At 53.0% G+C, this 141,165-nt stretch overlaps 1 protein-coding gene and 1 long non-coding RNA gene across 3 annotated transcripts; both read right to left on the reverse strand.

Moving 5' to 3' along the window:
* Positions 1 to 2,210: 2,210 nt before the first annotated feature.
* Positions 2,211 to 68,159, reverse strand: LOC134552549 (GDNF family receptor alpha-4). Its single transcript, XM_063401226.1, has 8 exons — positions 67,703 to 68,159; positions 19,983 to 20,261; positions 16,928 to 17,008; positions 13,229 to 13,574; positions 10,058 to 10,167; positions 8,603 to 8,737; positions 8,254 to 8,411; positions 2,211 to 6,906 (listed from the first exon to the last, which is right to left on the reverse strand). Exons 1-8 carry the CDS (start codon positions 67,950 to 67,952, stop codon positions 6,760 to 6,762), a joined length of 1,506 nt encoding a protein of 501 aa, XP_063257296.1. The 5' UTR covers positions 67,953 to 68,159; the 3' UTR covers positions 2,211 to 6,759.
* A 33,640-nt stretch (positions 68,160 to 101,799) lies between these two features.
* LOC134552473 (uncharacterized) lies at positions 101,800 to 112,564 on the reverse strand. 2 transcript variants are annotated; one of them, XR_010080871.1, is made up of 4 exons: positions 112,293 to 112,564; positions 111,543 to 111,601; positions 109,363 to 109,515; positions 101,800 to 101,914 (listed from the first exon to the last, which is right to left on the reverse strand). It is a non-coding gene; the product is annotated as an uncharacterized LOC134552473 (long non-coding RNA). The 2 variants fall into 2 exon arrangements; XR_010080872.1 differs by lacking the exon at positions 101,800 to 101,914 and adding an exon at positions 102,696 to 103,168.
* Positions 112,565 to 141,165: the final 28,601 nt, after the last annotated feature.

Below are 141,165 nucleotides of genomic sequence, written 5' to 3' on the forward strand. Positions count from 1 at the left end.
CTGAGGACTGTGACTGCCCCTGGATCCCTGGAAATGTCCAAGGCCAGGTTGGACAGGGCTTGGAGCAGCCTGGGATAGTGGAAATTGTTCCTGCTCATGGCAGAGGGTGGAAAAAGATGGTCTTTAGTCTTTACAGCCCCTTCCAACTCAAATTATTCCATGATTCTGTGATCAGGTGCAGGACCAGGCCCTTCCTTCCCTCTCTTCTCTGTTCCTCACTCAGGCCAGATGCCTCACTCAGAAACCACAACTGCAGTGAATTTAGCCAAAAAGCCCCCGACTGGGCCACTCTGGCTGTACCAAGAGGGACAGCATCTTTCTCCTCTTTGTTTCCCTGCTGCTGACAAGGAGCACAGGGGAGCTCCATGAGCCCACAGCCTGCAGGGCAGGGCTGTTTCTGCTCTCCCCCCACCCGTGGTGACCAGCAATGCCATGGCAGGATGGGGTTTAAGCTCTCCTGGTCCCCATGCTGATCCCTGAATTCAGTCTGGAAGCAGAACTTTAGTGGGTAGGTCTGGGTGTGGTGGCTGATTGTGAAGTTCTGTCTGGACAGGGAATTAGGGCAGAGCACGGATGTATCTGGACACGACACCCGTCCCAGCTGCAGCTTGCTGGCTGTTCTGTCAGCTCTGCTTTCCAGGCTGCAGCCACAACGTGCTTCCGACAGAGGGACTGGCAGGATTTCCATTCACATGTTCCCTGGGATCCTTGCTCCCACCAGAAATCATTTCCACTTCCCCTTAGAAAAACACCCCACAATATGACTTGAACATTTTTCATGTCAGAGCTAATTCTGCAGCTTTCCCCTTTGGCAAACATTCACTGTTTCTGCAGAAATTCAGTGTTTTAATAACTGAAACAAGATGTCTCCATCCCTATCAGCATTTTAGCACTGTTTGCTTGGAGATAACGTGTGGTAAATAGTTGTTTCTGATTTCAACATCCCCTGGCAGTAGCTGAACATCAGCTGCAGGATTTTACTTGTGCTGTGTCTGCAGTCACAGTGTGATGGGGACTGTGGGTTCTGTCTGCAGGTCTCTCCTTCAAACCTCCCAGGCTCTGGTCTGTCATGGAAACATGGAATGGTTTGGGCTGGAAGGGACTTCAAAGACCATCTAGTCCTGGCCTCTGCCATGTCAGGGACACCTTCCACTGTCCCAGGGTGCTCCAAGCCCTGTCCATCCTGTCCTGGGGGCTGCAGAGGTTGTCAGCCCTTTGGGAATTGGAAAAAATCACTTCCTGTGTTCTCTCCTCAGTGTTTGATGTCTGTGGCTGCAGGAGGGAGCAGTGCTCAGTTTTGTTCTGGACACAGCCACACCTAAACCTATATCCAGGCCCAGGTGTGGGGTAGAAGTGAGGGTCAGCCAAAGCTTCTTCCACCTATTAGTGCTTCTCCTGCTCCAGAACCTCCTCACCCTAAATTCAGGATGATTTCTAGGCTTTCTTGGAGCCGGTTGTTACATCCCAGAGCAGGGTTGCTGCAGCCAGCCCTGACTGAGTCCCAGGAGCTGTCCCTGGGCAGAGCCTGGGCAGTGCCACGGGGACTCCTGAGATCTCCTCCAACTCCAGGGCTGCTGAAGCCCAGCACTCCTGTCACCCCAGCACAGCCCTGGACTGCTCTCAGCAGCTTTTTGGGTGCTGGCCTTGGTCAAGCAGCCAGGGAAAATCCCTCAGGCCTGCAAGGCTTTCCCAGCATGTTTCAGGCTCAGCTGGCTGGAGCCTTCACGGGAATTGTCCTTTGATTCAGCAAAACCCCAGCCTGGGCACTGTGGGGAGGGAAAAGGCTTTGAGGAGAGTCCAAGTCCATCCCTAACCCTCAAGTTCTGCTCCTCCTCTGCATCCTCACCTGCTCCATGCACGCAAGGAGGCAAACATGATTTCTGGGAGGAAAAAGTGTAACATTTATGTGCTCAACCTTGAACTCACTTTAGGAACTGACTTAAATTTCACTCATTATTTTTATATAAAGTTTATATACATTTGTTTTCTAGATTTTTTTCCCCTACCCAGAACTGGCAAGAAAACATTCCATTTGCCTCTAATCAATTTTCCTACGATTTATTTTATTTCTCTAAGTTGCCAAAAACAGCTGACAGATGTTCACGGCATGAACAGAAGTCTTCCTGGCTGGCATGAACCCTCACCCTCCCCTGTCCCTCCATCGCTGTCCCTCCCCAGCACAGGGTGCAGCCCCAGCCTTTCCCCGTGGTTTCCACTCCGGGGCTCACACGGTGACATCCCGGCGTCAGAGGCTCCACCAGTTGCAGGTGCGATTATTCCATCCCTGCCGCATCCTGCAGTGCCTCCCTCCCTGTGGTGGGAGCCAAACCTGCCCCGGATTTCTCCCAAACCTTTGCATGTCTCACCCCGCAGACAACACAAACAGCCCCGGGACTCGTGTGGGCACTCGTGTCGCCTCCCTGATGACACCGATGTCTCTCCATCTCAGCAGAGCTGTTTGTCACCTGTCACCCCTCCCTGCTGGGACACTGGGCTGGGGCTGGGTTTGGAGCTGAGAGGAGCCCTCAGAGCTGTCTGCAGCTTCCTCCCAGGGACAGCTCCGATCTCTGCTCCGATCTCCGCTCTCCGGGAGCAGGGACAAGACCTGAGTGAACACCGGGAGCTGTCGGGGGGGTCAGGCTGGAGATGAGGAAAGGTCCATCCCCAGAGGTGCTGGCACTGCCCAGGCTCCCCAGGGAATGGGCACATTCCCAACCCTGCCAGAGCTCCAGGAGCCTTTGGACAGCGCTCCAGGGGTGCCCAGGGTGGGATTGTTGGGGTCTGTGCAGGGACAAGGGTGGGACTGGATGATCCCTGTGGGTCCCTCCCAGCTGGGGATATTCCAGGATTCTATGATTCCAGCCAAGCACGGCTCATCTGAGCCCCATCACTCTTCCAGCCCCCGCAGAACATCCCCCAGTTTCTTCCAGCTGCCCTTACAGCACAGGAGCGCTGAGCTCAGCTCCTTCCGTCCCCTGCTGGCAGGGACAAGCTGGCACGGCAGGCAGGAGCCAGGGGCTCAGGAAAATGCGTGTGTGCTTTATTCATGGATATGTTTGAATATTGACATGTACAGAAAAGGTAAGTACAAGTTTGACCCCAGTTTGGGCTGGCACCCACCACCCTCCCCTCGTACAGGTGCACACATGGGGTTCCTGCTCCAGCACCATCTCCCAGCCCCGGGTCTCCCTCCCAGCTCCTGCTCCAGCCTGGACAATGCTGTACATGACAACGTGACGTGACAAGTATAAGTACATACACAATATTTCACAGGCTCTCAGGGCTGCCAGCCACTGGGAGTGGTGCTGTGCAGCCAAAAAAATAGAGTTCAGTGGTTACAGAAAGTCTGGCTGGTTCTTTAACTGTGTTTTTTTCCTTTCTTTTTCCCATGATTCTTTGTGCTTATGGAAGTCCTTAGGAATGGAGTAATTCTTAAAAAAAGTCTCCCTTTCTGTCTCTTGGCTCGCTCAGTCTTTTGCCTTTACAAGCAGCTGCTATGACTTCTGTAGTTAATCGAGACTTAAAAATGAAGACCCATGGTTCACTTCACAGAATTCAGCAGAGATGGAATTTCATCCAAAAAAATTACTGACTTTTCACAGGGAAAGAGCAGTGGTCTGTGCACACATGTTGGTGGGTGGAAGGAGAGTAATTATATTTGCTTCCTCCAAAAGAAAGGTTCAAAAGTCATCCTTTTTTGCAAAGTTTGACTCATGAACAGGCTTGGAGGGAGAATCAACATTAAATATTGGTGAAAAGAGTGAAATAATCAGAACAAAGCCATGAAAGTTTGGGGATTTTTTTTTTTTTTTCATTAATTCCCACCCCCCAACTCTTTCCTGCTGGGTGAGAGGCTCCTTGCTCTATGCCTCATTCGCTTCATTCTGAAGCATCCAGGCAGGACCTGGCCTGGGACAGGGCTTGGAGGACAGGGCACGGGAACTGAGGATCTTGCTGGGCTCTGATCCATAGAGACAATTAACATCAGCAGAGTCCTTAAAGCAGGATTAAACCCCAGAAGTGTCCAAGGCCAGGTTGGATGTGGCTTGGAAAAACCTGGAATAGTGGAAGGTGTCCCTGCCCATGGCAGAGGGGCTGGAACAAGATGAGCCTTAAGGTCCCACCTGACCCATTTCATGATTCTGTGATATCAATCCAGGGGAGATGATGGTGTCTGTCACTGAATTGTTAAAGCAGGTACTGATGTGGGACATGGCACTGGGACTGGGTAACCTCTGGAGGTCTCCTCCATCCCATCCAGTCTTGAGTAGGATTCTCCACACCTCATTTTACAGCAAACCAGTCTGAAGGGGGAGGTGAGGTGGGGCCACCAGGCATCCCGACCATCCAGAAAAACTCTTTCTCTGCTGAATGAGAAGGAAATGGCAAAGTGGCACTTCAACATCACCGACACTGACATGTGAGAGACACAGGAGAGGGTGCTCCTGCAAAGCAGCTGACACTTGCATCCCCGTCCTTTGCAGACACAGCCTGTGCACGATGGAAAGCTGGTGGAGACTGGTTTGCTGGGGCCAGATGTGTGGAAAAGCAGAGCACGACTACAGGACAGGACAGGAAAGGGGCAGAGGATCAATTGCTGGCAATCCCCAGCATGACCTCGTGGTGTTGAGGTGGCTCCTTGCCTTTGAAGGGCTGGGCAGTCGGGGTTTTGTGCCTCCCCCACCTGCAGCTCTGAGGACACAAGCTCTGCAGAGCTGCAGGTCAGAGTTGTGTCACTTGGTCCCTCAGGAGATGCTGACGTCCTGGGAAAAGGGAGATGTTCACAGCAACTCTGTGCACGTGTGGGGTCACTTTGAAAGGACTTCCCTGCCTGTAGCTCTCCCTCCTTGCCTGCTTTCCTGATCAGAGTGAGCTCCGTGGCCATGAAGTTCTCACACACAGCTTTTAGCTCAGGGTGTGACTCGTTACCCTGCACACAAGCCTTGGAACTTGGCGTGTTCCTCTGCACAACCCTGGATTAGGAAACCCAGGTGCTACAGCCCTGAGGACCTCAAGGAGCAGCACTTTGGACAGGATGCAGCAGGAGGATTTCTGTTCACGGCAGACACATCCACAGGTGTTCAGCTGAAAACCAGAATGATTTCTTGTTGGAACAAAAGCCACGGAAGTTGCTGCAGTTTCTCAGAAAATCTGAAGCAATAAACAATCAGAGAGGTTTTGCAGGAAATGGGAATAAAAAGCAATGGACTTTGCTGTGTCAGGTGCTTCCTAAGCCTTTCCATGCATTCAAATGCCAAGGGATTAATGATATTTATTGGAGGAGCACAAACCAAGGACTAAATGGACTGCTGCAAAGGCCAGGCCTAAATACACTCAGGGGGATTCTGGGGCTGTTGCTCTTCCTCCCATGGCACTCAGCCTGGGCAAGCATTTATCCTGGGAAACCTTCCCACTCCTCCTTACCATCTTTCCTGGCTTAACGCAGTAAAGGGGTTCAGCCCCCCAAGAGGCACTGGGATTCCTCAGGTCACCTCCTCGAGGAAAGACCCTGGGATGCTCAGGTAGTCCAAGGTCCCACACCTGCCTCCCTGTGCCCCAAGACACCAGAGACACTGATCCTCACTTTCCTCCCCTGGGCTCCGGCTGAGGCTCAGTAAAAGGGTCACTTCAGCAACCTTTGCTTAAATGACATCTTCACTCAAAAACAGGACCTGGCAAGAGGCAAAGCCCTTCACCTGCTCACCTGGACACAGGTGGTTGCCTCTGCCTGCTCTTCAAGGAGAGGAAACTGTAGCAATCTGGTCCCTACCCATGATATAGTTCATGACTTGGCCTTTCTTGGTGGGCTCACATCAAATCTGGCCCATGGGCTCACACCTTGGCCCCTGACACAGAAAGGGTAGCCTGGAGTGGGACAATATTGGCCTCCGGTTATTTGGATGTGGCAAAAAATGCCCCAAACACTGCACAGGACCAGTGGACAGACATGTTTGGGTTGCGACACAAAAAATTCAGTTGTAAACAAAATGCAACACACATGTTTCTTCCTGAAAACCATCAATACAGGACACAGGTTCCCCTCAGAAGGAGGGCCCGAGGGCAGGTGGCAGCTGGGACATGGGTGCTGGTTGCACTCTGGCCATGGTTTTGAGAGGGTGGATAATCCCTGCCAGCCAGTTCAGAGTGTGGTTCCTTGGTCCTCCCCAGAGGTGCTTCAGGTTCCTTTCCAGTGAACAAAGCCAACCACCTTCTCACGGGTCCTCTGGTTTCTTCAGTCTGGAGGAACCAGGTGCATTGTCCTCCTGAGCAACCCTGCAGACAGTCTGAACTCCACATCACTCGACATGCCCTGTCAGGAGCCCCTCCATGTGGGCTTCAGGAAACCTCCTGACAGGTCATCCGTTCATCCATCCATCAAAAGCCTTTCCCCTCTTGGCTGGGGCAGGAAAAAGCATTTCCTTTGCAGCTTTCATTTCTTGGATCAACTCTCTCCTTCATCTTTTCCAAGGGAATTTTCCATGGCTCCAGCCCTATCCACAGAGAGTTGGAGAAACAACAACCAAGCTGTGGTGTGGAGAGGTGGCCAGGACCAAGGATGAGCTGGTTGTCGACAATGCTGATCATATAAAATCAAATAAACTGGCAGACAGATGAGGAGGAGGAAGGGATGCCCAAACACTCACCTTGCCTTCCCATCCCCTCCCTTCTCCCTGCTCTCCTGAAAAAGTTACTGCTCTGGTTGTTCAGTAAAGAAACCAACACCGATCGAGTCTCTGCCTGGTGTGTGGCAGCCCTGCCTCACATCACGGGGAGGCTCAGCACAGCAGGGGCGAGGAGAAGCCACACCTGGAGCAGAGAGGCCGCCCAGCAGGGAGGGGCTGCTGGGCTGGAGGTCCCTGACGACAAACGAGTGGAGCCACGCAGGAGCCTCTCCTCTCCAGCCACCTGAAAGGGAAAGGAGACAGCGTGGGGTGAGGGGTGTCCTGGTCACAGACAATTCACAGCTTCTCCACCACTTCCAGGATGAAATTCTCAGTGCTAGATCTGGACCCGAGGCCCCTACTTGGATTTCTCTAAGGTGTGAGGAACACCAGCTTGAGGGAAACCCTCCAGATCTGTTGGGTACCAAGCCTGTGGCCTGGTGAAGGGATCCCTGTGCTCTGCAGCAGTGCCACCAGTGCCCTGAGAGCAGGGAGGGAACCTCAGGCTGCTTTTCTCCACCTCTTTTTCTCCACTACTCTTTTTTCCTTTTTTTTTTTTTTTTTCCTCCATGCTTTTTCTCCACTGCTCTGTGAAAACAGGGTGGAGAGAGGTGAATTGGGTGTTTTCCCAGCAAAGAAACAGTGACAAGCCTTAAAATAACCTGCATTTGGGAGCTCTCTGAAGGTATCAGTGCTATCAGGCAGCCCAGTGCAAAGCCCACGCTCAGTCCTTGGAGTCTAGTTAAAACTGACAGCTTCTGTAACCTGAACGTTCAGCAAATCAGGGTCACTGTTAATTATTCAATAGTAAAATAATTGAATCTGAAAATTACTCTGGTGTGGCAATTCAAGGTCATTTTGTTTTATTTAAAAATAAAATATTTAATGCCTATCACAGACATCATCAGTAAATGAACATGTTATTTGTTTTAAAATCATTTCAATTTAGTATTATTTTGATAATAATTTGCTGATGAACAGAATCTTTCCTTCTATATTTCCCAATGCTTAGCAAAGCTTAGTTGAACCTCTGCATTATGACCTCTAGAACCCTCGTGTAACAAGGGGGGAACTTGTGTCCTGGGAAGCTGAAATGCTTTGTCTGAAGCTGGACTGATGCTCTGAAGGACGGTGAGGAGCCAAGCCAGTGGTCCTGGCTGAAAACCCCACGGATTTCCCAGTACTTCTAAATAAAACATACCAGGGAAGGGAAGGGAAGGGAAGGGAAGGGAAGGGAAGGGAAGGGAAGGGAAGGGAAGGGAAGGGAAGGGAAGGGAAGGGAAGGGAAGGGAAGGGAAGGGAAGGGAAGGGAAGGGAAGGGAAGGGAAGGGAAGGGAAGGGAAGGGAAGGGAAGGGAAGGGAAGGGAAGGGAAGGGAAGGGAAGGGAAGGGAAGGGAAGGGAAGGGAAGGGAAGGGAAGGGAAGGGAAGGGAAGGGAAGGGAAGGGAAGGGAAGGGCTCCAGGAGGTGGAGGGTAGGTTGGATGTCTGCATGTGACTGAAATGACACAGGTGGAAGGAGCTGAGGTGAGGAGGCTGCAGGAGGCACAGGCATGGCCAATCATCTCTCCAGGCCAGGTCTGCCCTCTCCTACCTTGGTGGGCTGGAGGTGCTCCAAGCTGTTCTCTCTGAGGGTCGCCACGGCTCTGTTGGCATTTGGCTCCTGCTTGTACATCTGTGTGGTGGGGGGGATGGACGGGGCCACGGCTGTGTTCAGGTGAGTCCCGTTGCCAAACGCCTGAATGGCATTTTCTTTGTGTGGGAAAGATGGAGAAAAGGGTTGTCAGGGCAGGGGGAAGCATCCCTTTCTCTGCATCACCCAGAGGGATGCCTGGGGCTCTTCAGAGCCCCTGTGTGGGTGACAGGGGGAGCTGCACTCCGCAGACCCCAGAGGGCCCTGGCAGCCCCTGCCCGGGCACAGGCAGCCCCCCAGAGACACTTACGGAGACAGGCGTTGTTGGTGAAGAGGTGCAGGAAGCTCTCGCACTCTTCCTGCCGGTTCCCGCTGGCGTTGCAGGTGCACCAGGGAGCTATGCTGGATGTTGAGTTGTCGATGTAGTTGGGGGTGATGGGGCTGCCTGCCGGGACCGACGGACAAGTGTTACTGCGGCCAGGGGCTTCGGGGAGGGTCAGTGACATCCCTTCGTGCTGCTCTCCCGGGTTACTCTGCCCCAGCCCAGCCCCTCCAGGACAGCAGCACAACCCTTCAAGGGCTCATGCCATGGGTCTGGTTTGCTCCCATGGAAGAGAAGAGGAGCAGTCACAACCAGTTTGGTCACACCACCATCACCAAAGCCTCCAGTCAGTTAAAAACTGCTATCAGTCCAAGGAAGGGGCAGTGTCTGGGAATTCAGGTTCCCCAATAACATTCAGAGAATCACAGAATGGTTTGGGTTGGAAGAGACCTTAAATCCCACCCAGTGCCACCCCTGCCATGGCAGGGACACCTCCCACTGTCCCAGGCTGCTCCAGCCCCAGTGTCCAGCCTGGCCTGGGACACTGCCAGGGATCCAGGGGCAGCCACAGCTGTGCCAGGGCCTGCCCACCCTCCCAGACAGGAATTCCTTCCCAATCTCCCATCCAGCCCTGCCCACTGGCAGTGGGAAGCCATTCCCCCTTGTCCTGGCACTCCAGGTCCTTGTCCAAAGTCCCTCTCCAACTCTCTTGGAGCCACTTTAGGCCCTGGAAGGGGTCTAAGGTCTTGTGGAAACCTTTTATTCTCCAGGCTGAGCATTCAAAAACTGTATGTGAATGTGTATAAAGGTTTTCTCATGCTGTCATTGAGAAAGTCTATCTCAATCTTCAGAATGAAGGATTGAAACAGAATGAAATGTTGGCCTAAAAATGTCAGTCTGTCTCATCCATCAGGACAGAACTTGTCCAAAGGCCACTGGCACTTCTCTTAGGACTCTTGTCTGTCCCTGTGCCAGCTGCTTCCAGCTGGGCTCTGCAGCATCTGAAATGCCAATCTGACACCCTTTGAAGTTAGAAAAATGGCAGTGCATGATGATTTCCAGTGGCATCACTGGTGATGGCATCAGGGAATCTCTGGCAGCGCAGACACCCCGGGACAGCCCATCCGTTTCCACTGGAAAGAGAAGCTCAGATTTTGCAATAGGCCATGGTTTTTCTCCCTCCACTGCAGCCATCCTCAAGTTACCCCATACCCATGGCTTGGTCATGTCACTGAAGGGAGAAAGACCCGCACCAGGCTGGATGTGGCTTGGAGCAAGCTGGTGTGGTGAAAGGTGTCCCTGCCCCTGGCAGAGGGCTGGCATGAGCTGGGCTTTTCCAGGGCCCTTCCAACCTCAACTGGCTGGCTCTGTGATGTCCCTGGCAGCCCAGCTCCCCGCGCTGCTGTCCCCAGCCCGCGCAAGAGGAGAGGTTTGCAGCCTTACCGATGATGCCGGTGTAGGCCAGCAGGCAGGCGGCGAAGCTGTCCCTGCGGCAGCCGCTGGCGGCCTGTGGGGACGGCTGGCAGTTGAACTGGAACTCGGCATAGCGCGACCTGCGGGGCCGAGCACAGGACGGGACACGTCACCACGGGCACGGGGCACGGGGTGCAGCAGCACAGCCGGGGGGTGTACACAGCGGGGGGACACAGCGCTGCTGCGGGCGCGCCTCAAACAGGCGGAACAGGCGTCCTTTGCCCCCTCCTGCCCACCCCAACAAACCCAGCAGCAGGTCTGAACAGGTTCTGCAGTTCATGTTTTACAGGCTTCCTCCAGGACTGCAAGAAAAGTCCAGTCTTGGAAAAAATGGGGTTTTTTCTGTTGTGTGAGGTTGGTTTTTGAGGGAAGAGCTGTTGCTAGGAAGGAAATCAGTCTGTGATGCCATTTTGTATCTTTTGGGTAATAACTTTGCCTAAAGACCCCAGCCTTAATTTTTAGTCTGAGCTGATGAAACAGAGAATTGCTCTGATCCAGTTTCTGTCTCTAAAGACTCTAAATATAGCTGAGGTCACCTGAGATGAAGGGAAATGTCCAGAGGTTCAGATACGAAGTGTCCTACCCATCACCAGGCTGCTGCCCCATCCTCTGCTGCAGATGCCCATTCTCAGGAGAACTCTCTGGAGCCTGTGGAGCAGGCAAATCATTCTGCCAACAGTTATCTGCCATTAACTCTTTAGGCATGAGCCAGCTCTCTTGGTGGTGTTTGGAGAGCAAAGGATATCCCAGGCATCGACACAGGGCAGGACACAGCAACAGCTGGAGATCCAGATCCATCCCAACATTCGTTCTGTGGCCAGGCAGGAAGGGATTTCACACGGCATTTGAGCTGCTTTGGAAACTCAAGCAAGCACCAGCACTGACAACACTTGAAGGGAGGGTTCTTTATGTGACAACCTGCACTGTCTGAGCTGAGAACTGAGAGACTCAAATGTTTACCCTGCCTGGGCAATCTCCGAAAAAACTGAGCACACTGCTCCTCCCAGACATCCTGTCTCCTCCAGACATGTTGCTCTTGCTCCTGGTCAGTGTCAGCCTTCCAGTCTGCACTTTCCAGCCCACTTCTCCCCTACACCCTAGTCTTCTTATTTTTCTCATCTTTGTTCCCATATTTGCCCCATACCAACCCTTTTCTCCTGTAACACAGACAGGCAAAATCTCCTTTCCCTGAACTTGCTGCATTGTTTAGAGATTTAGAGAAGGGAGATAGTGACTGCAGATTTTATATCATCCATATTAGTAGAACCCACCCCTCTGAGCTGGGAAGTTCAAAGGGCTAGAGCTGTGCAGGAGCTGCAGTGCAGACAGAGTGAGATTTGGAGTCTTTCCCTCCATTTCTTTATGATTTATCTCTGCCTCTCCTTGTGCATTCTGCACTGCTGGCTTTGACCAGGTCACATGTCAACCTCCTGCTCCCTCTGTGTCTCCAGAGGATGTTTTATATCATATATTGAGAGGCCAAGGGACCGGATAATTAACAGCTGTGCTGCTTGCAGGAAACAGTGTCCGGTCTCCTGGGGAGTAACACTCTCCCCTTTGAACCTCCTCCTCCCCACTGGGCGCTCTTCTCATGTTAGGGAGAGGGCAGCATCTGCCCATTTCAGATTCCCTGGGTAGCCAGGGGACAACATCTGAGCAGGGCCCGGTTAGCCCAGGGGCTTTGCATCTTTCAGACTCTACTTCTGCACAGCTCAGCTGTTCTCCTGCCTCCGTCTTTCTGGGGTGCAGAGTGCTGAGTGTATTGGTACTTTCATGCTTCCAAGAGGATGCCTCTGCTCTCATCTTCCTTTGTGAAAATACATAATATTTTTGTTGTAATTAAAAGATGATGTGATGGTAGGGAATGGCCGCTGGAAGTTCAGCTCAGAAGTCCCAAATCCCACAGCAATTAGAGACTGAGACAATACAGGGAGGTGTGTCCTACACTTGTTCTTGTGCTCTTCCCCAGGGGTCTGCTCGTGGCCCAGCTGCACACAGGGCACTGGGCTGGGGCCCCCACGGTGCTGTTATTGTCTCACATCTCTCACTGCCAGGTGGGCTCCGCTCCCAAGAGCTCTCAGTGGATTAGCCTTCAGGAATATCAAACACTTGGAGAAACAGGGAGGTGAAAACCGTACAGATGAAGGAAAAGCAAGAAGGGGTTCTGCTGTCAGTGTGCACATGGGATGGGTCTGTGTGTGTGTGACTGGGGCTGCATGGAAACAGAGGAGCAAACCAGGCTGGCCACAGACTGTGAGGTGGATCTGGAATGACACCAGGACTCTGAGACTCCTGTTGCAATCACCAAAACATAGAATCACTGAATCACAGAATGGTTTGGGTTGGAAGAGACCTAAAAATCATCTTGTTCCACCCCCTGCCATGGGCAGGGATACCTCCCACTGTCCCAGGCTGCTCCAAGCCCAGTCCAGCCTGCCCACCCTCCCAGCCAGGAATTCCTTCCCAACAGGCCATTTAAATCTACCCTCCTTCAGTTTCCAGCCATTCCCCATTGTCCTGTCACTTCTTGCTCTTGTCCAAAGTCTCTCACCTGCTCTCTTGTAGGATCCTTTTAGGTACTGAAAGGTGCTATAAGGCCTCTCCAACACTCAGCCTTACAGAACAATGGTGTATTTTTTACATGTATGGATTAATTTTTCTAATTAAACAAGCAAACAAACAAACATGGTTTTAAGGCCTTCACGAGTGCCTGTGGCTGTCAGCATAGCTTGGGTGCTCCTTGAGGATGCTCTGGGCTGGGGAGGAGAACAGTGAGGGAGGTGGCTTGGTGAAAGTGGCTGCAAGGACCCTCCCCCATATTCCTGCTTAGCCTGCACATTCCTGGAACTGTTTCCATAGCAGGTCTTTCACTAGGACCAAACCCAAAAATCCATAAAAAATGCCAAAAAAACTTCAGCGTGCTCATCTCACATTTCCTTCTGTCCGTTCTGTAGGATACAAGGCCATGGCTCACGGGAAGGGCCCGCTGGGCCCCGGGCTGCCCGGGGGCTGTGGTGGGACGCTGCAGCCCAGGGCTCTCTGCAGTGAGGACACAGCCCGGCCACGGGGCCGTCACCAGGGCCTGTCCCGGAGGGCTCTCCCCGGCCCTGCCCCGCGTGCGGGCATTACCGCAGACATTACCTGCACACGTAGTTCTTGCGGCAGGCGTCCAGCGGCGCCAGGCAGTTGGGCTTGTCCTTGGACTCGTAGGAGCAGGCCGGGACGATGGTCTGGCGCCGGCGCTCGGCGCAGGCCGTGTCGTCGCAGGGGCAGAAGAGCAGCTCGTGCGTGTACTCCGGGGGCACGCGGTCGAAGAACTTGCGCAGCGCCTTGTGGCACTTGGAGCGGCTGCAGGTGTCGGCGCGGGCCAGGCGCCGGATGCAGAGGGACACGTACTCGGTGCGCAGCCGCTGGCACATCTCGTCCACGTTGCAGGCCTTGGCGGCGTCCAGGCAGCGGTTCACCTGCGTCACCTCGTTCTCAGAGCCTGCGTGGGGCGTGGGGCACCGTGAGGGCGCTGCGCTGCCCTCCCCGCCAGCAGCACCACCCCCGAGGCCTTTGTGCCCACCCTGCTCCGTCCACGGCCACCCTGAGACCACACCCGCTGCAGCAAGGCAGTGCCAGGGTGAAGCGGAGGTTTGCTCTCCGTGTCCTGGCAGGACCAAATCCCCTTCCCATACTCATCTTTTCCAAGAAGTGCCACTGTCACATACCAGGCTTCACCCCCCAGAGCTCACTTCTCCAAGCTCATATAATTAATAAAATGAATTTTTCTTTAATCTGTGCATCTGGTAACATTTTCCTAATGCAAATTAACCAGCCTGAGGCTTGGAAGACAGCAGGCATTAGAAAGTGCATCTACTTATGGCCATGAGTGGATCCGCTCGAGTGTTGGGATCTCCACTCCTGAACTTCTTGTTTCTGCAGGTTGCTCAAGATCAAAGGCTGAGTCCGTGGCAGAGCTGGTCTGTGACACAGGGGTGGTCTGCACCAATTCCTGGCACCTCAGACTCACTGCCCTGGACGGGCAGTTTCTTTAGGCCTCTGCAGGGTCATGCCTGGCTTTGGCGGCAGCTCTCTTTGTTCACCCCAGGATCTGCCCAGCTAAGCAAGACCTGTCTGGGCCGCAGTGTTCCCCATCTGGACCAGCCTGGCCCAGTATCCCCGTGTTAGTGACAGTGACAGTGACAGTGCCCTCACAGGGTGGGATCAGCGGTGCCATCCAGCTCCGTGCCCCTGGGACCTGATGCTGCCTGCATGTGAGTGCTCGTGGCTCTCTCCTCACACCCTTCGCAGGGTCACCCTTCTCTTACATCAGCAAAACCACTCTGCATGTCCACCCTCCTAAACAAGAGGAGAAAGAATGTCCCAGCCCGGGTGGGACAGCAGAGATGTGCTGTGGGATGCAGGGAAAGTGGAGGAAACCTGCAGTAAGGGGAAAGGTCAGGAAAATAAAGCAAAAACTGCAGTGATGGATGAGAAAAACATCTTCCATGGAAAAGTAGGGATCTCATGAGTTTATGTGGCAACAGTCTTATCTGTAAATACAGGGAGAAGGAAGAGGGAAAGGTATTTGTCTAACACTCATTGGAGGAGTGCTTCAGAGGTGGATGGGGGTCTGTTTTATAAAGGGGGGAAAATGCTACAGAGTCCCTGGCAGGAGTCAGTGGAAACTTCAGGCTGTTTCTGATCGAACAGATAAAACAAGGGTCCTTCAAGCTTGAGAAAGAAAATGATTTTGAAGCTGGTTTTCACCTCCCTGAATTGAAATCATGACCTGCAGCACACCAGAAGGACTTTCTCCCCAGCAGAGAAAGATTTTTCCACTGAGGAAAAACCCCCAGAATGATAAACTCCCAATGCAGAGTCAAGCTCTGTCTTTGATTGGGAGTTAAAACCAGCCAGTCACTGCTGAAAAGTGTTAAAACATTGACAGTCTCCCTGAGCACTTCAGAGCTGGCTCTCTCCTTTACTTCCCTGGCTTTATGAGATGCTCCTTCTCCCAGCATTTATTTTTCCCTTCCTTTTGCCCCTTGTTGCTTATAGTAAGCTGCAAGTCAAATTCCAAGTTTTTCAGTTATTTTATGATGGGTGAAAGTTTTGCTTGTTGTGATCCCAACACTAAATACAAACCTTTAAAACTGCCCAGAGATGAATATTGTCAGAGCATCGGTTTATGCTGGGGAGCTGCCAGCTAACGTGTAAAAACAGTTACTTGGAAGGGTTTCATTACCCATTCAGCCAATAAATCACAGGGAACATGCTGGATTTTCTCCTCTTCCCACGCAGCTCCAGCGGATGTGCTTTTTAAATCACTGCTACAATTAGAGTGGAAGAATATGGTTCCATTTGTACAGTTTTAGTAGTGGCCATATATTGTTTATGTAAAATTTAGTTTAATATACCTGTTGTTCACTTGGCCTATGGTCACAGGGGTGTCTTATGTTTCAACAAGTTCTTGGGATTTCTTTTTGGTAGATTTGAAAGTGGGTTCTTTGGCAGTGTTGACCACATGACCCTGGACACTGGACAGGCAGAGGGTAACAGGTTGTAAATTATGTTATAGAAGATATTGATTGTATGAATAAGGACAAAAAGGTTAAGAAATTTAGTATCCCTAAGGGGATGCCAAGTCCTCTGAAGAATCCCTACTGCTCTGGGTCCATTTGCTTTGCTGCACAACCTATTTCAATTTGCTTTAAAAATATTAGAGTGTGTTAATCATGCATAAAAATCCCCATCCCTTGATTTCCCCCTGCTCTGAAGCTTTCTGGGATTCAGCAGAAGGGGAAAAACTCCAGTAAATAAAACCATGACCCAGAAAAAACCCCTCCCTGTCCATGCACCAATCTGCCAGGTGGAGTCAGTGAGAGAGAGAGGTCAGGGAGCACCTCCCGTCCTCTCTGCTCCTCTTGTCCAGGGCTGATGGGTTAATCTGCTCCAGGACATTTTCACCCAACAATGCCTGGCCATGGTGGGGACTGCAGACATTCACCAGCTGCAGGGACATGCTGCTCCCTCCTCGCCTGGGGTCTCTCCAGCTGTGGATGTAACCCAGAGCAAGGCACACATTTGGAAAAGCTGTTTGGGCTTGGAAAAGATGTTTGGCATCAGCCAGAGACACAGGAGGAGCACATTAGCTGCTCCCAGACAGGCAGTTTGGTGAAATACCCACTCCTGGGAAAGCTTCCCCACAGCTGCGGTGCACAGGCTGGTTGTGGTGGCAGCTGTGCCATTGGTCAGGGACAGGTTATTGGCAGCCACACTTTGAACTGCTGAGCCCCAGAGGAGTTAAAAGCTGCCAGGCTGCTCTGGTCAGTTGTTACAGAATTAGATGCAGAGCAGAACACGGCTCTGGGTCCTGAGGTTGCCCTCAGGGCAGGTGGTTAAAGGCTGTGGCTGGGATCAACACATAGGTTGAGTTATTGACCCTTTTCCTGCAGAGTTTGATCCTGTGACTGATGTGGAAGCACCTTCTCAAACCTAACAACATCCAAGCAGCTCCTGTTTGCTGAGGTGTGGAACAGATCATCCACCTGCTACGGAGAATGAGTGTGCCTGGGATGGGTCACTGGCAGGGGGCTTTGTGCTACATCTCTAAGTCCCAGTCCTTCATAATATGAAACAGCCAAAAGACAAAAACCACAAGTGGTGTTTCCCCGAACATGTAACAGTTTAGCCCGGGAATCAGAAGCAACTCCTCGGGAAAACAATTGCTAGACGTGAAGCGTGCAGTGCTCCCAAGCAGCACAAAGGATTTCCCTGTGTGCAGCCCCGGCCCCGCAGCCGGGTCCCTCCCTCCCTGCACCGGGAGGTGTCAGGGCAGTCCCGCCCACCTACCTGCCGTGATGGAGGCCAGCCGGACGTAGTCAAAGCCCCTGACGAAGGGCTCGTAAGGGGAGCTCTCCAGCACATTCATGCCTGGGGGAAGAGAGAAGCTGGTGAGAAGGCGGACGAGGCTCCTGAGGGATGGCTGAGATGCACAAGGTTCCACATCTGCAGTCAAAGATTGTTTGGGGGTCCAAGGGGACTATGCTGTAAATGCCACAAGGAAATGGATCCTCGGAGTCATGGGAGCAGGTGTGTGGGCACATCCTTGGAGAAGGGCGTTGAATGTCACTGGCTTTAAATACGTATATACTCAAATACTCAGTTTTGGAGTGGGGCAGCCTGTCAGGAACTGTGGAGGTGTGGCTCTCTGGAGCTCAAGCTCTGGGGCACCCTGCAGGGATTGCCAGAGGACACCAGGCTGTAGCACAGGTTCCTGCTCAGGGGCAGAGCTCAAATCACCAGCTCCCTACATACACAGGGCTCCATCACCATTATTGCTGTTTCATCCATGTCCCTCCCTGGGCCAAAGGTCCTCACCCCTTTTTGGGACACAGACAGGCTGTGCACAGGGTTATGTGTGTGATAACACACTCTGTATTTACTGCCACCTTCCCCTTTCTCCTTGCCAACAGCCTTTTCTTACTTGGCACAAAGCTAATGACACAGCTCCAGCAGAACCTTCCTCTCTTTAAGTCTCTGGGAGCCTGATTTTATTCAACTGGTGCTTCCCTTTCATCTGGGCAATGGTCTGTAATGCCCCATCATCCTGATGGATACCATGGAATACTATTGAAGCAAACAGCTCAGTATCTGTTGGTTTTTTTATTAGACATTTAGATGGATGTGGACAGCAGCAGCAGATGCACTGGCTGGGATAAAAGGGCTATCCAACCTCACGCTCTGGGCATATGCTGACCTCCAGCAGTAGGCAGGAAGAAATGGCTCCAGCGTCCACAGCCCTGTGCAATTACCACCGGTGCATTACAAGGCAGCTTTACACCCTCATTGAAATATCTTGCATCGTTACTGACTGGAGAGGGGCCCATTTGTATTTTCCAGCATAACAGTTTTATGTCCTGATGATAAAGCACCTTATCAGAGAGTTGTTATCGGGTTGTCATCATGTTATTGTGTCTCTAAATGGGAAGGTGGCTAAACACGGGTGTGCTCAAGAGAAGCTGAGTAAATAGTGTGTTTTATAAATTCCCTGAGCACGCACTTCCACAATTGTTTTTGCAAGAGGGCTTCTAGGAAGCTTTTTGCAGCCTCCTGGGTATGTGTGACTGAGAAACAAAGCTCTACATGGACTGTGTGGATTTGCTTCCTTTCTCAGTCAATTAAACATGTGTAAGGACTCTGAAACATGGAACTGCTACGGAACATCTCTCCCTGGGGAAATTAAGGCAAGGTAATCAAAAGTTTGGTGTGTGCATCTGCATTGCAAATGAAGTCAGTTGTCTGAAAAAGTGTGGGGCTCAGGACATGACAGCGCCCAAGTGGAGGAGAGCTTTTATCAGCCTCCAAGAACAGCCCTCTCCCAGGCATTCCCAAGGTGGAAGTCCCAAGACACTGGGCAAGGAGTCCATCCAGCACCAAACAGCTATTCTGCATCTGGAGACCCAGAGCTGGCCCTGCCTGCTCTCAGCACTCCTTGCCAGCCTCTCTTCTCTTCCTTCCAGTGCAAGCTGTCCCTCCCTGCCCACGGCAGGGCCTTGGAACTGGATGGTCTTTCAGGTCCCTTCCACATCAACCATTCTGTGTGCCAGTGCTGGAAACCCTCATGACTGCAGTGCCCTCACAGCCCTGTCACAGGTGAGTTGTTTCCAAAGCTGGAGCCACGAGGGTCAGCTGGGAAGGAGCTGTGACACGGCCCCTTGACACGAATGGAGAAGCTGGATTGCCACCTCTTCCCCAGGCTTCCCTTCCACGGAAACAAATCTGACACACAGTTATGGGAAGGACCAGGTGCTGGAGGCTGCTGAGGTCTTGTATTTCCCCAGTCAGTTCACAGCACCACGCCCTGCACCCTGTCAGCTGTGGCAGCTTCCTGGAACTTGATCAACCAGTGCCCATCCTGGCAAGCCTGTGCACTGTGGTGTCCTTCCTCTCTGTTTTGCTTGGCCTTTTGGCCTGTGGTCTCACCCCTGCACTTTTCCTTTAAGGTTTCATCCAGCAGTCTTTCACAGCCCATGGCTGGAAGGGTCTGTTTAATTCCCTGTTTTAATTTTCATGGTGCATAAAATACTCACCAGCCTGACAAGGAAGAGTTATGGTCGCTGAGGTGCAATTTTATGGTGACTCTTAAAAAATGTCAAAATCCAAACTTATTGAATACTGGCTCTGGGAACATTTTAAGTCCCAACTTGATGTCACCAGCCCCAAATCTTCAGTAATCCAAAGACACTGGTGCAGTTGAGACATTCTAAGAGAGTGATTTTTTTGAAGTTCATGCTGTTTTTCCTCAATGCCTGTACTTTATGTTGTGTTTCTACAAAATCTACAGTGTGCACAGTCTTGGTTAACATACCTAGATACAAAATAGGCTGCACATTTCTCCAGCAAAAGATCTCAGTGTCTGCTGAGAATGTCATAAAAGAGAGGTTGGGTGAAAAAAAAAGGAAGGAGGCATCTCAGCTTTTCAGTACTGCTTTCCCAAAAATGTCAATACCATGGGGATCAACAGGAGCATCAGATCTCTTGAATTGGAAGGGGCCCAGAGGGACCCTCAAGTCCATCTCATGGCTCTACTCAGGACACCTCAATATTCCCACCCTGTGCCTGAGAGCGTTATTGAAACGCTCCTGGAGCTGTGGCAGCCTCAGGGCTGTGCCCATTCCTTGGGGAGCCTGGGCAGTGCCAGCACCTCTGGGGGAAGAACCTTTCCCTGATCTCCAACCGAACCCCCTCCAGCACAGCGTCATTCTGTTCCCTTGGGTCCCATCAGTATGTCTTGGGACAGGACAGGAAAATACAGGGGCGTTATGCAGCAGCTTCAGAGCTGGGGGGCTCGTGAGCAATTCCCTGTCAGGCAGACCATCAGAAAGGAGTGCCCTGTTTCACTGACCTTCCATCAGCGTGTGGTGGATGCTCCAGTAGACGCTCAGGCAGTGCTTCTCCTTCTTCATGCCGCGCTTGCACTTGCAGCCGTAGAGCTGGCTGGAGAGCAGCGCGGTGACGGTGCTGCGGCACTGGCTCTTGGCGTCGGGGCCCAGCTTGTTGGCGCCGTTGCCCGCGATGCACTGGCGCAGCGTGCGGAACTTGGCGCTGCACACGGGGTCCGTGGTGCAGGACTCGCCCGCCTGCAGGCAGTCCCTGCTCGAGGCAGCCGCCTGCGCCATGCCTTCTGCAAGGGAACCGAGAGCTGTCAGCGGCACGGGGACACGCACCGCGCCTCCTGCCAGCTCCTGCTCCCAGCTGCCCAGAGGAGCTCAGGATGCCCCTTCCTGGAAGTGGTCAGGGCCGGGCTGGATGGAGCTCTGAGCAACCTGGGACAGTGGGAGGTGTCCCTGCCCATGGAGGAGGGCTGGAACCAGATGATCCTTGAGGTCCCTTCCAGCCCAAATCATTCCATGGTTCTATGACAGGATCTGCCTGGTAGCAGCATTATAAGTGACAGGAAAGTGACCAGTCCCTGGTAATTGATTTTTCCTTCTTGGAGAACAAAAATATTTTCAAACCCTTTCTTCCCCAGCTCTCTATCTCATTTCTGCCCTCCAAAGTTCACAGTAGCCCAGTGTTATGGAGACCCTGGCCTCTGCTCCTTTATTTAACTGTGATTTAACTGTGCCTACACCTTCCTGGAGCTATAAATGGCTCTGTGTGGGTGTTTTGATATGTAGTCAGCCCACATATATCCCAGGAGTTGGCCCTTGTTCTCTGTTACCATCTCCCCAGGACTCCCACTGTCTCTGTCTTGGCTTTTTCCAAGCTTTTGTAAATTGTCTTCAGAGCTCCTTTGCCAACACAAAATGCTGTGTTCCCCATGGAGAGGAGAGCCCAAAGCCTGGGAGGATGTTACTGCCACACCAATAAATTAGTTCATCAGGGCTCTGTGGTGCTGTGCCTCAGTGCCAGGAGCAGACCAATCCCCTGTTATTTATTGCTCTTCCTGGCTAAAGCAGGCTGGACACGAGCAGCCTGGCTCCTGGGGATGTGCTCACCCCAAGGCTCCCGGCTGCATGGCTGCTGCTGGCACAGGGCAGGCCCAGCTGTGCCCAGCAGGACGTGGCTGTGGCACCCAGGTGGCAGAGAGGTGACCAGTGTGATGCTCTGCAGCACTTGACATAGGCCAGGCATGACTGCACCACGGCTTGGGAGAGTGAGGAAGAGGCAAACCTGGTTTATGGAAGGGGAGAATCAGTTCCAGTGCCTGTAATTTTGGATCCTGCTGCACTATAAAAACAGAAATTGCTGTCATGACCTTGAAGGAGAATTTCTCAAATACTTCCCAAAGGAACCCTCTGTCTCTAACATAACTTGTCTTCTCTTTGGATAGGGACCAGAAGAGGTAGGATAGAAAAGACCATCTGCTTTTTGACTCCCTCTGGTGTCTGCTTCTGGGGAGACCCAGCCTGGACAATATTAGAAAATCCTGCTTCCTGAGAAAATGTGAGTCCCTGGTCTCCATCTCTGAGCACTCATGAAATCTCTGCCTTCTCCAAGACTCTACAGATCTCTTCATAAATTTCCCTCTTCTGCCTTCCAACTGCTACCTCTCCTTAATTTCTGCACCTCCCAGTTCAGCACTGGAGCCCAGTACATCCATTTCTGTTCCCTCAGCAGTCACAGTGTGTTTGCTGAGAAGGAGCTGCCTCTGTTGCTCTTGATTAGAGCAGAAAGTAGCAGCTGGAGTTCAGATACTTCAATTATGTTTATTACAAACTTTGGGTGAACCCACCAGGAGGTTTCCTCCTGAAATATCCCAGTGGAATCTCAAATGAAAAACCTTTCATCTAACTGCAGACTATTTCAAAGTGCCTCATGGCCAACATCAAGTTTTCAGGTATTTCAAATCTCACACCATCTCAAATTTGAGTTCTCCTGCCCCTGATTTATTCATAGACCTGGTTTATTTAGCACTCAAGGCTGGTTTGGATCTGCCAAACATGGAGAGAGAAATTATTTCCAACATGTGGGAAACTCTGCCTTGGGCTGTCATATACTGAAGAACTTCGAACACAAGGAACCAGTTTCCTTGAAATATCATTTGGGAAATTTGCAATTTCACTGAGATCCATAAAATGAACTAGAGAACATATCTGAGCAGAATCCATAGGAATAAAGGAAAAAAATACTTGGCTTATTTTACTTTGGCTTTCTCCAAAGGATCTCCTCTGAAGGAGGATAAACCCAGCAGGTTGTATTCTAGAAGAGATGACTTTGTCAGTGTCCTGTCAGCTGCTAGAAAAGTAGGTTAAAATAGAAATTATGACCTTCCTTCCCTTTCTCCGCTACATGAATTGCAGAAGATACTCCCCAGGATGGTTATAAACACAACCAGCCTGTAAAAGCTGTAAAACACTTTGGGATCTCACTTTAAATAAATCAAGCAGATTGACCATTTGAGAAATTTTCCTGCAAAATTTTAAGTAAATATATCCTCAAACCGAGCCTTGCTTCATAGAACAAAGGCCAGGGGTGAATATTTACAGCCCAAACCCGCAGCATAAACCCCCCCATCCAGACTTTATGACAGAGGTGCTTGAAGCCACTTGGAGTGTCACAAATGACCCGTTCCGTAATTGTGTCACTTAAAAACCAAATCATTCAGGGGCTTTTATTGTTAGCGATGTCTTTGCAACTGAGACAACATAACACCACATTTTTCTCCTCACACTGCCCCTGAGAGAGTAATTTTATGCAACATTAAGACAGCACCTCTTAGGGAAAAAAATAAATCTCCATGACTTATAAAATTGATAGTGCTTCCTAACAGGCAGGGACAAGAGCAATATGAGGTCTTCTCTCCCAAAGATGGAGTGGCCTTTCTGGCTTTGCCTTCAAAAATAGCTCCTGGCAGGCTCTGTGCCGCAGGATTTTCCTTCTCCTTGACTGACCAGGGAATTGGGATATGCACCGAGCTGTGCGTGGCTGGGGCTTTCTGTGCCTCTGCTTTGCTAATAGCAGCCCTTCCAGCTCCCTCTGCTCTCTTTAAGAGGCCATTTGTCTGGAGTTTTATTCCTCACTCCCTGCTAATTTCACGCTGTTTACGGTGGGCAGATGGAGTAATGAGTTTATTTTCACATCCTGTGTGTAGCTGTGCTCCACATCTGTTTCTGCTCGCTCTTATCTCAGTGCCATTCACCCAGAGTTACCCCTGAGGGGTGGGAGTAAGAAGAACCTGTCTCTTCCCATTTCAGCAGACCCTCGGCTCCTCTCACACAGGCGTCTCAAAGGGCACGGTGCTGACCAAGCAGCTCTGACTCTCCTCCACGGAGATAATTCCCTTTCTCAGGGAGGTGCAGCTGTGCCTGGGGTACAGCGGTGTGAAGGTGACTCCGATGGTTTCACACAGAACACACACATAATGGAATCCCACCCTGCACATGGGTCTTTTCCTGGGGATCCTTCCCAGCCAGCACTGGTGGAATTTGCTCAGGAATGTAAGGTCTGAGGGTGTTAAAGCAACACTGGAAAGTTCAGGCCAATAACGTGCTGTGTGTCTTGAGCAGGCATTAAAAATGTGTTGCCTGACTCTCTGTCCCTCCAGTTCTGACCTTTCACCCCTTCCTTCCACGTTCTGAGCAATCTTCTCTGTATTTGATCTGTGCCTCCACGCAGGACTTTACAGGTACCGAGGAGATACAAATAAACACAGCAACATTCACTGAATATTTCCTTCCCCTCTGGGAGATAACCACTCGCTGTATGGACTCAAACCCAGAAGAAAACATCCCTCTGATCTGTCTTGCTGTTTATCATAGATTCATACATGACACCCAGATACCATGACAAGTTGTATCATGTCTCCATTACCCTTAAGGAGAACAGAATTCATCATGAAAACCCTCATGATGACTTGGGGTGAAGTCTCCCTAGATTTTATTATTCCCCTACACTAACACATCCTTTTTGACAAGGCTTCAGCCTTTGTTTTCTAAAGATGCCTCTGGAATGCCCCATCCTGCTGGACTGACTCAGCCAGACTAACCACCAAGTCAGCTATAAACAATATTCTTATGAAAGGAGGATGAAATTCAGACCATCACGCTCAGTGCATGCCCTGGTTGCAAATAGTTGTGTATCTATTTTAAATAAGTTTAACTTATCAGACCGGGAAGTAAGCTTAAAACTTTTGTGGGTCCATGAAGTCCCAGAGTGGTTATTCTGAAATACAAGGTATCTGAAACACAGATCACACAGCTAGCTACAAGTTTTGGCAGAGAAATGATGCATGTCACATTAATTCCTTGCTGAAATCTGGGGACATCATGATGACCTTGGTCACCAGCTGGATTTGTCACACGCAAAGGAAATCAAAATTGCATGCCCTAGATATGAGTCTAAGGTAAGGAACCAGCAGAAGGGTGTCAGTCTAAGGCAAGGAGCACTCTGCAGCTGGCAGAGGCACAGGAGAAAGGGGGCTCGGCCATGTGCAGAGGCAGGCAAAGACAACTGAGGTCTGTATATGGGGAAATTGAGAGAACTAAGGAATAATTTGAGCAAGGCAGCATTCGTGCTACCAGCAACATGCTGGACACTCACAAGTCTCCCCCAGGTGTTCAAGTTCCTGCTCAGGAATTGCCCTGGGGCTGATTTTCAGTCTTCAGAGGAAAGAAGGTGCTGCGTGCTGTGCTGCGGGTACAGCGTGTCCCTGGTGCTCCAGTGGCTGCATTGCCAAGGCAGAGCAGCCACAATTCAATATCCTCTAGCTGCAGTCACTGAGATCCCCAGAGAGCTCAGCACGGTGCTGCTTGGGGCTCCTCAACCATCCACACCTGGAGCAAGATTTACCTTTAAAAGAGAAGTTTCATTGGCCAGTGTTGTCACTGGATACTGGAGCACACACTGTGACATGATCTCCTGGTGTCTGTCCTAGACCAACCTCATCATTAAACCCTTTGTATCTTCTCCTTTCACAGGCAAAAACTCTCCTCATGTTGCAATTTATGCTTGTCTGCCACTAAAGCAGCATTCAGGAGTCATCAGGCACAGAGTCTGAAGTAACTGAGCTCCTCAAACATCACCTGATTTTGTACATGTATTTTTATTTCTCTATCTGTGCATCAAGATCAGCTCAGCTGCCCAGCCCTGATTTGGATAAGCAAGGCAGTCTAATTCTCATCTTTCTGGGCAAAATTTCAGCTAACAACACCCAATGCCTTAAAGGCAGTCTGCTTAAGTCCAGCAAAGTAAGATCTAGATCTTTCTCAGTGCCTGTAATGGTTTTATACACATATAAAATTAAATATCTGAGATTTTTTTAAACTCCCTTAGCTCCACTTTGCTTCAAATCATTTGACTGAAGAGTTCTGGCATTCACCAACTTTCCAAAATCTTGCAAAGTCCTATTAATTAACTGTGCACTGATGTAAAAAATGACCACTTCTGGAAGCCCATATGTCCCACATAAAGGTTTATTGTTTCCTACAGGGTACCTTAATGTGAGAGTCTCTGATAATGCAGAGTACCACGGATAATCCCACAGCCCACCACATCTGACCCAGCATCGCTGGGTTTTGTCTCCAAGGTAGCAACTCTTGACACATTTCACACATACCTATTTCTTCCATCCCTGTGTTCTTTGGTGGCCACTGCAGCAGGTTTTTCATGATCTCACAGATCCTGTAGAATCCCTCAGGGCTGTAGCACTGACACTGCTAATTCTTGCACGTGTGCACTGTGCTCCCAATTACAGAGAGCTCCGATCTGGATTGATAAGCAGCTCCCAAGCCTCCTCCCAGTGGCACTGTCAGAAGCTTTCTGCAGTGCCTTCTCTTCTGCCATGGCTTCCAAGGTTTATTCCCAATGATGTTTGAGATGAGAGAAATCTCCTCCACCAGACCTGTGCAGTTCTCCACACAGCATCCAAGAACGACGCCTCAAACACTCCCAGGACAGTGCCTGCTCCCAGCTCTTGTTTTCCTGCCTTACACTGCCCAAACTCCAGGGATGCAGCTGGAAAATTAAAGCTGAACACCCTCCTGTCTTCTCACAGGTGAATGAGCTGTTAGGAATAGTGAAGCTGGGGTCAATTTTTTTATGACATCTATTTGCCCTACCGGAATATTTTTCTTTACCATCTCCTGTACATGAAGGTGCTTTTTGCAGAGTGTTTGAGAAAGCAATTCCACCAAAGTGCACAGGAGTCCTGTCAGACTGTCCTGAGTCATTCACAGAGGGATTTACGGGCCTGATGGTTGATCTTGGGGTGAAATACTCCAGATCAGGGGCTCTGAGCACTGTGATCTGGGGGAAGATGTCCCTGCTCATTGCAGAGGGTTGCACAGGTGACTTTTAAAGGCCTCTTCAAAACCCAAACTATTCTGTTTGTCTGGCACAGCTTGCCCAAACTCAGGCACTTGCTTTCCTCTCCTTGGCTGGCAAAACACCCTGTCCACGCTGGCACTGCTGTTTCACTTGGAATCCCTCTGCATAACATCCCAGAAAGAACAGTCAGCTCATTTAGTTCCAGGAGACAAAGCCTGCAAATCTTTCTTAGCTGTCAAAGCAGCATTTCTGTAACCACATGGCTTTGGCCAGAGTCTGTGTATGTCAATTCACTCACACTTTCTTCTAAATATCCCACATTTCTGATTTTAAATTAGATTGCTTTTGCCGTGCCCCATTTTTGACCCTTTTGCTGCCCTCTCCCCCACACCCCAGTCTATGTGAATTGCACTGCCCTTATTTCCTTCAAATAATTCTTGCACTTTCCTGTCAAAAACCTTAGGAGCAAGTTAAAAACCAGAGGGAAATTTTTATAAAGAACACATCCCATCAGGGCATTGGAAATGAAGACTTGCAAAGTCTTCTTGGTCAGGGCAATTTGCAAAGACCCAAGAGGGGCAGATCACAGGATGAAAAAACCCCATCTCCAGCTATTGTCGTCAAAACCTCTCCCTTTGTACACAAGGGGAGAAAAATCCTCTGAATATTCCTCTTGAGTTGTTTGGGATCTAATCTCCATCTGAGGGACTTGTCCTTCTCTCCTGCTGCTCCCAGGGGCAGGCATATTGCAGTGACTGCTATTTTAAAAAATTATTTTCAGTGTTTGCAGATAGTCCAAACCCTTCCCTTAACTTCTGCCTCATGAACAGAGCAGCATTTCTGGAGGCTGAAGCACTGATGGTTCAGGATCTGACAGCACAGATTTCTATGCCCTGCTCACCAGTGCCATTAAAGACATCTCAACACTTTTATTTTCTCTTTTTCTCCCTGGTCTACACTTCTTTGCAGTGTATCACTTTCCTGCTCCAGATACCATCCAGTGATTCACATTCTTTCTCACATTCACAAAGAACTTTCCATCTGCAGCAGTCTCTGGCTGCAGCCAGGTTCTGTGCAGGAGCTGTTAACCAAAAAAGAGATGATGTAGCCAGGGTGAGGGTGAGGAGGGGGATGGTTGTGCTGGTGGTGCACTGATGGACAGCTGCTGACTCACAGACTGGGAATAGGAATGGATGTGGCATTCATGTTGTGGCTTTCTCCCTCTGACATAACCAGGAACAAGACCCTGAACTGCTGTGGCGCAGTCAGAACACGTGGTGGGTGATGAGAGGGGCAGCAGCTCCAAGGAGAGGAAGTAATTTGAGGACAGGGACCCTCTGGGGCAAGAATGACACCCAGGCTGCTTCTGTCATGTCCCACCCCACTCTCCATAGAATAAGAGATTTTCCCCTCCAAATTCTGCTTTAAAATCCGTGTCCCCTCACGCCACAGAATTGCTTACACAGAAATACGTTCTCCCAGGGTTGCTGGAACCTGTCAGAGTCTGTGTCTGTCAGCTACTGGAGATGGTGGAACAGGAACATCTCTATCTTTCCAACTCTTGTGAAGAATGAAATCCCAAAGGAGTGGAAAAGGAATGTCCTTTCTAAAGAAGCAGACAAAGGAATCAGATGAATCATAGATCAATCTCATGGATAAGAGTGTCCAGGAAAGTAGGGGGTGATGAGAGATTTGACCTTTCCAAGCTATTTGGCACAGGTCCACATGAGGTGCCTCACGAGTGAGTGGCCTCTGAGCAGTCACAGCCAAGTGGGTGCTCATGAACAGAGCTCCAGAACCAGAAAAGGCACATTTTCAGACTAAGAACGTGTTTGAGAGTCTGTCCTGAGTCTGGTACTGTTCAATATTCCCATAATGACTCCAGTGATGGAATAGAGAATAGATTTCTGTAATTTGTGGCTGACAGAAGATGGGGAGGGGATCACAGGCGATGAACAAGACAAGACTGGAATTCAAAATTGTCTTGGTCTGTTTGAGGCAGTGTATGAAATCAGGAGGATGACACTGGCCAGAAGCAAAAGTGACACTGGGAGATGTGAGTGTGAAAAGACAGGAGGGAAAAACAAACCTAGGAAATAGAAGCAAGGGAGATATGACCATGGGTGAGAGATGATCACAGGCTGAACAGGGAAAAGAAACAGGATGAAAACCAGAAAACGTGGTCTGGGGCATAAGTGGTATGTATTTACCACAGAAAGGAATTATTCTGCACTTCTCAGCTCCAGTAAGGCCTCAGGAGTTTGGGTCATCTTTCGATTGGACAACACATGTTAGAGAGGATGACAAGATCCCAGAGGAATTTTATAGAAATTATAAATGGTTTTCAGGCTGAGGTGAGGACGAAAGAACAGGATTTGTATCGTTTAGGATGAAGGCTGTGAAGAAACAAGATCAGAGCACTCAAATACATAAACAAGACATTTTAGACATGGACAGTGATAGATATCCCCCCACTGCTGTGGGACATAAGATGAGAAGTAATTCTGAGTGAATGTGCAGCAAGGGAGATTTAGATCAATATTAAGAAAAATGTTATATGGGAAGTTAACAAGTGGAACAGATTATGGAGGGCCTGTTTAATCCCCAGCAGTGGAATTATTTACAAAAGCACCTGTCAGAAACAACTCCTGCCTCCTCCCCTCCCTGCTGGGGCAGCAGGTGTCGTACACACGGTCCCTTCCCCTTCTCTGTCCCCGTGGCTCCATCCAGGGGACACCTTGTGGCAGGTGTGGAAAACAAGGACAGGCACCTCCAAATCAAACCAACCATACTGGAGACAGGCACAAATGGAAGGGGAATAAAGTCCATGTGAAGTGTGGCTCTCCCAGAACAAGGCATCCCCCTCCTCACGGTCAGGTTGAACACTGGGGCTGGGAGCAGCCTGGGAAAGTGGAAGGTGTCCCTGGCCATCCCTCCCTGGGCACCTCTCCCCTGCCTCACCAGGCTCCAACACAGCTACTAGCACTCTGTTTTTATCCACTGGCTCCCGCCAAATGCTGACACTTCCACCAAACTGCAGAAAGGTGGCTGGCTTTTTAAAGCACATGCAGCAGCTGCTGGAGGTCTGTGCCCTCCTTTGCCATCCTTGCCAGAGATCTGAGGGAACTGCTGTTCCAGGGCAGGCTGAGCCCATTTGCTCCCTCAGCACCCTCCTTTGTGTCCGGAGCAGCTTGGAAGGCAGAGCAGGCAGCATCCCCCTGCCCATAACAAAATCAGGGCAATGCCTTCAAAGGCAGAGCTCTCAGAACAGAGTTCATCAAGCTCTCCGGGGCAGTTGTGATGCCCACTGCATGAAACAGCCCTAAAACGTGTGATGCACCTGGTTCAGCAGGGTCCAGGAGTCACTTTCAGGTCCCTGTTCTTGCTGCAGAGAAGCGAGGAGAAAAATTACATTTTCCTTGTTTGATCTCTGGCACTTGCTGGATGGGAAAAGTCCACGGGTGTTGAGTTTGACCTGCTGCCAGACTAACAATTGTTAGCAGAAATGGACAGTATTTGGATCCTGCCTGCATCCATTTCAACACTCTTATCTGTCCTGCACATCATTCCCTGTAACTAAGCACTGGAAAACCTTCCAGGGCTGCCTGCAAAACACAAGAGCAGCCAAGATGGGCCAAGACAACTGCGCAGACCTTGAGCATTCACTGCCAAGGACAGAATGTCACCCATTTTAAAGGGTCATTTATCAATGAACCCTCTTCTTAATGTACCTCTTTGAAGCACTTAAATGCCAGCGTGCTCTGCACTGCATGGTTATGATGGGGATCCCAGCCATGTGTCAAGCAGGAACTGTGACCCCTTCTTCTGTGATTAAGTTCGTTTTTGTTCCTTTTTTTGTACATGATTAACTGGTGAATGAAAAGGCCATTTTTTATTTTTCTTTGCCAGGGCTGAAGCAGTTTTAATAATATATAATTCAACACTTGCTCTGCGATTTGCATTCCTCGCTTTAAGATGAATTTGGCACTAAACAAGCACTCAATTATACTCCCCCATCTCTGTTTTCTCTGGAAATTGCAAAATTCATTCAAACAAAAGCTAAACCCTCCTGAAGATTTACGAAGATTAATGATGATTTAAATCAAAGAGCAGAGATTCTTCTCCTGACATTACGAAGCCACAGGGCTCCAATAAATGTCCTCCAGTGACACTTTTCCAGGCAACCCCGTGTCCAGAGACAAAACTGTATACATGTCCACACCAGCACAGGTCATTGCATCTATCCATCATCCCTTCATCTCTCACTGACCTTCTTTTTGCTTCTGATGCTAAATATTAGACATGAAGGCTGGAGTTTGTAAGCCCAAATCACAAGTGAGGATGAATAAGGCATACAGGGAAATCTGAAGAGGAAGCCAAGTTGGAAAAACCAGAGAAGATTTTAGCTAAGGAAGGGAAAAGGCAGTGAGAAGGGAGTGGTGACACAAGACAACTGGAATTTAGGCATGCAGCCATACATATGTATTTACACATACAGGAGAACAGTCAGAAAATAAAAAGAGGAACCTAAATTAAGTACTTGCAGTTATTCTCTGGAATCACTTCTGTGCCTTCAGTGACTTGATGAGAGCCTGGGGAGCCTCCCTTAGTTGGGATCAATCCCACAGCCCGTGGGGCTCATGGAGGAGTCAGACTGGAAACAGAGGGTGGAGGAAAAAGGCAGGAAGTGTTGGGACAGCAAAAGCACAAAACTCTGAGACCTTACATTGGAATAAACAAGACTCCACACTAAAGAGGCATTGAGGCTGTAAATGCAAGGGTTCACAATGTGGGACACGCCATGAATAATCCAGGAGGTGCTGAGATCACCCTCCCATCCCACAGCAGCACGGGGGCACAGTCTGTGTCAGCACAGCCACATCACAGCCCAGCCTGTGCATTAACACACCTTGCACACAGCAGTGATTCTCATCACACGCATCTGCCTCGCCCAGAACATCAGCTGGCTGACAGTCAGAGCAGGGATACTATTTTAATCATCAAACTTGGGTGAGAATTGTACCTCTGGAAGCAGTGAAGCCTGGTGTCTGTACCTCGTGTAATATTCAGAGTGCTGTGCCGAGCAGGGAGAGGCTGCACTGCGAGATCTACACAGCCTTGGCAAGTCTTTTCTAATACATCTCATAAAAGGGAGAGCAAAAGAGATATTTCAGCTGGGTAACTGAGTCATAAAAAGCAGAAAACCAATGTGGAGGACACAGAATAGGGAAAAACTGTGGAAACATGATGAGAAAGAGAGAAGACAAATGGAACATGTCTTGGGGTGGCTCCAAAACCAGGATGATGAATTGGTTTCCCCTAAGGCTGCTGAGTTGAGGCATTGGGCAGAAATGGGCAGATAATGAACAACAAAGGCAGTGTGTTAAAAAGAAAGTATAGAGTACAAAGCAAATAGTAAATTATTTGTCATATAAGGAAGGTACAGAGGAAAAGAAGTCAAGGCCTGCTTGGAGCAACCTGGTCTAGAAGAAGGTGTCCCTGCCCCTGGCAGGGGCTGGAACAAGATGAGCTTGAAGGTCCCATCCAAGCAGACCATTCCATGGTTCTCTGGTAACTGTGTTGGCAGTGGTTTGCTTTAGCTCCCCTGGGATGGGTATCTTTGTTTCTGTGTCACTGGAGGAGCCAGCTGCCCATCTGTGGGTGTTCAGTGCAACTCGGGGTGCTCTGAGGCATCCGAGACCGAGCAGGGCCACAGATGTGACAGTCCCACGGGAATCCTGCCCCTTCCTGCAGCAGCAACTGAGCACAGCTTCAGGCAGGGCCGCAACTCAGCCGTGCTTTGACACATGAAACTGGAGGGACACAGCCCCTGGAGCTCAGTCCTGGTGCCACAGCACCAAGTGCTGAAGGTGCAGTGAAACAGAGAGGGCTGATGGTGAAATGCAGGTCCCAGGTGTCAAACGTGGCCACAGCAGAGGCCATGAACTTCACTGTTCACAGAAGAGCCCTGGCCTGTGTCAGGGATTTAAAAAGCACCTGGAGCCAGGCAGACTGGGAGTTTGCTGAGGCTGGGACAGGCTTTCCCTGCCCAGCACAGCAGCACAGAGACAGCAGAGCCATAAACACGGCGGCCCCACCGTGGGAAGGAGCAGCATCCTCGAGCCACGGTGTCCTCACCTCAGCTGGACCTGCAGCTACGGCAATTAGGTGTTCCTTCCCTCCCAGAGATCCCAGGGGATGGAAGGAAATTAAATAATAATAAGTTATTAAGTAAGGTTTGAACCTTTGTGCTGAACTTTCTCCTTATGCCCTCACAATTTCTGTCATGGAAATCTGTTTTCGGTCTCAGCTTAAATAACCAAACATGAATTTTGCTGAAAGAAATTATCTTGTAATCCAAGACAACTTGAGCCATACAAAGGTCTAGTAACTTGCTTGAAGGCTTCTTTTACCCTTGTAAAACAAGAGTTCACCCAGCAACAGGAGCAGAATCCTAATATTTAATTACTGGCTGCAGTTCACATGCAATTATTTATGACACGCTTTCAATAATTATTCATAGGTTTCATACTGGGGGCGGGGAGAGGTCAGCAGGTTGCAAACAAGCCTGAAATTCAGAATTACTTGCTGAGAAGAGCTGGGGAAAGATGATTATGATGGAAAACGCACGAGAAGAGCATAAAGGAAATTGATTACGAAGATTTACCAGGAACATGTGTACTATTAAAACTCTATTGCACATCAGTGAATTTCAGACACTTAAATCAACAGAACCTTTAAAGGGAAATCACATTTTTTATAATCTAATCAATGTAGGTAAAAGTGTTGTTGGTTTCTCTTCCCTGTTCTCTGTTGACTTCAGTCTCCCAATTTAGAAAAGCTCAGTGTTCAGTCTAATTTTAAGTGCCATGAAGTTTGAATAGACCAGAGGCAACTGAAAAAGCCAGAAGTAATAAAGTTCAGCTTTTGTTCTAACTGTCCAAAATCCAGCTAATCACAGCTCTCCTTGAATGGTGTTTGTTATTTCAATAACCCTTTTCCCCTCATGGAGCTGCTCTCAGCCTTGTGCTGCTCTGCTGAAGAAAACACAAAACTGTGCCAGCAACCGACTGTGAGGACCCCCTTCCTCCACCTCCCAAGGAAAAGTATTCTGGCTTGTTTGGGGCCTGGCCAGGAGCAGGATTACTGGCCAAGCCCAGTTCCCCTGCTGCCTTTCACCTTATAGAGTCACAGTTCTGTTTGCAAGAGCTATTGCAGTCAGGGGCCAGAGCTCCTGGCTTGGGGCAGGGATGAGCAAAGGGCTGCAGTGGCTGCTTTCCATCTTGGAAGTGTTTTCTCAGCTGTGGATGGGCTTGGGGATCCCAGTGCCCAAGGAAGAACTAAGCTGCTACAGCATTTCCCCATGGCACCCTCAGTATTGGCCTTTCTGCTCAACAGCAGAAGGGTTCTGATGCAGGAGAGGGTTGGAAGGCCCCCCTGAACTCTGAATATCAGATTCTGGGATTCTGTGCAGGCTGGGAATCACCAAATGAGGAAGTGACTGCAGTGCCCTGGTTAAGAGAAGATCCCAGACTCACAGAATACCCTGATTTGAACGGGATCCACAGGGATCATGGATCCCACCCCAGGCCCTGCCCAGACCCCCAACAACCCCACCCTGGGCACCCCTGGCAGCCTGTCCAAAGGCTCCTGGAGCTCTGGCAGGGTTGGGAATGTGCCCATTCCCTGGGGAGCCTGGGAGTGCCAGCACCCTCTGGGGATGAACCTTTCCTGATCTCCAGCCTGAGCCTGGCCCAGCTCCAGCCCTTCCCTGGTCCTGTCCCTGTCACCAAGGATTGCTACACCCACCTGAAAAAACAGAAACCATGAGGAAGAGGTGGCAGCCAGGAGGGCACGGGCATGAGCCACCCATGAAGAGCTGGGGGGCTCCCGGAGGAGGACAGGGCTGGACAGGCAGCATCTGGGCCCTTTCTGGGGGCTGGTGTGAGCCCACGCTCCCTGGCTTGGGTGGTCTCGTGCTGAATTACTAGCAGGTGTTGTGGGGGAAACAAGGTCAAGGAGAGGCTGCAAATTAGGGTGGGCACAGGGACTGTGGGAATGAAGAGTGGGCAGAGGCTGGATGTGGTCACAGATCAGAACAGAGCCACTGTGTCTGGAACAGAGCGTAGGAGCAGGTCAGTGTACGGTTCATTTGGAGCCAAACCCAGCCCTGGGTGGGAGAGGGTGAAGGTCTGGAGGCCCTGCCTGTCCCCCGTGCCCTGAGCAGGGTGTGCTGCATCCTGCTCTGCTGAGCTCAGCCAGATCCCCCCCAGTGCAGGGGGAGCCAGGCAGGCCCACAGACAGCAAAGCCCTGCCTGAGTGACAGCTGAGAGCCAGCAGAGCCCTGCACTGACCAGCTGAGAGCCAGCAGAGCCCTGCACTGACCAGCTGAGAGCCAGCAGAGCCCTGCACTGACCCGCTGAGAGCCAGCAGAGCCCTGCACTGACCCGCTGAGAGCCAGCAGAGCCCTGCACTGACCAGCTGAGAGCCAGCAGAGCCCTGCAGTGACCAGCTCACAGCCAGCAGAGCCCTGCACTGACCAGCTGAGAGCCAGCAAAGCCCTGCACTGACCAGCTGAGAGCCAGCAGAGCCCTGCACTGACCAGCTGAGAGCCAGCAAAGCCCTGCACTGACCAGCTCACAGCCAGCAGAGCCCTGCACTGACCAGCTCACAGCCAGCAGAGCCCTGCACTGACCAGCTGAGAGCCAGCAGAGCCCTGCACTGACCAGCTCACAGCCAGCAAAGCCCTGCACTGACCAGCTGAGAGCCAGCAGAGCCCTGCACTGACCAGCTCACAGCCAGCAGAGCCCTGCACTGACCAGCTGGGAGCCTGCAGGCACAGCCGACCTCCTCCCCACACAGCCAGAGCACGGCGTCCACGCACGGTGGTAACAGCCCCAGTAATTTGTCTTTGGCTCGAGCCTGTTTCCCAGAGAAGAGCTCTCATTGCTAAGAAAACCTCAAGAGAGAAAGAGATCTGTCATCATCTCAGGAAGTTTGTTCCAATGGTTAATCACCCCTCTTGCCAAGATGTGCTTTCTTTGGCTCCTTTGGTTGTAACCGGCCCAAATTCTTTCCCCACCTCTTGCCGCTGCTTTCCTGTGGGGATTAAATTCTTGGAAACCCTTTGATAACAGAATCACTCATCTTCCTTCCTTCTTCACTCCTTAAAACCTCTGTCCCTGGGAAGTCTTTGCAGAATTACAGACGATTTCTGTAGTCCTTTAATCAACTGATCCAGTGGCTCAAAATGTGCCCTCCCAGGCATGGGGCTGGTGCCCATTCCCATTTTTTTGACATCCACCTCAGCTCTGCTGGTTTGCTCCAGTGTGGAGTTTTCATTTGTGTGCCCATGAAGGGTTTGAGTATCGCACACAACATCTCAGCAAATCATCAGCACTGCCTGTCTGCCACGGCCCCTAACTCCTCTCTCTGCTGAAATATCACCATTCTGTCATGAGGGATTGTGTTTTCCTCCCGTCCTGGAAACCCGGAGCCCGCAGTCAGCTAAAGAAAATGCTCACAGCATCTGCCTCACTTGTCTACCAAAGATGAGGATTTGTGTCTTCAGTTATTCAATACCTCCACAGTACAGATTTTTATCTTGTCCAAGAGGAGTATCAATATTTTTAATCATGCAGTTAAAGACGGTATCAGGATGGAAACGCACCGGGGGAAAGGAATTACATTGCACAGACAGCCTTGGATCTGTCACCGCCTGTCTTCTGACTGCTTGGCTTTTCTGCCTTCACCTTCTCTGATAATATCTGACCACCCTCCCTCACAAGACACTGGTGGGTGTAATGTACCTGTGCTGACCTCCCACTGTCCTCAGGCTCTCCAGAACAAACACAAAACAAACACTAAACACTCCTCAGCTTTTCCAGCTGCCTTAGAGAACGGCACAGGCGTCTCACCCTGCCTGGCTGAACCTCCTCCCTTCTGAACCCCCTGATCTGCAGAGCTCCCCTGGGATCGGCAGGAGCCCCACATCCTCAGGGGAGGATTCAGCCTGGTCTGGGATGGGTGCCTGGTGGAATGGACCTCAGTGAGGGCTCCTGGCTTGTAGCAACGGGATTGGAATTCCCTCAGCCGCTTCATTCCCTCAACCATTTAAAAAGCCTTGGCTTTTCCAGCTGGGAGACGAGTTTGGAGACGCTGGCACACAGCTTTGGGACCCTGGCTGTTCTGCCAAGTGGGTGACACTCACAGGGTGTTTATTTCTATGGTTTGGGAGTGAACCTGGAGCAGTGCAGAGCTGGGGCCAGGCACAGAACAGTGGTGTCTGTGCACGGCTGGCTCAGCTGGCCCTGGGCACCTGCTCCTGGCACGGCTGTGCCTGGGAACAGGTCCCAAAGTGCAGAGCCACTGATGGCACCCGGTGCCCTCCGGGACACAGGGAGCCCCCACCGCTGAGCAAGAAGCCAGTTCAGAAGAGTGTGACTGAATAAGGAAGAAGTTCCTAAATACCTGAGGGGTTTTGATCCGTTCAGCCTAGTGTTGTTCTCTGGAGCTGAACCCCCTCTCTTTCAAGCTGCCTCTGCACCACTAATGGCCACCTCCCCTCTGAAGTGCTTGTTTCATGCTGCACCCAATTCCAGTCTTCTTTGAGCTCTCATGGGACATTTTCAGAGACAGATTTCATGGAAACACAATTGAGGTGGGTTGAACTCTGACCTGAGAAGTTCCCCTGAGCTCAGCAGGCATCCTCAAGCCTCCTGCATCTCCTGCAGGTCTGGGCTGATGCTTGGGGGCCAGGTATTGAACCTGTTCCCTTGCCAGGGATGCTGGTCACAAACTCCATTGTCCATTGGCTCTGCATCCTGGACCAGCACCGTCCCTGTCCATCCACCCTCCAGGCAGCCCCTCTCTAGTCTGCTTTTGTGAGCTGGGAACTTTATACCACACTTGTGCTGCATATTCCCAGCTTGCTGCAACGCCGTTCTCCACAGAGAAACCCCCAGTTCCATGGAATTGGAGCTGGCACAGCTGAGTGAGGACAGGGCTGACTCAGACTGTGCTGATGTTGTGCTGATTTACACCAGCCCGGGGGAAAGCCACGCTGCTTCTCCTTTGCTTTGACTGAGTAGCCATGGGGACAAGAGAATGAACAGATGACAGAATCAGAGATCATGAATCTAGAACATGCAGCTGGAATTTCCCCAGCAGACTCACAATGTGAAGCATCCGAAAAAAGGCCTGTGAAATATGAATTAATGTAAGGACAAGGTTTAATCACAGTTACACCACTTTCAAACCACAGAAATTCCACAGAGCTCAGTTTGGTGACTCTGGGTGTTTGCTGACATCACAGACGCCTCTAGTGCACAAGGAACAGGCTTTGATCTTATTTTTGATGGTGTCAGTTCTGCAGTGCAGTCAGTGGTGTATAAAAGTGTGAGATCAAAGGCAAGTTTCATGAGCTGGTGTGCCTGGGTAGCTCTGCTTCCTCTTCTGGACACACGGACGTGTCCTGGGGAGGCCTGGCCCTGCCAGTGGTCAGCAAGGTTGTTGCAGAGTTTCTGCTCTGAGTCACAGAATCACAGCTGGAAAAGCCCTCCCAGCCCATCGAGTCCACCCTGTGACTGATCCCCCTTGTCCCCAGAGCCCTGAGTGCCACGTCCAGGTGCTCCTTGGACACCTCCAGGGATGGGCACTCCAAACCTCCCAGGCAGCCCCTGCCAAGGCCTGAGCGCCCTTTCTGTGAAGAAATTCTTCCTAAGACTCAGTGACTTCCTCTTTGTGGTGAAAATCAGAAGTGAAGGAAATTAAAATCCAAATGCTTGGTTTTCATTTGCCACTTATAGGACTGTAACACATGGAGCATCACAACCAAACTGCTGCTGAGCACTGCAGGGCTTTGGCTACTCTGAGAGCAAAGAGTCCTCCAGTCCATGGTGAGCAGCAGAAAACTGCAATGGATGTGTCTGTGCCATCCCTTGCCTTGTGGCACCTTTACAGAGCCATTTACACGAGACTCAGGTCCCTTCCAACCCAAACCATTCTGGGATTTTATAATTGCAAGGCAGGAGAAGACTCAGAGAAATGAGCAGTCCTGCCTTGCAGGCTCCCCGGGTCCCTCCAGGCTGTGCCTCCTGCCTTCCTGTGGATGCCACAGCACAGCTGGAGGCAGAGCTGGAGGCAGAGCCTGAGCCCTGGTGCAGGGCTGGGCCATGGCCAAGGCAGCGGGCACAGCAAGCAGGGGCTTCTCCTGACACTGCGAGGGACACGCTCCTGAAAATGCAGAACACTTCTGGAAATGAGGCTGCCACATCCCCTCAGTGTTTCTGAATACAGAGCTCCTTAGTGAAAAACACAGGGGTGCCCAGGTCCAGAGAAATGACAGATTCCATTTGTCACTTCTGTTAATTAAGAAGAACCCTGCAATGAATGTGAATGTGCTTGGCTGGGCAAGGGCACTGTCCAGGTGCCCTTGGAGAGGGTGAGAGACCCTCTGTTATCTTGCTGCTCCTGCCACAGTGGTGAAAGGGGAGCACTGGACCCAAGTTCAGCTGTGGAGTCACACTATGAAGCAGACTTGGTGAGAAACTTAACTGAAATTAAAAAGGAAGGGTTTGCTTCAACTTACGTAACCAATCTTTCCCTTCCCTAATGAAACAAACTCTTCCCTACATTTTATTTTGGGCAAGATCTATTCTCAGGGGAAAATTGTCTCAAATAGAAATTTTTAAAGAAAATTTCTTATAGAGTCATATAATGAGTTATTATACGGAATCATAAATTAAAGGTTAGAAGGGATCCTAAAGGTCATCTAGTACCAATTCCCAATTAATAATCTCTCCAGGAATGGTCTCCCAAAGTGCTGTGGGATCAAATATTTCTTTTTACCCACCCACAGAGCAAATGGAGATGCACAGACAAAAAGATGACATATTTTTGCCTATAAATAGAAAACCCAAATGTCCCCAAACTAAGACAAATGTGGCCTCTGCACTGTTGCCATCGGGCGTCCTGCAATCTGGTCAGTTCTGCTCAGTTTTGCAGCTGGAGTTCATCTCTACAGATGCAGCTCAGGAGCCAAACCGCCTCTCTTTTGGCCAAAAACATTTTCTCTTTTGCCAAAAATTCATCAGGTTGCTGGGAGCATCTTTCTTGCCTCTGATTTTGTCAATGTTTCCCACAGAGAAGAGGGAAACTCCAAGGGTTTTGCAGCCCACTCTCAATTAGAGCCCCCGCCCAGTCCCTGGGGTTGCTTTAATCTGGGGGCTGCTGGTGCTGGAATGGCCCCACAGCAGGCTCTGGCCGTGCCTTTGGGGTGGGTCCCACCCGGCTCTGGCCGTGCCTTTGGGGTGGGTCTCACCCTCCTGGGGGTGCAGCCTGCAAGGGGCTGATTCCTGAGCCCACCACACGGAGCCAAAGGCTCCTTGGTCCTGCACATGCCACAGCACAAGTGTGTCACCACAGCAGTGCAAGGCAGCCGTGCAGGTGGCACAGGGACAGAGAGAGCCTCGGGTGTGTTCAGTGCCTGCCCATCTGCCCTCAGGCTCCCCTCAGGTGCCATTGGCCATGGAACCCCTGGGCTGTGTGGCTGTGGCACTTGGGGACATGGGTCAGTGCTGGGGAACGACTGCACTCGATGGCCTTAGAGGGCTTTTCCAACCTAAATGATTCTGTAATGCTTCTATCAATCCTTTCTTATGCAGGAAAACCTGGGTTTGTGCTCCTCAAGACTCACCTGAGGGGATCTTTTTATTTCACATGGACAGGAGAGGGCTGAAATATTGACTGGAGTCTGGGCAGTTTTGTACCCGGGCTTCTCTGAGACCTCCACACGCATCCCTGGCAGATGTGCATCTAACCTGCACTTGGCACACTTCCATACATCTGTAAGCCCAGTGTTTCTCCTCCCAGTGCTCGGAAACTTCTAATCTTGGCTTACGTTAAGCCACTGACTCCTTGCCCTTTATAAAAATGTGCAATGGATGGATTGCTCCTCTGCTGCTCACAGCTCTATCCCCCTACACCTCCAGACCAAATGAATCCCATTGCCCCAAAGATAGCCTCAATGGTTGTGTAATTCACTGACTCTGATGAAAATGTAAATTTCTTCTTGAAAACCCAGGCATCTGCAATTTTTGAGACCCATTTCCAATTACAAATCAGCATGAGAAGAAGAAAAACCCAGAAGTTTTGTTTTTCAGCGAGTCTATCCAGTATAAGAAAACAAAAGCTGATGCAAGGCAGGGTTTGGCTGGACATCAGAACAGCCACAGCTTCTCATTTCCCATTTCCCACTTCTCACCACCACTTTCACAAGCCCAGGGCAGACACAGGGACGGGTCTGTGTCAAACCATCCTGCAGTCATTAGCAGAGAGTTGCCTTCAGAGCAGAATCCCTCCCTCCAGAGCCCCAGTTCTCCTCTGCACCCTGGCAAACCTGCAGAGAAACAGGCACAGGGACAGCACCTTGCCCACAGAACTTGGTGAGGCAGAGCTTGTGCCTTGGCCATGAACACTCAGTAAATGTGCTTTTAATCTCATTAATGTTTGAAAGAAGCAATGGTGGATGAATCATCTGATGCAAATGGAATAGTTTAGGGAATACATGCATTTTCATTAGCCTAACTTCTCCTCCAGCACTATGTATTAGCATGGAATTAACCCATTAATTCTATTGATTTCAGTTAATATTGTGCATTCCATTAGTGCTTGAATCCCCACAGACTCCTCTCCAACCATCTATAGGAACGGGCTTGTTTAATCAACACTGAGCAACTAATTGAGGCAACAGTTTGGGCCACGAAGTGAAGAAGAAAATTGTTTCTAATTGAAAGAGCAGGAGGAATTTGGGGAGGCAGGACAGAATTATTAGTGCTGGAGCAGGGCCAGGATGCCAGAGATCCCAGACTGTGCCAGCAGTGCCAGGGGAGCTGTTCTGTAAGCACGGCTGTGCAGGCAGGAGAAGATCATTTCACCTGTGCAGGGCACGGCCTGGGCTGGAAGGGGCTTTAAAGCCCATCCCTTTCCAAACCCTGCCATGGCAGGGACACCTTCCACTAGATCAGGGCTCCCAGCCCTGCCCAGCCTGGCCTTGGACACTTCCAGAGATCCAGGGGCAGCCACAGCTTCTCTGGACAGCCTGTGCCAGCTCCTCCCCACACTCATCTTAAAAACATTTTCTTTATATCTAATCTAAATCAACCCTCTTTTACTTTAAAACCATCACCTCTCATAGTATTAAAGCAGGTCCAGCTAAAACACTTGTCCCCATCTTTCTTTTATTCCCTTTGGGCATAGGAAGGAGTTTGAAGTTCCCCCTGAATCCTTCTCCAGACTGAACACCCCCAGATCTCTCAGCTTTTCCTTACAGGAGCAGTGCTCCATCCCTTTGTTCTCCTCTCCTGAAACCCAGCCAGCCCTGTGCTGGCAGGAAACTTGCACCCTAAAATCCACCCTGCTCCTCTCAAACATCTCCTGTGTGTGTGCCCCGGACTTCCAGCAGCCTCTGGCACAGCAGCACCCGGTGTGTCACAGCAGCTCCTGGTGTGCTCACAGTGTACCCGGTGTGTCACAGCAGCTCCTGGTGTGCTCACAGCAGCACCCGGTGTGCTCACAGCAGCTCCTGGTGTGCTCACAGCCATACCTGGTGTGCTCACAGCAGTTCCTGGTGTGCTCACAGTGTACCCGGTGTGCTCACAGCCATACCTGGTGTGCTCACAGCATTACCCCCCTTGCCCCGGGCAGATCCCTGCTGCTGGGTTTGTGTGGGCTGCAGTCACTGGGGGCAGCAGCGGCTGCAGGGTGGTGAGAGGAGGTGGTCAGAGCGGTGTCCCCACGCAGGACAAGGAAAACTTCCCACCTCTGCAGTGCCAAACATTTTCCTGCCACTTTAATGTAGTTACAGGAGGGATGGTGTCACTTGGAGAAGTTCAGTCATCAAGGGACAGGGAGGATCTCCAGAGACTGTCAGAGTCAAAGCAGGGTCACAAAGATGGTGTTTCATGTTTTTAGCTCAAAGCCTCTGGATTTTTTTACTGCTCAGGTAGAAGGGTGGCTCTGCCTCTTGAAGCCTGTGCTTGGAGGAGAGGATAAATGAGGCCTTTGATGTAAAAATCCAAATGAAAGCAAACATGACAAAGTTGCTCTTTAAACTTAGCTTTTTCACCAACATCTAGTTCTGGCCCTCAGCTCCCTGGGCAGTCTGTGCGCTGGACTCACCCTCCCCATCCCTGTGCAGGCTGAGACCACAGCCATGACATTTTTACAGCACTCTCCAGCAATATTTCCTCACAAATTGCTTTTGTAAAAGACTGTCTTTATTCCCCTCATCATAAGCCCTGCCTCATTTTCAGCAGCAAGATGAACTCTCTCTCTCTCTTGCATCCTGGCCTAATTATTAAACAACCCTGTCAAAGTATTCAGTTGTTTGATGATATTTTACTCTCAATTAGAAGTATGAATGTGCTCCATTAGGCTTCTAATATCCTTTATGCTCAGTCTGACATTTGGGGAGCTGTTTTATTACAGCTGACACTCTGGGAAATGGGGCTGCCACAGTTAGCATCAATAATGGTGTTATTGACCCCAATTTTATGAATGCAGGGGGATGTCTGAATGTTACACACTCAGTATCTCGAGGGTTCTCATTGTCTCACACCGATGTCTGCTCTGGGAGCTCACGTCCCTGCCTTTTTGTGGTTTTTTTCTCACTCTGTTAAGCTTAGAGACACTTTCCTGATCAAGTGTTTGGCAGCTGGTTAACACACTGAAAAGCTCATCAGGATCGTGAGGACTGAGGTTGAGTTTCTTACTGAAAAGCCTGACAGCCTCCTGATAAACACCAAACACAACCAGGAATCCTCGGGGCTGTTCCCGCTTCTGAAACAAACTGGGGGCACAGCCCTGGACAAGTCACTTCCCTTCTCTGCTATTTCATTCTGGGACTGAGTGAAGTTCCCCTCCACATCACCACCTCTCTTTAAAGCATGGAATCATGGAATGATTTGGTTAAATATCATCCACTCTCTGCCATGGGCAGGGGCACCTTCCACCAGACCAAGCCCTGTCCAACCTGGCCCGGGGCAGCTCCAGGGATCCAGGGACAGCCACAACTGCTCTGGGCACCCTGTTCCAAACCACAGAGAGATGGTTCCTGCTGTGAAGGTTTTCAAGACCAAAGAGAAAGCCCTGATCCTGACAAAAAAGGATAATTGGAAAGCTGGTGTTAGGATGTGGGGATTCCGAGACAGTTCTCAGCTTCAAACCAATCCCACCCAGTTCTTCCCAATCCATCCATCCATCCATCCATCCATCCATCCATCCATCCATCCATCCATCCATCCATCCATCCATCCATCCATCCCTGTGGGTTTTTAATGCAAAGACACAAGGCAGGCATGGGCCTGGCAGGGTGGAGATGTTTCCCCAGGGAACACAAAAGGTCTGTGGCAGAGAAGAGACAGCCCAAAGTTCCCCGAGTCCCAGACCAGTCCTGTGGCTTCCAGTTTGTATTCACTCCTGACTGGAGAAATTCAGCTGAGCCTCGGATCCATTCTGCCTCTGCTCTGTGTCTGCTGTCCTGGCATGGCCATGGTCTGCCTGTCAGAGGTGCCAAACCTTGTCCACGTTCCCCCAAAGTCCAGGCACTAGAAGGGTGAGTCAGCAGCTGTCCAAGTGAAGTTGGTTATTTGGTGTCCAGGGACTCCACCTGGGCTCCTCTGGAAAAATTGGACTTGCACTGCACCCGGCGTCTCCGACCCTCCTCCAAAACATCCTTGGCCAAATGTCCCTGAGCGTTTTCATCCGTAGCAGAAGCCACTTCCAGCCACCCCCAGGGACCAGGAGAGGGAAGCCCCAGTGCCCAGACGTGGAGGGACCTCCACGAGCAGCTCAGGAGGGGAGGATGGAGCTCAGTGCCACCGAGGGGACGCGGGAGGCAGGGGCAAGGCTGTGGGAGCTGCCCCGGAGCAGGGCTATATCACGAGGAGCTCCCACCTCTTTCTAACAAGGAATGGAAGCTTTCAGACCAAAGACCCCCCCGAACCACAGAAGCTGCCTTTTCCCAGCTGGATCTGCCCTTGGATACCCACACAGCTCCAGCCCCGCTCTGCACTGACACCCAGGGAAGTCAAACATCCCTCGTGCTCCCTGCAGCCTCCCAACACACACATCCCTCCTCTGAAACAACAAAGCTCCAGCCTCTGCCTCTGAAAATTAAATCTTATCTCCCCAAACCACTCCAGCTCCGCACACCTGGGATCACATCTCTCCCTCTCATCCGACTTTAATAGCAACACCATTCCCCTCAAAAGGAGGAGGACGGAGCCCAGATTAAAAGGAGCTGTTTAGCTGGCAGCAATATTCCCTTCCTTTGCCCTTTGATTTTTGATTTTTTTGTTGTTGTTGTCGCTCTTGCATTTTTTATTGAGCACCTGGGCTGAATGGCAGAATAAAATCGAACTTCCCAGCTGAGACCACACCACAGCTGCTTGGCTCTGCATACCTGAGGGAAAAGGACGGGCAATTTCCATTTTGGCCAGTTGCTGTGTGGGGGAATCTTTTATTCTGGTGGGAAGGTGGACAGCAGGAAGAAAAGCCTTTGCAGGCACTGGGTGTCTTTTAAAGGAATGCTGGCTACTTAGCTGGGAGTCAGGGGGTTGGGTGTGGGTATACACATGTTTATTTCTTTATCACTGCAATGCTCTTTAATTTGGTTTGTGTACTTTTTCCCCCTCCTTTTGCCCTGGGCATTGGAAATCATCTCACCTGATTGGAGTCTCCTTGGGGAACATGCCCAGTTTCTCCACAGATCCACACCAACATCCCCAATGTCCTGCTGAGAGGAGCTCCTCGGGTTGTCTACCTGACATCTGCTGCCTTGAACCACTGCAGAAGACCCCATGAACCCCAGAACTTCAGAAAATGATCCCCCTGGAGTAACAGGGAGGATCTGCACAAAGCAGAGACACAGGAGGGGGATTCCATCCCTTCAGCTTTACTTTTGACACACATTTCATGTTGAAATTCCCATCACTGAGCTTCCACCGGGGTGCCTGGCAGTGCTGCTGTCACAGCTGTGTCTGCTCTGGGTGTCCTGTGACACCCAGAACCCAAAAAGTGACTCACCAGCCTGTAAACCTTCTTCCTGGGCAGAAGCTAAATAAAGAGAAAAAATCACCCATCCCAGGGCTGCCCCTATTGAAAGGTTGTTCAGGAGGAGAAAAGTTCTCCTGACGTTTTAAACACTATAAATACGATACAATGGGTGCTTGATACAACGTGCAAAACAAATGCTGTGTAGTGCAGAGTAAAAGGCTCCTAAAAATATTTTAAATGAAGAAAAAAATGACAGAACGGCTGCAAAAAAAGAGAAATAACCTTTTGTGATGCCAACAGACTTGTCCTATGCAAACAAGAGGAATGGGGGGGTTGTGAGGGGAAATAGAGTTGGATGATTTAACTATTTGTCTTTGGTTACTGGATCTTTTCTTGGATTAGAAAAAAATGAAGATAAAAGGGAAAATATCAAGAGATACTTGGAGTGGCCATGTAACAACAGCCCTGAGCCACAGGACAACTGCAGCCATAAGTAAAATTTCCAGAATCACTCTCTCTGCCTTAAGGTCAGACCTTTGAGGGGGAAAAAGAGTGAAAATGAGAGTGTAGGTAGGAGGAAATCCATTGCAAATATGTAAAATACATAATGCTTTTTCAGCTGGTTGCTTTTAGATTTGAGGAGAGACTGTTCCCATGGGGACAAATGGAGAAGGAAACAAGACCCTGGGTTGAGAGAGACCCCAGGGAGCTGTCAGTGTCGTGTTTGTGACCCAGGCTCTGAAGGGAGGACTGTGAGAGTCCTTTCCCCCCCCACAGCCTCTCCTCTGCCCCAGCAGGGTCAGAAATTCCCCACAGCCCCAGGCCCCACGGCACTGGGACCTGCAGCATTAAACAGGATCACAGGAAGGCTGGCTTGGAGGGGACATTTAAAGGTCACCACTCCCACCCCTGCCATGGCAGGGACACCTCCCACCATCCCAGGCTGCTCCAGCCCCAGTGTCCAACCTGGCCTTGGGCACTGCCAGGGATCCAGGGACAGCCACAGTGGGGCCACAACACCCTCATAAAAAACTTCCTCCTTACATCTATCTGAATCTATACTTTCTTAAATTAAAACCATTCCCCTTCCTCCAACACTACAGGTCCTTGTAAAGAAGTCTGTCCCCATCTCTTTTAGAGTCCCCCCTCAAGTGTTGATGGTTGCATGCACTGAGTGCTGCGTTGGCTCAAGATGGAAGAATTTAACCTCAGCAGATTGGTCTTTCTTCTTCCCTGGCTCCTGTTGCTCTTGCACCCTCAGTGGCTTTTGCAGCTGCCAGCCCTGCTTTCCAAAGGCTGCCGGTCTGTTATCCCATTCACATTTCCCTGCTCCCCACTGCTGCACTCGGGGAATTTCAGCTGTGAACTCTCCAAAGGCTCCTCTGCCCTCAGAGCCCCCGGGGCCTCGTCTGTGCCACCGCGTCTTTGATGTGACAGGAAGGGTGACAGCAGTGACCTGCACCCCAGGGACCAGGGCCACAGCCCCAGGACCAGGTGTGGCTCTGCAGAGCCTGATAACAAACCAGCCCAGCCAAAGTTATCTCAGCTATAGGACATTGCTGGATATTCCATCATCAAATGCAAAGCTTGGTTGGAGCTCCCCACAGCTCTCATGGCTGTGAGTGACAGAACAGGGGCCGTGCTGGTTTAATTAGTGCCTCCAGGTTTCTTCCTTTCTTTTGCCAGTTCAGTCTGTAATTTTGGGAGTGCCTATCCTTCATTAAAATAAAGAGTCTGAAAGACTTTGGATCCTGAAATGCCTTTTTTTTTTTCGTACAGATGTAAGTCAAGGCATCAAGGCTCAGGCATTTTAGACATAGTGCTGCTAAAATACACCTAAACCTCCCTCTCCCTGCACATCAGCCAGAACAGTCCTCTCCACCCACATCTGGAGCAATGCCCCCTTTGTGCCTTCTGCGCAAATATTTAACACATTTTTGTCACTGATCTTGAAATGCAGGACGAGGGTGACTGATCATGACTTGTCATCCTTAAAATCCCCTGTGTCTAACTGTCTTTGCTTCCATGCTCCAGAACCTCTCAGCTGAGGACCCATACTCAAAGAAGATGTAGGAAGTCCCTCTCCTTGCTTCACTCACTCAGGAATTTATTGGGTTGTCCCGTGTTGTGAGGGCTCTGAAGGAGTTCTTCTCAGTGGGATGAGCCCGAGAGGAGAAGGAGCTCCTTACCTCACACTGGAGGGAGCTGCAGGGGGAAAGGAGAATCAGCCTGGACAGCCCTCAGCAGGGATGGAGGTAGACTCGACAAGAGGGAAGGTTCTGAGATGCTGGGGCAGCCAAAACGGTGCAGCAAACACGGGTGAGACTTGTGGGGTCCCTGACCATGAGACACACGGCAAAGTGAAGGACACCCCTCATTTGATCCTTGGGGAGAGGGTGGGTGAAGTTCCCAGGAAATGGAATGTCACGTACTGAGGGTCGAAGAACAGTTCAATGCATTTATGAAAATAACCCGACTAATCAAGACCTTTATGTAATAAAAGGATTTTTCTGTTGTTAGTCCATTTATTTTGGTCTCGGCTTGATCAGCTTTAATAATGACCCTGCAGCACTGTTCTTGTTCCCTCCTGTTCAATCAAGAAGCAGCAAAATGGGAAAGGTAGGAATTTCTCCTTCCAGCAGGCAGAGGGGATGAGGCATTGCCCCACGCTCAGAACAAATCCATTCAACCCCAGGATGAGCCCTAAGCCTTTATCTGCATCACAATGACAGCACGGAGCTACTCGGGGTGTGAGCTGCAGTGACCCTGGCATGTCTTTTCTCTGCTATTTAGCAGCTGTAAGGAAGAAAAAGAACTGTTATTATCTTTTGGATATTTTTTCAATCCTATTCTGAATCTGTTTGTCATCACGAGACAGAGTCAGAGGAATTCAGACTCTGCAATGAGCAGGGATGGGGATGTTGGTACTTGACAAGAATTGTGAGGCTCTGAGTGATGTCCTGGGTACTTAATGAAGCCACCTAGAAAGGCTGACATATTTGCATTCCTGTTAAAAGAAAATAATAACAATAATTTGAGGCTGTTGACAAGCTCTGCCCTGACGGCGCTGGAAAATGCCTCTCATTTACGCAGGGACACAAAGCAGCCTCTGCTCCTGCTGTGCCAGCACTGCTTTTAGAGACCTGCCCCGTTTGGGACACGGCTGCTCCCTGCTGAGGACGAACCCTCCATCCCCCCCGGCTGTGTCTCAGCCACCTGCACCCTCCTTTCCCTGGCTGGGGCACCGGGGCAGCTGCCAGCCCTGAGCCCCAGCCCCACAGCCCGGGCTCATGGCCATGGATCATGGGGCAGCTGCAGGGCAGGGGCTGAGACCTGGGGACATTCCCGGGCCAGGGCACCCCTGTCCTCCTGCAGAGCTCAGCCCAGCTCCCAGGGAAGCAGCATCTCTCTCCAGGGAGGATGGCAGGGGGTCTTGCTGCCCCATCCTCACGGCACTGCCCTGGAGCTTCCTCCCCTCCCTCCTGCCCCTGGGGACTGTGCCCTGGCCTGCCTGCACTCTGGTACTTCCCAAAGTGTCACAACAACAGCCGAGGGACCGCAGCAGCTGTGCCTGCTGACACACAGTCAAACTCCCTGGGGGATGGCTGCAGAGTGCCCAGGCTGTGCTGGGACCCTCTCAGGACCCTGTCTCCAGCTGGGCTTTGGGCTGGGAGCAGGGCTGAGCCCCTGCTCCACGCTGAAAAGCTCCCACCCCACCCCAGGCTTGCAGGAGATGCTCCATGGAGAGCAAGGCACCAGGGAGGAAAGCAACGGTGAGAAGTAACAAGGAGAAAAGCAAAGAGAACTCTGGGCTGGATAATTTCTGCCCAACGATTGTCTCTAATAAGGTTTGACTGTATTAATTAATTGAGATGTGCCTTGGAGAGCGGGAGCTGCTGCTGATGGAAGCCAGCCAGGAAGAAAAAACCCTCATTTTCTCTGCAAACCTTCTGGCTGGACAGATCTCTGAGGTTTGGTGTGGCAGGCTTTGGGGAGATGGGCAGGTTTTCAGGGTCTGTGACACAGCCACAGGTAGAATTTGGTTGTCACAAACTGCCAGGGGAGGTGGCCAGGGGTGGAGGAGAACAAAGCTTTGCAGTGGGACCAAGCTGGGTCATTCCCTCACATAAGCTTTGGAATAATTTCCTACATGAAGCCAAAACATCTGCACTTTCCTTGCCTGTGTAGGAAGAAAGACAAAATAAGATTATGTGTCGTTCCTCAGAGGTTCAGGCCAGTGGCAGGGCTAAGCCCACTCCAGTCCTTCACAGCCTCTGTCTTTGCTGTCAGTCCCAGTAACAACTCCCACAGGGACATCTCCGGGAGGCAGAGACATGGAGGGCTGGATGGACCAGGATACAGCAGGTGACCCCAAACAAGCTCTTCCAAAACACTGCAGATCCCTCAGCCCTGGATGCAGATCCCTCAGAGCTGGGTGCAGATCCCTCAGCCCTGGGTGCAGATCCCTCAGCCCTGGATGCAGATCCCTCAGATCTGGGTGCAGATCCCTCAGCCCTGGATGCAGATCCCTCAGATCTGGGTGCAGATCCCTCAGCCCTGGGTGCAGATCCCTCAGAGCTGGGTGCAGATCCCTCAGAGCTGGATGCAGATCCCTCAGATCTGGGTGCAGATCCCTCAGATCTGGGTGCAGATCCCTCAGCCCTGGGTGCAGATCCCTCAGAGCTGGGTGCAGATCCCTCAGAGCTGGATGCAGATCCCTCAGATCTGGGTGCAGATCCCTCAGCCCTGGGTGCAGATCCCTCAGCCCTGGGTGCAGATCCCTCAGAGCTGGGTGCAGATCCCTCAGCCCTGGGTGCAGATCCCTCAGAGCTGGGTGCAGGTCCCTGGGGAAGGAAGCGCCTCCGCCTCTGCCCGAGCCTGTCCTGCAGCTCATCCTTGGAGAAGGGGAGCTGTGGTGGGCAGGGTGGGGTTCCTGTCCCCGGGACATGCAGCGTGTGCAGAGCAGCCACCGTGGGCAGGGTGCAGGGTGCACACGTTTATGGTTTGCAGAGTTTTCCTGGGCCTCGGGAAATGCTCTGGAGAGGATGGTCTGTGCCCCTTGCCAGTTTAACTGGCAGCCAAGGAGAGGACAGAACAGAGCTCTCCACCTCTGCTCTCCCGTGCTGCAGAGAAACCTGTTCCCTGCTTCCAGTGCTCTGGGCCAGCAGCTCTGAGCCCTCGGCCACCCTGGACATCTCCAGGACCCTCCCAGTGCTGCCAGGAGTGATGGATGTGGGGAAACAGCCTGCAGCCTGTGACCTGACACAGGAGCTGAGAGCAGACACAGCAACATCAGCTCGCCCAGGAGAAAAATCCCCACTGGAACAGAGACGTGTCTGGTTAGACTCCGTGTGTCCCAGGGCTCTTTTCATGCGCTTTCTTCTCTTGGAAGTTTCAGCCTGGGACCAGAGGGAGTAATTTCTGTAGCTGTTCACTGTTCCTAATTTTTTTCTAAAATATTAACTCCTTTGATTTGGAGTTAGTGACTGCATTTAAACTAAACAGAGTAAAAACATTGCTGACAACTCCTGTAACTCTCATTACAGATTCTAGAGCCAGGCCTTGAGAAAGCGTTGGACAGGGCTGGGCACTGCCTGGCACAGGGTTCAGCTGTGCAGGAATAAGGGATGTGGAGCCACTTCTGGGATTCCCTCCTGTTCCCTTTGGCCACGATTTCAACACTCTTGGAAATAAACTGTCCAGCTTTCCACAGATGCTTTTTCTGCCATAAGAGGGAAATAATCGAGACTGAAACCACTTCCACTAATTGTCTGTATTTTAGATCTGAAGTGGTGCCAAGTTCCTGCCTGGAGATGGTTCAGGCAGCTGCCGTTCCCAGCTCCCTGCGAGGACGCTGGCACAACACGTGGGGCACCTGGGGAGATGGGTCTGCCCACACTGCCCACCCCACGGCAGCCACAGCTCCCCAGGCTGCCCTGCTCCTGCCTCCTGAACATTTTTAGCTCTGTAAAGGCTCTGACATAATTTAAATCTCAAAATAAAAACAAAACAGAAGGCAGATACTTTCCCCCAAAAGACAAAGGATTCTGAGTCTCCACAGAGGATGAAAGACACTTATTTGCAGAGGAAGAACTGAGATGAGATGTTTTCAATGACCTTTGTTTAACCCGAGAGAGCACCAGCTCATGAGCCCTTTGCTGGCTTCAGCTTTGGTCACTCCTGAGGTGCTTTCTGGAGCCATGGCTGCAGTACCTGGAATGTTTCAAGCAGGGAAGGCCACTGGACTTAGGGAGAACAAGGACCAGAGAAATCATGGTGAGCTCAGCTCAAGCAAACTCACCCAGTATCTGTCTAGCTGTCCAGTAGATATCTGGGTCAGGCCCACAGCCTCACCTCCTTCCCTGGCACCCAGCTCTCCCAGGAACCCATGGGAAGCTCCATGTGCTGACACGATGAAAATACCTCAATATTTTGAGTATTATGTAAGCTGTGATGGGTAATTAAATCCCAGACTCTGTTAACAGTATCACAGAATCATTGAATAACACAGAATGGTTTGGGTTAGAAGTGACCTTAAAGCCCATCCAGTTCCTGCCATGGCAGGGACACCTCCCACTGTCCCAGGGGGATCCAGCCCCAGTGTCCAACCTGGCCTTGGGCACTGCCAGGGATCCAGGGGCAGCCACAGCTGCTCTGGGCACCCTGTGCCAGGGCCTGCCCATGGTAAAGATTTTTTCCCTGTTAATAATATAATGAAACATCAAAGTGATTGGTTTGATCTCTAAAGGCTTTGTGATTATAGACACAGCACTTTTGGTGAGTTACCCAGGACAGCACCTCACTGTCCCTCCTGGCCCCACAGTTCTCTCCTGGGCATCAGAGCTCTCTTCTGTTCCCAGCACTGGAAGGACCTGGAGCTGTTGGAGTGAGTCCAGAGGAGGCACCAAGATGATCAAAGGGATGGAGCAGCTCTGCTATGAGGAAAGGCTGAAAGAATTGGGATTGTTCAAGGCAAGGCTCTGGGGTGACCTAACTGTGGCCTCCAAGTGCCTTTAGGAGACAACAACAGAGATGTAAAGAGACTTTTGACAAGAGCTTGGAGTGCCAGGACACAGGGAATGGCTCCCAGTGCCAGAGGGCAGGGATGGATGGGACATTGGGCAGGGATTGTTCCCTGGCAGGGTGGGCAGGCCCTGGCACAGGGTGCCCAGAGGGGCTGTGGCTGTCCCTGGATCCCTGGCAGTGCCCAAGGCCAGGCTGGACACTGGGGCTGGAGCAGCCTGGGACAGTGGGAAGTGTCCCTGCCATGGCAGGGGTGGCACTGGAGGCACTTTTGGGTCCCTTTCAACCCAACCCCATCTGTGAATCTTTGATTCTGTCCTTTGATATGTCAATCGCTTGCTTTCCCAGCAAACCCTTTCACCAGCATGGGGCCATCCATTGGCTGCCTGGGGTATGGAGAGGTAAAACCAGCAGGAATTCAGCAGAAGAAAGGCAGAGAAAGTCCCTGTCCCAAGCAGGAGGGTGAACACAGATAGCAAAGTTCTGTGCCTCGTGTACGAGCTGTGCACATCTGCTGCTGCTGACCCTGTACCCAGGCTCAGAGTGAGCACTGAGGAGTGCTGAGTGCTGAGGAGCAGCTCAGAAATGGCAGTGCTGGTGGGAAGAGTTTCTCTGGAAGCTGCTGAGGCGCTGGGGTTTAGCTGAATGCCCACATAAAACCAGCCTGGGCAGCATCTCTGGCTCTGGGGTGAGAGAAACACAGAATTACAGAATGGTTTGGATTGGAGGGACCTTTAAAGGTCACACAGTCCACCCCCCCTGCGAAGAGCAGGGACATCTTCAGCACCATCAGGTCGGTCAGAGCCCTGTCCAAGCTGGCCTTGAACATTTTTAGGGGTGGGGCAGCCCCAGTTTCCCGGGGGAGCCTGTCCTGAGCTGTTCCTGGCTCTGTGCACTGTTCCAGCTCACAGGGGCTCTGGCCTCGCTGCACTGTGGATGTGCCTGGCCTGAGCAGGGTGGGTGTCCCTGAGGTGTCCCTGTGTGTCCCCACCCAGAACGTGCTTTACACCAAAGGCGCTGGGGCATTACCGTGTAAATTAAAGTACGACTGCAATAATAGTCAAAAGGGAGCCCAAAAGAGAACAGAGAAGATTGATTATGTGCATATTTTAAGTGCTTTGTGACTGTGAATGTTTATTTGAAAAATAAGAGTGAACGAGAAGCACTGACACTACAAATAAAAATCATAAAGGGAAATACATCTCTTTTATTATTAAATTATAGATTAAAATAGGAAACAAGGGGGAATATAGAAACATATATCTCTTTGTGGAGGCTTTCCATAATAATCATCATAAAGTAACGCAGCAGTACCTGACAGCTTAAATAAAGACAGGAGCTGAGGCTCCTATCTACACATTTATCTCCTCTGATGCAGACAGGGTAAAGAGGCATAAAAGGCTGGGATAATAACATCTTCCCTGCACACCAGCTCCCAACGACAGGCAGATTTTATACTCGGTTACTCCACATAATGTCAACACTGTTAGAAAACAAAAGCACCATGAAGATGCACACGTCCTTTCCCTCCTTCTCTTTCACCCTTTTTCCTTGTGATCTATTGCTTTGTATAACACAAAGGGCAGATCAGAAGCTCTGCTGCTCTGGATCAGGCCCTGGATCTGTGGGGCAGCAGGACAAGGAACAGGGGAAGGGGCAGTGAGGGTCAGATGGGTGCACACAACCCGCACAGAGAGCAGAGAAAGCACCAGGCAGCTCCTCAGTCCCTGCCCCTTCCCTGCAAGGCCACAGGAGCTGCCCAGTCAGCTCCTGAGCTCTGCTGCCCTGCCCTGGCCCTGCCCTGGCCCAGGGGATGGACAGGGCTGTGCCCAGGGGATGGACAGAGCTCACACCCAGGGGATGGACAGGGCTGTGCCCAGGGGATGGACAGGGCTGTGCCCAGGGGATGGACAGAGCTCACACCCAGGGGATGGACAGAGCTCACACCCAGGGGATGGACAGGGCTGTGCCCGGGGATGGACAGAGCTCACACCCAGGGGATGGACAGAGCTGTGCCCGGGGATGGACAGAGCTCACACCCAGGGGATGGACAGGGCTGTGCCCAGGGGATGGACAGAGCTCACGCCCAGGGGATGGACAGAGCTCATGCCCAGGGGATGGACAGAGCTCACACCCAGGGGGATGGACAGAGCTCACACCCAGGGGGATGGACAGAGCTCATGCCCAGGGGATGGACAGAGCTCACACCCAGGGGATGGACAGAGCTCACACCCAGGGGGATGGACAGAGCTCACACCCAGGGGGATGGACAGAGCTCATGCCCAGGGGATGGACAGAGCTCACACCCAGGGGATGGACAGGGCTGTGCCCAGGGGATGGACAGGGCTGTGCCCAGGGGATGGACAGAGCTGTGCCCAGGGGATGGACAGAGCTGTGCCCAGGGGATGGACAGTGCTGTGCCCGGGGATGGACAGAGCTCACACCCAGGGGATGGACAGGGCTGTGCCCGGGGATGGACAGGGCTGTGCCCAGGGGATGGACAGGGCTGTGCCCAGGGGATGGACAGGGCTGTGCCCAGGGGATGGACAGAGCTCATGCCCAGGGGATGGACAGAGCTGTGCCCGGGGATGGACAGAGCTCACACCCAGGGGGATGGACAGAGCTCACACCCAGGGGGATGGACAGAGCTCACGCCCAGGGGATGGACAGAGCTGTGCCCAGGGGATGGACAGAGCTCACACCCAGGGGATGGACAGAGCTGTGCCCAGGGGATGGACAGAGCTCACACCCAGGGGATGGACAGAGCACAGCCAGGTGCCCCCTGTTGTCCAGGCTTTGCCCATGGGGAGGGACTCAGACCCTGGGAGGTTCTCCCTGAGCTCCACCAGCCCGTTCCTTCCCTGGTTCCTTCATCTCCAGCAGCCACCTGAGCGATTCTCCCTCACCCTTGGGCAGTCCCGAGGTGACACCACAGCAAGGAAATGCAGCCTGGGGGAGCTCCTGCAACAAGCCACCCACACTCCTGAGCAAACACACTCCCCTGGGAGAAAAGAAGCAGCACTACGAAAGCAGCTGGATTTCTACACCTCCCTCCACATGTACCTTTTCTGCCCTGAACTAACTTTTCCCCGAGTGGGCAGCACGAGGAGCTCACTCCCATTTCCAAAGCTTGTGGAAAAGGAATTTCTTCTGAAACTTCTTATCAAACAAGGTCAGGCTGGGCAGGGCTTGGAGGAACCTGGTGTACTGGAAGGTGTCCCTGCCTGTGGCAGGAGATGGAAGGAGATGAGCTTTTAGATCCCTTCCAACCCAAACCACTCCATGAATCCATGATTCTGTTTGATCGGCCCAGGGGGCTCAAAAACCAGTGGGAGGGACAGACTGACATACACAAGATTCATTTTCTCTGGAAAACACAGCTGGAAGGACAACATAATTAAAGTGTGTACCTTTAGTTGAATCAACTTGTTAATTCTCACCAGCCTGGAGGATTTTCTCCAGGGACACCTACATTTGCCCAGTTGATTTGTTGTGAGAAGACAGAGTTCTTGGCACTTACTTGAGGAGAGGGTGAAAAATCTTGGCAGCAGCAACCCATATTTTTTGGAAGCATTTACTTTTGAGTCCTAGCACAATGGAAGGTGACAACAGGAGTGATTGTCCAACCCTGACTTGGGGCCAGCCCCTCCGGGAGGTCACCTCAAAGCTGCTGCCTTGCTCACCTCCACTCCAGGGAGAACAGGGCAGCTCTGAGGGCAGGATTCTCCTGTGCTGGGAGCAGAGAGGGCCTGGGAGGTGCAGGGGGTGACTGGCTCATCACCACAGAACAGCATCCCACACTGATGACCCAGGATCCCTCCCAGCTCCACCACCCAATGGCCACTGAGCCCTTGGGCTGAGCAGCTCCCTCTTCCCATGGCCCCTTCAACACGAATTTGGGATGCACTGGGGCAAAGGGAAAGAACTGTGGCCACCCCTCGACTCCAGGTGTTGCAGGCAGCAGGGTGACCTCTGCCTGGTGACACTGCTGCTGTCTCACAGGCCACACTGGCCCCTTGTTCAGCTCCTGGATGCACCCAGGGCCTGCAGACCCTACACAAGGATGCACTGGTGACTCCTCATGCCTATGACTCACAACTCTCCTGAAAAAAATTCATCAAGCCTCAAGGATAACTCAAACTGAGACCCTGCAATTTCTTTTTCCATTTATAAATGAGAATGAAAAATAGCCTAAACATTTCACTCCTAACACTCAAAACTTTTTCCTTCACTGCTTCACGCTGTTGCTCTCTCTCCTCCCCTCCCCGTCTTACAGGAGTGTGACTAATCCTCTTCTTTCCCTGGCACTGTTACCTTGAAGGTATTTATAGAGTGTGATCATGTTCTCTCCTGTGTCTTTCTTCCCTCTCCAGCTCTGGATAAACCAGGCACCCCCAGGCATCTCTCACGTGCCTCCTCTTGCTCTTTGGGGTCACGCTCACTGCAGTGGCAAGCCCAGAGAGGCTTTGCCTGTTGGAGAGGGCACTGCAGGGCTCCCCAGGCAGCTCCTGAAGCCGAGTCCTGCCTGCCCAGCCCGGGGTCCCTGTGCTGGGGTCCCTGTGCCGGGGTCCCTGTGCTGGCTCTGCACACACCCCTGTGCCCTGCACAAAACCCCGTGCCCTGCACAGCCACGCTCCTCTGCTCCCCACGGATCAGGCAGTGCCATCATCTGCTGTCTGCTCCCCATGGATCAGGGAGTGCCATCATCTGCTCCCCACGGATCAGGCAGTGCCATCATCTGCTCTCTACTCCCCATGGATCAGGCAGTGCCATCCTCTGCTCCCCACGGATCAGGCAGTGCCATTCTCTGCTCCCCATGGATCAGGCAGTGCCATCCTCTGCTCCCATGGATCAGGCAGTGCCATCATCTGCTCTCTGCTCCCCACGGATCAGGCAGTGCCATCATCTGCTCTCTGCTCCCCATGGATCAGGCAGTGCCATCACCTGCTCCCCATGGATCAGCCAGTGCCATCCTCTGCTCCCCATGGATCAGCCAGTGCCATCATCTGCTCCCCATGGATCAGCCAGTGCCATCATCTGCTCCCCACGGATCAGGCAGTGCCATCATCTGCTCCCCACGGATCAGGCAGTGCCATCACCTGCTCTGTGTCACTTCATGTCACTGCCAGTGCTCTGCCTCCTGAGCTGGCAGCAGCACAAAGGGAGAGGGATGCCGGGGGAGATGGAACTGGAACGTGTTTGTCCAGCAGTGCCTGAAGGAGGGGCAGTGCCCGGGAGGGGAGGGGTGCTCTCAGCGCCCTGCCTCACTCTCTTCATCAAGGAAACCCAAGGTTTGGTACAAAATAAGGTACAAATGGCCCAGAACTGCCTCCCCAGGCTGTCAAACTCTGCCCTGCAAAGCAGAGCAACCCCTTGCACCCTTGGCTGGTGAGCAGTCCCAGGACAGGACTTGCTGGCCATGGCCAAAACCTCTTCAGGGATTTTAACAGGTGGAACAGGCTAATTCCCGTGGCCCCAAATGCTCCTGGGCTGTGGGTGGCCCCTGTGAGCACCAGAAGTCACCAGCTCCAGGCAGTTCCAGCCACCACTAGGACTAGAGCCATCAGCTCTGTGAAACAAACATTTCTCACTGGATTTCGTTCGGGGAAAGAATATGTTCCCTGGGAAAATTTGGGCTTTGCAAGTAGAAAAACAAAACTCTAAATAATGTTTTAATCTCATTTTCTTTATCCTTCATTTTTTTGGTTGCACAGATTGAAATGACGGGTCCTTGACTTTTCCCTCCACCATCAGCTGCTTCCTTGGAGGACACAAGAACTGGGTGCCTTAGGCTGGGTCCATCTCACCGATCAAGGAAAGAGCTGAAGGTGTCATGGGATTGGCTTCGTAGTCCTTGGGGGTGACACCAATCTGCAGAGGGCCAGTGTCCCTCCAGGCCTGCCAACCTCTCCCCTCAACTGAAAGGAGATGTTCAGAACACCAGGTGAAAACCAGGAGGGATGAAACCCATTTCCTGCAGCCTGCTGGGACCATCCCTGTGTGGGCAGGGGACAAGTGAGAGACAAATTCCATTTCTCTTCCTGTCCAAGGTCCCTCTGGGAAGACCATTTTCTGTTTTCTTAATAAAAGCAGGTAAAACAGAACAGAAACATCTGTGGCTTCATTTTAGTCCTCATTTTTCATCCCCTGGAATTATACTTAATAAGCATTTTATTTTCCACTTGCTCTTTTATTTCAAATTTTACAGTTCCTGATCTGTCATTGTTGTTCGAAAGTCAAACTGTACCAAAAGCCCAGTATTTTTCTGGGAAATGAGCTTCTGTTTTCCAGCTTGCTCTCCTACCAGAGGCTTTCTGTTCCACACTCCAGGGCTGCTGGCCCTCCGTGGCTCCTGGCTGATCCAGCCCTGGGCAGAGCACATCCCCAGCCCCGGGCGAGGCAGATCCCTGATCCCGTGCAGGGATGGGGGAAGGTTCCCAGAGCAAGGCAGGATCCCTGATCCCGTGCAGGGATGGGGGAAGGTTCCCAGAGCACATTCCCTGACCCTGTTCCTGCTGAGCACAAGAAGAGCTCAGTGGGTTTGGCTCAGGCAGTCCCACTCTTCCTCATACATTGCTGAGAAATTTGGATCCCAGCTCAGAGTTTGCTGCTTCCCACAAACACAAATACCACAGGCTAAATGCTCTCTCCTGGTTCTGCCTCACAACAATTCCCCTGCTATAAAATTATCCTTATTTTACACCTGGACGCAGTGAATTTGCATCATTATCCAAAACCTGAGAGACCCAGAAACAGATGCTGCAATACCTCATCCTAGGGGATAGACTCAACCTGCAGATTAAACACTTCTGGGGAGTTCACTGCAATTCTTTCTGCTATTTGGGTTTTTTAAATTCGTGTTTGTTAGTTTGTTTTTTGCTCCAGCCTTTCCATTATGATCAAAACTTACTGGTAATGTGATAGCATCTAATGAACTCAATTAGAGATCTGGACCCCTGGAGTCAGGTACTTAATTACCAACAGGCTTCCCAGCACACATTAAGGATTGCCCTGGCTGCTCCATCGGAGGAAGAATGAAGCAATAGCAGGAGAGGGGATAAATTTCCTGGCATTAGCCCCAGGAGGGTGGTAACTGTGACTCTGCCTTTCCCGGGGTGTGTGCCCACACTCCTGCCTGACAGACGGCTCCCCGAGCTGCCACTTCACCTGCAGACAACCACATCACCTCCTGCAGGAGGAAAACCCAGCCCTCAGGGCTCCCCTGGATCCAGAACAGCTCCCAGACCCTTACAGCCCTACACGTTCCTCCTCCAGCCCCGGAATTCCGTCACCATGGGAAGCTCCAGCTGCACCTTCTGCTGACACCTCGGAAGCCTCTTCCCTTCCACCTCCCACCTCCAGACCAGAACCTGCCCAGAACCTTCTCCACTGCTCCCTTCCCAAAACTTCTGGCCCTGACGGAGAACTCCTGTGGTGCAAGTTTAGCCAAGTTCCCAGACCAGCAGGAGAGCCCCTAAAGCTCAGTCCTGCAGGAGGTTTCTCACCTCAGGACATTTCCCATTAACATTCCAAGTGATCACAGAAAGGAGACAAGATTCCCAACTGGATAGGGAGAACCATCACGTTCTCAGGGAATGGGGCACCCGAGCTCCTCTGAGGAGTTCCAAGGGGCAGCACTTTTGCCTCAAGGTGTGCAAATTCTCCAAAGCCTGACAGGTCCTCCAGTGACCCCATCAGCCCCCTACAGGGAAACTGGCTCTTCTCCCTTCCTTTAAGTAATCTGAAATCAAAGCTTTTATTAATAGAATCATAGACTCTTTTAGGTTAGACAAGTCCTCTGAGATCACAGAGTCCAACACAGAGGCAGTTTCTCCTGCAGCAATTCCCTGCCAGGCAGCAGACAAAAGGTGCCAGCCCACAGTCTTGCCCAAATTTGGGGCGCCCAGGGTGAGGAGTCAGAGCCCCAGCATGGTCTGTTCTGAAGACACGGCATTCCTAACACACAGCTCGAGCTCTCCTCAGCCAGCTCCCTGTGGAGACACCTCTGTCACGGTTCCTTGGAGCTTTTTCCAGGCTCTGAGCACCCCGAGCCCCGAGCGGGAAGGAAAGCTCTGTGCTCACCCCCAGGGGTGACACGGCTGTGACAGCAGCCCAAGGTGAGCGCTCTGTCTCTCAAGCAGCCTCCCTGGGTCACGTTCTCTTACCAAGAGGCAGAAACAAAACAAATGTCATGGAAGGGGGGAAAAATGTACCGTGAAATTGCTGAAACTCGTGTCAAATCAACTAACCTTGCAAGGAGGAGTGAACTCCTCAGCAGGCAGAGGAAACACTCACACACTCAGCCGTGTCTGGCCTTACACAGACAGGTCCAGTGCCTGATAATTCAGCATGCAGGGCTGCTCTCCCCTCCATTCACACACACGCTGTCCTCACCTGCAGCCCCCATTCCAGAGGGTTCCAGGGGGTTCTGCCACCTCGAGCCTTGTGCTGTACCCCCCAACCATCAGAGGGAAGAGCAGCAGGGAGGGGGAGGCTGCAGGAGGAGCTGCAGCTCAGGGAACTGAGGCAGGAGGCCGGGGGTCACTGGGCAGGCTGGCACGGAGCGCTCTGCTCACACAGGGAATGACAGCACAGGACAGTGGGACACGGTGTGACAGTGTGACATGGTGTGACACTGTGACACAGGCAGTCTGACACCAGAGCCGTTCATCCAGGCAGACACAGGCACGCAGGAGCTGGGAGTTCCCTCCTGGATTTTCTTACTGGAGCAGCTTTGAGGTGGGTTGGCTGCAGGACAAATCATTGCATCCACAGCCAGTGCTCTGGAGCAGAGTGCAGGGCCCAGAGCCCTGGGGGATGCAGAGCACACAGCCATGGAACTGTGGAATGGTTTGGTCTGGAAGGGACCTCAGAGCTCTTCCTGTTCCACCCCCTGCCATGGGCAGGGACACCTTCCTCTAGACTGAGCAAGGGACAGAAAGACATTAAAGCTGTAATCAGGGTGGAGGTGATGCCTTTAGGGATTCCATTAGAGCAGCAGGAGGAAAAAATAAAACAAAGTGTTCAATAAAGGCTGCCACAGTAGAATAAGGTGGAGGTGACACTTAGGGGGGTCCAGTTTGGGCAGCAGGAGGCAAAAAAAAAAGAACCAAGCGTTCAATAAAGACTGCAACAGTAAAAGAGATGAATTGAGAAACTGAAACCCCTTTATGATTGATTTGACTGTTTATGTAAAATTCTCACGGACAGGACCACATGAACTCTGTGGAGTGGTGGCCCAGACGCTGTGTTTGCTCACAACAAAAATTCACAGCCAGGTTCCAAGTGAAGGCTCCCCTCCCACGAGGCTGTGGCTGCCCTGTATTTCCTTTGCTCTGATTAATCGAGGAGGATGGGATTTCCCAGGAGACACCAGCCAGCCTCATTTGATGCAAAGCCTGATTATTTTGCAGAGATTGAGTTCAATTCTCCACCTCTTAAGGCATCCTGGAGCTCTCCCAGGACCTGTCCTGAGCATTTGCTGGGTCCAGCCCAGCTCTGAGGCTCCAGAGAGCTCAGGTCACGCAGGGACTCCCTGAGCTGCTCCTGCTGCTGTCTGGAGCTGAACTCTTCCACGGGCACCTCCACTGCTCCCTGGGGAAGAGGAGAGCTGAGGCCCCGTGTGTGCTGTGGGCAGCCCCAGCCCTGCAGCTCCAGCCCTGCAGCCCCAGCCCTGCAGCCCCAGCCCTGCAGCCCCAGCCCTGCAGCCCCAGCCCTGCAGCTCAGCTCCAACCCAAACTGAGTGCTTGGCCTTTTTTCTTCACTGTACAGGTAACAGAAGGGAGGAGGGAAAAGCCACCAGTTTCTCAAGTCTTAACTCCCAGCCCATTAGCATCTGGAGCTGTTTAAACTCCCATCCCAAAGTGCACTGCCACCCCCTTGGGGGTAACAAAGAGATGACTGAGCTTAGAGTTGTTTGAAAGATGAGCAATTTGATCCTCCTTTTGGAAGAAGCACCAGAAAATCTGTCCCATTCCTTTCTCCTCGAAGCCTGGCTGCCTGCACTGGTGTGCCAGAGCAACCCTCGGAGCCATATGTCACCAGCAGTGTGGAGAGTGCTGCAATAACTCTGCCAGAGCACTCGGGGGGACAGGTATCACAGACAGGGCTTTCCAGTTGGATTCGATAAATCAAAACCACAGCACAACTGTTTTTACTGCCTCTTTCATGCAAACTGCTTTCCAGATGGATTTGCATAGCAAGAGAAAAATAGAGTCAAAGAAGAATTTAAATTGGAAAAGCCCTCTAAATTGGAAAAGACAACTGAGTCCAACTACTCCCAGCACTGCCAAGGCCACCAGTGCCCATGTCCCCAGGTGCCACATGCACAGGGCTCTGAAATCCCCCCAGGGATGGGCACTCCACCACAGCCCTTTCCATGCAGGAATATTCCCAATATCCCCCTGAGCCTCCCCTGGCCCAGGCTGAGGCCATTCCCTCTCCTCCTGTCCCTGTCCCTGGAGCAGAGCCCGACCCCCCCGGCTGTCCCCTCCTGGCAGGGACTTGTGCAGAGCCACAGGGTCCCCCCTGAGTCTCCTGTGCTTGGAGGGGACACCTGTGGAGGAAGGACATGGATTCACACGAAGGGAGGTGAGGAGAGATGAGACTTGAGAGTGACAGGATATGACTGGAGCAGTTTAGAGCTGGAGAAAATTTATCTAATACATCAGGATCCAGGGAAAAGCTTTTTCCCCATGAGGACACTGAGGCAGTGGGCACTGAGGTTTACTCTGCCTCTGGGGGCCACCCAGCCCTTCCAGCCACCTGCTGCAGGCAAACCCCAGTGCCCAGCAGCTCCTGCCAGGCGGGGCAGAGTGCAGGGTTTGGGCGGCTCTGAGGGCACAGCAGTGGGGAATTGCATTTTACAACACAGCAGGGTGTGTGAGCACGGATCCCATTCCAGGGGCAGGGAAAGATGGGTCATTGCTGAGGGACCAAAGGGCCCAAGGCAGCTCTGCAGCTGGGGCAGCACTTCCCACCACAGAGGCACAGAACAGTTTGAGTTGGAAGGGACCTTTAAAGTTCATTTAATCAAAAATGACCCTTCTTGCACTGGTTTGAGTCGAAAGGAACTTTTCAAGAGCTGAGACATCTTCCACGAGACCAGGTTGCTCACAGCCCCATCCAGCCTCAGCCTGAATATTTCCAGAGCCGGGGCATCCACCACCTCTTTGGTGATGCAGGGAGATGCTTGGAAATATCCAAGAGGACAAGAACCTTTCTCAACACCCCCAAGCTCACTCCAGCTCAGCCAGATCCAGCTGTGGCACCAGCTGGTATCAGCCCCAGATGCCGGCTGACTCCTGGTGACTGAAATGTGATGTGACCTTCCTGCAGACTCATTTGTCTTCCTTGTGCACTCCCAGGTTCTCCTTGCCCAGGAGAAATGGTGGCTTCACCTCTGGAAACCCTTCTTGCCCTGTGAGCCACAGTCCTTGGCCTCCATCACCACAAGCCCTCCTGGACACATCCCCCTGCCCAGCCACACAAACTGGGCTTTCCTCCTGTTCCATCTGCAGGAGAATCATCCACCCGTGGCTCCACGTCCCATCCACTCCTCAGGCTGCCCTCTCACCCCCGGGGCTGCACTGAGCAGCCATTTCCAGAGCTGGGATGTCCAAGGGATGGGGGCAGCCCCAGCAGCCCCACGGGGCTGGGACGTCCAAGGGATGGGGGCAGCCCCAGCAGCCCCACGGGGCTGGGATGTCCAAGGGATGGGGGCAGCCCCAGCAGCCCCACGGAGCTGGGATGTCCAAGGGATGGGGGCAGCCCCAGCGGGTGGGGAACGCCCTCCCAGCCCTGCTGCCACTGCCTCAGCCCGGCCAGGCACAGAGCTCCCTGCCAGGAGGTGTTACCAGAGGGGACTGTGACAGATGCCTTTAAAACAAGGGAGCTGTGCTGAACTGAAGATTGACAGGAACAAGCTTTTCATAGTTTTGTTCCTTTTTTTTTTTTTTCAATGAAATGTGTTCTTCTGAAAAATTCTTCTAGCAGGAGAACTACCTTTCAATTTGTCCTCTCTCACTTTTGGGTTGAGAAGAAAGAGGTCATTTATTTTTTTTTTAAGGAAGCAAAAGGAATATAAAGTCCACTAGAGGGAAAAAGAAATCATGAATATCTTGCTAGCAAGGTATTTTTATCAAAAGGTGGCAAACTTTAGAGACATTAGAAGTCGCGTTTTAAAATGACCAAGTGGAAAGTTATAAAAATGAACAAGTCTTGTGTGAAAATGATGAAGGGAATTTCAAGCACAATAGGAATCATCTGTGAAAATTGCCAGGAGAGCAGGAAAGACATTTCTGTCTCCAAAAGCAAAATAAAATGCTATTCACAGTAATTCGTACTAATTATTAGCCTTAAGTAGTACTAATTTTTACCCAGCAATAATTACTATTTAAGGCTCCAGAGCTCTGGAAAAAATATTTTCTGGCTGTGGTGAGATCCTTGCAGAGGAACCTGCACAGCGTTTGAGGGCAGCCTGTTGAGGGAGAAGTTTTATTTCTCCTCTGCACCAGCATGGATAGACATAAATATCACATTCCTATTGATGCAAATAACGGATTGCTCCCGTCAGAACTGACAAAGCCACTAATTTAAGGAGAGTTTCCCTCTCTCTCACACACACAGATGCATTTTTGAAGAGATTTTTTTTCTTTTCCCCTGGGATCTGAGTTCCCAAGCCAGGTGAAAACCCGCCAGTTGATCCCGTGTTTGAGCGCCTCTGCGAAGATGGAAACACACGCCAGGAGCGATGCAAACGAGCAGCACAGGAGGGGCTGCAGCAGAAACCAGCCCCAGAATGGCTCCTGCTCCCCGGGGCATTCCAAAGCACACTCCTGCCTCCTGCTGTGCCCAGCACCTCATCCTCATCCTTCAGCTGGTGCTTTGTCAGTGCAGGGACTGCTGTGCCCTCTGAGATCTGTCCTTGGGAGCTGGGCACAGGGGGAGCCCAGTGTCCTCACAGAATTCATCATACTCTTTATATTTAACTGGATCAGTGCTGCCTGGAGCCCTGATTTTCCATGAAGGCTTCCCGAATGCCTCACCACTGTCCCGAGTGGGATTTCCAGCCAATGCCATTCAAGTACCAGGGGACACCACAGCAACAACAAACTTCCCAAAGCACCGTCCCTTGTCCTCAGGGGTGGAACTGTTCTGTCCCCGCACTGCCATCAATGTGGCTGCTGGGGAGACAGGTCAGGGAGCTGAGAAGCAGGTGAGGAAAACAAAAACATTGTTCAATTCTGCAAGTTTCCTGCTCTGGACCACCCTGTGCCAGCAGGAAGCTGGGATCTCCATCCAGGCTGGGTGATGGTGACACTGACAGTCCCACCTCGGAGAGCCCCAATCTCACCAAGAACTGTCTCCTTCAGCCGGGATCATCCCAAAAATGCCAGCGGGGGACACACCAAAAGCGAGGAGCTCGCACTGCAGCCCACAGGGATGAAGCTGGGAATTGCCAGGCTCGAGCCTGCCCTCTCCAGCCTTGCACCCTGGATCCCTGCAGGGGATCCCCCTGGCACATCTCCGTGTCCCTCCCAAGAATACCCAGAGAAAAGGCTGAGGGTGCTGGGGCGGTGCTGTGCCTGCAGGGGTCAAACGCCAGTTCAGGGGTGAAAAGTCCCTCTGGAGACCCCAGGATGAGACGGGCAAAGGGTGAATAGCAGCTGATGGCTTTGCTCTGGCTTCGACCAGAGGTGACAACTGTACCCTTAACACCTGCCCCATTCCCCGTGGCACTGCCGACAATGGAGGATTGGCCATTTGCTCTTTTCTCCAAGTCCACTTTCCCCAGGGAAATCAATCGGGCCGGCAGTCAGTCAATCAGGCAGTCAATCAATGAGCCAGCCAATCCCAGCCGCCTGGAAAACGCGTCCTGCACACCCTGCACTGGCACCCAGAGGCCCCGTGAGCCTGGGGAAGAGCTGCAGCTCTGGGGGGCTGAGAGCATCCCCAGCGCAGGGCACAGCTCCGGCCCCTCCGAGCGCCCATCGCAGCCGGGCCCGGCGCGCTCCGAGCCCCTGCAGTGAAGCATTCCCTGGCTGGGGACGGTCGGTCCCTCCTGGGGGGTCGAGTTCGCCCTCCCCCGCCTTTGGGACTCGGCGGAGCTGCTGCTGCTGACATCTAGTGACAGGGAGTCACCTGGAGCTGCGCACAGCCCCCGGCGCGGCGCTCCAGGGATGGGGCGGCAGGGAGCGACCCCCGCGATGTCCCAGCCACTTCCAGCCACCCCAGCACCTTCTCCTCCGCCAGTGGCCGCCCGAAGAGAACAGGCGCATCCCATTCCCAGCCTCCCCACAGCCTTTCCCGGTCTGTTTAAGCACAGGCTCTATGTTGGGTTTGCTGCCTCAACGGAGCACAGGGAGGGGACAAAATACCCCAAGGGGAGGAGCCGGGGTGGCACCCGGGCAGTCCCCAGCCGCTGCCGGGGGCTGCAGCCCCTTCACCCACGTTTCCTTCTCCCCGGGGACGCGGGAGCCCGGGAATTACGCGCAGGAGAAGCGCCCGCTCCGAGCTGAGCAGAGGGAGGATGCGAGCGGGATGCTCAAAGCACGGGAGCTGCAGCCACATCCCCGCGGACACGGGGACAGCCACGCCAGGGGACGAGGGCTGCCTTCGGGGACGGGGGAAACATCGGGGATCCTCACTGCCTGCCCTCGGTGCAAGAACAAAGCCCTGGGGACAGCTGGGTTCTGGGGGCTGAGGAAACCCGCAGCAGGGACCCGAGCGCGGCTGGCTCGGGGCTCAGGACGCGGGGCTGAGCAGTGGCAGGGCTGGGGCTGGCACCCCGCACACACTGCCCCAAGCCCGGCATTTCCCAGCCCCGGCACCACCGGGGCATTCCCGGCGCTGTGCAAAACCCGCCTCCCCCAGAGCCCCCCAAGCTGCTCTTGCCCAGGAAGCGCCTGAACTGGCGGGGTGTATCTGGGCATTTCCGCGGCAGGCAGGACGATCCGAAAGGACAGCGGGGGAGAGCGCAGCGCTCGGGTCGGGGCAGAGCGGGGCACAGACCGCGGACGATCAGGGAGCCGCGGAACGCTCTGGGCTGGAAAGGACCTTCCCGAGCATCTCGTTCCAACCCCCCTGCCGCGGGCAGCGACGCCTTCCCCGAGCCCGGGCTGCCCCCAGCCCGCCCAGCCCGGCCTCGGTGATGCCACCCCAGGGCTCATCCCCGCTCCCGGAGCGGAGCCCCCCGCGCCCGGGGAGCCCCAAATACCCCGCGAGCGAGCCCAGCGGAAAGTTGTGCCCCCGCTCCCCCCGCGCCGCGCTACTCACCCAGGAGGATCAGGGTGCAGAAGCAGAGGATGCCCCTCATCCTCCCGCTCGGCACGGCTCGGCCCCACCGACTGGGCTCGGCTCGGACCCCCGGCCCGGCCCGGCGCGGCTCGGCGCGGCTCGGCGGTGCCGGAGGATGCGCGGAGGGCTGGGCAGGGCGGAGGGAGGGAGGCGGCCCCGCGCCCCGGCCCGGCCCCCCCGGCCCGAGCGCTCCCCCGGCCGGGCCGGCGCCGCTCCGGGCCCGGGTCATGCCCGCGGCCGCGCCGGGCCCCGGGGGCTGCGGGCCGCCCCCCGCCCCATGCTCGGCCGAGGGGCCGCTCCCGCGGCTCTCGAAATTATCGTATGCCTATTAATTATTTAATTTGCCTTTCTTCTTCCTACATATATATATATATAATTTTTCCCCTTGCGGTGTGTTTTTATTTTCTGTTTCTCCCTCCTCTCCCAGCAGCGAAACTTGCGGCGGGCGCAGCTCCGCCGTGCCCGGGCGCCGGGGCAGCCTCGCCGCCTCCCCGGGCGCCCCCGCCCCGCCGCGGCCCTCGGGGAGGGGCTTGGCGGTCCGGCCCCGCTCCGCGGCCCCGGGCGGGCGGGTTCTCCGCGCACCTGTGCCTTGGGCACGGCCCCTTTCACCCCCCAGCCCCAGGCTGCGCTCGTCCGGCTGCCTTCCCGGCGGGTCCCGGCGCCTTTCCCTCCTCCCTCACCCTCCGGATCAGATGGAAGCACCGGCTCATCGCCTTGGACGTGTGTCCTGCTCCTGTTTGATGGCAGCGACACAGCCCTGGGGACTTGGGCCCTGTCCTACCCCTCTCCCGGCCATGACACGTCCATCAATCCCCTGCAACGTGATGCCCCCCAGTTCTCCTCCAAACCCTCTGTAAATTCAGGTGATGTGTTTCCATGACTTCCCATCCAGTTCCCCACACCCCCTTCAGCAGGGTGCCCTGGTCCTCACCACCATTCCCGGTGCTTCCCCCAGCTCTGATCCCCACGGCCCAGCAAGTGACCCTGTTCTGGGGAGCCAGGCAGCAGAGCCCGGCTCCTTCATCTTTATGATGATGAGTGAGCATCATTTTTCACTGCCTCCATTTCATGCATGGAGTACCTGGGACACAAAACGTGAAGTGACATCTTCAGGTTCCCCAGTAATTAACTGACCCATGGAGGAGGAACAGCCTCGTTCCCAAGTCAGTGTGCGGTACACGGCCACCTCCTCCTAACACAGCCTTCCCTTCCCTTCCCTTCCCTTCCCTTCCCTTCCCTTCCCTTCCCTTCCCTTCCCTTCCCTTCCCTTCCCTTCCCTTCCCTTCCCTTCCCTTCCCTTCCCTTCCCTTCCCTTCCCTTCCCTTCCCTTCCCTTCCCTTCCCTTCCCTTCCCTTCCCTTCCCTTCCCTTCCCTTCCCTTCCCTTCCCTTCCCTTCCCTTCCCTTCCCTTCCCTTCCCTTCCCTTCCCTTCCCTTCCCTTCCCTTCCCTTCCCATTCAGGGGATGTCCAGGACATTTTTCCCACACTGCCCAAGCAGTGCTTTTGGATATTTGCAGAGAGAGCTTTTTCCCACTGCTGGCTCAGATATTTTCCCTGAACAGGTATTTAAATGCTCTGGGAAATTTGCTTTTTTTTTTCCACTGGAGCTGTTCAGGGTTCTTAACTTGCATTTCCTCGTGGCATCACCTCATTAATCCTTCCTGCAAAACCAGAGGAACTGCACATTTTTATTTTTCAGGAGTAAAACAGAGAAAGGAAATAATTCATACAGCCATTTGCAGGTGTTATATAGCACACAGAAAAAGTCAAGAAAATACTTTTTCTTTTCTTTTTTCCCTTTTTTACTTCCCTCTTGGCAAATCAAAAGGAAAGTGTGATCCTTGGCCTTCTTCCCTGGCCTTCCTCTCCTTTTGAAAGCTTCTACCATGTTCCAGTCTGGAACTAGTCATTTAACAGGTTTCCTAGTCCTCTGTCAGAATTGAAAAGTTGTAAATACATTAATGTCTTTAGCAACTGTATTTCACACCCAAAATGAGCATTTTCTGAGCTACTCAGTGGGGAAAAAGAAAGTGTTAATAAAGCCTCAGCTGCAGTAAAAAACATTGCTCTGGAGCTGGTTTTTTTTTTTGATTTCTTTAAGAAGAGTATTATTATGTTTAAGCAAATTTTGAACTGAAATTGCACTGAGCTTCAGTTGAAACATCAACTGGGAAACTGGGGAAATGATTGGATTTTTCTGCTTATTATTATTTTTAATTATTTTGCAGATTCTTTTTCAGTGTTCTATTTTTGAAGTGGCTGTTTGTCCAGGAAAAAAAAAATCCCTGGAACATATGTGAGTTTTAGTGGGGTTTTTAACAAATGAAAAAAATATATTCCTTGGAAAATGTCCTTGTTTCCCTCAGGAATGAGAAGTTCTGGATGCTCTTGGACCGAAGGAGGTGATGTGAGCCCCCTCTCCCTGCACGTGAGGGGAGGGATGGGTTTAGCTCAGGGTCCCACCTCACGGGAGAGCTGGGATGGGAGGATTTGCTTTCCCTGGCTCTGTCTCGTCCCTTTTTGAGGTCTGAGCAGCAGCAAAACCTTCCTTTTGGTCAGGCCAGGGAAGCTGATGAAATTCCTCCATCCTCGCAGCTGTGGCTGGAGGAACGACGTGGAGGCTGCCTTGGTGTCACCCTTGGGCCAAGGACACGCTCAGCCTCCCCCTCTGGGCAGGGGAAGCTTCAAGGAATCAGGGCAATGAAAGCACCATTTCTTCCCAGGTCTGAGGAGGAAAGAAATGGGGGTTTGGGGACATGGAAGGCCCAGGCACAGACAGCCCCCCCTGCCCATCCCACCAGGGAGGCATTTCCTGCCTTTCCGTAATTACTGGTGGGACGACCACGACAGACAGACGAGTGTTGCACTGGGAATAGCTGCCCAGAAAAGATCCTGCAGATCCTGCAGAGAGAGGAGCCATTGTTCCCTGCTGCCCCATCCAGCAGATCGGGCTCTGTCCCCCCTGGGTGGGTGCCCAGATGAGTGGAGTGAAGCAAAGCTGCTCCTTCCAACCTCCTCTGGGAGTCCCCTGCTCCCTTTCTCTGCAGATGAGTCAAGGTATTGATCAGTCAGCTGGAGGAACACCCCATCTCAGACCTGTCCTGAAAAGCCGCTCCCCAGAGCCCCAGAAAGCAGATTTAGCAAAGGCAGTGAAAGAAAGGATTGTTTGGGTGGGTCCGTGGAGAAATCACTGGGCAGGGAGAGCACAGCCAATACGCTGATTAAAAGAAATGCACTCGTGAGGTGGAACTGCTCCCACTGGAGGCTGGAGCACAACCCTGGTGTGTGCTCCTTGAGCTGGGCTGCTGTCAGGACCCTGCCACGCACAACCCCACGGCAAGAGATGGTCTCCAGCTCCCAAAATAGCCATGGAAACACGGCAGGAGAACTGTGGCTGCCACTTTCCATGAAGGCTGAAGTGACTGCTGAGAGCAGTCACCCTTCCCTGGCCTGGAGGAGCGCTGGGGCGTGCATCCCTCCTGCCGTGCCAGGGCACCGGCCCTGTTATCTGCATCACCTCCCAGGCAGCTGCTGCTGCTCCTGGTTCTAAGGAGGGGCAGGAGGAGGGTTCTGGCTGGCCTATCACGGTTTGTGAGAGTGGCAGAGCTGGGAATTGAAATCTGGGGGGGTTGTGTTTAGGAACTTTTGCTCTTGCTCCTCCTTATTGCTTGCAGATGTGTTCTTGTGGGATGTTGCTGAAGTTCTGGAATAATTCAGCCTCTGAAACTGGACTGACAGGAGAGTGGGAGAGTTCCCTGTTAGCACTTAGGATCAAATCAAACCAAACCCCGATAACTGCAGCTGCTGTGAAACCTTTTCAGGAATATCTTCATTAATTCGTGAGGACCCTGGCATGTCTCAGCACCTGCAGGGTGTGTAAACTCTGTGCCAAGCAGGTTTGACTTACCATGGCTTACAGTAATTTTGATGTTTCCAAAGGGAAAGGGGAATTTGAGTGATGTGATGACCCCAATCTCCTTGTACCCTTTGTGTATTCATTCAGGGGATACCTCAGAAGGAAAACACAGAAGCTGGACAGAAATTGTCAAGAAATGAAGGAAGAATCCTGGCTGATACCCAGTTATCCTTGGTGTCCATAAGATCCCTTAGGAAAAACCAATGTGACAACTTTGCTTTCTGTGATGTGAACCACTGAAGAGGGTGGAAAAAGCAAAGTGCACTGAGAAAGAAAATGTGCTGAGAAATGAGAATTACAGATTCATGGAATGGTTTAGGGTGGAAGGGACCTTAAAGCCCATCCCATTCCACCCCCGACACCTTCCACTGTCCCAGAGTGCTCCAAGCCCCGTCCAACCTGGCCTCGAACAACTGATTTGTTTAAGATTTGCCATAACAATTTTGGCTCACAAGATGGAAATTAATTTCTAATGAAAACCTTCATGAAATGTAGCAAGAGCTGAATATCTCACAGATGACCTCAAGAATGAGCAGGAACAGGATGAAGTAGTTCAACATCTGAAGTCATGAACCTGCAAGTAAAAGTTTCCTTGAAAAGGGCATTGATAAACCCTTTGTCTGCCGGACAGAATTGAGCCATGGCAGGATGACCTGGTGATGGGCACACATGGACTGAGGGGCATTTCTGGTTACAGGGAAATGCTGGAGGCACCACGCCAGGTGCAGGATGTGCTTTAAAGCACCTGAACCTGTGAAAAATCAAACAGCCCACTGCTGGAGGCTTCGTACTCGTCACCCCTTGTGCAGAGCGGAGGAGGAAGGGCTATTTTGGGAAAAGTCCCTGGGTGACACAGGCCCAACAGCGTGGTGTCCCTGCCAGGATGTGACACAGTGTCTGGTCCAGCTTCCGATCCCTGGGATGGAACCACTTCTCCTAAATCCACTTAAGATGTGCAAACAGCCCTGTCAAGAGCAGCTCGCCAAGCTGTGTGGCTTTCTCTGGGCTGCAGTAGCCTTGGTAACTCTCACGGAAAAAATAACCTAATTTTCTTTTTCATCCATAAGCCGAACCCTTTAATTTGCTTTCAAGTGAATTAAACATAAGCCTCCATTTTTCTAATTCCTTTGTCCTAATTTAAAAGTACTGACATTTATCAAAGGAGTTTCCTGGATTCCCCATTTGCAGCTCATTGTTTTAGTATTTTTTAAATAAACCAGAGAGTGATGTTTTTATTGCTGAAATGCTTTCCTTCCCCCCTCCTTTTGTTAATAACAAGGGGATATTGTGCTAATTTCTAAACTTTCCCTATGACCTGAGAGCAGCCTGTGTCCTGTGCAGGTGACTGTGGTTCAGAGCTGAGATTTGCCATCGTTGTCGTGGGTGATGCAGGAGCCTCTCGAGGGCACAGAGCCTCATTCAGCTGTCCCGAGTGCCCTTTCCACCCTCAGTATGCAGCACTCCAGTGACCCACAGTTCATCCCATGAAGTTATTAAAGGTGCCAGGTGCCGGAGAACAACCCCAGCGTTATGAAAACAGTGATAGAGCAGCTCCAATTTATTTGTACTTCCAGAAACAGCAGCTGCCTAACAACTTTCACTCTGAAATGGGGGTTTGGTCCTTTCTGAAAAAGAAATTTCACTTGTGCAGTGTTTGCACAACATCACAGACATTGAAACCATCCTCTTGGAGTGTAAACACAGCACAAAATACAACCTGGGGCACAGAATGCCCTTCCCTGTGCTGGAGACTTCTGGGAAAGCCTGAGCAGTTGCTTTCCGAGCTTGTTTCTCCTTTTGGGTGGTTGGAATGGTCTCGAGGCTCCTTGGGGAGCAGAGTCCTGTGTGCTCCCCTGGCCCTGGGAGCGTTCCCCACAGGCTGTGCTGGCACTCCCAGAGCTCCCTCGAAGGACAAGGGGACCAGGTTCACCCATCACGAGGTGACAGCTCTTCTCCAGGCAGCGTTACTCATTCCAGCACCGGGCTGTTTTTCAGTGCCTTATGACAAATCTCCATTTCCCCTCAGAATTATGGGTTGTATTTTCATTTGCTTTCTGACCCTGACAGCCCTTCCACCGTGCATTAAGTTATCTCAGAGCGTCAGTGTTAATCTTGGGTCCTGGCATTTGGGGAGAAATGATGGGAAGGGTTTAGCACCAGACCTAACTCCACACCCTTTCGTGACTTGGTCCAGTCAAGGTTAAATCCTGAGGCTTGCACTCTGACAACATTCCCATCTGCTTGGAGACCTGCCTGCCTGTGCTGGGGACTCAGGAGATCACCAGTAAAACAAGGAGTGTATAAAAATAGAATTATACTTTATTACCTGGGGAACATAGGGATGTACCTAGCTCAGGAAGAGGACCAGGTGTCAGCAGATGTCACATTTTATGTGGGGAGGAATGAAGTTGAAAGCAAATTTAGACTACAGTTTAAACTATAGTTTATAAGGTTTTCTTATCCTTTTCCTGGGATTTGGAAGTATTTCCATAAAAGCTTCTCCCTCTTCTGTCTGGCCCAGCCTGGGGCACAGCCTCATCCTCCTGCAGGCACTGTGGATTCCCCATGTCTGGCCTTGCTCAGGTGCCTCCTGCTCTGGGTGGAACGAGAAATGAGTTAGAGCTGCCAGGGCAGAGGGATTGCTGGCAGGGGAGGGGTTAAAACTGGGAGTGGAAGCAGCTGCCCCCAGCAAGGAGCTCATTCCACAAAGTGGGAAATGGGGTTAAGAGCAAACCTGCAATAAAGAATCATTCCGGATGGAAAATCCCTGTGAGCCCGTCCAGTGCAACCCTCCCAGCACTGCCAGGGCCACCACTGCCCCTGTCCCCAAGGGCCACATCCATGGCTTTGGATCCCTCAGGGATGGGCACTCCAAACCTCCCTGGGTACCTCCAATTCCTGAGCCCCCTTTCCATGGGGAAATTCCTGCTGCTGTCCCCCCTGAGCCTCCCCTGGCCCAGCCTGAGGCCATTCCCTCTCCTCCTGTCCCTGTCCCTGGGAGCAGAGCCCGACCCCCCTGGCTGTCCCCTCCTGGCAGGGACTTGTGCAGAGCCACAAGGTCCCCCTGAGCCTCCTTTGCTCCAGGCTCAGCCCCTTCCCAGCTCCCTCAGGAATTCTCCAGCCCCTTCCCAGCTCCCTCAGGAATTCTCCAGCCCCTTCCCAGCTCCCTCAGGAATTCTCCAGTCTCTTTCCAGCTCTCCCAGCCCCTCCTGGGGCTCCAGACTCTTCCCCTAATTTCCTGATTTCCAGTGGCAGTAGCTTGGGTGCAAGCCCTCAGTGCAGAGGAGGGGAAGAAGAGCTGTGCATGGGACCTTTGATTTCCCTTTGATTTCTGTTACTCCACTGCTCCTGGATCCATCTCAGTTGCGTATTGCGAGGAATTGAACTTTAAAAGGAAAAATCAGCACGTTGTTTTTCAGTGAACATCTGTCCTTCATTCCCTGGTGGACATTTTCTCTTGAAATGCTTACAAATAAGAAAGTTTTCTTTATAGACTTACAAAACACCCTTTTAAAAGTAAAGTAAGGTTTCAGTCTCTTCTGGCAGCAATTAAGAATACAGGGTATTGTGCCTTTGAAAATTGAGCCTCTTATTTAACTGTCTAAATAGAGATTTAATTTTCCTGCTTTTGGCACCTAAGCTTGAAAATTTTCTTCTTACAGATGAAAACAGAACATTATAGAAATTGAGTCTGTGGCATTTTTATTCTGCTTTGTGAGACAGAAAAAATGAGGAAAATAATTTTTCAGTATTTGCACCTCTTAGTCTAACCCCTTTGAACCAAAATCCCCCATAAATGTCAGCTCTGATCACCCTGGATATACCATAAGGGCTGATTGTAGTGCAGACCCAGAGGCAGCAGCCCATGGAAGTGGGCAGGTGCTGCAAGTGCTGGCTGGGCCATTTCCCTCGTGTTCAGTGAGCTCTCGGCAGAGGTGTGCAGCAGATTCAGAACAATAAATAAGGAAAGCCCTCTGAGATCACCCAGTCCAAGCATCCCCAGCACTGCCAGGGCCCCCACTGCCCTTGTCCCCAAGTGCCACAGGGCTCTGAAATCCCGCCAGTCCTCTGAGAGGTGTTTTCCAGACTCACAGATGCTGTGGATTCTGCTCCCCCGTGGTGCTCCCGGCCCGATCAGTGTCCTTCGGAGCAGGATGTGCCTGACAAGGCGCTGATCTCAGCGGGCTCCTCGGGCACCCCTGGAGCTCGGGGTGCAGGGATTGGTGTGACCCAGCTCTGCATCCCCTCAGCCTCGCCTTTCCCCGTCTCTGGTGCTCCCCAGGGTCCGTTTTTCCCGCGGAAGGACAGACCCAGGCCCTGCTGCAGTCTCGGGGTGCGGGCTGGGGGAGCAGCGCCCCTCGGGCTGCCCTGCCCAGGGTGGGATCGCCCTTCCAGCCGGGCTGGCGAGGAGCGGGGCGTGGGGTGCGGCTGTGTCCCCTACAGGGCAGGATGTCCCCTACAGGGCAGGATGTCCCCGCCAGCTGCGGTGACACTGCGGAAAACAGGGACGGGGCTGCTCTGCTGAATGCGCTCCCAAGCAGGGACGCGTTGCTGTGTCCGTGTGTTGGGTTTTATTTCTCAAGGCCGATTTGGTGAAGAAAAATCCAGCAGGGAAAAGGAAATGCGAGCCCAGAGGGAAATACCCCTGGTGCCGGAGGGGCTGCAGGCACAGCAGGGAGGGAGGATGAGGTGGCCCTCAGAAGTGTTTCGTGTTTGTGGCTAACTGGACAGGTCGTGGAATGCGGGCTTGCCAAAATCCCTGGAGGTTCCAGCGGCCGGTGCATCCTCCCAGCCGCGCTCTCCCACCCTTCCCTGGTGAGTGCTGCCGACAAAACCCGCCTGTCCCCAGAGACAAAGCTCCCATGGCCGGTGAATCCCTGTAATTACCATAATCTGCTGTCGATTAGATCGGATAGCTCCGTTATCACTGTTAATAACAACTAATTAGTGAGGCTGTCACAGGGAGTGCTTCTGTAAGGGAAGGGTTTTGTCCTTAACTTCCCATAAAGGCTCTGTTTTAAATCGGGGGAGGCTCCGGCCTCAAGGGCACCGGTACTCAGCGACTTCGAGTCCCTTGCATTGTGATGGAAATCATCCACAAATTTCTCCCCCAAACTGCCAGCAGGGTGGGAAAACAGGAGCTGGGATGGAAAACGTAGCAAGGTTCAGGCAGCCCTGGAGAGATGCAGGGCAGGTGGAGGAGGATGGAATGAGGAGGTGCAATAAAAGGGCAAAGGATTATCTTTTCTTCACAAAACTGGAAAGACTGCAGCTGCGCCAGGGCAGGTTTAGGATCTCAGGGAAAGGTTCCTCATCCGGAAGTGCTGGCACTGCCCAGGCTCCACAGGGAATGGGCACATTCCCAACTCTGCCAGAGCTCCAGGAGCCTTTGGACAGCACTCCAGGGGTGCCCAGGGTGGGGTTGTTGGGGGTCTGTGCAGGGACAGGGGTTGGGATGGAAGATCCCTGTGGGTTCCTTCCAGCTCAGGACATTCTGTGGTTCTGTGCTAAGTACAAAACCCCCTTCATATCTCAAAAGATTTGTTGGAAGATGACAAAGGTTGCCACTGAGGAGTGAAGGATGATTTCAGTTTTAATAATGAAACATGAACATGTTGCTCACAGTCTTTTTTTTTTTTTTTTTTTTTTTTTTTTTCTGATGGAAACCTGCTCAATTAAAAAGAAAAACCTCTCACATTTCTCTTTCCTAATCCTGTGATTTCCTCCATGGCTCAAACCCTCCATAACCCAGAGCTTAAACAGCTGTTTTGTCAGGAGAGGAGAGCATTGGAAGGAGCTGGTTGCTCATCCCATATCCTGATATGGGTGACTCTGCAATGGGAAAGCTCAAGAACTCCCCGAGTTTTGGGTTGGAGATTCACTCTCAGTGAATCTGAGCTGCAGCAGGGGCAGGGATTAAGACAATGGAGGTGCTCAGAGGAAAAGGTAGCAAATAAATTCTACCTTGGATCCTTTTCTTTGATGTGAAAGAACATAATTAGGGTCTGTTTCATGTCACAGCTAGATGAGAAGCGGCCCTTTCCTCTCACAAGCCATTACTGAACTAGAAGCAAGACTACCACAGTAAAACTCCCTCCATGCTCTGATCCATGCAGAATCAGCCCCTTGGCTCCTGAGAAGCAAAACCCCCCCATGATCCCTCCTCGGTGCTTACTGAGCAAAACTCCTCGTGAATTGCAGTGAAGACCTCCCTCACTCTGGCAGAGAGTGCCTTTGCTTTCCAGTACTTGATAAAAAATCCAAACCTTTACGGTCCCTCTCTTAACTGGAGCAGCAGCAATTCCGGGAGGTGACGGCTGTTCCTGGGAGGAGATGGGTGTTCCCGTGGGGTTGTTCCCGTGGGGTTGTTCCCGTGGGGTTGTTCCCATGGGGTTGTTCCTGTGCGGTTGTTCCCATGGGGTTGTTCCCGTGGGGTTGTTCCCATGGCGTTGTTCCCGTGGGGTTGTTCCCAGGAGGTTGTTCCTGTGGGGTTGTTCCTGTGAGGTTGTTCTCGGGAGGTGACGGATGTTCCTGTGAGGTGATGGGTGTTCCCATAGGGTTGTTCCCGTGGGGTTGTTCCCATGGGGTTGTTCCTGGGAGGTTGTTCCCATGGGGTTGTTCCCGTGGGGTTGTTCCTGTGAGGTTGTTCCTGTGAGGTTGTTCCTGTGGGGTTGTTCCCATAGGGTTGTTCCCGTGGGGTTGTTCCCATGGGGTTGTTCCCGTGGGGCCTTTGCCGAGGCAGCCCCAGGCCATGGCAGGTTCTGGAGGTCAATCTGTGCTTGGGCTGTGTTGGGTTGCTCCACTCCGGGCTTTGGCATCTGCTTCATCTGGAAGAGAAGAGAACGGCTGGTCCTAAAAGCTTCCTTAATGGCTGTTTGGCACTTTGCAGAGGGAAATGGTTGAGTAAGAGATGCCACAGAGGAGGAGCTTTGGTTTTGTCCTTTAATCTTCCTCCTTTTCCCATTCCCTTGAATCTCTGCCGGCTGTCACCTGTGGACGCTGTTCCCAGGCTGGAGCAGTGTCACATCCAGGAAGGAACATTTTCTACTGCTCCCAGCACTGGCCTAGCAGCCAACCCTTTGCTTTGGCATGCAGGGCCTGACCTCCTTGGATCTGTCACTGCTGCGCCTGCAGCCTGCCTCAGTTTCCCCAACCAAGGAACGAGCAGTGCTTAGGAGAGGTGCCAGGGACCTGAGGGTAAGGAAGCACTGTATGGGACGTGCTTCTGCAGGAACACAACTCCGTGCAGCTGAGCTCTTGTTTTCAATCCCCTTTGCTTGCCAGGCTCCATGGTCATGTTCCCGTCACACGTCCCTGCTGGCAGCACAGGCAGATGTTTGTGGGGCAGGCAGATGTTGGCAGTCCCTGTGCACGTTGAGGCAAGGGCAGCAAAGAGCCCCATGCCAGGACTGATCCTCCCACAGCCCCGGGGTGTGCCGGGATGTGCCTTCCCCGGTGAACGCGGGACACCGGGCTGGAACTCCAAATACGTGCCAGGCTGGCGGCTGGGGGCAGGCAGGCACTGAGATCTCCCTCAGAGTCACAGGGGAGGAGCAGGGGGATTGGGGGTTCAGCTCCTCTTGTCCCCAGGTATGTCAACATCGCTCCCATGAACTGTGTCTTACCTCCAGTGGTGAAGAGCAACTCCTGAAGAGCAACACCTGGGAACAGGTGCCTGCCCTGGGACATCCACAGCTGTGGTGGCACTGCCCTGGGACATCCACAGCTGTGGTGGCACTGCCCTGGGACATCCATAGCTTGTGGTGACACTGCCCTGGGACATCCACAGCTGTGGTGGCACTGCCCTGGGACATCCACAGCTGTGGTGGCACTGCCCTCTGGCTCTCAGGGCAGCTGATCTCTGTGCTGACTGATGCCATACAAGTCAGCAGCAGCAGTGTTTGATGTCCGGGGCTGCTCGCCCCTCTCCTGCCAGGCAAATCCCTGTGCCGGAGCTGTTTCTGAGGCGTTCCGCTGGTTCTGGGCTCCGCCTCCAAACACCAGGTCCCTGCAAAAACAAACAAGGCTGGTGTATGACCTGCCCACAGAGCGCCAGGAAAAATAGTGCCTTCTGCAGGAACGGAGAGTTCACAGAATCACAGAACACTTTGGGTTGGGAGGGACCTTAAAGAGCATCTGGTTCCACCCCCTGCCACGGGCAGGGAACCTTCCACAAGAAAACACACGGCCACGGCTCCACGGGAGCTGATTTCCAGCATGCATTTACATATTTACAGCCCCCCCGCCAAAGCCCAGACTGCTGTCTCTGTTGCTACAGCTCCAATCAGGACGGGCTGCACTGTGATGGAGTCTGTGCCCCGAGCAGACAGGCAGATGTTCCACCTGCAGAGTCAGCAGCAGCAGCCAAAGCTGTTCCCTGTGTGGCAGCGAGGGAGGAGAGATTTCCTGGGGTAAAGTGCTCCTCCATCCATGCTTTCAGTTCAGACTACAAAGACAGTGGTTTGAGGTGCTGGGTTTGATATAATAACGTGCCCTATTTTCCATCTCTCAGGCCTCGTGTTGTGTCTGTGGGTGCTCCAGGCTTCCAGCCTGCTGCCAAAGGATGTGCAGAGCTCCCGAGCTCCCCGTGGCTGCCTCCTCCCTTCCAGTCCTGGGCCAGGCACTTGCTAGAGCTGCAGCCACGGGCAGGGAGGAGCTGGCCTCATGCTGGAACCGGCCAGGGAGCACAGGGACAGGGACAGCGGCTCCAGCGTCACCCGCGGGATCCCGTGGGACCAGACCTGGGCTCACTGTGCAGAGCCACTGCAGGGGAAGGGCTCCAACCTGACAGAGGGGGTTAGGTGGGATGTCAGGGAAAGTTCTTCCCTGGCAGGGTGGGCAGTCCTGGCACAGGGTGCCCAGATTTGCTGTGGCTGCCCCTGGATCCCTGGCAGTGCCCAAGGCCAGGCTGGACAGGGCTGGGAGCAGCCTGGGACAGTGGGAGGTGTCCCTGCCATGGCAGGGGTGGAACAAGAGGATCTTTAAAGTCCCTTCCAGCTCAAACTGTTCTAAGATTCTGTCATCCCAAAATCCTGGGAGACACTCAAGTGGGTTCTTTGTGGGGGCAGCTGGGACCTGCCAGGCCTGCAGGAGCTGACGTGAGAAGGGTGAGGAGCACTGCAAGCCCAGCTCAGCTCTGGGAAGAGATTAATTTAATTTGGATTTGGTCCAAGGGTGGACTGGATGATCCTGAGGTGCTTTCCTCCCTTAGGGATTCTGGGGTTCTCTTTAACAAAGTCTTGGGATGGTACAAACCAGCAGGGAACTGAGTTCCATTCTCATTTGGATTTTGGGGGGACCATCTGCACCTGAGGTCTTGCTGGGACCAGGTCCCAACCTGGCCCCAGTCAAGGCATTTGACTCTCCTGTGCTGTGGCAGGGAGATGCTGGAGCAAACCCACAAAACCATCCCAGGGCAGACAACCTTCCTGTGCACATCCCTCCTGTCACACATTTGTCCACCCTTTTGCTAGCCAGCGGTGAAAAACCAAATTTCAAAAAAAAAAAAAAATCCACTGCACAAGTTGGATTTGTCCTGATGGAATGTTCTGGTGCCTTTGATGCTCTTTGAAGCATCACTGCAGGATAGGAGGGAGGTGTTTCCAGCAGAATTCAGATCCAAGCTTCGAATCGAGTTACATTTCAAAGTGCTCAGATCTTGTCTTGGATTAGGAGGAATTTGGATCTGCCCTTGACAGCTGTCTCAACAATTTGGAGAATTCAGAACCAGAAATTGGTATCGATTTCAAAGGGGCTTTTTCACACCTCTCCAGGGCCTTGATGTTGGTGTCATCCATTGGTTCATTATCTCAGAGGGTGCAAGAACAGCCCAGAGGAGGGTTTGAACTGAAACTTTTGAGACCACTTCCAAGTTCTGTAAGATATTTCAAGACTTTGACCTGACCAGCCCTTAAGGTGGATATGGTTAGCAAATGCTTTGTTCTTTCCTGAAAACAGAGATAAAATCAAAACATAAGAGCTTCTGTTCTTTCAAGGATAAAAAAAATCAACCTTTCACTGAACCCAGTGTTTAGTGAGGTTTTGGCAAAAAAATCTTCCCCAGGTTCAGTCTTCGTTGAGCAATGAGAGTATTTTCAAAGGAAACAGATACTTTACACACACACCAAACATAAAAAAAGAAAAAAAGAGTAAACTGTTACACCGTTCCAGTCTCCTCAATTCACTCTTACAAATGATGTAATTATAAATATTTTAGCAGCTCTCCTCTGGATGCACTGTCACTTTCTAGGAGAAATACTGCCAAGCTCTGCTTCTCTTCAGTCCCCCTGCCCAGGCTTCCTCATCCTGACTCAGGTGATGGACGGATGTCTCAGCTACTTCCATCCACGCGTAGGGAGCCCAGGGCATGGCACTCCAAGGTCCTTCCCTCTGGCACTGCACACTTTGCACACTTCCTGCCAAGCCACTGCACAGGTAAAGGTTCCTTTGCTGACTTTTAAGCCTTAAGCTGAAGGAGCTCAGGGTTAGATGGATCTTGGGAAGGAATTGCTGCCTGGGAGGGTGGGGAGAGGCTGGGCTGGAATTCCCAGATTTGCTGTGGCTGCCCCTGGATCCCTGGCAGTGCCCAAGGCCAGGTTGGACATTGGGGTTGGATCCACCTGGGACAGTGGGAGGTGTCCCTGCCATAGCAGGAGGTGGAACAAGAGGATTTTTAAGCCAGAAGAGGATTCCAAGCCAAACCATTTGTGATTCCCTGGCTCTGCGATCCCTTGGACTGCAGGCCCACACACTTGTGCCCTTTATCCTCTCCCTGAGCATGACTCACGGTGTGACTCCTTTAGAGAGCACTTTCCAGTTTATTAGAAGAGATTTTTCCATTTCATTAACCAGGACATTTTCTGAGTTTGTTTTTTTTAAACACCACAGCATGCTAGATCTTGCTCTGTGCTCTCCAGTTGGTGTTTCCAATAACCACTCCAAATGTGAGGGAGAGCATTATTTTCCAGGCCTTTATTCTCTCACATTTACTCTCACAGCTTTTAAAATTACATGTTGTTGTGGCTTTCCTCCAGGGAAGCACTGGAGGGTATTCTTTACTTCCAATGACAATTATAATACATCCCCTTGTAGATGATCTCCCCCTGGGCTGGGCGACAGGCACAGCTTCCCTCCCAGGATTTCATCAGATGTGATGATTTTGTACCTGCTCCAGGAGGCCAGACAGAGTCAGGGATGGATGTCCACGGAAGGGCTGCAGTTATTTTCTCTCCCTTGTACTCCTAAAGATCCTTCTGTGCTCTGTTCTCCCCCTGGCCCTCCTGTGGCACCACTTACCAGTCTGACAGGACAAGGGAAATGGCTTCAAGCTGGAGGAGGGGACATTCAGATGGGATATGAGGGGGAAATCTTTCCCTGTGTGCAGGAGAACCCTGGCACAGGGTGCCCAGAGCAGCTGTGGCTGCCCCTGGATCCCTGGCAGTGCCCAAGGCCAGGCTGGACACTGGGGCTGGAGCAGCTTGGGACAGTGGGAGGTGTCCCTGCCATGGCAGGGTGGGATGGGATCATCTTTAAGGTGTCTTCCATCCCAAACCCTTCCATAATTTGATGACTCTCCACTACTGCACTCTGGACTAATTCTGGTTTTCATCAGAAACTCTGGTTCCTCTGACAAGGATCTTCCTTCTGCTTAATTCTGCCACTGCTTTTCCAGCCTTGTCCAGCTCCCTGCTCCGTGGAAAAGCCAGGAGATGGGAAAGCAGGAGATGGAAAGCCAGGAGATGGAAAGCCAGGAGATGGAAAAGCAGAAGATGGATAAACAGGAGATAGAGAAGCCAGGAGATGCAGAAGCAAGGAGATGGAAAGCTGCTAGATGTAAAACCAGGAGATGTAGAAGCCAGGAGATGGAAAAGCCAGGAGATGTAGAAGCCAGGAAATGCAGGAGCTAGGAGATGGAAGAGCCAGGAGATGGAAAAGCAGGAGATGGAAAAGCAGGAGATGATGGAAAGCCAGGAGATGGAGAAGCCAGGAGATGGAAAAGCAGGAGATGGAAAAGCAGGAGATGCCCCCATGTGCACCACAGGCTCCATGGCTGGCGTGGGAGCCCCTTGGCTCTGCAATGGTGCTGAAGGAGGAGGATCTCCTACAGCAGACAGGATGCTTGTCCTGAATCTGTCACAGTGCCAGCTGGCCCCAGATGACTCACATCTCCTATTTATCTGCATTTTATGCGCTCTGACCTCCATCCCCCTCCCTCCATTCCTGGAAAACAATAAATCAGGATGCAGTGCAGCCTGTGTAATGAGAACCCGGGCCTGATTCCTCACTGTGGTGTCAGTGACCGCACATCCACCAGCTCTGGCACAGCCCACGTCACCGAGGGTGAGCACCAGCCCCTTCCCCCAGGCCGTCCTGTCCTCTCTGTGAGGCTGTAAAATAAAATGTTTGTGGAAAAAGATGTCTCTCTTTTCCTCTCTCTCCGTGACAGACAATACAGAAGAGCAATTTCCCCAAAGTGTTCTCTAGAACAGCACAGAGTATAGATTGATTAGTTTGCAATTTTTTTTTTTTTTTTTTTTTTTTTTTTTTTGTGGTGCAGCTGCCCAGAAATCAGGCTGAGAGCACGGGTGGGACACTGCAGCTCACAGCCCCGGGGCAGAGAATTGCTGCCTGTTTAGCTGCTCTTTTCCTCCGAAGATCCTTTTGCTGTGCTGTGCCTCTGGTCCTGCAGAAGAAACTGTTTTACTAATGGTGTTTCTTAGGCTGTTGGTTTGGTTGGTTTTTACTCCTTTTTCCTCTTTTCTGTATCTGTAAGGTTCCTGTGTGTGATGAGGATGAGGTGTGGAGTGTGGATGCAACGCCAAGGGGACAGGACAGGGACCACAGGACTCTCCAGAGAACCCAAACCTGTGAGAAAAGGAGATCCCAGACTGTTCAAATTTCAGTGCTAACAGCCCCAAGACATGGCAGAGGCTACAGGGGAGATTTACTGAGAGGTTTTGCATTGGGGTGTCTGGAAATCCTCTCTCTGCACCTTTCACCACCGCTGCTGGAGCCAGCAGCTCGTGCTGGTGAGGTGGGGAGGTGTTTGCCCCATCACCTCCCAAAGGCAACGTGACAGCTGCTGCCTCAGACTGCTCCACCTCTGGAAAACTCAGAGACTCCCAGGATGGTTTGGGTGGGAAGGACCTCAGAGCCCACCCAGTGCCACCCCTGCCATGGCAGGGACACCTCCCACTGTCCCAGGCTGCTCCAGCCCCAGTGTCCAACCTGGCCTTGGGCACTGCCAGGGATCCAGGGGCAGCCACAGCCTCACCCTGTGCCAGGGCCTGCCCACCCTGCCAGGGAACAATTCCTGCCCCAGATCCCATCCAGCCCTGCCCTCTGGCAGTGGGAGCCATTCCCTGTGTCCTGGCACTCCAGGCTCTTGTAAAAAACTCTCCCTGCTTTGAAGGTGACTGAAAGGAAATGGTTTGAGGAGTTGTTGGGAGGAGGAGGGCAGGGAAGACCAGAAAGAGGCAGAAATAACTCCAGTTCTTGAGGAAACAGGCAGTGGGGATGTCTGGCTGTGGCAGCCTGGCCCTAATGGACACCCTGCAAATCACAGGAAATCTGCAGGGAAGGGGCTCCACATCCACAACTGACACGGGAACAGAATTCAAATATTTTGGCTTTCTCTTTCTAGCAGGTTTTGGATGTGGCAGCCCAGCCCCTGCAGGACAAGTTGCAGATCTCAGCAGGAAGCAGAAACAAATCAACAGCCCCTGAGGGGAGATTTCACAGAGCCTGCAGGTCTGGGGAGCCCCTGGGCTCTGCCGGGGCCAAGACACCCTGAGAGAGCAAATTCTGCCCCTCTTCTGTGCTCACTGTCCCATTCCAGAAGAGAAAAGGGGATGGGGTGGCATGGGATGGGATGGGATGGGATGGGGTGCTATGGGGTGCCATGGGGTGCTATGGGGTGCAGTAGGGTGCTATGGGGTGCTGTGGGGTGCTATGGGGTGCAGTGGGGTGCTGTGGGGTGCTGTGGGGTGCAGTGGGGTGCTATGGGGTGCCATGGGGCGCTATGGGGTGCTATGGGGTGCCATGGGGTGCTATGGGGTGCTGTGGGGTGCCATGGGCAGGGATGATGCTCAGCTTTGGCCCTCAGGGAGCTGATGTGAGCTGATATTTTCCTCCCTGATGCTTCCCCTGCCGTGGGGAGGGAGCAGTTTGGCCATGCCTGGAGCCCTCTCATTGCAGCTCCCTGCTCTCTCCTCACCCTTCCCACGGGCAGTCCCAGTGCCCTCCTGCCCTGCCCACCTAAATCCCAGCACAGATGTGCTCCCAGCTAAATCCCCAGTGGATCTGAGACCTGCCAGCGTGCAGGAAACTGCTGAGAGGTTCAGAAGGATCTTTTTTTTCTTCTTTCTCACATCTTCATGTTTTCAATTACTGTCTATAAGCACAGACTATTTATAATCAGGAGAAGGTACTCAACCCACGCCCCCGGGAGATGCAGCCTGGTTCACAGCAAGGATCAGAGCTTGTGAATAATTTTTTTTTCAGGCCCCTGATTTTACTCAAATCAATGAAAAACAACTAAAGTAAATCAAGCCCAACTATTTTCCCTCTTATTTTCAAAGAAATGAAAACAGCTGGAAAAATGATCATTTAGGGTCAACCCAAAATATTTCTCTTTGCCTCCTAATTAATTTTTTTTGCTTAATTTCGAAGTTTTTAAAAATAACCAGGTCCACTATGAAAGAAATTCCACTTTCAGATGACAAATGGAAGCTGAAAGGTTTTGCTTTGAAAGTGCTCTGGTGCTTCTGATGTGAAACATAAGACAGGTTGAAAAGAAATATTTTGACATTTCACTTCTGTGACCCCCTTACTTTTATTTTCAGTTCAAACCATCAGCTGCACTCAGCCCATATTCTCCAATAACCCACAGCCCCCATCCCTCCACTTTTAATTGAATTCACTCCCAGTGAAAAATTATTCACAGGTCTCTACACAACATTTGGTCCAAGCTGGTCAAAGACCACTTGTAATTTCTGCTTTCTTCCCTTGCATTTTGCTGGTCACCAGCAATGGGAAGGGCAGCCATAATTTGGGAATTACAGCCCAAAATGAGAGGAAGAAGGCTCTCCTTAGGTATGGCCATAAAGAGATCCCAGAGACATTATTTTGTGACAGGAGCCCACAGGTGTGCCATGCCCAGCACGTCATTCCCAGGGATTTCAGGATACTTTCCAGCAGCAGGGATCTTACCAATAGCTCCAGGATTTCCCAGGGCACGTGGAAGTGAATCTTTGTTAGTCCTGGCCTTGCAACAGCCCCAGGTTTGCTCAGCCCTCACTTTAAATGAACTGTGATCATTTAAAAGCTCTGCTCGCTGCTTATTCAAAGAACATATAAATCTTCAGAGTCTGCTTTTCCCTTCTGGACTGCGTTTGGAAGACTGAAAATAAAGCCAGTGCCAATTCTAAATATTTTCTGTCTCTGTGTTCCCAAGCTCAAATGAGTCTGACAGCTCTGGGAGCTGCAAGGAAACAACCAGAGCAGACCAGAAATCCTGGGGGAAATTTCACCTCTTCCCACCTTTGAAGGGAAAACATTCCTTCTGGTTTTCTTCTGATTTTAGACAAATGTGGGCTTTTGGGGGGACAAACTGGAGGGTTCCAGCACTGTTACTTTAGAAATCCATCTGTAAAGACACAAAGAACCTTCTGACTCACCTGAGAGGGTTTGAACTCTGTACAGGAGGCAGCCCAGAAACTCCCATGAGGCAGGTTCAGATTCACTGGAAGGGCTGGGGGTGGTATTCTCCTGCCTGGGAGAGCATCTTCCTCATGGGTAGCCCCAAATTAGAGATGCTGGGCAGACAGGTTGGAGCTGGAGCTGCAGTTTTCCTTCTTTCCATGGCACAGGCAGGACCACGCTCTCCCAGCCTTCCCAGGGAGGCACTCTGGAACATGGCCCACGTGCACTTAACCCAAATCAGTCTGGGTTGGACTGACTTTCCCATGTTAATCGAGTCACTGGAGACAGGGAAGACAAACGGGGGACCCTGCTTGCCGGGAGGGAAGGACATTCCTGCATTCCTGGGGAGGGAAGGACATTCCTGCCCATGCCAAGGCCAGGCTGTGCCCGGAGCCCTCCCTGAGGCAGCACTGCTGGGTGCTGCTGGGTGCTCCAGGCAGCTGCACCCGATGGTCCCAGAGGTCCTTTCCTGAACAATTCCATGATCCCAGGGTCTAAAGCAGCCCCATCACTGCCAGGCAATGCTGTCCTCACACAAGCTCTGCTGGCTGGGGACCCAAGCTTGACCTCCCCAACAGGGAAATGCACCCATGAATTTCTGCTGTCTGCCCTGCTCTGATGCGTGGGTTCAGGGGCACTGACAGCCCCCAGGGCTGCCCCAAGGCAGAGGGTGAACCCTCTCATTTGCAGACAAGGTTTGTCTCCTGAAGCTCAGAACAAATTGTTGCTTCTCCACGTAGACTCTCATCGTGTTGGTGCCCCTATTTTTGAAAGCTGCTGGACTCACAGAATTATAGAAGTATGGGCTGGTTTGTGTTGAAAGGGACCTTGGACACTTCCAGGGATCCAGGGGCAGCCACAGCTGCTCTGTGCCAGGGCCTCCCCACCCTCCCTCTCCTAAGAAATTAGGAATTTCTTCCTAATGCCCAATCTAAATCTACTCTCCTTAAGTTCAAAGACATTTCCCCTTGTCCTGTCCCTCCATCCCTTGTCCCCAGTCCCTCTGCAGCTCTCCTGGAGCCCCTGCAGGCCCTGGCAGCTCTCCCTGGAGCCTTCTCTTTTCCAGGGGAACATTCCCAGCTCTCCCAGCCTGGCTCCAGAGCAGAGGGGCTCCAGCCCCAAATCCCAGGCTATAATAAGGGTGGGGTCCTGTTTTCAGGGTGACTCTGCTGTTCAGGATCCCACCCCAGACCTACCCAAGCCAGTCAAGAAGAACTGCTTGATTTACATCAGTTGATAATCCCAACTGGTATCTAAAAGCAGAGAAAGAGGCAAAGTTCCATAAAAACAGAGCTGGATGCCTGGAAAACCCATTAAAACCCCTCAAACTACGATGGATGATGAATCCTTAGTTGGCCATAATGTCTGCGTAACCCAGTGGGCAGCTGACATCACATTTATCTTCCAAATGTTACCTCTGGTCCCTTAAAACACATTATCAGCACAGATTTGTGTTGCTGGAGAACTGGAAACATAAACACTGCAATTAAAATCTTTATCAGTCCGACAGTGCCTGCGAGTGGAGCCCTGTGCTGAGCCTGCCCCTCTCGCACCGATGGCCCCGGAGATGCCCTGCTGCAGGAGCTCTGCAGGGCAGACTGGCAAAAACACACTCCTCGTGCTGCCGGCCAGCTAATTGGGGGTTAAGCGGCTTTTTGGGTTGTTGTGGTGGAGGTTTGGGTTTTTCTCTTTCCCTCAGCACTGGAAATTCATTAGTCACAGGGGCGGGAGGTTAAACGGCGCTGCTGCAGAGCGTGGTTTGTTTCAGGTTGCACAAGCTCCGCAGAATTTCTGCCTAATGCTTTGCATTCTGTCCTGCCCTCTCCTCCTCCTTTCCATTATTCTTGTCAGTCTAACAACTAACAAGACTGATCTCACTGCCTCCTGATCCCGCTCCCCCTCCCAGCCCTGCCTTTACAGTATTTTCATTGTAGTACACTGAATAGAAAAGATTCAGAGGCACAAAGGCTCGGAGGGATTTGCTTCCAGCCAGTCTGCCCTGAGGTACAGGTGTCTTTGTGTCCTTGAGACCTCACCAGCCCTGAGGAAATGTGGGCTCTTGCACTGCCCTTCCAGCGAGTGCACACACTGGTGTTCCACCTCCTCCCACCTCTGCCCCATCCTCCAGGAGCAGGGAGGGACAGGAGGCAGCAGGTCCCACCAGCTGGGACCCACCTGTGCTGCCTCCTCACAGCACAGCCTGGGAGGTTCTTTATTCCTCTTCCTTTTTCCATGAGCCTCACAGTGACATTGGTGTGTCTTCTCTTCCTATTCACCCTGTAATTATGTTCACTGTTTATGACAATTTGGATTCACAGCATTTCAAGTCCTCAAAAGTTAAAATCTCTGTGACTTCAAATGGGTGTTGACACCTCCCTCCAAATTAGCTGCCCACCCTTGGTTCCTAATCCAGGGAGCAAAAAGGGTGTTCCAGGAATGCCTTGTCCCATCCTGAGTAAATTTCTAAAATAACCCGGGTGCCTCATGCCCTGTTTGACCCCAGGGCCCTCCAAAGGAGCCCGGGGCTCTGCCTGTGCTGGAGCTGCCACTGCAGAGCTGTCTGCTTCAATCACAAAATCCCACAGAGGTTTGGGTGGAAGGGACCCCAAAGCCCCCCCAGTGCCACACGGCAGGGACACCTCCCAGTGTCCCAGGCTGCTCCAGCCCGTGTCCAGCCTGGCCTTGAACTCCAGGAGTGGGGCATCAACAAATCCGTGCTGTTGTCTCCTCTCTGTGGTGATTTACACCAACCAACATCCCCGGGGCACGAGAAGGACTCAGAGAAATCTGAGGTTTTGTTTTACAGCGGGAAGAACTGTTTGGCATAAATGAACCTGGGTGACCACAAGCCATGGAAATTCCCCTTTGGAAAATGTTCTTGAGGAAGCAAATTGGGGAGGGAGATGGATGGGAGAACAGTTAGAGGCCAGCCACGCACTCCATCAAGCCTAAAGGAATGAGCTGTCACAGGGATATATAGGGAGAGGGACACTGCTTAGTAAATTCAGGCCCTGACAGCCCTTGACTCCACTCCAAAGTGCTAATTGGAAAGGCTCAGCTCTGCTGTCCCCCGAGAGCCGTGTCTCCATCACGGCCTGCCCTCCCAGGTCAGCTCAGAGATGTCATCGTCTGCTGCTTGGGCTTCTCCTGGAAGAGGCTCAGGAGTGAGCACAGGAGGAAATGTGTTCTCTTTGCCTCTCCACGCTCCTCTGAGCTCTGCTGAGCCTGAGCTGGAGCACCCAGAGGAAAGGCTGGCCCTTGCTGGCCCAGGGCTGTGTCTCACCACTTGTGCCCCTTGGTCAGACTGGGGACCCTGTGGTGGTGCTGGTGGCAGAGTCACCCCCTGGCAGAGAGGATCCTCATTACACCTATGGAATAAACACTAGAATTTCACACTCTTAATTACAGCTGGAACTGATTCCACTGTTACTGATTGAGTACCAATTATGCAGATTTACTACAGCCCGTGGCATTGTCTATAGCCAGGTTTGATGACCCCAAATTACTCCTATTAACCATTAAGGTGATGTCTGAGTTACTGGTCCTGGATTAACTGGCAGGAGAAACTTGGTTATGGGCAGGGGAGGCCTGACTTCCCAACAGTGGCTACTTTGATAGTTGGCTCCATCCCATCTTGGTTCATAAAACCTTCTTGTTTCCTTCAGAGGACACTGAAATCTTTGACACATGGTGGGTGCATTTCCCAGCCTGTCTGAGCGCAGCTAATCCATCAGAGCTGGGCCTGAGAGGCCATTACTGCCCCACTTACTCTGCACCTCTGTAACAGAGAGAAACTACTCCCACTCTTCTGTGGGAGACAGGGAAACTTGGCAATGTGCATTTTTATATCATTTCAGAATGGAGATGCACAGGTGCTCCGGAGTTATTGGAAAGGCTCTCCCTCCCCGGAGGTAAAATGTGATCACCTTCTTCAAACCTGGCCAAGGAATGCAGACAAATCCTCTGCCTCTTCCAAGAGAGCCCCAAGAGCCACAACTGCCTGAAGAAATTAGGAGTACAGCTCTTCTCCATGACCAGTAGTAACAATTGAAGAAAATTTTCCTCTCAGTTCAGACCAATCTCATCTGTAGCTGTGAGCAATGCAAAGTTTTCTTACCAAGTTATTGTAATTCCATCATTTTGAAACACTTTCCCTGTGCCTCTTAGAAAATGAGCAATTTTGGTAACTCAGCGTTCATCTAAATAAGAGAGGGAGAGATTTTCATTTCTGGACAATGGGCTAGAGAGGCACAGGGACAATGCCACCACCGGGGGTGGGCACAGAAAGGTTTCCTGCAGGAGTGGTTTTCAAAACATCCATTCAGATGTGAGGATGTGCCAACTGGAGCTGCTCAAAGGGACGGTGATGAACTGGACTGGATTGCTTGGCTCTGCCTCGGAGGGACAGGGGAGTGAGCAGTGCTCCAGGGAGGCCAGAGGGAGAACATCGCTGCTCTGGTGTGCCCAGGAGGGAGGGCTGTGCACAGGGCAGGGAAATGCCCCTGCAGAGAGCTCTGACCTCACAGCAGCTGCACATGGAGGGGCTCAGCCCCTTGGCAAAGCTCTGGTAGAAAAGCGAAGAGAGTCGGAGGAAAGGAAGAGAGAGCTGAGACCTTTGGGATGTCTCAAGCACCAAACTCCAGAACTGCTGGGACCCTGGAAATGACCTACAGGTGACAACCACCATAACATAGAAACTAATCAGACTGATAAATTAGAGATAATCAAGGAAGCCTCAGGAGTGTCAGAAAATCTTCCATGACATCTGTGAAGCTACTCCTGGTTTGCACCCTGGAGTAGAAGGATCAGACCCAAATTCCACAAGCTGTGCTGTGCAGCTGTGCCCATCTCACACATCCCAACAGAGGAAGGCACATCTCTGACAGGGACAGGACCAGGCAGGGCTGGAGCTGGACCAGCCTCAGACTGGAGATCAGGAAAGGTCCATCCCCAGAGGGTGCTGGCACTGCCCAGGGAATGGGCACATTCCCAACTCTGCCAGAGCTCCAGGAGCCTTTGGACAGCGCTCCAGGGGTGCCCAGGGTGGGATTTTGGGTTCGGGACAGGAGCTGGACTGGATGATCCTTGTGGGGCCCTTCCAGCTCAGAATATTCTGTGATTCTCTGCAGACAGACTCACCCTGGCCCAGCTGCGTCTTGTCACAGTCCTCACACAACTTCCCAAGGACAGAAACATCCCAGAACAGCATCTTTGTCTGCTTCCTGAGCCCTGGGCTCTGCCATCCCAGCCCCGCAGCCCTGGGTCAGGATGTGGACAGGCTGCTGCTACCCTGGCTCCAGAGGAGGAGCCTGCCTGGGGCTGGGGCTGGGGCTGGGGCTGAGGCTGGGCTGGGGCTGGGGCTGGGCTGGGCTGGGCTGGGGCTGTGGTTAGGGGCTGGGGCTGTGGTTAGGGGCAGGGGCTGGGGCTGGGGCTGGGGCTGGGCTGGGGCTGGGGCTGGGGCTGGGGCTGAGGCTGGGCTGGGGCTGGGCTGGGGCTGGGCTGGGACTGGGCTGGGGCTGGGGCTGGGGCTGGGCTGGGGCTGGGCTGGGGCAGGGGCTGGGGCTGGGCTGGGGCTGGGGCTGGGGCTGGGCTGGGCTGGGGCTGGGCTGGGACTGGGGCTGGGGCTGGGCTGGGGCTGGGCTGGGGCTGGGCTGGGGCTGGGCTGGGACTGGGCTGGGGCTGGGCTGGGGCAGGGGCAGGGGCTGGGGCTGGGCTGGGGCTGGGGCTGGGGCTGGGCTGGGCTGGGGCTGGGCTGGGACTGGGCTGGGGCTGGGCTGGGCTGGGGCTGGGGCTGGGGCTGGGCTGGGGCTGGGCTGGGACTGGGGCTGGGGCTGGGCTGGGGCTGGGCTGGGGCTGGGCTGGGACTGGGACTGGGGCTGGGGCTGGGCTGGGGCTGGGCTGGGGCTGGGGCTGGGGCTGGGGCTGGGGCTGGGCTGGGGCTGGGCTGGGACTGGGACTGGGGCTGGGGCTGGGCTGGGGCTGGGCTGGGCTGGGGCTGAGGCTGGGCTGGGGCTGGGCTGGGGCTCGGCTGGGCTGGGCTGGGACTGGGGCTGGCAGCCCCCCCTGCCCAGCACAGCCCCAGGCTCTGCAGGGCTGGGAGCCCTGGCGTGAGCACGTTCCACTGCTGGAACAGCCCCGCTGCTGCTGGGGCTGGGACATCACCCACGCTGACCCCTGACTGAGTATTCACACTCGGCTTTTAATTACTGCTGCAATTAGCCCTGGTTTCTTGGCTGCCTCTCCACGCAGCTTTGCAGGGAGCAGCAGCAGCTCGGCTGTGGGCTCGCTGTGGATGTGCCCCCAGCTCCCAGGACGGTGGGAAGACAAGGAGGAGAAATGAGCTGGGATGAGAACCAAGGAAAGCGACACAAGTGCCAAGGAGCTGTTCAGGGAGCCCAAAGTGACTTGAGAGAGCTGTGCAGCCTTTGAGAGCAGCTGCTCACATTTCATCTGAACACAGGGACAAAATCATAGCACCACAGAACAGTTTGGGGTGGAAGGAACTTTTAAAGGTCACCTAATCCAACCTCCCTGCCGTGCACAGGGACATCTTCAGCTGAACCAGGTTGCTCAGAGCCCTGCCCAGCCTGACCTGCAATGTTTCCAGGGGTGGGACAGCCACCACCTCCCTGGGCATCTGGCTGCAGTGTTTTATCACCCTCACTGTAAAAACTGCTGGATGGCTGATCTAAACTGAGCTCTCTTAGGGTAAAACCAGCACCCCTTGTCCTGCCAATGTGTGGTGGAAAGCACTCTCCATTGCTCTGTCGACTCTGTGATGGTGCAGTCTCAGGATTCGTTCCCTCCCCTGGGAAGAGAAGCTCAGCCCTCCCCGTTTGGGAGGCTCTGATGTCCACGGAGGTCTCGGGTCAGTAACGCTGCTGCTGCCCCACTCTGGGACCAGGAATGGGGCACATGAGGGAAGCCAGCAGCTGTCCCCAGCCTCCCTGCCAGCCCCTCTGCTCAGGAGTGTCACTGAGCAAAGCAAACACGGAGTAACCCTCTCCACCCTGATCCTCACTGGAAGTTTACTGCTTTTGCTTCAGACCTACAGAAGTCCTGGGGAACCCAAGGCCTGCCCTGCTCCCCCCACACCCTTCCAAGTCAGACACGAACAGGAGCTGCTGCCCCTCCCATCCCATCCCATCCCATCCCATCCCATCCCATCCCATCCCATCCCATCCCATCCCATCCCATCCCATCCCATCCCGGCCCTGGGTGGGCTTTGGAGCCCCTGGGCTTGCCCTGCAGTCAGGCAGTGCTGACGCTCTCCCCAAGAGAGGGGACAGGGACACAGATCCCCTGGCCATGGCCCCAAGGCTCAGCAGGCTGAGCAGGAGGAGCATCCTTGGCTGTCTTCCTCTGCTTTTGTGCTGAAGATCTTCCCAGGTTTCGGACTCTGCCCAGATCCTCTCTGCCATTGCCAAGGGCTGCTCCTGGGTGGTCTTTGCCCAAAACCAGTCCCAAAACTAGGGCTGCAGAGGCTCCTGCAGGAAAACACCGCCTTGTGCAAGGGCTGGCTCCAAACAGCCCTGCAGAAGTGCTGCCCTCAGCCCTGAGAGGGTCCAAAGCTGTGACACAAATCATTGTCACCAGGTCAGCTGTGCCAAAAGGTGATTTACACCAGGAAACACAGGCTGAGAGCCCTAAAGTGGGCAGTGCTGTAGGTGGGACAGCTTTCCACTGCCAGTGATCTGTCACATCCCACCAGCACCTTGTTTGTTGGGATTTAGGGCTGCTCCACTCAGTACTGAGCACAGCCCTGCCCGTGGGATCCCAGGCTGCCCCTCAGGTCTTAGTGACTGCTCTGAGGCCTTATTGCCATTTCCTGGATGTGTCCTGCAGCACATAAAGGGTTACTGTGCAGCCACGGAGCTGTGGTGGGGAGGGCAGTCAAGGAAATCATTAATCACAAGGAAAAATGTGAGGAATGTCACCCTCTGCAAAATCAAGCCCTTGTTATCAGTTTGAGAGAACCATTCAGGAGAGGTCTGGGGTTTGCTTCCTGCCCAGTCCTCCATCCAGGAGCACCAGTGGCACCAGGAATTCCCCTCTGTCCTGGGGACTCAGAGGTTCCTTGGGCACCCTGCAGGTACAGGGTCAGAGACCTCCCTGCCTTGTCCCCTGTCCTGGGACCCAGCAGGAGCCTCAAAAACCAGGGTGACAGCACCCCAGGGAAGGCACCACCACGGTGGGAGGACTGGCTTCTGCAGGGACTGGAGGCACTGGGCACAGGGAGGGAGTCTGGAGGACTGAGCAGAGAGCCTGTGCTCCGTGCCTGGGAGAGGAGGAGGAGCAGAAGTGGCAGAGCAATGATGAGGAGCTGGGGGGGTGTGGAGCAGCTCCTGTGGGAAGGAGCAGAGTCCCCAGGGGCCAGGAGAAGTGCCCAAAGCCTTCCTTGCCCTGAAATCCAGTCAGGTCCCCCTTATTTTGAGTTAGTTTATGGTTAGATGGGAGCATCCCTGCAATACGAGCAGCTACAGCAAGAAGGACAATACAAGTGTCCTCCTGTGAAAGAAGGACAACCCTGAAAAGCTTCCAGGCATGTGGAGGACCTTCAAAGGGTCACAGAATCACAGAATTGTCTGGGGGGGCTTTTAGAGGCCATCCAGATCACCCCCTGTCACGGGCAGGGACCACTTCCACTGAACCATTGGGCACTCCCAGGGATGGGCAGGCACTGCTGTCAGAACAGAAGTGACACAGTTTCAGTACATTCCACATCCCTCCTCTAGCTGCAGTGGCTTCCACACCTCTGTCCCACGTGTCCAAACACAATCTCAGGTCTGTCCCTGCTGGGTGCTGCAGCCCAAAGTGCCCTTGGCTGGCTCCTGCTGCGGGGCCGCTGCAGGTTCCACTGCAGGGGGTTAGGGTAGGGTGGGTGTCCAAAGGGAAACTCTCCCTGTGGCCTCCCTGTCCCTTCCAGCTGCTGGAGGACAACTCCATCCCCTGTCTGGAGGCCAAACCCCATCCCCTGTCTGCAGCTCTCGGTTCATTCTGCACCGAGCAGAGGCGGCTCAGCTGGACAGCTCAGGGGTGTCCCTGCTCAGGGGTGGGACAGGGGCTCTCCGGGCTCCCTCCAAACACAAACCATTGCAACACAAACCATTCCAACACAAACCATTCCAACACAAACCAGTCCATGACTCCGTGCAGGGCTCTGGTTCCTTCCTCCACTCACCATCAGGTGGCAGAAGGAGCTCCTGGCTCTCCTCGCTCCCTTTTCACACGGAGGGGACACGGGAGGAGCTGCGTTTGCTGCTGGGGAGGTCTTTGCTGCTGGGGAGCTTCACCCAGTCCCACAATTTTATAAAACAGGGGTCATAGCCCTGAGGATAAAGGTGTTGGAGAAGCCAAACTGAGTCCCCTGGCTCCTTTGAGGCCACACAAGTCCCAGCTTGTCAATGAAGAGGTTGAGACCATGGGGTGGCTTGGGTTGGAGGGACCCTAAAGCCCACCCAGTCCCAGCCCCTGCCATGGGGAGGGACACCTCCCATGGGGAGGGACACCTCCCACGGCACCAGGATGCTCCAGGTCCTGTCCAGCCTGGCCTGGAGTGGCTCCAGGGCTGGGGCATCCCTTCCATGCCTGTGACCCAGGGTCTTGGAGTACTTTTTTCCACTGTGGATTTAGGTGAAGCCAACATTTCTTTTGCAGCAGCAGAAATGCAGCATTGTGTTCTCGTGTGGACCTTTAAGCACAGCCCCAGGCTGGCATTTGGGGATTTATGCACTTTTTCCACACGTGGCAGACAAGGGATGGCTCCTCCCAGGACAGTTCCCTTGTATGTGTGAAGCTGGCAGCAGAGAAATCACCTTGGAGGACTGGAAGAGGCTGGGACAGCAACATCTCCATCCTTGGAGGCTCTCGAGGCCAGGCTGGACACAGCCCTGACCAGGCTGCTCTGCTGTAGCTGACCCTGCTTGGGGCAGGAGGTTGGACTGGGAAGGTCCTGAGGCCCCTCCTGCAAATGAACCCTCGGGGCTGTGAGCACAGAGCCCTCCCCACTGCTTCTCTGCCCCACGGCACGGCTCTGAGCAGAACCTGGAGAGCTTTTCCTGCTCTGCTTCCTCACCTGGAGACCTGCTGAGCCAAGCACAAACTACAAACTCTGTGGGGATCCCTTGGCTTCTAGGCTGAGGGAGCTGGGGATGAGTTTTGCAGAACGTTTTGTCTGCTGGGAGATCCTGAATTTGGGTTGGTTTCCTTTTCACCAGGAAAATCAGTAGAGCTGGAAGCGTGCAAAGAAATGGGAAAGGGCTCCCCAAAGCTGATGATTTACTTTGTGGATTAATATAATTACAGATTTGTTTTTCAGAGAAAATTTCACTCCTTTATGAAGGAGATTCTCCACAAAAAAATCAAGTGTGAAGCCAAAGGAACAAAGGCTTGTCTCCTCTGATTTATCCAAGTGGAAATGGGCTTGGAGCATTGCAAAACTGGTCAGTTTTTCTTGTGTGGTATTGCAAACATTTTGATCTTTATTCTGTGTGGATTGTTTGTGATATTGGACCGCTTTAGTGAAATTACCATGCAAAAAAAATTGACTGTGTGAATTTTCAAATTGTGATGCTTTCCAACTGCACAGATCTTCTGTATCCAGTGACCCAAATGGCCAAGAGCAGCTTTCACATCTCATTGGGAATCACAATGATTCAGAGCTGAGCAAAATTGATGAGAAAATTGATTTTAACAGAATTTCAGTGGAGAATAATCCAAAGAAGCATTCTCATTTTGCACTGGCACTCCCCTCTGGGCCTGCCAGCTCCTCATGGAAGTGTTTGTTCCCAGCTTTGCTGTGTGTGCTGCTCTTTTCACCGGCACAGAAGCTCAAGGGACATCTGACATTGTATTGCCTGAGCTAAATCCCACCACCCCGAAGAGAATTTTTTACCTCCTTCAATCCAAATGTTCCTCAATGTATTGATTTCCTTCTCTTCTTTCAGGGGAGGACCAAAGGTCAACACCAGGGGAATTTTTCAGAAGGTGATACTTCCTGCTTTTGAGTCCCCATTAATTAACTTTCCCTCTTGTCTTCTCCCCAGAGCTGCTGGGGGCAGCTGCTGGGAATTCCTGTGGATGCCCCTGGACAAGGGGGGAGCTCCTGCCAGTGCTGCTCAGGCTGGGAGGGCCCCGGAGCCCCCTCCTGGTGCTGAGCTCCACCAGGCTGGGAGCAGGGCGGGAGCTTTTGGAGCCTGCACAGGGGACTTGTTCAGACCTGTCCCTCTGACCCTGCTGGGCTCAGCCAGCCCGGGGACCTGGCCAGGTCCTGTCTGCGGGCTCCAGTGCTGCCCACAGCCCCAGACCCCTCTGGGCACTGGGTGCCCTGCAGGAACCTGTGCAAGCCTGGCTGCGTTTCAGTAGGATCTGGGCTCCGGGGTTCCTCTGGCTCCCCTGGAAGATTCCAGCCTTTGAGGGATTAATAACAAGGGGAAGACAAACAGCATTTAAAGCACACTACAGCCAGCCTCAGCAGAGGTCAGGGGATCTCTGTCACTGCAGCAGCCGAGGATCTGACCCAAGGACAATTTGCTTTGTTTTAGGGGACAGTTCCTTCCTGAGCCTTTCAAACAGCCAAGCTTTGGGCTTTAAATCCACCCAATTAGCTCTGGCATCCCTCAGCCACAGAGGAGCGTTAGAAAAAGTGCAGGAAAAGTTCCCTGGCTCCAAAACGAATTTCAATAAGCCAGGGGTGCAGAGCAGACTCATTAGTCTCGCTGCTGTGTTGCCTCTTATTCCTGCCATGGCTTTTGCACTTTCCAGCAGCTGCTTCTGTCCCCAGCAGACCGCTCTGTCCCCAGCAGGGCCGGAGGATGAAATCTGGACAGCCAGCCCTGCCTGTGTGCCCAGCGTGCTGTGCCCTAATTGCAGTCTGCCATCCCAGGCAGGCTGACGGATTTGTTGGAATGAAGACAGCCCTGAGAGCTCCTGTCCCAGATGGAAATGGTGCTGCCTCCAAAGCCACTGCGGAATTTGTGCCCGTGACTGAGCTCTATTAAAAGCTCCCCCAGACTCCCTGGTATCATTGCCAGAGCAGCACTGTTGCACTTTTCCTCCAGACACAGCAGCGCTGCCTCAGAGCTGGGAAAGGCAGCGCTTTTGGGGTAGGTTCAGCAGGGTTTGGGTCAGTCAAAGGCATGCTCACAGGCTTCAGAACAGCTCTCACTCAGATCAGCCACCTGCCTGAACAGTTCTTATTCCAGATTTATGGATCAAATCCCCGCCAAGCGTGCCTCAGTGCACCCATCCCAGGAGGAGCTGTCCCTGCATCATCAGAGTGACAGGGTCACTCAGGCTGGGGAAGCCCTGAGCTCCCACACTGGAACAGGCTGCCCAGGGAGGTGTGGGGGAATCTCTGTCCCTGGAAGTGTTCAAACAACACCTGGGTGTGGTGCTCAGAGCAGGGGTTACTGCTGGGCTTGGCACTGAGGGGTGAGGGTTGGACTTGATCTCAGGGGATTTTCCAGCCTTAATGATCCCGATTTTCTGATTCCCCCTGACAACCTCACCCCTCCTGACTGATCCCTGCCATCCTCAAGTGCTGTGGGAGTCCAGGTTTGATCTCTGCTTTGCACATCTTCTTGTCCTCTCCCTCTACTCCTGTCTGCCTTCCTTTCCTTTTTCCCCTTGGTGGTGTTTTCTCTCATCTGCCCTTCAATTTTCCCTTCATCTTCCTGTTCCACATCTCATAAAGCTTTTGTCACTAAATGGCACCTGCTCAAGTAACTGCTACAAAACCAGGCTTTGGAAAAACATCTGAACTTGTCTTGGGGACAGCAAAGAAACTTCTGAGTATTTTAATTTACCCTTGAGGCAAAAATAAAAAAGCCAGCAGATGCAAGAGCTGGTGTTCTCATCATCAGGAGGCGCAGAGCCTGGAGGGACCCGAGGTCTGATCCTGCCCCGGGTGGGAGAAGTGCTCCTGTCACACAGGCTCAGCCACACAGCTCTGCCCCTGTGCCCTCCCCCGTGTGAGCTGGTGGATCCTGGAGAAAAGGAGAGGAAGGAGGATGCTGAGGTGACCGACCAGAAATGCAGAATTACAGCTCCTGCGAGCTCTGCCAGGTGTGTGGTGCTGCTGTGGTGCTGGAGGACGAGCCCACACGCTCCACATCTGCACCTTTCTGAGGAGCTCCTGGGCCTCTTGCTCGCCCCTCTGACCCTCTCCTGTCAGCACTGGTGACAGGCACTGGTGACATCGGTCCCAGCCTGCCCAGACGGGAGCTCAGCCAGGAGGGTCCGCGCTGGGGGCACGGGGGAGGGTTCGGGGACAAATGGGACAGCTCCGGGCCCTGACATGGCTCCGGGCAGGCTGTATGGTGCCAGTGCCCCTGGAGGAGCTGATGGTGGGCGGGAGGAAGGGTAATTAACGGGTAATGACAGGTAATGAGCAGGATGGAGCCGCGGTGGGCTCCGGCCCTGTCCCCACACTGCCCTGTGCCTGTGCAGGACATCCCTCCCCATGCAGGACATCCCTCCCCGTGCAGGACATCCCTCCCTGTGCAGGACATCCCTGCAAGTGCAGGACATCCCTCCCTGTGCAGGACATCCCTCCATGTGCAGGACATCCCTCCCCGTGCAGGACATCCCTCCATGTGCAGGACATCCCTCCATGTGCAGGACATCCCTCCCCATGCAGGACATCCCTCCATGTGCAGGACATCCCTCCCCGTGCAGGACATCCCTCCCCGTGCAGGACATCCCTCCTCGTGCAGGACATCCCTCCATGTGCAGGACATCCCTCCCTGTGCAGGACATCCCTCCCTGTGCAGGACATCCCTCCATGTGCAGGACATCCCTCCCCGTGCAGGACATCCCTCCCTGTGCAGGACATCCCTCCCTGTGCAGGACATCCCTCCCCGTGCAGGACATCCCTCCTCATGCAGGACATCCCTCCCTGTGCAGGACATCCCTCCCCATGCAGGACATCCCTCCCCATGCAGGACATCCCTCCCCATGCAGGACATCCCTCCCTGTGCAGGACATCCCTCCCTGTGCAGGACATCCCTCCCCGTGCAGGACATCCCTCCATGTGCAGGACATCCCTCCCCATGCAGGACACCCCTCCTCCCTCCAGCAGTGACCTTCCCCCGAGCAGGGATGGGACTGGGCACGCTCGGCTCCCACTGCCGAAAGCGCCAATTAGCGCTAATTGGGCGGCACCGGGGGTGCAGGCAGTGGGCGGGAGGGGCAGGGGCTCCGAGGCTTGGCGGGTTTCTTTCTTCTTTCACTTGAAGACGCAGAAATGCTTGCGTTGGACGCGACTTCCAGCAGGACGTTTTCTCAGGATGGGATTTCTATTCAAGCCGTAAATAAATAAATGCCCAACTCTCCTGATGAGCCGCCGAGCAGAGTGCCCGTGGTCAGAGGAGGAGAGGTGCAGATTGATGGCTCGCATTTCCCACAGAGCAGCAAGAAAACCTTTGGAGTGCCAAAAATAAGTGAGAATCTCTTAGATTAGACAGCACACGCTTTTATTTAGCCCTCAGACTCACATGACTGGATTTTGCCCCTCCAGCATTGAAGATCGTTCTGTTTTGTCTTCTCCTGTCAATGTGTGTCTCATTTCACTTCCTGGGGAAGAACATTGGAGATTAGAGTGAGAATGTCTTGTTTGGTGCATTGTCATTATTTTTATTGCCATCACACGAGTGTTCTGACCTCTCGTGCCTCTCCATTTCTGTACCCACGTGCATCGGCCGGCCCCAGGTTTCTGTGCAGGGAAGGGAAGAGCTTTCCTCCCAGCCCTGTGCCACATCCCCAGGTTTCTGTGCAGGGAAGGGAAGAGCTTTCCTCACAGCCCTGTGCCACATCCCCAGGTTTCTGTGCTGGATGGAAGAGCTTTCCTCCCAGCTCTGTGCCCCATCCCCACATTTCTGTGCTCTAAATGGAAGAGCTTTCCTCCCAGCCCTGTGCCACATCCCCACATTTCTGTGCTCCAAATGGAAGAGTTTTCCTCCCAGCCCCGTGCTGGGCCCAGATGGTTGCCTGTGATGGGCTGTAAAGTTTAAGGGCGCTCGGGGAGCTCGGAGCATCTTTTGTGCTGTCGCATTCAAAACTCTCCCGTGGTGACCTTCACACCCCCTGACTGCCAGGTTTGATTGGGGCGGTGCCTGCACACACCAAACTTTCTGGTGTTTATTTAAGAAATAAGCTCAAGATTCCCCGAGTGCCCCCTGGGGGTGCAGGAGCGTCGCAGGGGCAGCTCTAGAGCCGCCTGCTCATCCTACACGTGGCATAACCAAGGTGTTTCCAAACTGCATTTCATCCTCTGGTGGCTGGGTCTCGATGGGAGGGGGATGATTGCAGAGGTGATGGGGACACAGCCAGAAATAGCTGAGACATTAAACTCCTTGTTTGAAACCCATCTAGGGCAGCAAAGACAAATTGAGGAGCTGCCTGGAAGAGCAGGTTGGTTATTGATAAAGAGGCAAGGAGGGGATTCCCAGAAACTGTGAACAGACACAGCACAAATCAACCTCCCAATGCTGTGCTGCAGGGGAGGCTGAAAAATCCACTAACAAATTTCTGAACTGGAAATTGCAGAATTTATGAAATAACCTGGGGTAAATGATGGGTCCCTTTCGAAAGAGAAAGTGCTGGGAAGGATCTGCTATTGAGGGAAGAAGCTCACTCCTCTCTGCCTCTGCTTTGGCCAGCTCAGGTGCTTTAAAAGATATTTCCTGCTTTTTCAACAGCTGTGGGAAGAATTACGGCATCCTGTACCCAGGGATGTGCAGGAGCAATCCAGCCAAGCTCAGGAATTCATGATGACTGCACGAGTGGCACCCCCTTCCAGAAGTAAAGAGAGGGAAGGAAATTCTAAAGCTAGAATAAAAAAGAAAATAATAATAATAAAAAAAAGGCAAAAAAAGAGAGCAGTCACTGAAAAAGAAGAGTGATTCTGGAAATTGTAACTGCAACTAATAGAATAAGTATTGAGCAAAATAAATTCCTACACAGTGGATAAAGAAAGGGAGACCAGCTCAAACCCACAAGCATATGCCCAAGTACATAAAGAGTAAATCTCAGCAGAGAAATTTGTTGCCTATTTTTAGCTGAAACTATTAGTGGATAAAGAGTTTCTGTTTGGATTTTATTAAAACCCTTGCAGCCCTGGGCTCAGGATGAATTCAAATTCGTGTTGCTGGGCCAGGCTGCAGTGGAGGGAAACTGAGGTGTGAAATGTGTTCCCCATCCCTGAGCCCTGCAGAGGCCCTGGGGAACAAGAGGGGAGTGAGGGGAGAGCAGGGCAGGGACAGCAAGGATGAGTCCCTGGGTTCAGAGGAAGGACACATCCTCACAGGAGCCTCTGCCAGGCTGCTGGAGGAGAGAAAAATGGGATCCAGTTCCTTTGGGGGACTCCTGCTGAAGGCCCTGGGACACTTCTGTTCCTTCTCCAGCCTTGAAGGGAAATCCTGCTTTCCCTGAGCGCAGCTCTCAGTCCTGGTTCCATTTCCAGCTTTACCTCTCTCAGCACAGTCACAGTGTCCAGTGTGCAGTGACCCCAGGGCAGTGATCCCTGATCCAGGATCCCTGATCCCTGTGCAGGGATCCCAGCTCTGCCCTCTGCACCACAGTCACAGTGTCCGGTGTGCAGGGATCCCAGAGCAGTGATCTCTGATCCAGGATCCCTGATCCCTGTGCAGGGATCCCAGCTCTGCCCTCTGCACCACAGTCACAGTGTCCAGTGTGCAGGGATCCCAGGGCAGTGATTCCTGATCCCTGATCCAGGATCCCAGCTCTGCTCCCTGCACCACAGTCACAGTGTCCGGTGTGCAGGGATCCCAGGGCAGTGATCCCTCATCCCTGATCCAGGATTCCTGATCCAGGATCCCAGCTCTGCTCCCTGCACCACAGTCACAGTGTCCGGTGTGCAGTGACCCCAGGGCAGTGATTCCTGATCCAGGATTCCTGATCAAGGACCCCAGCTCTGCCCTCTGCCTCCCAGCCCCACACAGGGCACCAGTGAGGGATGCTGGGGGCTTTGGGGGTCCCGTCTGAGCTGTGCTCAGCTGGGGATGAGCTTTGCCTGCCTGTCTCTGCTGGCCTGCCCAGAAGCTTTTCCACGTGGGCCCATCGTCCTGGAGCAGCTGAGGAGCTCAGACAGGACTCACCTCACACCACACAAGGGACCATTCAATCATCTCCATCATCTCCATCATCTCCATCATCTCCATCATCTCCATCATCTCCAGGGCCTTCACCAAAACCCTTCTGTGCAGCAGAGCCAGAGATCCTGGAGACACCTGCACCTCCTGCTGCTTCCCCTGGTGCTGTCACCCTGTGGGCTGGGACAGTGCTCCAGGGGATGCCACCCGGCCATCAAAGTCCAGTGTCCCCTGTCCTGCCAGCCAGAGCTCCACGGTGTCTCGGACACCCCAGGGCTCCTCACGTGGCACCAGACACTTTCCATGGGCTGCTCAACCCCACATCTGCTGATTTCTCTGTAGGTGCCTGGTTTCCCTCAAGTTATAAAAGGTTCTGAACCCTTACATGGAATCACAGGATCACTAAGGTTGAAGAGGAGCCCAAGATCCTCCTCCCTTCCAGGGAGACAGCCCCGTGGCCACCAAGCGTCTGACAGAGGGCCAGACCTGCTCCCAGGGGTGCTGACTCCCCCTGCCCCGGGAGCCTGTTCCGAGGCCTGGCCACTCTTCCAGGGAGGATTTCCTGCTGTCCATTCCGGCCTCCCCTGAGCCCCTTTCCCTGTGTCCTGCTGCCTTTTCCTGGGAGGAGAGGCCAACCCCGCCTGGGTCTGCTCTCCACTCCAGCTGGGCTTCCTGGGGAGCTTTCCCAGAGCAGCAGAGGGGAGGCAGCACTTCCAGGAGCTCCCCCTGTAACTCCAGCAGCTCTCCTGTCCCTCCAGCAGCTCCACTGTCCCTCCAGCAGCTCCCCTGTCCCTCCAGCAGCTCCCCCTGTCCCTCCAGCAGCTCTCCCTGTCCCTCCAGCAGCTCTCCCTGTCCCTCCAGCAGCTCCACTGTCCCTCCAGCAGCTCCCCCTGTCCCTCCAGCAGCTCTCCCTGTCCCTCCAGCAGCTCCCCTGTCCCTCCAGCAGCTCCACTGTCCCTCCAGCAGCTCTCTCTGTAACTCCAGCAGCTCCCCCTGTCCCTCCAGCAGCTCTCCCTGTCCCTCCAGCAGCTCTCCCTGTCCCTCCAGCAGCTCCTCCTGTAACTCCAGCAGCTCCTCTGTCCCTCCAGCAGCTCTCCCTGTAACTCCAGCAGCTCCCCCTGTCCCTCCAGCAGCTCTCCCTGTCCCTCCAGCAGCTCTCCCTGTCCCTCCAGCAGCTCTCCCTGTAACTCCAGCAGTTCTCCCTGTCCCTCCAGCAGCTCCCGTGTCCCTCCAGCAGCTCTCCCTGTAACTCCAGCAGCTCCTCTGTCCCTCCAGCAGCTCCCCTGTCCCTCCAGCAGCTCCTCCTGTAACTCCAGCAGCTCTCCCTGTCCCTCCAGCAGCTCTCCCTGTCCCTCCAGCAGCTCTCCCTGTCCCTCCAGCAGCTCTCTCTGTAACTCCAGCAGTTCTCCCTGTCACTCCAGCAGCTCCCCTGTCCCTCCAGCAGCTCTCCCTGTAACTCCAGCAGCTCTCCTGTCCCTCCAGCAGCTCTCCCTGTAACTCCAGCAGCTCTCCTGTCCCTCCAGCAGCTCCACTGTCCCTCCAGCAGCTCCACTGTCCCTCCAGCAGCTCTCCCTGTAACTCCAGCAGCTCCCCCTGTCCCTCCAGCAGCTCCACTGTCCCTCCAGCAGCTCTCCCTGTAACTCCAGCAGCTCCCCCTGTCCCTCCAGCAGCTCTCCCTGTCCCTCCAGCAGCTCTCCCTGTCCCTCCAGCAGCTCTCCCTGTCCCTCCAGCAGCTCCCCCTGTCCCTCCAGCAGGGATCTGGGATGGAATGCACAGGGCACACAGAGAGATTAAGAGCAGAGGCTCCAAGTCAGAGACGTTTTAAAAATGTGTGTGCTCAAGTAAAGGACTTTTTAATGTTTTAATAACAAATATTACAAGATATTTTTCTCCATGCCCAGTGCCTGCTGAGCCATCATGCTGAGCCTGTATTTATGGCACTGTAAAGCACAATGAAGGCAGCAGCTCCAGGAATACTAATAGCCTCCAGTTTATTACACTAAGGCTGAGTGCTTCATTTTAATTGCATGGAAACATTTAATTTGTTAGATGAGGTGTCATGTAGTTTTCCTCAGGCACCAGTAACTCATATCCACACTGGGACAATCGAACAATCTAAGGGAGGCTTTAAAATTAAATGGATTTTACTATTTCTTACCTTGTTGTGGTGTGTGGGTGGCCAGATTCTCAGACCTTGTAGAGTTAAAATATTTTCGACTCTTTTTTGTAGGACTTGGTTGGGGTAACCCAGCCCAGGCCAAAGGCACGAAGCATTTTGTGTCTCCCCTCTCTGCACACGGACCAAGGATGTTCCTGCCTGCTCCTGGTGCCTGACCCTGCTGACGTGAGCAGGCAGAGACCCAGGGAGGCAGTGGGGAAGGGAGGGGACTGAGGAAGGGGACTGAGAGCACAGCTGATCAATGGACTGTGCTCTTCTGGCTGGGGGGAGCCCCTTTCTCCCAGGGGCGGCTGTGGGGCTGTGTTTGGGTTTTGCTGACACAGGGCAGGGGGCACAGCCCTAGTTTGTTCCTGCTGAGCCCCTCAGAGCCTTTCCTGCCCCTGGGTGGTCACTCTGGGAGGGGCTGGGGCTGCCGGGGCAGGGGAGACCAGGACAGGTGACCCTGAGTGACCCAGGGGTGTCCCAGACCTCATGGCATCACTCAGCAGGTAAGGGGGGAGGAGGAGGAAGGGGGGACGTTTGGAGTGATGGGGTTTGTCCCCCCAGGTGACAGTTGGGTGACAGTTCATGGGACGGGCCCTGCTCTCCTGGAGGTGCTCAACACCTGCCAGTGGGAAGGAAGGGGGGAGTTCATTCCTTGGCTTTCTTTGCTTGTGTGAGTGGTTTTTCTTTCCCTGTTAAACTCTCTTTATCCCAGCCCAGTTCTCCAGCTTCTGCCCTCCTGATTCTCTCCTGATCCCCGGTGGGGAGAGAGGGAGGGGCTCTGAGGGACTGGGGCTGCTGGGTCACACCTGCACACCCTGTCCTGCCTCTCCTCAGCTCCCCCCAGCTCTGTCTTGAGCGTTTATGTGGCAACATTTAAGGAGTGAAAGGGAAAGGAAACCCAACGGGGCAGGCATGGGTTTCCTAGAACAGGGAATCCTGGAAGGGTTTTGGTTGGAAAGGACCTTAAGTCCCTTCCAGTGCCACCCCTGCCACCTCCCAGTGTCCCAGGGTGTTCCCAGCCCAATGTCCAGCCTGGCCTGGGACACTGCCAGAGATCCAGGGACAGCCACAGCTGCTCTGGGCAACAGAGGAACAGTGAAATTAAAGGGCAGAGTTCAGTTAATGCTCTGAAGTGATGCCAAACCACAACATGTCAGAAAAATGGACATTTTTATAAGAAGAATCCTTTCAAGAAATAAAAAGGAAGGTTGCCAGTCTGTCCCATGTGGCAAAGGGGCTGGGGCAGGGAAAACCAAGGCTGTTTTGGAGGAGCTGGTTCCACCCAAACACCGAGGGCAGGGCTGTTCCCCCTGCACACACACGTGCCCAGGAGGGCTGGGGGCTGTGGGGTGGGTGCCTGAGCCAGCACTGCCCCCCTGGTGCTGTCGGGGGCTGCACCTGGCCTGGTGCCACTCCCGTGCTGATCCACACAGCCCTGAAAGCTTCGTCTGGGAGTGAACAGGGATGGGGGCACAGAGGGGAGGCTGCAGGAGCTTGGCAAAGCCCGGAAACTCCTGATCTCTGCAGGTTTGCAGGGGCACAGGAGCTGCTCAGGGATTGCTGCAGTTCAGCTCTGGCTTTATGGGCTCAGTGCTGTCATGTCTGTGCTATGGAAGAATAATTCTCCCAGCAGGAATTACTGGGGAAGAGGAATATTATGCAGAAGAGGAGGCTCTGTGCTGTCCTTAATGCCCACATTATGGCCTGTGAGGCAGCGAGGAGCTGCCGTGGCAATGAGCAAACAGCAGTGACAGCGCAGGGGGAAGCCGAGTGTTAATGACAAATGTCCTGGCCAAGTGCCACCACTTCCAGCTCCTTTGGGCCTTTGGGAAGCCAAGATTGGGAGGGTGGGCAGGCCCTGGCACAGGGTGCCCAGAGCAGCTGTGGCTGCCCCTGGATCCCTGGCAGTGCCCAAGGCCAGGCTGGACACTGGGGCTGGAGCAGCCTGGGACAGTGGGAGGTGTCCCTGCCATGGCAGGGGTGGCACTGGAGGGGATTTAGGGTCCCTTCCACCCCAAACCATTCCATGACTCCATGAGCACTCACAGATCACAAACCCATGAGTTACAGTGGTGTAGGAACGGGGCTGCAGCACAAATTCTCACCCTGCTGCCACATTGCCTCACAGGAAGAAATCACTGGGGAGGGGTGAGGATCTCCTCAGGATGGGCTTTTTGCACAACTAAAGGTGTTGCAGTGAGAGCTGAGAAAGCTGAGGAGGACTTTCCCATCAGCAGCTGCTGGAACAAACCCCTTCAAAAGTGTCAGTGACCTTTTTTGAGTGTGCATTTTCTGGGAATGTTCCTGGCTACAAAACCTAGAGCTGCACAAAGTGGCTGACACCTGAGAGTGGTCCTGGGTGGGTTTGTAATTTGATTTATGAGGTTAAAGGGGCCCTGCATGTGAATGGCTGTGGGATCCCAGTCACTGCTCCCGCACCAAGGGCGACAGCTCACGGGGGTCGTGCACAGATTCTGGGAACCTGGACTCCAATTGTGAAACTGCCCCAGAAACCCAAGTTCAAGATTCTCTTCTTCGAAGCACAGCCTTTATGATGTCCCACTCTGCATTGCTGAGGCTCTTTCCCCGTGTCCTGCAGTGATGTGAGCACGGAGCTCCTGCAGGCACCAACCATTCCTCTGGTGTTGCCCAGGCAGGGGAGGGCAGGCTCGGCTCAGGTGAGGAGTTGGCAGCCCAGAGGCACAAGGGTGAGATGAAGTCATCTGGAGATGCACTGTCCCACTTACCTCTCCTGGAGGCCACAATTCCCAACCCTCAGCTCCGTCCCTGCTTCCAGACTCCTTAAAGGAACAGAAAGCCCAAGAACATTCACAAGGTCATCACTGAATAATTTTGAATAATCAGCAACCCTGGGACAATCACAGGTCACTGGCAGGGAACTGAGGAGCAGAAAGAGACAGAAAAAAAAGTTGGAATTAATTCTTTTCCAGACATTTATCACTACTTCAGTGCTGCTAAATGAATATCAGGCGATGAGTTATTGTTCATGAACAGCACAGAAAAATCTCAGTGGCCAACCATTTTTAATTTCTACACCTATAGAAAGCTGTGACTCTGAGCAATCGCACCCCAAATCCTCCAGGGCTGCCAAAGAAGCTTTGCCTTGGTTCCTCTCCCCACCTGGGTTCCCTCTATCCAACTGCAGCTCATGGCTCCCTGTGATGTGATCTGATCTGGCTCCTCAGCTCAGCAGAAATCAGCAATTTTTTGGTCTCCACAGATGAGAGAGATCTGGCTTTCAGATGTGCCATTTCCACCACTACACAAAAGGGTGCTGGGGAGCAAGCACTGTGCCCTGGCGCTGCTGCTGTCCCAGGTTTGGTTTGACCAGGTCAGGCTGCGGGGCCGTGCTGGGGTCCAGAGCAGTGTCCTCTCCACCTGGGACAGGAGGCTGCTCCCAGCCCCAGCTCCCTCCCACACCGGCCCAAAGAACCCTCAGGTGCTTGAGGGTGTGCACTGGTGCCAGGCACTGGCAGAGGATGCTCCTGTTATCCCAGAGAGGGCAGAGGATGCTCCTGTTATCCCAGCACAGGGCAGAGGATGCTCCTGTTATCCCAGAAGGGGCAGAGGATGCTCCTGTTATCCCAGAAGGGGCAGAGGGTACTCCTGTTATCCCAGAAGGGGCAGAGGGTGCTTCTGTTATCCCAGTGAGGGCAGAGGATGCTCCTGTTATCCCAGAAGGGGCAGAGGATGCTCCTGTTATCCCAGAGAGGGCAGAGGATGCTCCTGTTATCCCAGAAGGGACAGAGGGTGCTCCTGTTATCCCAGCACAGGGCAGAGGATGCTCCTGTTATCCCAGCACAGGGCAGAGGATGCTCCTGTTATCCCAGGAGGGGCAGAGGGTGCTCCTGTTATCCCAGAAGGGGCAGAGGGTGCTCCTGTTATCCCAGAAGGGGCAGAGGGTGCTTCTGTTATCCCAGTGAGGGCAGAGGATGCTCCTGTTATCCCAGAGAGGGCAGAGGGTGCTCCTGTTATCCCAGAGAGGGCAGAGGATGCTCCTGTTATCCCAGAAGGGGCAGAGGATGCTCCAGTAGGGGGTAGATTTAGATTGGATCTTGGGCAGGAATTGTTCCCTGGCAGGGTGGGCAGCCCTGGCACAGGGTGCCCAGAGCAGCTGTGGCTGCCCCTGCATCCCTGGCAGTGCCCAAGGCCAGGCTGGACCCTGGGGCTGGAGCAGCCTGGGACAGTGGGAGATGTCCCTGCCATGGCAGGGGAGGACTGCGTGGGCTCTGACGTCCCTCCTGACCCAAACCATCCTGGGATTCTGTTCATGATTCTCACTATGGGCATCTAATTTCATAAATCTTGACCCATGGTCCAAATGAATTTGTAGTTGTCCTCTTATCAATTAATGAATTTATAATAGAAGAATAATTTGCCTCTTTATGCCAAAATCAGCATGTTCAGATGGGGCTGGGGAGGTCCTTTTTTCTGAGGATAAGACAGAGGTGCTTTGTTCCTGATTTGAATTTCAGACAAACATTTAACAGATCACTTTGCTTTCCCAAACGCACAGTGCAGGCTCTAAGAGCAGCTAAATTGCTATAAATTAAAGTTAAATGTCAAAAAGGCAAAGATGTGCAGGAATGCAGGAGACAATCTCGGTGCAATTGGGGTTGTTACTGAGCTGCTTTTATCCACTTTGCTTGCATAGAGTTAAGTGCTCTTCCTGGAATGGGGGACTTTTTTTTTTTTTCTTTCTATTTTTAAGTAAGTCCCAACCCCCAGTTCCACTGAAATAGGATGTCATAATTTCTCATTTTCAAATATCATCAGGGAAGGAATTGTGATTGTCCACTCATTGTGCTTATCATTTCGCCGGAGCCTGTGCTTAGTGAAATGCCATTCTTTGGCTATACAGGCATCAACCCGCTCAGTAAAAGAGAAATTAAGATGCCATTTCTACCTGTGCTGAGTCGTTGGCCTCTGTGGGAGGGGAGTAATGAAATCCCTGCTTCTCTGGCACTTTAAAATAGAGAACATAAAGGGAAATGCAGAGTGAGCTCTGTGTGACAGACAAGAAAACAAGGATCAGTGTTCCAATGGCTGAGTCTCAGCTAGAGAACGACCCCAGCAAGGCCAGGCTGCCCTGCCCTATGCCAGGACCTGTGCCAGCCCCAGAGTCCCCAGGGCAGGGCTGCAGGGTGCCAGAGCCCCGAGGGGTCTGCACGGCCCGAGGGGCCCCTGCCAGCCTCTGCTGTCCCTCCCTGCCAGCCCCTGCTGTCCCTCCCTGCCAGCCTCTGCTCCCTGCCAGCCTCTGCTGTCCCTCCCTGCCAGCCTCTGCTCCCCTTCCCTGCCAGCCTCTGCTGTCCCTCCCTGCCAGCCTCTGCTCCCCTTCCCTGCCAGCCTCTGCTGTCCCTCCCTGCCAGCCTCTGCTCCCCTTCCCTGCCAGCCTTTGCTGCCCCTCCCTGCCAGCCTCTGCTCCCTGCCAGCCTCTGCTCCCCTTCCCTGCCAGCCTTTGCTGCCCCTCCCTGCCAGCCTCTGCTCCCTGCCAGCCTCTGCTCCCCTTCCCTGCCAGCCTTTGCTGCCCCTCCCTGCAGCCCCTGGCTCTGAACCCCCCGTGCCCCCTGCCCACACCCATCCGACACCCCCAGGCCCTCCCAGGGGAGGACTGGCCCCGCAGTTCAGGACAGGAGGGTAAAAATGCAAAGTTTACCCCGTTTGCTTTGGGGGTCCTGCTCATTGTCCCAGCCGTGGGTGCACTTCTGCAGCAATGGGCATCCTCAGCCACAGCCAGGAGAGGCATAGCAGGAAAGAGGGCGGAATTAGAGCAGGTAAAGGAAGGAGGTTTCTATTATGGGATGGAAAAGCACTGGCACAGGGTGCCCAGAGAAGCTGTGGCTGCCCCATCCCTGCAAACATCCAAGGTCAGGCTGGGCTCTGAGCACCCTGGGAGAGGGGAAGGTGCCCCTGCCCATGGCAGGGGGGTTGGACAGATGGCTTTTATCGACCCTCCAATCCAATCCAATCCAATCCAATCCAATCCAATCCAATCCAATCCAATCCAATCCAATCCAATCCAGTCCAATCCAAACCATTCCATGATTCTCTGACTCTGCTGTACAGGGCAGGCACAGTTTTTTAGCATTCCTGTTCACGCAGGCCCAGATTCCCACATCCCATGTTTCCAGGAAATGCAATTTCATTGTTCTCCAACACTTGTGCAACACTTTTACCTGGGGAGCTGGCACAGGTTGGGACAGTCAGCCACTGGCTCTGGCAGATGGGTGCCAAGAGAGACCCAGCAGCTCTCTGGGTTCATCCAGAGCCTGGAGGAGGATGAAAGGATGGAGGAGGATCAGGATGGAAGGCCCAGAGGGGAACCCACATAAGGCATGGCTGAGGGCACGTGGGGTGTTCAGGTGGAGCAGAGCTCAGCAGGGGCAGCTCAGATCTGAGACAACTGTCCTTCCAAGGTGGCCAAGAACAAATTGCTGCTCCCAAACTTCACGTTCTCCCTGGCAGTGGTGATGTCTGTGCCATCCCAAAAGGAGGGGGGGCTTACTGGGTCCCTTGGGCAATCCTAAACCTAAAGGCACAACACAGCTCTCCAGAGGGGACCAGGAGCTTCCTCTGCACTTCCCACAGGCCCGTCTGAAGTGTTCAGGATCCCTGTTCCAACCCCAAACTGAACCCTTCAAAGTTCCCATGGCAGTAGATAACATTCCTTGCCCTGTTCCCTCCCCTCCAGCACCTTCAGTCACTGCTCAGGATGTGCCCCAGGTGCAGAATGGGGATTTGTTTCAGAATGCTGCTCTGCCTCTGATGTTTTTCCTTCAGGAACAAGCAGAGGTGCAAGTGTGGGGTTTTTGGTTTCCCACTGGGGCCCATGGGCTGTGTGGCTCCGTCTGCCCTGGCTGGCCCAGCTCCCTGCACCAGCACTGCCCAGGTCTCTGCGTCCCCAGGGGCTCAGAGCCCTGGGCAGGAGCCAGAAGGAAACAGTGCAGAGGAGGTTTGCTCCTGGGCAGCAGCAGCAGCAGCAGCAGGTTGATTTATGACCCGTTCATCCATGACATGAGGACTCACCAAGTTCAGAAATCACTGAGAGTCTGAGGCAGAGGAGGTGGGGACTCAGCTCACACAGAGACACAAACAGAGAAAGGGACCCTGCCAGCCCAGTGAGCAGCTGAGCCTGGGGAGTCCCTGCAGGACTTTCTGACCCGGCAGAGCCCTGTGCTGCTCTCAGCACTTTGAACCTTCATGTTTTTCATTTCAGAATTTCCTTTTTTGCGTTCAACTGGCTCTTCCAGAAACAAAAATAAATACTGTTCCCCCATACATACATATATATATAAAAATATATGCACTCACACACACATATATGTTACACCTCATAAAATTCCCAGAGAAGCCACCAGCAGGATTGATTGAAACAGGCAATTTCGTAGCAAGCTGCAAAGTTCTTCCCTGAATCAGTGAGTCATGATGCCCTATAAAGCACACACTAAAACGTCATAATGAGCTACTGCTATTATTTCTTCCTTAAATCTTCCCAGTGAGAGGGGCAGGAGTTTGAGAGGGAGGGCAGGAGGGGCTGGGTGCAGCACAGCCCGGGGCTGCGCTGAGCACACGTGGGGAGAGGAGGCTGTGCCTTGCTCGCAGCCCCATGGGCTGGGCTCAGGGGGAAGGCAGCACATCTGTCTGCGGGTCAGAAACGGCCAGGTCACTTGTTTGCATTTCTGGGAACAGAACAGCTGGGATCTCAGCAGCATTGGACATTCAGCTCATGGTTTCACTGGCTCAGAGAGGGGGAGGTGTTGGTGGGTGAGAGCAGGACCTGCCCCAGCCCAGACCCTCAGCCCTGGGCTGGTCCCAGGGAGGGCAGCAGGAAAGGTGGGAATTGTGTCCCTGTGCCCTGCTCAGGTGATTCCCCACGGGCAGAGCTGCCCCAGCCCTGGGGCCAACAGCAGAAGGACGTGGAGCTGCTGGAGAGAGCCCAGAGGAGCCGCGGAGCTGCTGCAGGGCTGGAGCCCCTCTGCTCTGGAGCCAGGCTGGGAGAGCTGGGAATGTTCCCCTGGAGAAGGGAAGGCTCCAGGGAGAGCTGCCAGCCCCTGGCAGGGCCTGCAGGGGCTCCAGGTCTGGGGATCTGGGAAGCCTTGGACTGCCAGGGAGGCTCTGTGGATGGATCTGCCTCTGGACTGCCAGGGGGGCTCTGTGGATGGATCTGCCTCTGGACTGGCAGGGGGGCTCTGTGGATCTGTTTTTGGACTGCCAGGGAGGCTCTGTGGATGCACTCGCTGTTCCTGACGGCTGCGGGATCAGTCCTGGGCTCTTGGCAGGTTTTTATGAGCAGACACAGCAGATTCAGTTGGTTTGACACCATAGGGGGGTGGAGCCATACAGGAGCATAAATGTCACTGGAAGGAGACACCAGGACACCAAGGAGGTGAAGCCTTGTGATATGGATGATGAAAAGCATCCAGACAATTTATTTTTTTACTTAATTTTTGGTGTCCAGATCCAGTTGTTGACTCCCCAGCATGAGAGAGCAGATTGAAGTCCGGGATGTGAAGGTACTCGTGATGCTGCCAGTTAAACACATTTGTGAGTCTTTGCATGACTAAAGACTCAAGTAGCAGAAGAAATTTAGGAATACAAATATAATAATTAAAAAAATTACTTTCAAGTCTTTCCTCCCCTCCCCCCAACTAAGAGGCTCTGCTGGTTTGTTTGTCTTATTTTTGATCAAACTCTGGTTTTGTTGTCAGCATTGCTGAATGTCTTGAATTTCCTTTGATGGGATTGAAAAGCTGTTTCCAAAAGAAAAAAAAAAAGATAGAAAAACTTTCCTATGCCGCCTTTTTTTTCCTGACTTAATTACACAGTAAACAAAGCAGATTTATTTCTGTGCACACCTGTATTATTTCTGAAGAGCTGTTGAGCATCTGTGAAATGAACAGATTGTCTCCTCTTTATAAATAAAAAAGCCCTGAACCAGAGCAGGCAGGGCTTGGGGCTCCTCTGTGTCATCACCCACGAGGCAGCAGCTCCACTGTTCAGCTCCAGCAGCTCTTCAAACCTCTTAGGGTAGGACTGGCAGCAGAAACGTGAGCCGGGATCAGTCTGTGTCTCAGGGCTTTTAATTAAGGCAATCAGTGGCTCTGGAAAAGGGGGAGCTCGGGGAGCTCGAGCAGAGTCTCTGCTGTCTAATGGGGTTTTCTAGAGCAGAGTCACAGAATCCCAGGCTGGCTCGGGTTGAAGGGACCACAGTGGTCACCTGGTGGCACTCCCTGCTGCAGCAGGGCCCTCCCAGAGCTCAGGGCACAGCAGTGTGTCCCTGTGGCTCTGGAATGTCCCAGGGAGGAGACCCCACAGCCTCTCTGCTCCCTGCCCAGGGCAGGAGCTGTGTCCCTGTGCAGGGGAATTGCTGGGCTCAGTCCCTGCCCGTGGCTCTGGGGCCACTGCTGGGCCTGGAGCAGAGCCTGGGGCTGCTCTGCCCTCCCTGCACACAGGGACAGACACAGGGACAGACACAGGGACACCCAGGGCCCCTCTCAGCTGGGGCTCCTCTCCAGGCTGAGCAGCCCCAGCTCCCTCAGCCTTTCCTCGTGCAGAGGATGAGCCTATGGGTTTCAGTAATAAAAACACTTTCTGCTGCCCAGCTGGGTGTTTTCATTAAGTCCAAATGAGTTTAATGCATTCACAGTTTAATATATTGAAGATGCTGCCTTTGGTTGAAATTATCAAATTATCAAAAGTCACTCTCCAAGAAAAAGATGAGCAGACAGAGACAGAGAGAAGCAGAGGCAGCGTGGCTGCCTGGTCTAAATATCTTCAGGAAAGCAGGCCCAGAACAAGGGGATGCTGCTGCTCTGGGGTTGTGAACTTGGACCTGAACTCCACAGTCAGATCCCCAGCTGCAGAACAGGGACCCCAACTTCCCTGTCAAACCCCAATTGTTGCAGAGCCCTCTTGTGAGAGGGTAAAAATGAGCTGAGGCACAGACTCCTTGTTTATCACAGCATGAAAAGGGTCCTGGTTTATTCCTCTCTACAGCTCAGCTGTCCTGACTCCAACCATTCCCTGACTCTGGCTGCAGCGAGCTCCTGCTGGAGGTTTCCCTTGCAGCCCCTGACTGCAGGGATTGGTGTGCAGGGTCTGTCTGCAGGGATTGGTGTGCAGGGTCTGTCTGCAGGGATTGGTGTGCAGGGTCTGTCTGCAGGGATTGGTGTGCAGGGTCTGTCTGCAGGGATTGGTGTGCAGGGTCTGTCTGCAGGGATTGGTGTGCAGGGTCTGTCTGCAGGGATTGGTGTGCAGGGATTGGTGTGCAGGGTCTGGCTGCAGGGATTGGTGTGCAGGGTCTGTCTGCAGGGATTGGTGTGCAGGGTCTGTCTGCAGGGATTGGTGTGCAGGCACTGCAGGGATTGGTGTGCAGGGTCTGTCTGCAGGGATTGGTGTGCAGGGTCTGGCTGCAGGGATTGGTGTGCAGGCTCTGCAGGGATTGGTGTGCAGGGATTGGTGTGCAGGGTCTGTCTGCAGGGATTGGTGTGCAGGGTCTGGCTGCAGGGATTGGTGTGCAGGGTCTGTCTGCAGGGATTGGTGTGCAGGGTCTGGCTGCAGCTTTTCCCCAGCCCGACTGTGACTGCAGGTTCCACCAGGCTCTAACAGCACACCCAGACTGACCCCACAGCAGATTCCCTCTCTCCAGGATCCTTCTGCTTCATGGTTCTCTCCTTCATGCTCCTCAAGGTTCCCCCTCCATGATGATCCTCCCCTCACCAGCTCACCCCCATCTTTATCTCACTCATCCTTATTGGATGTAGCTGTCACTCATCAGGGGTGGGGCTGTATTGGGTAATTAACAGAGCTGTCACTCATCAGGGGTGGGGCTGTATTGGGTAATTAACAGAGCTGTCACTCATCAGGGGTGGGGCTGTATTGGGTAATTAACAGAGCTGTCACTCATCAGGGGTGAGGCTGTGTTGGGTAATTAACAGAGCTGTTACTTAGCAGGGGTGAGGTCACCCGTATTCCCTTCTACACCCAGTGAACAGCATCCACATGGAATCACAGGATCATGGAATGGTTGGGGCTGGAAGAGACCTTAAAGCCCATCCAGAGCCACCCCTGCCATGGGCAGGGACACCTCCCACCATCCCAGGGTGCTGCAAGCCTCCTCCAGGCTGACCTCGGGTGCTGCCAGGGACAGGGAGAACATCCGTGATGAAATCCCTTCCAGCCCCTCGCTAACACTCATCAAACACAATCAACTGTGCACTTTGTCCGGCTGATGATGAAGCTCATCACCACGGGGATTTACAGCACAGGAGCCCTTTAGGGCGATGAATTTGTCCATCACTGTTTGGGTCAAGTAATTTTTAACTTCTGTGCCAGCCAAAGACTCTCTACAGCTTTATTGTCCCTTCATCCCCATCAGAGCTGCTGATTATGTGGAGAAAAGCACTTTCCATGGGCTGCTGCCAGGTCAGCCTGAGCCCCTCCACAGAGGCAGAGTGGTGGGTGCTGCAGGATGAGGCAGAAACCCAGCAAAGAGTTAAAGGGCCTGAAAGCCCTTCCAGAAGCAGCTTAGTGCACACAGGCAGAGCAATTGGGAGGCGAGCACATTACTGCCTGAGTGAGTGACCCGGAACGTCATCATGACACATCACTATTGTTCCCTCGCAGAATATTTCCTTTGGGAGCAAAATGAGTGAGGAACGAGTTCCCAAATGATTGCTAACAAGGAAGAAAAAAAAAAAAAGAAAAAAAAAAAAGAAAAAAAAAAAAAGAATTGGGGAAGGGGGGAATAAAAGGGAGAAAAGAGCCCAGAAAGGCTTCATAGGCTAAGAGCAAATTACTCTGCAATTCAGCGAGCGATTTCATGGACATGCTGCAGGGATAATGCATTCTGAGTGGCTAGAATTTCATTTAATTCCACTTCATTGTTGAGCATCTTTTCCAGTGGTTTTATGACTGAACACTGTGTGCCCATTTTCCTTGTTCCTGATCTGGCTCTTTGACAGCCACGCTGGATATGCCGTGTTCGTGTTTGTTTGTGCGACGCCTCTCATGTCCTGAGACAGAAACACTAAAAGGAAAATGCTCACAAATGAACCTTAATTTTGCCACAATTGCTGTTTAGGCTGGTGACTGAAGGTTTTTGTCTCTGCTGTGCACCCAGGGTAACGCAGGCTGTCAATCACTCATGGATCAATTAATTGATCCATCAATCCATTTTTGTGCCTTACAGAAATCCCTGCAGCTGCCTCCAATGACCAAGGGGGCACAAAGCTCTGAGAACCTCAGCTCAGTGGCATCTGCACCGCTCCAGAAGGAGCTCTGGGACAGGCCTGTGTGGAAATCAGGAGCATCTGTTGGTTTTCTGTAACTTCCTCATGAAGCCAGAAGAAACCTCAGGTATTGTGAGCAGATTAACAGAGTTATTGAATGGTTTGGGTTGAAAAGGATCTTAAAAACTGCCATGGCAGGGACATCTCCCACTGCCCCAGGCTGCTCCAGCCCCAGTGTCCAGCCTGGCCTTGGGCACTGCCAGGGATCCAGGGGCAGCCACAGCTGCTCTGGCACCCTGTGCCAGGGCCTCACTTCCTTCACAGGGAGGAATTGCTGCCCAGTATTCCCACCTAGCCCTGTTCTCTGGCAGCTTGAATCCATTCCCGTTTGTGCTGTCATTCCAGGCCCTTGTAAGGAGTGTAATTTTCTGGACCAGTCCAGGACCATTTGTATTTGCCATAGTGCCACCAGCTGGAAACATCAAATTATTCCATTTTTGTAGCCTTTTTGTTTTATTCTCTTCTCTTTCTGTGGTGGCTGGATCAACCTGGTTTCCTTGGCAATAGCAATGTGACAGCAAAATTGTCCCAAGTTATTTTTCTCTTGGATTAGTTCCATCCTTGGAAGGTCTTTTTCTTACAGAGAAAGACAGGGAGCTTCTTGGAACATGTTAATTCTTATTTCCTTCCCGAAAAAAGTCATCTTTGGGAATTAAAGTAACCCTCTTCCTCTGGCTGTGAGCTGTCCATGCCGGGGGAGGGATGGCTGAGAGGAACGGTGGCATCGGGGTTGCTGTTCCTCCAGGAGTGGCCACAGAGACAGGACAATGCTCAGATCTGTCTGGATGAGACATTTTTCATGCAATTGGGGATAATTGAGTGTTTTCTTGTGCAGCCCCATCTGCCCGTGGCCACTGTTCTCTCCTGCTTTATAATTAGCTCTTGCACTGTTGCAAGGACTGATTTGTCATTCTGTCTTTGTACAATTTCCAGCACTGATACAAAGCACATTTCCATGTAAAACCACTATTTGCAGATCAGGAAAAAGGACAGCCTGACCTAAAATCCCATTTTGGCCCCGTGGTAAAACGAAGGCAACAATTACAAATAAAAGGACAATAGGAGAAGAACAGAGCTGGGAAGATGGTAATTAGCACAAATGAGAAGCTGTGAAATTCAAATAGTTCTCTCAGAAAACTAAAGGCATTAAGGAAAGTCCCAGGAATAAGGAATTGTAGAGCATGTTAGAACCATGAGGGATCTCAGCAATGACATTTGGCTCTTTGGTGGTGGAGGAAAAGAAAGTAATAACCTGTTCTCCTCAATATGTTCTCACCTTCCTCTCCAAGTTTTAAAATTAAAAGAAGAATTATTTGTATTTCATGAATATGATTACCATGGAATAATTACCAAGGAAGATATTAAGAAAATACTAGGAATGAGTTTGTTTAAAAATTATTAGGTCGTTTTAATGCACTTAAAATGTTGGCTGAGGGGGAATCTGCACAGGAGTGCAGAAGCCCCACATGGCTTCCCGTGAGCTTTCACTCTGAGTAAATCTATTACTGCCATGAGAGGGACAGGAAGGATTCCAAACAGACAATTTCAAAGGTACCCACGGAGATTTGAGGAATTGGACTGTGCCAGGGAGCAGGGTTAAGGGGCCTTGGTCAGCAAGCAGAGCAGCAGGAATCCCACAGAGGGCTGCAGCAAAGACATCAGCAGAGACCCTGGAGGAAACGAGAAGGGAGCTGAAATTAGGAAAGGAGAAACATCTTCTGCCTCAGTGAGAGACACCATGGGACTGAGAGGAGGGCACCAGCCAGTTGGCTGCTGTCAGTTTTAAAAAGGAGCTTGGGGAAGGATCAGAAGAGAGTCCAAAAAAAAAAAAAAAGTGTAAGAAAAACTACTGGAGATCTGGAGAAAGCGCCTTGCACTGAGACTTTCACAATCCAATCTGCTTATAAAAGAAAGTTTATGAAAGAAAAGAAAAAAAGAAGATGGAGAGGTGAGTAATTTGATTAAGGTGTGTAAGTACTTTCATAGGAAGAAAATTGTGGTTAGCAAAGTAGTCTTTAATCTTGTGGAGAAAGGAATATTTATGACTGGAAGTGGAATCCTGACATATTCAAATAGAAATAATTTTAGCAGAGTGATGGACTAGGTGAAGGCAGTGTCATGGAAAGTGCTGCATCTCTTTGCGGCTGAAGGCTTTCAAATCAGGACTGACTTTCTTCCTCAAAGAATCACTTCTGATTTCTGCCTTTCAATCTGTTGCTAACCAGCTGAATTAAGTAACAAATCCCAGGTCACAGGGAATGGTCAGCAGTGTCTCGTAGCTGCTGCATCACCAGCACAATGCCCGGGGTTTGGCTGTCCATGGAATTCCAGGTGTCAGGATTCGGCTGAGGAGCTCCTCCCCTGAAATCAGCCACCATCTCTGACCTCCGTGGGTCACATCCAACAGACAGAGCAGAGAACACCTCAGCTCAGGGAATTGGGGTTCTCGTCCTCGGGAAGAGACGGCCTGGGGGTTCCTGAAGAGCAATGCTCAGAGAGGCAGAGACACTTTGTGTAGTGACAGGACAGGGGCAGTGCTTCAGAGTGGCAGAGAGAAGCTTTAGACGAGATATTGGGCAGGAGTTGTTCCCTGGGAGGGTGGGGAGGGGGCCCAGCTGTGGCTGCCCCTGGATCCCTGGCAGTGTCCCAGGCCAGCTTAGATAGGGCTTGGAGCAGCCTGGGCTGGTGGAAGGTGCCCCTGCCAGGGCAGAAGGTGGGACTGGATGATATTTAAGGACCCTTCCAACCCAAACCTTTCTCTGATTCACTGATACAAAACAACCTCCCAGCTGCATTAAGAAGTCTGGCACAGCTCACCCAGAGAGGCCTTTGCCATTCCTGGGGCTCAGGGGAGGGCCCAGGAGGATTTTCCCTGGATGGAAGGGCTTTGCAGGAAGGGCACCCAGGGCACCTTTTCCAGGCCAGGAGTTCTGGGCCAGGGTGAGCACAGCTCTGCCCCAGGGGCTGTGGCCCCGAGAGCTGCCACACACCAGGGAGGGGATGTGGAGGTCGTAAAGGGCAAGGCAGAAGGGGAGAGCTGTTGCTGCCCAGCTGGCAGAGTCTGGAGGAGATGCCCAGGCAGGTGGCAGTCAGGGACACTGTGTGTGGCAGTCAGGGACACTGTGTGTGCCCCCCTGCACTCCGGGGACAGCCCTTGGAGCGTGGGGCTCGCCCCACACACGCTGCAGCCCCAGCCCAGCTGAATTCAGCACCGAGGGAGAGGCGAGCTGCCAGCTGGGGCCTGGGGCTGGCTGCATCCACCGTGTGAGTGTCATCCCACTGAAGCAGAAAATAGGAACGTGTTGGGCTGTCACGTGGCCTCCTGCAAAGGCTGAAGTGCTACCAGGGGTTTCTGTTTGTGTGCATCTCCTCATTTCCCAATTATCATGTTTTCCCCCCAGTCCTTTCAGCAACAAACAAATAAATAAATAAACACCTAAATGTTCCCATCCCTGGAATAAGGGCTGGAGCATCTCTTTAGCCCACAGCCCTTCCCTGGAATTCACAAGGCTCGGGCTGGCAGCGGTGACCATGGTTTGAATTAAAAATATGTAGAAGGGAATTTAAAATCACTGGGCCAGATCATCAGCTGCTGCAAGACAGTGGAGACCAGCTGAAGCCAACAGAACCACAATTACTTCGATTAAGCAGTGAGATCTGACTGCATGCAAAAGAAGCCATGCCCAACCTCGCTCATACCTCCAAGCTCCCAGTATTTGCTGTCCTCTGCAGTAAGAGAGGTTAATTATCATCATCTGGAAGCACCAGAGTGAAATTAAGTAAGGGAGAATTTAGGAGGCATGTCAGGAGCTGCAGCTCTGCTGGCACAGCATATTCTCTCCAGGAAAGGGAGGGATGGCTGATCACCTGTGCCAGGGAAACTTGGGGTGCTCACAGGGCTGGGAAAGAGGCTGCAAGGAGCAGCTCCCTCCGTCCTAGGAAGGAGATCTGGTACCTAGATGAGCTGCTCCAGATCTTTGATCTCCTGTTTCTGAGTGATGGCATTTCCCAGTGGGAGTGCTGAGCGGGGCACAGGCTATCTGAATTATTATCCAAGCAAACACTCTCATTCTCAAAATCTGGGAAGTTTTCCAGCTTAATTAACATTAACATTTGTTTTCACTAAGCCGTCTGTCAATGTGCCACCAGAAGCACTAAATATGAGCTCTGAGCACACACACGGGTAGGTAGCAATTCAGGTGGAGCACGGAGCTTCATTTCCCACCTTTGTTCCTTACAAGGTTCGTTATTCCTCGGCTCTGTAAATCATCCCCTCCTCGAGCTCAGCAGCCTCTCCCTCGACACAGGGTCTCATTGAAAGCTAATGACCAAACACCCTGTAACATCCTCGCCCCAGCTGTACCAGACACCAGCCCCGATGGCCTTTTGCTGCTGCTGATGTTGGCCAGAAAGGCAAGGCAAAAGGAAGATGGATTTCAAGTGGTCTCAAGTGGCATTCTGGCCCTGTTCTCCTCCCAGATCTGTTTAAATGCAGATTTCTTATATATCACAGAACCCTAGAATGGTTTGGGTTAGAAGGAATTTTAAATCCCATCCAGAGCCACCCCTGCCATGGCAGGGACACCTCCCACTGTCCCAGGCTGCTCCAGCCCCAGTGTCCAGCCTGGCCCTGGGCACTGCCAGGGATCCAGGGCAGCCACAGCTGCTCTGGGCACCCTGTGCAGTGAATGCACAGGGATTGATTCTTCATCTTCTTGGAGTCTCATTTCCTTTGGTCACCTCGTGGCTTTGGTGACAATCAGCACTCGAAGGATGGTGAGGCAGTGACTGAGTCCACTCCAGAAGGGGGCTGAGACTGGGCAGGCTGAGAAACAGGGGTACAAAGTGGGACAGGCCACAGGCATGGAAAATGAGACCAGGATTTCCAGTGCTGGCACCATCACCCCCCACCCTCAGAGCTGACAGAGCTGAACATTCTTTGGGCAATTTCCTGCATCCCCTGTGAGCAGCTTTAACCTTGTCTGGCTGACACACCAACACTGGCCTTACCACCCCGGACAGCCTTCAAATGTCATGGCTGGATGGGGCTCTGAGCAGCCTGGGACAGTGGGAGGTGTCCCTGCCCACGGTGGGCTGGAGCTGGATGGGCTTTAAGGTCCCTTCCAGCCCAAACCCTCCTGTGCCTGGGGTTCTGTTTCTCCCCCGAGTGCCCTGCTCCTGGGGAGGCTGTGTGAGACAGGCTCTTCCTCATCTCTCAGCTTGCTCCATCTTCTCTTTGCTCTGTTTAAGAGGCCAATTAATTTCTTCTGTCCCCAGCAACAAATAGGGCCTTCCTCACCCCAGGGTGTACAGCCTGAATCCTGGACCAGTCCTGATCCCTTCCCGAGTCACCAGGTCCCAGCACGGCTCCTCCCAGGCAGAGAGAACCCCCCCGCAGACACTGCCAGAGGTTTGGCACATGATTTCAAGGTCCGAGTTCCTCTCCTTCCTCAGAGTCAGCCTCTCCCTTCTGCTTGAACCTCCCGTGTGGAAAAGGCTCCACAATAACTTGGTCCCATCCATGGCTGTGCCAGGCCCTGGCAGAGTAAAGAGCTCAGGCTCAGCCCCAGGGGCACTGCTCGGGTTGTGTCACTCAGCTGGCCCAGGGCGAGGGCTTTGCACAGGCTCTGTGCAGCCTGGAGCTCCGGGAGCTCTGACACTGCTGTCCCTTTCCATGGGGAGGAGATGGCTCCTCCAAGGCCTTGTGCCCAGTGCTGGGTTGGGAGCGGAGCTGCCCCTCCATCCTCTGCTTGGCAACAGGAGGAAAGGTTGGCATGGCAACTTCTTCTGACGCGGAAAGGTTGTGAGAAAGGGACTGAGATCAGCTGTTGTCTTGTCCACTGAGAGAGGGACAAGAAGGAACACAGCTTAATTTGAATTAGAATCCCTCAGGGCTGTCAGTGCTCAATATTCCCCCGTGAAGCGCTGTGCCCGGCTGGCGGGGGCGGCGTGTCCTCACTGGGATGTCGGATGTGTGGGCAGGATAAAGCTGCAGGGCTGGTCTAGACTCACTCAACCTCTCCAGTGCTGAGCCTTGAGTGGGGCCTTGTCTTGATGCTATTTCAGCTTCAGAGGCTCCTGGGACCTTGAGCTCCTCTCTGTTTGCATTAACACAAGAACCTCTCCATTTCCTGGCTGCTCCCTGGCTCTGCCACGCTGCCTCAGGGGCCATCACATCCCTGCCCTCACACAGCCTGCACCGTGCCCTGTCCTACTGCCCCCTCTCCACCTTTGTTCTTCAAACTCCCAATGAACAGCTCAGCTATTCCAAATTTTCCTAGCTGAATCCACCTCATTCCATGGAATCACAGAATCTGCCTCATTCCATGGAATCACAGAATCAGAGTCACAGAGTCAGAGACTCACAGGCTGGTTAGGGTTGGAAGGGACCTTTGGGATCATCCAGTTCCACCTCCCTGCCACGCCAGGAGTTTACCAGCTTCTAAACTGAACCAGGAACCCTCTCTCTTGCACCCAGTCCTTCCTTCTTTCTCCTTCTCCTCCCACAGAGCATCCTGCAATTACCAACCTGAACTGCACTGGCTGGCTGCTCTTGGAACCTGAAACATTTCCACTGCACAGTTCCAAAGCTGGGATTAGAAATGGAACTTTGGAGGGTTCAAGTGGGGAAAGATAAGAGATGACAGCTGAAGGATGCCACCCCTAGTGAACACATAGTGATAGATGGGATTCTCAGGGAATTTTAAACTCTTACCTATCAGTTTGAAATCTCTGTGGGCTCTGAACCCACACTGCCTCTGTCTTCCAGCTAAAATATCTGGACTGAACAGCAATTATCCAGAAAAAGAGGGATCATCTCCCTGCAGCTGCAGAGCACCCTTGGTGTTGAATGCATTCCAAATGAACACAAAAAATGTGGAAAACTAGTCAGGGACACTCTGGCAACTGAATTCAGCCCAGCACAGGCCTCCCTTGTGCCTGTTCTGCAAGCTGAGCTCTGTTCCAAACTGAACCATCCATTAACCTGGAAAACATCCTTAAACTGGGGGTTTAGCTTGGGGTCCTTGCCAGCTGCTCCTCGACACTCCGTGTCTTTTCTCGGTCCACTGTGACACTGTCCTTGGGCCACTGAGGGCCCCTGGGGCAGGCAGTGCCTCTGTGCTGGGTCTGAGAGCGGAGGTCCCCAGAGGTCCCCAGAGGTCCCCAGAGGTCCCCAGAGGTCTCAGCCTCAGGGACACTCGTGGTGCAGAGAACAGAGAACAGCAGACTGGAATGAAACTCCTCAGGACACCCCATGGGCAAGGAGGAACCTCAGACTGAAAACTCAGACCAGAAGGAGAAATAGGGGAAATAACCACGAAGAATTTCCACTGGAGGTCTGGAGTTCAACAAGCACAAAGCCAGCAGCAATCATTTCCAGCAGGACCAAGACAGGACCAGGATGTGCTTGCTGTGGGTAGGGAGGGCAGAATTCACGGAATCACAGAATGGTCTGGGGTGAGAGCAACCTTAGAGACCATCGAGTTCCAACCCCTGCCATTCCAATTTATTCTTAAACTTTCCCTGCTTAAAAAAAGTAAAACAAAACCCACAAAACCACGAGGCAGAATCTCGATCTCCCCACAAAATAAATAATACAAACAAGCAAACCTCAAACCTTTCTGATCCCAGCACAGAATCTCAGCCTGCTATAAACACTGCTGGATTTAAATATCAAGAATATTCAGTGCATCAACAACAAAATATAATCCATGTTATTTCATCTGACAATGCACAGAGGACGAAAATAGAAAGGCCCGCTCCATTAAGCTTTGCATCTCCAACTGCACTGAAATTATAATCAACAGCTTCTTCAGGGCAAGGGGAGGGAAAACAAAGGAAGGCATTAGGGAAAAAAGTACAAGGAGGGTTTTTTCCCCCATGGCACTTAGAAGGACAATTCCAGCCATTTCTGCCCCTGCACAAGGGCTCAGTTCTGCTCCTGCTCAGTTCTGGGGTTCTGACCAAGCCTCTCCCCTGACCAAAGCATGGCAGGAGCAGGAACCCACCAGCAGCACCCACAGCTCCCCCGGTTCCCCCCTCCTTCCTGCCCTGCCCAGCTCCCCTGGGAGCCCAGGGAAAGCCTGGCCTGTTCCACACAGCCCCAGCCCTCCAGGAAGGCTCAGGAGGGGCTAGGACAGGGCTGGGGTGCAGGGCCCTGACCCCAGCCCTGATCTCTGCACTGCCCTTCAGGTCTCTCCTCTCTCGTTCTGAGGCCATAATTAGGTGTCATTGGTTCCTTGTGGTGGCTTTCCAGTGAGATTTTCCAATACCACACAGAGCATTTCCATCTTCTTCTATTTTTATTTTTATTTTTATACTAGCCAGAAATGGTTGAGTCACCATTTTAAAAGACAAAGTTTTGTGGAAAATCAAACCAACGAACCAACAAACACAGAGTTTGCAATGACAATTTTATTAGTTTTTCCTGGCATGATCTCACCCCTGGGATGTAGAAAACAGGAGCTAGCTTCTCTGAGCAAGGCAAACTAGAAAAGTTTAGGAAATCAGTTGCTGCATGCTGCTTTCTTTGGAGCATGTCTATAATCCCCAAACTCCTTCTCCAGGTTCCCCAGGTTCCCTGCAGCTACAGAATCTGAGTCCTGTTATTACCTTTTTTTTCCCTCATTGATTTATGTAAATTAAATAGGAAGAAATACCAGCACTCCAGCCAAAAAGAGAAATGCCTCTTTTACAGGCTTAATATTTCACACCGAATATTCATCCTTCCCTGTGAGCAACTTCTTTCTCGGCCTCTCACATTATATTTTTACCGATAGCATTAAATGCTGAATGTAGGCAATAGCTTTGATATATGGACAATTTACAACACACACACAGAGCCTTGGCAGGACTCTTTTTCCTTTCTTTATCATCCTGTTCATGAATCACGGCTGCGCGGGAGGGGCTCGGAGCAGGGCTCGGGTGTTGGACGGGTGTGACACAGCCCCGGTGGGGACAGGGATCTCCTGGAGCACCCTCCCTGTCCCCGGGGCTGTCTGCAGCTCCTGGGGCAGCGGGAATTCCTCTCGGTGCTCTTTCCTTTCCTGGGACAGGGATTGGAGCTGGGGAAGCCATTGGGATGGGTTCATGCAGGAACAGCCACACCGAAGGCTCCTATAGCTGGTGGCAGACACAGCTGCCACCCGAGGAGACCTCAGGGAGCCTCTGAGGCTCTGGGTGCTCTGCTGTCCTCCAAGGACACCCCTGACAGGCTGCTGCCCCTTGTGCCACTGCTCTGGGATGGCTCCTGTCCATTGCAAGCCCAGCTCTGCATGAGCTGTCCCCCTTTTCCCCATTTCCACCCCATTTCCATCCCATTGCACCCCATCTGCACCCCAGCAAGGTGCCAGGCCTGCCTTTGTCTGTAGCTGCTGCAGGATGAGCAGAGCTCACAGCTTTCCTCTGGCAGCAGGACAGGGACAGCTCTGGGCTCTGCCAGCTGCACAGGGAGAGGATGGGGCTGGCCCTGGGTGACCCCAGACGTGTCCCCATCATTCTCACAGCACCCCAAACTCTGGACACAGAGCTCAGCCTTCCTTTGGGGTGAGAAGGGAGCGTGCTCAAGGCCTCCACTTCTGGAGGGGAAAAGCACCTGGAAAGAATAGAATTGGGTGAAGGCCAAGGAGGAGAGGGGCAGATCAGTTATGAGTTTCCTCCTGCTCCTCCTCTTCCTCATTCTTCTTCTTTTATTTTCTTGGGCTCTTGAGCAACCTGGCCTTGTGGACAGTGTCCCATGGCAGGGGGATTGAAAGCAGGTGAGATTTTAGTCCCTTCCAGCCCACACCACCCTGAATGGGATCACCTATCCTCTGGTTCTCTGCCCAAAGCCCTTCCCCTGGGTCACAGCAGCAGAGAGCAGCACTCAGCCACACCTCGAGGGCTGGAGCGAGTCCAGAGTGTGAGCTGGGAACAACTGGGACTGTGCTCTGGAACCCCCAGCCCGCCCTGCTCAGCTGCTGCTGCGGATGCAGAGGGGTCCCCTGAAGTGTCCCAGGAGCACACCCGGGGCTGCAGCCCCTCAGCAGGGCTGTCAGAGCTGGCAGTGTCCCCAGTGTCCCCAGTGTCCCCTGAAGTGTCCCAGGAGCACACCCCGGGGCTGCAGCCCCTCAGCAGGGCTGTCAGAGCTGGCAGTGTCCCCAGTGTCCCCAGTGTCCCCTGAAGTGTCCCAGGAGCACACCCGGGGCTCCCAGCCCCTCAGCGGGGATGCCAGAGTTGGCAGTGTCCCCAGTGTCCCCAGTGTCCCCGGAGCACAGCTCGGGGCTCCCAGCCCCTCAGAGGGCTGTCAGAGCTGGCAGTGTCCCCAGTGTCCCCTGAAGTGTCCCAGGAGCACACCCCGGGGCTCCCAGCCCCTCAGCAGGGCTGTCAGAGCTGGCAGTGTCCCCAGTGTCCCCTGAAGTGTCCCAGGAGCACACCCCGGGGCTCCCAGCCCCTCAGCAGCCCTCAGCCCCGGGGCTGCCAGCTCTGCCCCCAGCCCTGCCTGGCTGGCTGCAGCTCTAGGTCACAGCCTGCTTCCAGAGGATCATTGCAGGAGACAGCACTACATGTGTTGGTGGTAAATTGTTTAGTGCTGAATTAATCTCACTCTTCATGCATCTGTAGTCATTTTCTGCTGGCTGTAAGCAGCATTTCAGTGCATAATTGTGTATTACCCCCCGGGGCCTGTTACAAACGGAGCTCCTGTTTAAAACAGAGTTGTTAATCTGCTTGCCTTTTTTTGTTTTTCAAGTTGCAGGTCAATGCACACCTGTTATAAAACATCTGTATGGAGTTCCAGCAGCCCCCTCCGTGCTCTCTGGAGCCCTGGGCCCTGCCTGGCTCCTGGATCCCAGTTCTGGAGCTATTATGGGTTAGGATAAACACACTGTCAACACTGACATCTTTGGCACAGGCTTTCCTACAAAGCAATTGCCTGATTGCTCTGTCTCCAGAGCTCCTTCCACATGGCTGCTCCCACGGAAGGATAACCTGCCCCAGCCAGGCACAGGGTCCCCTGTGTGGGTTAAATCCTCGGGAAAAGAGAGCCTGCACACATTTGCTGCTGTGTCCAGCAGCTGAGAATGATGGTACTCACTCAGAGCTGCAGGGAAGAGGAACTTTCCTCTCCTGTTCCCAGCCCTGCAGGCTCTGCTGGGACCCATTTGCCTCCTCCTCCAGGTATTTCAGGTATAGATGGTCCTTATTCCCACCCTGAGCCTGGAGAAGGACCATCCTCCCTGGGAACTCTGCACTTTTCCACCAGCAATGGAAGCTTGGTAGCCAAAACTGTGGGACATGCAGCACTGAGCAGTGTGATGGGAAAACCTCAGTTCTTTTCCCACGCTGTGGACCAAACCCAGAAGTGGATCTGGAACACCCTGGGATCACAACCAGCCGAGTGCTTCATCACCTGCCACCCACACGGGCTGTCCTGGGCTGGAGATCCCTGCCAGAGCAGCCAGAGGACAATCACAGAATAACAGGATGTTTGGGTTGAAGGGTCCTTAAAGATAACCATGGGCAGGGAACCCCTCCACTGTCCCAGGCTGCTCCCTGCCCTGTCCAGGCTGGCCTTGGGCACTGCCAGGGATCCAGGGGCAGCCAAAGTGCTCTGGGCAAAAGCCACATGTACAAAGCAGCCCTTGAATTTGTGACTTGTCCATCTGGTGCTTTCCATGATGGAGACACATTTAATGTTTAATTTACAGGAGAGGGATCCCTCAGCACAGACCGCCCCAGGCTGTAGATTGCACTTGATGGTCAGAGTCAAATTTAACTCCAAAAGGGCAAATACAGAGCCATTACCATGGAAAACTTTGCCTCTAATTCCTTGACCCTTCTCACAGCCCCACTGGATGCTTCTGTTCCCCTCTCCTGCAGGTCTGGTGTTCTGGCATGAGCCAGAGACCTGAATTCGTTCAGAAGCAAAAGACTTTAATTTCATTAGTGCTAAATCCCTCACAGAGGCAGGCCCAGTAGACAAAAGAGGAGCTAAGGATTGGGAAGTTGGAGATCAGCCTTCGTGGTGACTCATGGGACTCATGACAACACATCAGTGCACAATAAAATGTCACACCATGAAAAATCCTCATTGTGTGGCCATAAATCCTTCTCCCAGCTGGGTTGTCTCCCCATCTCTGCCCTGCTAAAGGCCAAGAGCTGCTCAGGCTGGCTTGGAGAGGTCCCTGAACAATGTGCACTCAGGAAAGGAGCCAAATCCCTCTGTGCTGGGGCCTGGGAGGGCATCCCTGGGCCCTGCTGGGGTCTGGGGGACATTTCTGTGCAGTGTCCCTCAGTGGGAAGGCACAGGAAGGGGGTCCTGTGCTGGGACAGAGAGCTCTGCTGTGGCCTGGGATGGCATTCCCTGAGGATCGGCACATCCAGCACCCCTGGCCTCAGCACAAGCAGGAGCAGGCTCCTTCCAGCCCGTGCTGGGCCACAGCATCTCACAGGATCTGGGAGTTGGGTTTCCCTGCAGGAGAGAGGGGCAGGGTGGGGGTAACGTGGCCATTGCCCTGCCCAGAGCAAAGAACGAGGGCAGTGCTGAGGGGGACACTCACATGGAGAATGGGACATTCACCTGGAGAATAGGAGACACCTGGAGAAAGGGACCCACCTGGAGAAAGGGACACTCACATGGTGAGAGGGACACTGTCACCTGGTAAAAGGGACACTGTCAGATGGTAAAAGGGACACTGTCACCTGGTGAGAGGGACACTGTCAGATGGTAAAAGGGACACTGTCACCTGGAGAAAGGGACACTGTCACCTGGTGAGACCTGACCTCCAGGCCCCCAGCAGAACACGAGCTCAGCCCCACTGCTGCCTGGCATTTCAGAGCAGGTCTCTCTGAAACAGCAGAACCAGGTCCCTCGTTGTCCCCCTGAGCACACACCCATCTCCCTCCTGCAAAGCTGTGGTGGGACTGGCAGGAGTGCCCAGGCTGTGCCTCCACACTGGACAGACAGACGGACAGCTGCTCCCAGCCCCAGCCCCAGCTGCTCCTGGCCTGAGGCACCGCTGCAGAGGCTGTGAGAGAGCAGCAGCAGGCTGGCAGCACAGCCAGCTCTGGGCTCCTGGACACTCCAGTGTTTGGCACGTCCACAGGAGCTGTGCACAAGGAAAACCCTTGGGATTGCTGCCTCCAGGCACCTGCAGGCAGCGAGATTCTTCTTCCCCACTGAAATCACCCAAAGCTTTCTCACTGACCTGGTAGAAACCAGGAGCAGGCCATGAAGGACAAGTTTTTCCTTTGGATGATTTGGGCCAAGTAAAATCTGCTTTATTCCATCCCTGTGGGAGGGAACAGCCCCAGCTGGGGCTCTGGAGGAGACTGCATTTCCGTTTCATGGAGAAACCATTCTGAAAGGGTCTGGGAACAACTGCAGCACGGGGAATTCCATCTCAGCCCAGATGTTTCCCATCGTCAGCCCTTGCTCTGCTGACTGGCTGCATTCAGCTGCCCAGGAACTTTCCATCTTGTATTTGGATGGACACTTCCTTGCCCATCTGAATGCCTGTAGCCAAACCCTTGGGGCGTGCAGCCCTGAGGAGTGTGATGGAACAACCTTCACCTGCTGGGAGCTCCTGCCGTGCCTCTGCTGAGGACAAATGTGACCCCTTCAACTGTTTGAGACAGGGCTCCCCAAACACCCACAGAGGTCAGAGCTAAACAGAGCTGCTGCCTTTCTGTTTCATCCACCAAATAAACCTGATTTTTTACAGCTTCCCACAGAGGAAAAACCTCCTGGTCTGTGTTGGATGGATCATTGTTTGAACCAGCCCTGGACCTTTCAGTCACACACGGACTCAGGAGGGCATTTTCACCTCATCTAAGTGTGGAGCAGAAAAACTTCAGATTTATATGGCACCAGAATGAAATGTCTCATTTTGTGCCTGGTCTTCATTGCATTTGTGATATGAAGAAGTGACTTCACTGCCATTTCTGCCTCAAGTGACATCTTTCTTCCCTGTGGACAGGGCAGGAGCAAAGTGGGATCTCCAGACTTTCAGCTGCATTGGGAGCTGACTTTGCTGAAGGATTTTGTCTCTCAAAATGCAAAAGGCTTTTCTTTCCTGCCTGAGCTGAGTGATGCCCTGTGAGAATCAAGGGCTGATTGTGCTGTGGTGCAGTTCAGCCAAGGAACAAGGTCAAGAGCACAGAGATGGCAGCGGGCAAAGCAGCATCCTAAGGAATGTGTCCAGTGACCAAACCCAGATTATCAAAGGATGTGACTTCAGCAGAAGGCTGGGGAACAGGGTAATGAGCTCAAGAGAAAGAGTCTTCATTCGGGAATTCAAGTGGGCTGAAATTCCTGAAACCAAACACTCTGGCATATCTGGGTTTCTTGGAATTACTAGGCTGAAGAGAAATTTGGAGTGTCAATGTTTTTGGCTCAGTTTGCAGGAGAAAGCCAATGTTGGTATTTTCCAGGGGGGAGGAATTCTCCATTCTCTGCTGAAAGGAGCCTCGACATTTCCGAATGGGTGCAGGGTCCCTCGGTTACAGCAGAGGGGTCTGTAGGCCCTGCCAGAGCAGGGATGCAGCATTTGTCCCCCGGGGCTGCCCTTCCTCCACCCCTTTTGTCCGCCTCTGTCTCTGAAAGTGCAGAACCCGACTGCAGCTCCCAGCCAGGGGATGTTGTGATCCCTCTGTGCCACCAGCTGAGGAGCTCTCTCACTCAGGTTGGTGTTCCTGGCAGACAGTGACAAATTACCCCTTCACCTTTCCTCACAACACCAGGCAGCACAGCTCCCACCCTCGGTGTCCTCCCCTGCTCTGCCATCCCCATCCACACCTCCAGCTGCTGCTGTGCCTCTTCCCTCGGCTGTCCCCAGTGAAAGGGGCAGAGACACTGGGAACTGAGCCCAGCCACGGCCAAAGCCCCCTGTGCCCCCTGGGCGACCCTGCTGCTGCTCCCTGTCACTGTCCCTGGGCACTGCTGCTCGTCACATTTGGTGTAAGATCCTCCACAATTCCTCTACAAGTCCCACTAATCTCTCCCTTCCCCAAAAGGGCACCCCAAACACCTTCTCCTTCTCCTCTCTCCTCATTTCTGAGCTGCTGTGAGACCCCAGCCCTTGGGCAGTGCACCAGTGGCAGGGAGCCCTGGGAAGGGATGGAGTCCTTGTGGAGAAGCCCGGGCAGGTCTCTGCCCCCTCCAGTGCTCCGTGGGGTCATTTCTGCTGTCCTCACCTGCCGGCACATCCTCTCCTTTCCTCTGGCCAGGCAAACACAGAAATGAGCTCCAGACAGGCCTGGCAGCTGCTCCTCACCTCCCGCTGCCAGGGCTGGCAGGAGCACCCATGGGTGCCCCATCCATCACCTCCAAAGGGGCCGGGACACGAGGGGAGCTGGGACAGGGGCTCAGAGAGCTCCTGGGGGCGATGGAGCTGCTGGACCCCTCCCCTGCAGCTGGGGCAGGCCAGGACAGTGGTCCAGGGTGTGTCCCTGAATGCCAGGAGGGCTCTGCCACCCTCCAGCAGTGCTGACCCTGCCACGGGATGGCCCCGGGGAGGGGACAGGTCCCTCCAGGCTGCCGGAGGAGGCTGCGAGGGGCCCGCGGTGAATGAAGGGAGGACGGGAGTGGTTTGGAAAGGGAAGAGGCTGCTTTGGGGCTGGGAGCAGCAGCAAAGGCGCCTGTCAGCTCCAATGAGCAGCTTCAGACATAGGGAACTGTTTATGGCTCCTTCTAATTGCTGTAATATTCCTGCCACTGCCACAATGCTTTCGAGCTGCTTCACTTGCTCTGATAAATCAGCTGCCAGCAGAAGAGAAAACAGTGAAGTAAATAATGTAAGCAATGAAAGGGAGGGTGACCGATCCTGCTGATCTCTCATCTCTCCTCTCTGCTGGCAGGAGGGTCCAAATGCCACACAGGCACTGGCCCATCCCAACAAGAACTGGCCCTGTGACCTCCAGCTGTGGCCACTCTGCTGGCTCCTTGCCATGCAGTGCATCTCTGGGATAATCACAGAATCCTGGAATCACTGGGGCTGGAAAAGCCCCAAGGTCATCCAGTCCAGCCTGTGACTGATCCCCAGCCTGTGGAACAGCCCAGAGTGCCAAATCCAGGTGTTCCTTGGACACCTCCAGGGATGGGCACTCCAAACCTCCCTGGGCAGCCCCCTCCAATTCCTGTTCCACTCTTTCCAGGAAGAAAAATTTTCCTGATGTCCCCCCTGAGCCTCCCCTGGCCCAGCCTGAGGCCGTTCCCTCTCCTCCTGTCCCTGTTCCTGGAGCAGAGCCCGACCCCCCCGGCTGTCCCCTCCTGGCAGGGACTTGTGCAGAGCCACAAGGTCCCCCCGAGCCTCCTTTTCTCCAGGCTCAGCCCCTTCCCAGCTCCCTCAGGAATTCTCCAGCCCCTTCCCAGCTCCCTCAGGAATCCTCCAGCCCCTTCCCAGCTCCCTCAGGAATTCTCCAGCCCCTTCCCAGCTCCCTCAGGAATTCTCCAGCCCCTTCCCAGCCCCCTCAGGAATTCTCCAGCCCCTTCCCAGCTCCCTCAGGAATTCTCCAGCCCCTTCCCAGCTCCCTCAGGAATTCTCCAGGCCTTTCCCAGCTCCCTCAGCTGCTCCTGGGTCTCCAAACCCTTCCCCAGCTCCGTGGTCAGACTGAGCTCTCCCAGCTGTGCACTGTCCCTGTGACACAGGGTGTGGTCCTGGGGAAAATAAACTCCTGTTCACTGCCAAAACCGCCTTTGTAATTTATCAATACTCAAAAAAAAAAAAAAAAAAAAAAAAAAGTTTCTGAAAATCTAGGGGCTCATTTTAGGTGTCTAAAGCTGTTTTTCCTCAGTTTGGAAATCAAAATTCAGCAGTAGTTGGGTTAGTGATCTCTGAGGTGTGGATGGATGTCTCCATGAAATTCCCACGGACTGAGGGGCTGATGTGTGTGAGCCTTGGCCGGGACAGCAGCAAAGCAGCAGGTGACAGCAGCAGGGCCAGCTGCCCCAGCAGTTTGGCTACTGGTTAAACAACCACAAAATACAGCCCATGGCTGCAGAGCTGGGAGACAAAAGAGAACGTCTTCCTTCTTCCCAGCACCTGGAGATTGTTGGATGCCCAAAGGATCACCCCCTCATCCTCAGAAAGAAACTTTTCAGTCCCTGAACCTTTGAAGAAAATTGCAGACCCATTTCTTATTATTCAGAACTGCTGAGAAGATTTGTTCTGTTGAGATTTGATGGGAAGAGCTCTCAGGAAGCACACAGGGCTCTCATCACTCCAACCACACTGACTGGAGAGTGAGGTGGCAGTGAGACGCCTTTGAACTCCCCGCTGCTAATTAGACTTGTTAGGCCTATTGTGCTTAACGAGGGTATTGTCTGCAAATTGCTGCCGGTGGCCTTTTATCTCCCAGGCAGGATAAAGTGTCTTTCCTGAGGCACAGATGGAAGTGTTGACACCGTCTGGTGTCTCTGCAGATTCAATCCCGAGGGTTTGGCTGGACACAGCCTGGCAGCACCGCACGGGAGCAGAGGGATGTCAACACACCCCAGACATCACGGAATTCGTACAATATCTGTCCCCTTCTGAAGCCAAGGGGAGCAGGGTTCCGAAGTTTTCCCTTTCCCACCTGCAGAGCCGGGGGAGCGGCTGCCTGCTCCCTGAAGGCCCCGAGGGTAAAGGCTGCTGTCCCCAAGGTGACAGGGACCGGGACCTGTGCCATCCCCTTCCCATCTCCCTGCAAATCCCGGCCCCTGGGACACGGCAGCACAGGAGGAGGATGTCCCCTGCCCTGGGGGTCCCTCTCCAGATCAGAGCCCCCGGCTGAAATCCTGCCTGGGCCGGGGTTGGTGATGGTTCAGGAATCTGAACTCTGCAGCCTCAAGGGAACAAGGCTGGGGCTGCCCCAGCCGAGACACGGAGACTGCGAGTGCCTCCTCTGAGCAGATCCCTCTGGCTCGCCGGGTGTCCGGAGCAGGAGAGGCACACCCAGGCTGGATAATCCCGCAGGGATGGGTCATGGAAGCGTCCTGAACCGAGCTGGGGATGAACATTGGTGATGGAACCTGCTGGGAGCGCCGTGCTGTGAGGTCACAGAGCACACACCTCCCATTTCCCCACGGATGGGACCAGCCCCTGGCACATCCCAGGACACTCTGTCCCTCACCCAAGGCAGGGGTGGCAGTGACAGCCCTGGCACACCCCAGGGCACTCTGTCCCTCGCCCAGGGCAGGGGTGGCAGTGCTGTGGGGAGCTGCCCATCCCAGGCATGGCAGTGCCAGGCACGGAACCCTCGTGTGGCTCTGGGTCACTCTGGGTCACTCTGGGTCACTCTGGTCACTCTGGGTCACTCCTGCCTTCCAGAGCGGCACAGAGAACTCCCGGGAGGTCCCAGCACCAGGGCCAGGGAAGGTAAAGCCCAGGGTGTCTGAGGGCTCTGCTGGAGCAGCAGGACAGGATCCGAGGATTCTGTTGTCTCTGCAGTGCAGACCTTGGTCTGGAACCGAATCCCACCGTCCCTTCGGCTGGGCAAGGAGGGGGTGTGTCAGATTTTTAAAAAGGGGGAGAAGTCAGACAGAGGAAGTTAATGCTGCCTGTCTTTCTGAAAATGCTGCTCAGCTGGAGAATGAAGGGAAGGATTGTCTGGTGCCTGCAACCCAAGGCACAGCACAGAGTGTGGCACAAACGCTCCTTTTAATCCCAGACATGACCCAGCCTCTCACCCCTCTGTCCCAGAGCAGGGGTGACACTTCAGGGCAGCGTGTGACACAAGATCCCTCTGTGAGTGGACACAGGGACACACACAGAGCACACACAAAACACAGGAACACACACAGGGACACACACAGAACACAGGTGTGTTCCTGTTTACTTAGTTTTCTTTAAAACTTGGGTTTGCATTCTGTCTCAAAACAGGAAACATCAGAACTTACTCCAGGACAGAAATTCTGATTTTTTCACTTCTTTGTTTTATTTAATACTCTTCCCCGGCATGTTCCACTGTAGGATAAGTGAAACCTTCCAGGGGAGATTTTCCAACTGGGCTCTTAGTAAGTACATCACCAGTTCTCTGGAGCTTTACTCCTATCAAAGACAGGCAAGGGTTACACGGGATCTTGGGAATCAGGAATTGTTCCCTGGCAGGGTGGGCAGGCCCTGGCACAGGGTGCCCAGAGCAGCTGTGGCTGCCCCTGCATCCCTGGCAGTGCCCAAGGCCAGGCTGGACACTGGGGCTGGAGCAGCCTGGGGCAGTGGGAGGTGTCCCTGTCATGGCAGAGTTGGAAACCAGGAGACTTTGGGGTCCCTTCCCACCCACCCCATCGCCACTCCCTGACTGCCCCAGGCCCTGCCCAAGCCCTGCCTGTGGCCCAGCAGAGCCAAGCCCAGCAGCTCCCAGCTCTGGCTGTGAGCAAGGATGGCTGCAGGGAGGGTCAGCACAGGGAGCAGGAGAAAGGGTCACTGCCCTGCTCACTGCTCTGGTGTTCTCTGTGTGTTCTTGTGTCCCTGTGTCCCTGTGTCCATGCAGGAACTCCTTCCTCTCATCCCAGGGTATTTCCCAGGGATGAGAGGAAGGAGTATTCCCATACATTTCCATCCCCTAACACCCCAGGGATTTTTTTACATACCTTCCCTTTTTTCCATGGATTTTCAAACTCAGATCCACCCAAATCCCGGCCTCTCCTCTGACTGCCCCCCAAACTCCTGTAAAACCACATTGCAATTTTATAGCTACAAGTGATTTACAAAATATGAGCAGGTTTGATTTCCTCTCCTTCCCAGCTGCCCTGTGTGACCCTGGAGTGCTGCCAGCCCTGGCTGAGGCACAATATCCAAACCTGAGCCATCCAAACATCCTGAGCTGCTCCGAGTTTGAGGGGTTTTGTGTCCTTTTCTGCAGGGAATGTGAGCACGGGCAGACAATGAGCTGAGTGAAAGCCTTGGGAGGGTGCTGAGGGCTCCTGGCTGGCCCTGGCTCTGAGCTCTTGGTGCTCTGTTCATGGACTGCTCCTTCTCCCTTGGGGGATTTACTCACTAAAAGGAATTGCTGGCAGTTCTCTCACCACACTTATTTGTTACATTAGGCTGAGCCATAAATATTTACCTTCCTTTTTATTGCATCTGAAGAACTTCCAGCTCTCTGTGAATGTGTTTATCCACAGGAGCACAGAACACCCAGGCTGCTCTCAGCTCCCCAGCTCAGCCCCTGGCTGGCCCAGGTGACCTCGGAGCCTGGGGCTCTGTGGCTCAGCTCCCAGCTGAGGATTCAGCTGTGCAGGGAGGGTGGGACTGCAGCTGTAGGTCCCCAGAGCAGGGCTGGAGATGTCTCCAAACCCCCAGGGGACAAAAAGGACCGAACTCCACCTCACTGCTGAAGGCTGGAGCTGGAGCTGCAGGGGCAGGAGCTGAGAGGGGAGAGGATCTGTGCCCTGGCTTGGCACAGCACCTCTGAGTCCTGGGACCTCTGCCCGTGGGGCTTGTGCACGTGGACCCAGGATCGTCGAATTCCTCGGGTTGGAAGGACCTTAAAGCTCATCCAGTGCCGCCCCTGCCATGGCAGGGACACCTCCCACTGTCCCAGGCTGCTACAACCTGGCCCCAGACACTGCCACAGCAAATCTGGGAATTCCAGCCCAGCCCCTCCCCACCCTCCCAGGCAGCAATTCCTGCACAAGATCCCAGCCCAATCTCCCCTTTCCCAGTGGGAGCCATTCCCTGTGTCCTGTCCCTCCATCCCTTGTCCCCAGTCCCTCTGCAGCTCTCCTGGAGCCCCTGCAGGCCCTGCCAGGGGCTGGCAGCTCTCCCTGGAGCCTTCCCTTCTCCAGGGGAACATTCCCAGCTCTCCCAGCCTGGCTCCAGAGCAGAGGGGCTCCAGCCCTGCAGCAGCTCCGCGGCTCCTCTGGGCTCTCTCCAGCAGCTCCACGTCCTTCTGCTGCTGTGCCCTGAGCCAGGCTCTGCTGAGCCGGGCTCTGCTCCCTGAGCCAGGCTCTGCTGAGCCGGGCTCTGCTCCCTGAGCCCAGCTGTGCATTTCCAAATTGACACTTTCCTCATTCCCAGCCCGGAGGCTCCGTTGTGGCGCAGGCAGGAATGGGCTGTTATGTGGGATGGTTGCAGGGGGGCAGGGGAACAAGAGGAGGGTGTTTTTTTGGAAAAGCTCACTGACGTTGGAACAAATCAGTGCCTTGATGCTCCTTCCCTGCTTTGCAAAGCGATTACTCTGCTTTAGAACCATTTGTTCTCCTTTGATTTGTCTCCAGCCTTGCTTTGGGGGGGAATTTTATGGAATTTTACTGCCTCATATAACACTTATCGCTAGCAATCAATATTGATTTTAACATAATGTTTTGTTTTAAGACTCCTTTTGTTGTTTTGCATTCATTCTGCATGTTAATAAGGTTTATAAAATCCATGATATTTTCTCCTTTCGTGAAATCTTATTGGGATAATTACCCTGCTCTGCTGACAGATCGTTGTGCCTGAATTATATAAAGAACACCACTGTTATCTGCTTTCCTTTCATCTCTTGAGGGATGCTTTCCTACCTTGACGGGCGGTGTGTGAGTGAATACAGAGTAAATACTGAGAAACTGTTCCCGTGTAACCTTATTTACTTCTGTTCCTCCTGGGAAAGGAACTCCCAAATGCCACCCAGATTTCCAGCAGGGTGCCCTTGGCTGTAAGTGGGAAATCCAGCGAATGAGGAGGGATAATGGCCCAGCCTGGGGCCGGGGAGGCACCCCCGGGGTGTGTGATCCACACCCAGCAGAGTGCAGGAACCTCTGCCCAGTGTCCTGGGAAACCCTTCCCGATGAAGGAATGTCATGGAATTCATGGAACTGTGCCCAGGGGTTGTTGATCCTTGTGCTTTCTGGACGTGCCTGGGAGACGGAGCCCTTTGAGCCTCTCCTGCACGAGCTTGGCTCCAGGTTCCCTGAGGTCTCTTCTGGAACCCCCAAATCAGCTCTGGGGCTGTCCCAGCCCTGCACGGTGCCACCCCCTCTCCTCCCTGGGACACCGGGAGCTTCCCTGGCTCCTCTCAGGAGCTGCACATGAAGGGGCAGCTCCCCTCTGCCCTGGGGAATGTCAAGGCAGGAACCCGAGACCTGGAGCACACAAAGATCTCAAGCCCTGGAAGGGAAGGGGAAGGCTGGGGCACCTGAGGTCTTTTCCAGCCCTAATGGTTCTGTGGTTCTGTGCATGGGAGGGGGATGAGACCATCCCAGAAGCTGGACAGTTCCAGGATGAGCTGGAAAAGCAAGAGGAGGACTGTGTCTGACAGCCCAAAGGCTGACCCTAATTAACACCACAGAAAGAGAAC

Source organism: Prinia subflava, chromosome 7 (genome assembly GCF_021018805.1).
Source record: "Prinia subflava isolate CZ2003 ecotype Zambia chromosome 7, Cam_Psub_1.2, whole genome shotgun sequence".
Lineage (NCBI taxonomy): Eukaryota > Metazoa > Chordata > Aves > Passeriformes > Cisticolidae > Prinia > Prinia subflava.

Bases quoted from the DNA above. Each gene is read 5' to 3' on its own strand.
- LOC134552549 (XM_063401226.1), bottom strand. From the start codon at position 67,952: ATGACCCGGGCCCGGAGCGGCGCCGGCCCGGCCGGGGGAGCGCTCGGG. The intron at 8,412-8,602 runs GTAAGTGTCTCT...TCCCACACAAAG, and splicing joins CACCAACAACGCCTGTCTCC to AAAATGCCATTCAGGCGTTT. The intron at 6,907-8,253 runs GTAGGAGAGGGC...TTTCCCTTTCAG, and splicing joins AGCACCTCCAGCCCACCAAG to GTGGCTGGAGAGGAGAGGCT.